The sequence below is a fragment of the Orbicella faveolata genome, unplaced genomic scaffold, assembly GCF_042242905.1.
Source record: "Orbicella faveolata isolate gen_17 unplaced genomic scaffold, um_ofav_v1 contig_25, whole genome shotgun sequence".
In the NCBI taxonomy this organism is placed as follows: Eukaryota; Metazoa; Cnidaria; class Anthozoa; order Scleractinia; family Merulinidae; genus Orbicella; species Orbicella faveolata.
Window position 1 is genome coordinate 10182022 of NW_028301553.1, and position 144179 is coordinate 10326200.

At 38.8% G+C, this 144179-nt stretch overlaps 8 protein-coding genes, 1 long non-coding RNA gene and 1 pseudogene across 17 annotated transcripts in view; 5 read left to right on the plus strand and 5 right to left on the minus strand.

Annotated features, from left to right (window-relative positions):
• LOC110045858 (A disintegrin and metalloproteinase with thrombospondin motifs 1-like) overlaps positions 1-4486 on the plus strand; it is a 41857-nt gene extending 37371 nt beyond the window's left edge. For both annotated transcript variants that reach the window (XM_089293478.1, XM_089293479.1), the window contains exons 25-28: positions 914-1073; positions 1802-2074; positions 2774-3081; positions 4197-4486. In XM_089293478.1, coding sequence (XP_089149604.1) covers positions 914-1073; positions 1802-2074; positions 2774-3081; positions 4197-4208 — 753 coding nt within the window. In that variant the 3' untranslated portion in view covers positions 4209-4486. The remainder of the gene's footprint in view (positions 1-913; positions 1074-1801; positions 2075-2773; positions 3082-4196) is intronic.
• Positions 4487-19440: 14954 nt separating this feature from the next.
• LOC110045845 (A disintegrin and metalloproteinase with thrombospondin motifs 6-like) lies at positions 19441-51418 on the plus strand. Of its 4 annotated transcripts, XM_089293481.1 has the most exons (27): positions 19441-19787; positions 23577-23659; positions 29187-29221; positions 30438-30510; positions 31790-32109; positions 33255-33405; positions 34607-34785; positions 35355-35438; positions 35943-36067; positions 36601-36614; positions 37530-37635; positions 38325-38462; positions 38688-38841; positions 39360-39455; positions 39985-40124; positions 40701-40767; positions 41381-41462; positions 41598-41725; positions 42580-42697; positions 43535-43615; positions 44320-44480; positions 45855-45990; positions 46638-46767; positions 47534-47744; positions 48477-48633; positions 49901-50233; positions 51196-51418. In XM_089293481.1, the coding sequence occupies exons 2-26, from the start codon at positions 23593-23595 to the stop codon at positions 50227-50229; spliced, it is 3282 nt and encodes a 1093-aa protein (XP_089149607.1). In that variant the 5' UTR covers positions 19441-19787; positions 23577-23592; the 3' UTR covers positions 50230-50233; positions 51196-51418. The 4 variants fall into 4 exon arrangements, with proteins under 4 accessions (XP_089149607.1, XP_089149606.1, XP_089149609.1 ...); XM_089293480.1 differs by lacking the exon at positions 19441-19787 and having other exon boundaries at positions 23460-23659; XM_089293483.1 differs by lacking the exons at positions 19441-19787; positions 23577-23659 and adding an exon at positions 24871-25037.
• Positions 51419-52116: 698 nt separating this feature from the next.
• Positions 52117-76553, plus strand: LOC110045854 (A disintegrin and metalloproteinase with thrombospondin motifs 6-like). 4 transcript variants are annotated; one of them, XM_020751476.2, is made up of 29 exons: positions 52117-52199; positions 53502-53638; positions 54801-54876; positions 54973-55001; positions 55165-55237; positions 56372-56691; positions 57126-57279; positions 58612-58784; positions 58913-58996; positions 59194-59318; positions 60752-60765; positions 61149-61254; positions 61702-61836; positions 62823-62976; positions 63680-63775; positions 64110-64249; positions 64819-64885; positions 65098-65179; positions 66319-66440; positions 67296-67419; positions 67954-68043; positions 69295-69455; positions 70108-70240; positions 70738-70867; positions 71298-71508; positions 73348-73504; positions 74481-74668; positions 75249-75392; positions 76312-76553. In XM_020751476.2, exons 3-29 carry the CDS (start codon positions 54816-54818, stop codon positions 76318-76320), a joined length of 3282 nt encoding a protein of 1093 aa, XP_020607135.2. In that variant the 5' UTR covers positions 52117-52199; positions 53502-53638; positions 54801-54815; the 3' UTR covers positions 76321-76553. The 4 variants fall into 4 exon arrangements, with proteins under 4 accessions (XP_020607135.2, XP_020607138.2, XP_089149611.1 ...); XM_089293485.1 differs by lacking the exon at positions 52117-52199 and adding an exon at positions 52817-52901; XM_089293484.1 differs by lacking the exon at positions 52117-52199 and adding an exon at positions 53299-53363.
• Positions 76554-78369: 1816 nt separating this feature from the next.
• LOC149108885 (uncharacterized) lies at positions 78370-80552 on the plus strand. Its single transcript, XR_016208544.1, has 2 exons — positions 78370-78951; positions 79803-80552. It is a non-coding gene; the product is annotated as an uncharacterized LOC149108885 (long non-coding RNA).
• A 7930-nt stretch (positions 80553-88482) lies between these two features.
• On the minus strand, positions 88483-91146 carry LOC149108886 (BTB/POZ domain-containing protein 6-like). Its single transcript, XM_089294233.1, has one exon. It carries the CDS (start codon positions 91039-91041, stop codon positions 89722-89724), a length of 1320 nt encoding a protein of 439 aa, XP_089150359.1. The 5' UTR covers positions 91042-91146; the 3' UTR covers positions 88483-89721.
• A 2795-nt stretch (positions 91147-93941) lies between these two features.
• Positions 93942-95654, minus strand: LOC110060262 (BTB/POZ domain-containing protein 6-like; annotated as a pseudogene).
• A 3848-nt stretch (positions 95655-99502) lies between these two features.
• LOC110049203 (5-hydroxytryptamine receptor 1D-like) lies at positions 99503-101532 on the plus strand. The gene has a single exon (XM_020754984.2). The coding sequence runs from the start codon at positions 99886-99888 to the stop codon at positions 101128-101130; it is 1245 nt and encodes a 414-aa protein (XP_020610643.2). The 5' UTR covers positions 99503-99885; the 3' UTR covers positions 101131-101532.
• A 28122-nt stretch (positions 101533-129654) lies between these two features.
• LOC149108887 (uncharacterized) lies at positions 129655-140267 on the minus strand. 2 transcript variants are annotated; one of them, XM_089294551.1, is made up of 6 exons: positions 139871-140267; positions 139545-139659; positions 138947-139093; positions 137993-138118; positions 131675-131800; positions 129655-130370 (listed from the first exon to the last, which is right to left on the minus strand). In XM_089294551.1, exons 1-6 carry the CDS (start codon positions 140147-140149, stop codon positions 130234-130236), a joined length of 930 nt encoding a protein of 309 aa, XP_089150677.1. In that variant the 5' UTR covers positions 140150-140267; the 3' UTR covers positions 129655-130233. The 2 variants fall into 2 exon arrangements, 1 of the variants encoding a protein (XP_089150677.1); XR_016208720.1 differs by lacking the exons at positions 129655-130370; positions 137993-138118; positions 138947-139093; positions 139545-139659; positions 139871-140267 and adding an exon at positions 132355-132731 and having other exon boundaries at positions 131639-131800.
• LOC149108888 (protein O-linked-mannose beta-1,2-N-acetylglucosaminyltransferase 1-like) lies at positions 134603-137354 on the minus strand. The gene is made up of 3 exons (XM_089293701.1): positions 137180-137354; positions 136321-136411; positions 134603-135015 (listed from the first exon to the last, which is right to left on the minus strand). The coding sequence occupies exons 1-3, from the start codon at positions 137352-137354 to the stop codon at positions 134748-134750; spliced, it is 534 nt and encodes a 177-aa protein (XP_089149827.1). The 3' UTR covers positions 134603-134747.
• A 1828-nt stretch (positions 140268-142095) lies between the features above and the next one.
• LOC149108889 (carbohydrate sulfotransferase 13-like) overlaps positions 142096-144179 on the minus strand; it is a 4349-nt gene continuing 2265 nt past the window's right edge. Inside the window, exon 3 of the mRNA XM_089294552.1 lies at positions 142096-143726. Within this exon, the coding sequence (XP_089150678.1) occupies positions 143433-143726 (294 nt within the window). The 3' untranslated portion in view covers positions 142096-143432. The remainder of the gene's footprint in view (positions 143727-144179) is intronic.

Here is a 144179-nt window from a genome sequence, read left to right on the forward strand (position 1 = left end):
TTGCATCCACTGCTCCTGCTTTTATTGCTTTCAGACTTCCCGAGCGCCACCACGTTTATGTGCTCACCACGTGGAACCAGGTTTTCAGTGGACAGAATTGCGTAAATTTAGAGACATGCAAGCTGTCCTAGACATTTGTAATGCATATTTCCACTTAATAAACCCGATCCGGCCACGGAAATCATCTTCCGTAGACTCCATACTTGAATCTCCGCTGGTCGGTGGCATCACATTTTAACTAAAAGAAGTAAAAGCAGGTCATTTAAAATGAAAACGGTGCATGACTTTTTTTCCGGCCAATTAGGGGGATTTTGATTTGAAACCCTGGGCCGACTAGCTAAAGAAACACAACCAGTAATTGTGCTTTGGATATTTCGTTTTCAGACAAGATTCCCTAAAATGCTTGAGGCTTTGTAAATACATACCTACATAATCCCGTTCTTTCCTAAGTGGCACATAAGATATATGCGTTCAAGTTTCTATACGAGCGAAGTAATCCTTTAAGCCGGCGCTTATTATCCGGTTTCTGTAGCATGAAGAGACTAGGAGTATTTCTACTTCCCTCTGGATGGGATGTTACCCCCAGCATTAAATCCACTGGTACCCATTTATGCACCTGGGTGAAGAGAACAAGAACACAACAAACACAACAAACACGATCCGATCAACAAACACAACAAACACGACAAACGATCCTTGAATGCACGGACATTTCTGAACGAGTTCTGTGAACTCCTTGGTGCTCCGTGGGCAAACAAATTACCTTTACATTTATTTTTATTATTACACAGCAAAATATCCCCAGCCCTGGCTCGAACCGGGACCTCTCGATCCGGATTCGAGCGTACTAACCTCCTATTTATCTCCTCTAAGTGAATCATTAGTGAAAACTGTTGTTCGATTTACTATACAGTGCTCTAAGGCTTGCCTTCCTGGACAGCGAACAAACTACACTAAGTGTTCACGAGTAAACGATTGGGGAGAAATTGAAGAGGTGTCTGATATACAGTGTCAACATGAACCCGGGCCTCCTTCCATTACCGAACCTTGCAATGATGATAACCCATGTAAAGGTAAATGAACTGCTCATACTACCGGTCATGGAGACAAGAAAACTCATATATTTACGGTATTGAAACTGATTTGAGTATTTCATGTATATTATAATATTTACGAAAGAGTCAAAGTGTCCTGGGAAAATAACAAGTGATTTACATGTACATGTTTAGCTGCCAACGAGACATGGAAAAGCTGCAATGATCGATCTCCCAATAAATCGTTCGTCAGTGCATCGAGATCGAACTCGAATTTGGAGTGTTGGCCATTTTGGATAAGGTAAACCCGGAGAACCCGGATGAAAACCTTTGAGGCAGGAACAAGAACCAACACAAAACATTAGCCAGGATTGGAAACCGGGCCATGTCGGTTGGAGGCGAACGTTCTCGCTACTATACAACTCCTTCTTGAGAACACAGTGCGTTACAAGCTAATTATAACCCATGCAGTTATTGATATTCCACAAGGTAATTTTCGCGATCGCTAATCCTTTCTTTTTTCAGCTGTCTTGAAAAAAAAAACAAAAACAAAAACATAAACAAAATAAAAACAACAAAACAAACAAACAAACAAGCAAAATCAAAAACGAAAACAAACTAATAGAAAAAGAAAATAAAGCGATGCTAAAAACCTCCCTAATACTTATTACTGACGTTAATTACCGGCAAAAGTGTAATTTGTATGTGTTCTAATTTAATTGAAGAAATATGGATTGTAGAAATGACACTTCTGTGAATAATTCCAGATTACGTGATTGGTTGTTTCAAGACACCTCCTGGATTGTTTTCGGAGACACTCGGTGACTTCACACATGAAGCAGATCCGGACCAGGCCCTTATGGAGTGTGGAGAGCTGGCACACGGTAAAAGCTATCGCTTTTTCGCTCTTGGGTTTGGTGGATTGTGTCTGTCAGGACCTGATGCCCAGGACAAATATTATCAGCACAGGCCATCTGCCCGACGGACCAAATGCTCAAACGGGATTGGACTAGGACCACATAGTGTTGTGTATTCGTTCGGTATGGACGATCATTATTTCCGTTTTACATCTTATACATGTGCATGCACGTTTTTGACGATGGTCTGAAAAGAGAGGTATACCTTTTAACCGTCAACGATAACTCGAGCTTTTTGTAGATTGTCAGTCAACGCTATAGTCATCTGCGATCCTCGAACTTTCACAATTTATTCGTTTTATCTCTGGCCAAAATTTTATACCTTAGGCTGTTTCTCTCTTTTAATTCACGTTGCCATGGAAACTGCATTTTCTCATGGAAGTTAAGCCAATTTCGTTTGTTTGCACAACATTCCTCGTTTTCCCAGTCTTTAAATAAAAAAAAAAAAAGAAAGAAGCAGCATTGCAGAATTAGTAGAAGTCAGTTCAAAGTAACGAGGTGACACACTGTGGGAAATAAGTCCTTTTGTATTAGTAGTCAATTTTACATGTACTTATTATATGGCTAGCTCCGTGAGCGGGTTAGATGAAAAAAATCTGGCGCTGTGATTGGCTACCCGCGCGGGATGATGGCGCTACCTTTCCCGCTCGGGACTACCCTCTGTGTCCCGCAAGAAAAATTTTCCCTAAGTTGACCAAGCTTGTGCGTTCAAAATGGCTAAATATTGGAACTTGGCTAATATCCAGCGGTCCTGACCTCACGGTTGGTCAATAACCCATATATATTGTCAATTTATAACTGAGCGAGATTTTTCGCCCACAGATCCACTCCCTGATTTTGAGCCAGTTGGGTGCTTTAAGGACAAAACGAATGATCGTGCATTACCAGATAGCTACGCAAATTTCCGGCCTTTTATTGACTGGCACAACATGAACGCTACCATACGTCAGTGCGCGCTGGTGGCACGTGACATTGGCTACGAGTACTTTGCTGTGCAATTTTACGGAGAATGCTGGTCCTCCGCTGACGCCGCCTTGACCTATAACAAACATGGGGTGCAAACAAATCCAAACAAATGTTGGGCCAATGTTGGAGCAGCGGGTACCAACTATGTTTACCGTTTCCGTCAAGTAAGTCACGTTACCAGCTAGATATTTCATAATCGCCACTGACAAAAACAAATGTTTAATCTGGTTTGATCTAGAATTGGCGTGTGGATGAGCAAAAGTGGAAGCGGGCGCTGGAATCTAATTTCTCAAACTCATTAACAATTCATCGTAAATGTTTGGACATCTGTTTTAAATTGGGTTAGATTTTATTTCTCCATTTATTCGTTATTTTTAGTTTCGATTGAGGAGATATTGTCCACATCATTGGCCACATTTTCAAACACCTCGACATTCGTCAGAAATACTTCGCTGCCCGGGGAGGTACTCCCTTATATGGGCTATATAGGTATGTGCGGCCACAAAGGGTAGGGTTTTTCAGCCGTTTTGGTCATAAATAGGGTACCGATTTTGGCCATTTTGATTATAAATAGGGTATGGTTTTAGCACTCTAGTCTTGAATTGGGTATGTCTCTTAGAAGAAGCTACTTTTTTCATCTTTATTGATAAACAGTCAACAAAAGCCCTTCATAACTTATGTTTGGGGCAACTGTGTCAGCCGCAACGGTCATAAATAGGCTATAGAACTTTTGGACAGGTCATACCTAGGGTAGCAAAAAACGCAGATTTTGGTCATAAATAGGGTAAGGGTTTTTGGGAAGTTGGCCGCACACCCCCACCCAACTTTTCTGGAAGTACCCCCCTCCCCCCCTCCCCCCCACCGGGCTTCGCTGCAAGTTGTATTTTCTACTCTCTCCCTCGGTATTTGGAAATGTGATTAAACACGGTCTACGTATCGTGTTTGATATACTTACCAGTTAAATTAATATTTCCGGCGATTAATTCTTCGCAACAATAAAGAATTTCAGTCCATTTCTTAGCTATCAGTAACTTTTGCTGATCTTAGATCTCGCTAGAAGTTGTAAAACGCGTCCATTCCCAGCTAACAGTAAAATATTTCCTTGTAAAACGTGATATTCATAAACAGGTTAGCATTTGGACAACGTCAAAACGATCTAACACAAATGACTTCCAATGTTCCCCCGCATAGCAGATTTAGCCCCTGTCCTCTCTTGATTATTTAATTAAATTTAGAATATAATAAATTTATTTAATGCAATATTTTGGATTTCTTGCAGGTACAGGCCTGAAACATCCAAGCCTTACCAATGAACGCCACAACCTAATTTAATCATCAGTGAATTAACTTCAACAAAGTTTTAACACGAATATGTAGTGGTGTTTTTCGTAAACAGTGTCATTAATTATACAGGTACACTTGTAAGTGAGTTTTAAGGAGTTTGACCGTGATTTCCCCGATAGTACGGCCGACTCATTGTGTAAACACTTGACAAGAGGATTGGTGACCACGTGTTATATATTTTAAGTGATTTAGTTATAGCAATAAACTTGTCAATCAATCAATCAACTTGTCGTCTGGACACCAATTTTTTTCTTTTTAGCAAGATGTGCTTTCGTAATATCTTGGAATACTGAATATTGACATCGTCTATCATAACTGAGGGCCCGCACTGTTAGCGCTGACTTAACTTTAATTTGAATTGATTAATTTGATTGTTTCTATATGGGTTATATAAAAACTACTTTTGCCGGACAGAGCGCGTAATAGGCCATTTTCGAATTACCTTTAAACACGAAGGTGCGTTATAAAAGGGCACAAGCTCGATCTAGCTCCTCCCCCTAACTTTGAATTCACCCAAGATATGCTTGCTTCACGCTCTGACAGTATTCTACGATACCCACTGCGATCGGACTTGACATTACAAATACAGTTGAACCCCGCTATTTCCAACTCGCAGGGGAAACGAAAAATTGCTTGGAATAGTGGGAATTCGAAATAGTCGATGGTAAATAACTGAAGAGCAAAACCAAGCCAAATGGTTTTGAGTTCGAAATAACGAGGAATTCGAAATAACCGAGTTCGAATAAGCCGGGTACAACTGCAGAACAATTATTCGCATAGGCATTGCGAACAGTGGAAAAATATCAGTTTCTAATCCTCTTGTAGACATGATTCCTTGAAATAGAGACAACTAGATACAGCAAAGACACTTTGATTCACTTACAGCTTACATTTGGTGTGTTCAAGTCGCCCGTCATTTTGAATTTGACCCGCGCACGTCAACGGTGACTGACAAATGAGCCTGAAAGCTTTTCGAAAAGCAAACTAAAGCAATAACGACGAAGAATTAAAAATTTCTTTTTCACAAATTAAAAAGATGACGCAAATCCAAACGATGTTAGAATGATTTCCATTCTACTCAGTCACTTGATCAATAATTTAATTTAAACTTTTCTTGAATATGTTCCACCAAAAATGTTCTGGGGGTTCAGAGGCAACTGTGTGAGAGTGATTTGTAAACACCCCTGACAAAATTGCTCATATCAAGATATTGCGATGCTTCAATCCAACCATAACTGTGAATTACTGTCTCGACTCTGCATCCCGTATTCCGGCTATAAACTAAATATCGTTACTTAGGTTCGTCACATCATAAGCATTGCGGTATTAAAAAGAGAAAATAGAAAGCGTTTAAAGTAGACAACAAAGCCGACAGGTCAGCTAGCGCGTCGCCTTTTCGTGTTTGGTATATTTAATCACAACCACAAAATAAATTGTTTTTGACGATGGAAAATGCTGTCGGCTTGATTTAATTTGACATTTAGGATATCTATAATCAAACGAGGAGCTTCTCCGCTGCAGTTCTCTCAATACAGTAAAACTTCTTCTCTCGATTGTAGAATTCCATCTCTTCAACGGGTGAAAAACAGAATGATGTCAAACATCGGCAGTGTTAGTCTAATATGGCCCCCAACTTGAGACGAAGTCCAACACTTCAGGTCTAATAGCGTTTTTCCTAATACCTTCCCAATTTTTGTCTTTACATCAAGGCAGTCTACTGTCGCCTGGAACTTCATCTCTCGATATTAGAATCCTATCTCTTTCACGGGTTGAAAAGAGGATGAAGAGCAAACAACGGCCATAATAGTCTAATATGGCCGCCATCTTCAAATAAAGTGCAAATTTTCTGGTCTAAGAACTCTTTATGTAGTAGCTTGGTAGTTTTTGTGTTGAGATCAAGATATAAATTTGTACTAAAAAAGCAAAGAAAGAGTTAAAATAAATGCTTGAAGTTGTCCTTCAAGCTAAAATGTTTTAACATTTAATGTTTGTAAACGCACGTTTGGGACATGTATCCCAAGAGAACCACATGTCGTTTCATTATTTTTTTAATTCGCGTCGGGAAAATAATAGGGAGCTTAAGCAACGACGACGACTACGACGCCGAGGACGACGCCTAGTCAAAAATGAATTTATATTTTACCAGCGAAAATCGCGATTGCCTAGATCTGTTTGGTGCGCCAATGGCTGTGAAAACGTACTCAAGCTAAATATGCAATGACAGCGTTCAATTCCAAATGGAAACACGAAAAATTAGCCGTCGTGGTCCACATTCAGTAGACGACGAAGAATTTGGTCATTTCACGTTGTTATTTGCAGAGGACGGCAAAGAAATGTACAAAGTTTTATAACGCACGTGCACAGCTATTGTTTTGCTCATTAAACCTTTTGTTTGGTGACGTTCTCGTTGCCGTCGTCGTCGCGGTTTGCTTAAGCTCCCTAATAGCGGGTTTCGAACACAACGGCAAGTCAAGCACCGTGTTGAACATTTCGAATGCTCCGCTTTTTAATCGCCGGAAAAGACGCAAGTCTGGTTTCAGTGAAGTAAGCAAACAAACAAACGAACGAACAATAAAACAACTACCTTCCAAGAATACACTGGATGCGTTTGATCCTGCGAGAACTGCAGCTCGGTGAAAAGGAATAACAATCGCTTACTGACTGAATGATGTGCTCACTTCGTCTGGTAGCAAGAAGACTCCCATAAATGTGAAGTAAATCGGAGTTAGTTTCTGACAGCTATATTTTAAACTTGCGAGACAGCAAGCCCTCTTGGAGTAAAAGAAAGCTACCAGGTAAAGTATGCTCCCTGCGTAATCACGTAATATTTACATGTACTGCCTGTAGATGGAATAAGTAGTTATAGCCGCCAGGAGCCATAATCAGGGACGGAGACCGTAAGTCTCGGGATTCGCGCGCATCTATGATATGGGACAATTTTTCTATTTTTAGAACAAATTGCGCCATCCTGACGTCATATATCCGCGCGGATTCACGCACACATGTTGGGGGCTCTCGCGTGGATGTTGTCACGTTGCGTGGTCAAATGGTGAGAGTTGAGAGATTCTCTTGCGTGTTTTTCACGGCGATGGCAGGGAATACGAACCAGGGCGCTTATATGTAGTTTTATGCTCTGAACTAACGGAAAAGGTGGGTTTTTCAGGGTCGAAAACAAGACTTCAATCTCGCGCTGAAAATGAATAATAAGAACTGCTCACGCTAATTGTAAGCTTACGCGTATGTTTTTGCGTTTGTTCTGACATAAGAATATAGCAAGGAAACTCTCTACTCCGGTATCGAGTTAATTTGTGAGTTTCTCAGACGATGGTTAATCATAACCAAAACCTGTTTTGATGGCTTCTTATTGTTTCTGCTTGTTTGGTGAGTTTGCAAAAGTATTTGAAAGGAAAGTCTGACACGTACAATTAGCTCATTTGCATAGTGCAGCTCGTGCACTTTCAAGTCCGAGTCGGTGTTTTCAATTGTCAACAAATCTTGACAAAGATTTCTTTCGTTATATTTTGTTCTGAGATGCTGCAACAAATTTCACGAACGCAAAAAAGGCTATTAACATCATGTGTGTTTCTTCAACATAAGCATAGTGAAGTTTTACACCGCGAAAATGAAAATAGACAAGGAGTTCTGATAACTCGATCAACAAAATCGAAATCGTTATTCGAAGTTGATTAAAGAAAGCGTCATCGTAATTTTGCTGATTATTTCTGCTTTATTCACATATTTTCAGCTTAGCTTTTAATATGTTCTCATACATTTATCAATCTTAAACATATTTAAAAACTATAGAGTTATTGTTTGAGTTCGATGTACGCTTTCACACGAAAGTGCGGCAGAAGTACAATTTGTCATGTTTACTGACTGTACAAAACACGCATCGGCGGGCGCTCTCATTCATCGACAACAGAGAATTTACTGGAATTTGACACGAATAAAACTGAGCAGTATCTACGGACGTAAAGTTATTGGATCTTGAAACATTAAGCGTTGCTTACAATTCAAGCGAAACTCAAACTAGCAATTATTTTGTTTAGTTTTCGGTCGCGATAGACTGGCAAATTCCTCGCAAGCGTGTGAAATTTAAAGGGGAGTAATGTACAGCTCATGCAAAAGAAGCATCCGTCGGAACACAACTTGGTCAGCGATATATATAAGCTTACAGCGGAACATACCTAAATTCGAAACTGTCTTACGTCACTCAAACTGGCGCAGCTTACGACGAAAATACTTAAGCAAAATTCCAACAGACGTAAACGCGTTGAGTTGTGGGCCAAAAACATGAAAAATTTCGGGAATTTCGGACGCCATTTCCCCCCCGCGACATCCGAAAACATCCTCGCAGCATGTACGCGCGTGTACCGCAGGCGATGGCGCAATTCGTTCTAAAAATAGAAAAATTGTCCCATATCATAGGGACAGCCCCAATACTAGAAATGGCGCGCGCTTACGATTATGGCTCCTGAGCCGCTGGTAGGAAGAGTTGGAAAGAGTACTCGAAGGTGCCCAGAGACTCGCCATAGATCCCCAAAAATGAATTTGTGCCGTTGTTTTTTACGAAGAGTCGTAAAAATCCACGCGAAGGACCCCAGATCTCACTTTGATGTACAATCATCGGACCTTGAAATGAAATAAATGCAAAATAAGTGAGTCAAACAAGTTTCCTTTTATAACTGACATTTTTGATTTAGTTGTTCATTTGTTAAATATAGGATTAGAAATATTCATTCATTCATTCATTCATTCATTCATTCATTCACTCACTCACTCACTCACTCATTCACTCATTCTTAGATTCATCGTTGCTCCCTAACGTAACATTTTTTCAATTTTAGCCTTATCGTTTAGAATTTAATTTCCTTCATTAATTTTGGTATTGTTTGAAAGCTATTAGTGTCCTCTTTTATTGGTATGAAGATTGTTGAATTTACTTTTTGTTTGGCTGAGTAAGAGTCAAAATGAACAAAAAATGTTACATTAGGGAACATAGTCCTGGATTCGCCCAACTTTTATCCCATAAATCCAGAATTATGTGCTATCAGCGTTATAGAAAAGTGTCAACAAAGTGTACATATGCCGTGGAACTTCCACAGAAGTTTTAGTTTGGAAGGAAAGGCGAGAGAAAATTCTGTAGCGTTTTGATATACTTTACATGGTCGAGTAAAGGTTTCAAGAAATCAAAAAGTTCGCAAAGGTTGCACTCTTTACAGAAAATTGTTATTACGGAAGTCTAATTCAATGAATTGTATTGAAACTCGTTGGGATGGTAGCTATATGTATTACGAAAGTGCCACGAAAGTTTCAAGGCAATCCAGCAAGTGGTTTTTGAAATATAGACATTTTTTGTAAAGACTATTCAATAGCGCATAGAATGTTACATTCCAGTTTTTACGTATTCTATCGAATTTCGTGTGCGAAGCCATAGCGCTGTTCAAATACTACGGTTGATGGTGGAATTTTGGGCTTAATTTGAGCGATCTTTTTATAACGAAAAGAAATCAATTCAAAAAATATATTGATATTTTTCTAGGATTTAGGAAATGTTTCCCAAATTGTACATCGGTACCGTAATGTTACAAAAGGGAACATTAGTGCATTTTTGAAAGAAAAAAAAAATTTGGCGTGATGTGATTTATTTTGCATATGTAGACTTCCGTTTCACAAAGTATATACTACAGAGAAACAGCCCTGTATTGATTTCATTTGAGATCTTTTTTTAATAGCCTGCATAAACCATTTCATTTAGGTGACAAAAAGAAACACCGTGCGGAAAAAAATGCCACTATGACATTTTGTCACTGACTACTTCTCGCGTTCTAGGTTTCCTTGTTATTTAACAGCTAATGCATGCAACAGGAGAGTGCTAAGGGTGCAAAATGAATTTTCATGCTTAAATGAAAATTATCAAACCGACGAACGTGATACCTTCCGCTACGTGTTAGGTGTGGTCAACATAACATCAAGCAACGCGAAGGTTACGACATTTTCACTTCTAGTTTTGAGTTTCTACGTCAGTTTGTTCCTCCTTTTAATTGTGCACATCTTCCTCTTGTTGTTCTGGGCACATGCCAGAAAATCCGCGGCTATCATTCCCCTTTAAGTGCTGTAATTTAGGCCTATTTGCGGCATTGTGTATCGTGCTGGTTCGCATTGCACAGCTCAATCAGAGATTGCTTTCTCACCTTTTATGGAGATCTGTCAATGTGGATTGTCTAAATTGCTCTGTGCACAGAAGATGTTAAGCATCCAAGGTAAACACGCACTTAACTGAAATGATCGCAGTGCTTACCTCAAGCATGCACACAAGAACATTGTGCTCATTCTTACAACAGAGATTTTTCCTTAAAGGCCACGCCCGCTTAGGTCTATCACCGTTTCCCGACATCGCTCACCCCAAAAGGGCGTACACAGGGCGCATTCTCCAGTCCAGTCCAGCGGGAATCGTTCACTACAGTGTTTGACATGATTTGATTTCACCCACATATCAAGTATATAACACGCGTATCGTATGTGACGCGTCCTAAAAATCTAGTTCGTCTGATGAATGATTTCTGCTATAATAATAAAAAATACTAATAAAATCTTTATTTATCCTGATAAATAACCGATCAGCTGAACCTAAGGGAGCAGCTGGTATAAACCGGTGATCAGCAATGTAAAATATAGTCATCTAAAAATACATCCACACAATAATATCAGAAGAATATTGAAAATCAGAAAAATATGTACATCTACTAACGAGCAATACAATTATGTTCCTTGAGATCTACGTCCAAGAAATACTACAAAACCTTATTTTTAAAACTAAAAACAGAGCTGAGTTCCCTTAACTCTTTGGGAAGATCATTCCAGTCCTTCGCAGCAGCACACTTAAACGAAGACTGAACCATTGGGGAACACACAGTTCCCCCTAAATCTCATAAGGTAGTATCCCTTAAAGATCTTTTATTATCTCGATTTCTAATTGGAAAACAACTTCCATGCCAGTTGTATACCTGTAACGAGGAACCCACATCGTTTACGCGTCGTTAGTAATTGTAACTGTATCGAAAGGAGGACCATTCAGAGAGTAATCGGGCAAGAAAATTTCGAAATCAGCATGGTGCCCCGCATTCAGCCGGTTTTGGAATTGCGCGCACGATCACTCCCTAAATTGTGTTAGTCGATATCCAACTCTCAATTCATTGTAACAATAGCAAAATCCGTGGGTACGCGTGATAGAAACCGTTTTCACGTATTCTGCGTAATTTCGGGCAAAACTATCGTGACTAAAACACCACACGAGCACATACGAGTAACATAGGGATACATACTAGTACATACGAGTACTTAGGAGTACATACGAGTGACATACGAGTACATACGAGTAACATAGGGATACATACCAATACATACGAGTAACATAGGGATACATACCAGTACATACGAGTACTTACGAGTACATACGAGTGACATACGAATACATACCAGTACATGCGAGTACTTAGGAGTACATAGAGTGACTTGCGTGTACATACGTAAAACGTATGGATACATACTAGTAACATACTGATACATACAGACGCACACGGGAAGATACAGGTTACACACGAATACATAGGAGCAACATACGATGGCAGGAGGGTAATAAACATGAAAGGTATATACATACTAGTACATACCAGTACATATGAGTGACATACGAATACATACGAGTAACATTCGAGTACATACGAGTAACATACGGATACATACAGACGCTTACGGTAACATACAGGTTACATACGAATACATTGGCTACATACGAATACATAGGAGCAACATACGATGGCAGTAGGGTATTAAGCTCAAAATGTACTATTTTTCTTGTTGCATTACATTTTCACATGTGTTGCAGACACACGCGAGCGTGTGCAAGTGCCACACATGCGCGGGTACCGCACACATGCGCGTGTGCCACATTTGCCACATGTGCCACATTGAATTGAACCCCTCTCCCTTTCCTCAAGTAAGGAGTAAAACAGTCTAACTTTTTTTTCAAATTTGCAAAGTTTGATTATTCTTTTAACATAAGTACATTTAAAGTCCACATATATGTCTGTATGTATCCGTATGTTACTCGTAAGTACTCATATGTTACTTGTATGATCTCGTATGGCACTCGAATGTACTCATATGTATTCGTATGTCACTTGCATGTACTCGTATGTACTCGTATGTATCCTTATGTTATTCGTATGTACTCGTGTAGTGTTTTAGTCACGATCGGGACAAACCGCAGCACATGCAGCTTATCGCGAAACTCTCGATGCTCACTTTGCTGAATTACCCGGCTTCAGGTCATCATCTACAACCACACAAACCGTACCATATCATTCAGCACTTGATAGGCTAACAAACTGTGTCGTGTGCTAAGAATCTCCTCATTACTTTATGAGGAAATAATCTCTGAAGTTGAACAGTGGACAATTTTCTGCTTCGCGTCACGCAGAGAGACGTCAAAGTAAATATATTTCGAATTTTGTAAAAGCCCTGCAGACTATGGTAGCATATCAAGTGCTGATTTGTATATCCATTATTCAATGAAACATGAATAGACTTATGCAGATCGTAGGAGTTTTATTAAGTCGTGACATTTAATAAACGTAAACGCAGTATAAGTTCTTGACAACAACAGTCAACCTTTCAGGAGATGAAAAAGCTCACTGAACAACTCCGTCTCAATAATTGTTAATGAAGGTTCAAATACAAAGCAAAATACTATGGGAACTTAGTAACAGAAAACGAAACGTCAAATCATTTTGTCAACTTTCGAACCTTACGAAACACGTATCCTTTACCAAAGATCTAACGGCAATCTTCTCTGACAAATAAAAACTTACACGTTCGTGCTCCGATAAAACGAGAAGCTTAAATCTAAACTACAAAAATACAAGACTGCAGAACACCTCACGAAAGCCACAAAAAGTGTTAAGTGTTATTTTGTTGAGTTTAGTCAAAGGCATAAAAATAACAAAACACAACAACAACAACAACCGAAACTATCGGTCGTTTCCAGTTTCCACTCGCTTTACTTGAAGTTCATTATCAGCAGCTATTCCTTTTAAGACGAAATACGCTCAAGTTTGCTTTGAACTGGAGTGAAAAATCGACTTAAGTCAGTAAAACTATGGATAACCTCAATACAGATTAAATTTTTTCTCGCAGGGTCAGCTTTAGAGCTAACATCGTGGTAATTTCTTCCTGAAATGTTACCATGTTATGAGGTATTTTGCTAATAGTATTTTAGCTGTTATTGCTCCAATGCTCAGCGGAAACGGACGTAATATCCGATTAGTTAAAAGAAACAATGAAGCTGACGAAAATAGAGGCCTTCAGCGTAAAATTCAGTAAAAATAAACGTTAAATAATACGAAAACTATAAATAGCTAATTTGCATTGGAAGATTTAAGCCGGCTTAAATCTGCATTCGTCAAAATAACAAGTTTCAGCATTTAATACATTCCTCCTAAATAGAAAGATAAAAGAAAGAAGAAAACTGCAACTAAATAGAGCAGATTTACAAATTAGAAAACACATCAGCTAGGTTACAAAAGGGAACTTGAGAAAGGTTACAAAAAGGAACACTTTTCTGTTCCCTTTTGTAACATGTTCCCTAATGTAACACCGAACATGTTACGAAAGGGAACAAATTCCCTTATGTAACCTTTTGGATGTTACATTAGGGAACAAAGTTACAAAAGGGAACAGAAAAACGTTCCCTTTTGTAACATGAATCTAATCACTCATTCATTCATTCATTCATTCATTCATTCATTCATTCATTTTCGTTATGAAGAGTTTTATTCATTACAATTTTCTTTACCAACCTGTCTATCTTTCACTTAAGTTCAACCCTATATAATTAATTTACTTGGATTTTTCACCGCGGAGTTCCGGCGGCTCCAAGGGTCGCTAAGGAAAGACCCATACTCATAAGAACTCGTGAATCGCTGTTATGGTAAAAATGGCAGAATTGCTCGTGGCGCGTAAGCACGACGACGACGGCGAGGACGACTTCGTACAACATGGCGGCCATACTCCAGTTAATGAGTTGACTGAAACAAGTAGCCTTGGTATACAGCGTGCATCTTTGATATTGATCATCTACGTTATAGTCAATTGACACCAGTCAAAACAAGATATCCACTCGCCAGTATCACGTGACCATATAGCAGGCTCAAGTTTAGATCTCATTGAGGTCGTGTATTGGTTTTTCGACTGGAGCGAGGGCTCAGGCCAGGTTAACTTACTGTAATCAGGGTCGGGTTGTTCGGAAGCTGGTTAATGCTAGCCCAGGATTAAAAGTTCACCAAAGTATAAAACTTTCTTAAATAAAAATGTTTGTGTTTTTTGAGATCATTCAAACTCAGAAGGCCAAACAATATAAACAGAAAACTTCACCGCAAAGTGAAAAAAAAACCCTCAATTCAAAATCCTCGCTTATCCTGTATTAGCTTCATCAGGCTCTGAACAACCCAGCCCAGGAGCTTCGCTTTTAGGCTTGGCTAAATCTATATTATTAAACAGAGGGCAAACAAACATCCGTAACATGTAACACGCAGGCAGTGTCAACCCTACAAAGTCACTTAAATCTTTGGAAAGAGAAATACATGCATTTTGCTTCCGGCATTCCTGAAATAAGTCAGTTACTATCACAGAGTGAGACATCATGAGTACTGAGTAAAACGTATCTGTAACGTGTAACATTGTGCTGAATTTCAAATTAAGAGAAACTTGATATGTAATATCATGATAGCCAAGTAGGCAAATCAATTTAACATGAAATATTCTAAGGGGGGTGAGGGAACTTGCATTCATCATGCATCTATCAATGTTAAGCCAAAGGCAGGGAGGGAGGAGTACAGGCAAAGGGTGAGGATTTTGGCATCCCCGAAAAAGTCAAACACCCCCTTTCCCCAGGAAACACGATTGGTCAAACAAAATAGAAAAATACATGTGAAAATGCAAAAATTCCCCCGCCCACAATGTTCAAATCTATACCCTCGGGAAGGTTGTGTCAATCAAATCCACACCCCTTGGCTGTCCCTCTCCTGTTGGGCTTAACATTAATAGGCGCATCAATGAAACAAAACAAAACAAAACAAAAAAACCAACCTGAACCCACCAACTTCAGATGACACCATATCCAGGAGTTCCATCTCGACCAGCTCTACAGATCTTCATGAAATGCTGGGTTCAAACCCTAAACACAACGTCTGTGTAATCTTAAAATCAAAAGCTATATCAATATTGAACTCAAAGGTACATAAATACAAAGTCCGAAAATTAAAAATGTTATTCCATCTTGCAACTTTACAGATCTCACAATTACAAAAACCAGAATTTGCAATTCTTGGCTTGGTTCAGCTGTTGGAAGAGTAGCCAAATTAATTTTAGGAGAGATCTACTTAAACCTTGCTGGCTGCGTGGGCTCCAACGAAATCACGGTTGCGTTAAAAGCCGCCCTGTCCGGCACGCTGCACTATAACGATTTTTAACGCATGCGTTAAAAATCGGCGTTAAGAATCGGCTTGTGTTAACCGTAGAAAACTCTTAGCCACGAACGTGAAAGTCTACTGAAGATCCCGTGTCAAGACATTTTTGTGTCTTGTCTTGTGGCTTGGTAGTACATTCGGCAACAACTTATAACAATACCTTTTTTCATCTCGGAATTGTCTTAAGAGCTTAAGGTAATTCCCCTGAAATAAAACTGCCCATAGATTTTTGTTCAAACTCTATCCAATGAATATTTATCATATGAGAACTTAAATTATAAAATAAAAAAGGGGGGTGCCCATACTCGTTAAGGAGCAGTGAGGCATTGAAAATGTCCCATTTTAGCGTTATTTAATGCTTATCACAAGAACGCATTCCGAGTTATTGTAAACTCTTTGTGAGCCCAGACTCATGAAAACACGCCTCAAACTACAATAAAAACTTGTGTTGGACACAAATAAACTTTTTAAGTTTGATTTTGACAGACAGCTGAGTCTTTGTTAAAATATTGGAACCAAATTGCTTGCCACGGCTATCAAACTGCAAAATAGGAAAAACTACAGTGCAGCTTCTATTTTCCTTATTTATTCAATTTTCAAACATAGAAATCAGATCAGTCTTTTCTCACGCAAGTTAATGATTAGTTGATTAAAAGGACTGGAAAAAAAAATTTGGGGTGCCCGAGCTCGTTAGTGAGCTATAGCCATTTTTCAACTGACAGAACTCAATATCAAGGCAAATCCGCCATGTTTTCAATGTGCGCGTGCACGAACGCGCGCTAATGGCGCCATAAATTATGTGCAGTAAGGATGCGCAATGCAATACTGGGGAATGACCTCAAATAAGTTTTAAAATAGTCAAAATACATTTTTAACTTTTTGAAACAGTGAAAATTAATTTTTAACTTTTCAAAACAATGATAAGTAAATTCTAAGATTTCTGTTAACAGTTAGGAAAATAAATTAACCGTCAGCCGTAAAAAGGCTAAATCATTAACAGTTCAGCCTGGTTTTCATTAGCGACGCAAGCACAAGCGCAAGCACAAACGCAAGCAATAGGGATGACCCTAGTGAAAACGAAATTCGACTCCAGCACAGACACGAGCAAAATCATCCGAGACTTCCACCATTTTGGAAAACTGTTTAGGCGCGAGGTTATCTGGATCCAGTGTTTTCATTGGCCAAACATAACCACGTGTGGTATATATCCTTGTGTTTGTGTTTTGCCTGAGCGGTTTTTCGTTTCCACTTGTTGCAGCGCAAACGCAAGCATAAGCTCAAGCGCAAGAAAAAGGAAACATTTTGATCCCTGTGTTTGTGCTTGCGCTTGTACTTATTCCTGCGTCAAGGCTGTTTTCACAGTGAAATGAGAATTATTGCACTTGCGCTTGTGCTTGCGTCACTAGTGAAAACCTGGCTTAGCCGTGAAAGCCACCACCCAATTAAAACCTCTTGATTATACTGCCATATTTATATAAGACAGCATTTGTTGCATTATAATTGAATAAAAATTAAACTGAATTTTAAAATTTGGGGTTGAATAGCAGGTATTGAGGGTGCGTTTTGGAGTAAGATTGAAAAAAAGAAATTGACTTTGTTAATTAATCTTTTATTCATCTTTGTCTCGACGAAAGCTATCTTTCACATCTTTACACAGGGCTTTTCTTCGTCATGTTTCGTTTCAATAATTATACTACATCTAGCTGGGTAAGAAAGAACGACTAACTGCATAGTCTAAACATGGAAATCAATACATGCGATAATTTTGTGAGCTGTACCCTATAACTTACAATGACATTTTATTTTAGCTCGCCAACTTCACTGTGTTACAACACACTTTTATTTGTTTAATTTCTGCCAAGTTTTGATTAAAAATGTTTTGTGAATATTCTTAGATTATTGGTTATGTCATTTCCGTTTTATTGACTTTGGTGGCTTTGAAGTAATTTTGGAGCCACACTGCAAGCACTAAAGCCTGATATGACACACAAAACGTCTTGCAGAAATGTTATTAGCAACAAACATACGGTTATAGTTAGCGTTGTCTTTGTTTTTGTTGTTTTTATTGGTTATTTTGGTTAGCTTTTCCGTTTAGAGAAAGGCAGAATATTATACGATTTTAATAAAAACATTTAATAGTATTGTATATTTAAAAATTTTCGACACACAAAATTATCTTCTTTTCAAATCATAGCATCGGGATTACTCTTAAAATATTCTTCAAGTTTAGCAAATTATAGCCTCGATATTCCTATAAAAATGTATTTTAAAAATAAATAAATAAATAAATAAATAGTCTAGTAAAGAATATATTTATAAGAAATAACAGCTAAGACAACCACAAGCAGTACTGATAAATTGACTGCAATGAAATATCTATAAGCCTACAGAATCCTAAACACTGCCCGAGGGCTTTTGATGTGCAATGTTATTATTATGCTAATTGCGGAGGTTCCTGCGTCCTTTGCCAGTTGCCTGCCTGAACGTCACTGGGAAATTGTTTACCATCCATTTATAACAATTTCGTGCGAGTGTATCTAATATCTATAAAGGTAGATGGAATGGGGGAAGACGTAAAACAAATAATTTAAGACGTCATAAAGAACTTCCCAGCCCAAAAGCCCATTTCACATTTACAGCTTCAAAAATGGTTTAATTTCCTTTTCGTGAATTAAGGTTGTTTAACGAGGTTTTATTGTATGTCAAAGTTTTTAATGAAACAATATCAGGAATGTTAACCTGGCTGGAAGATTTTGTTTCAATGGAAGGCCCAGAATGGTTCGTACTCATCGTGCCATCGACCCAAGGTTTGAACACTGGAAAGTAATAATTTCAAACGGGAAAATACCCTGATTTATTGTCTGCTGTACTTTATCGCATTCTTCACAATACACTCTTGAGTGACTTTGACATGTAAATCAACCTCGTAACTATATCAAACGCCTTTTTGAGTCTTCGTTTTCTCAGTGTTATGTAAGACTACAACACTTCTTTTCTGTTTGCCTGTTTAATTGTTTGTTTTGTTTTGTTTGGTTGTTTTTTGGTCTGACCAACCGACCCACTTTTACCAGGGGAAGAGGATTATCTCTCTAAAAGCTTGATTTAGCTTTAGTAGAACGTTGCATTGGTGAATTGAACCAGCCAGCAAAAGAGGGATACATTCTCAAACACTGCGGTAAAAATAGAACAATGTAGTAAATCATTATTTTGAAGATTTAAGCTTTTTTCAATTTTTCCGGCCTCGTGGGCTAGTTTCCTTTAAGCGATATCGAACAATGGAAGGGATTGCAAGACAAATTAGCAAAAGATAAACATAATAAACTAATCTCTATGGAAAAAAGAAACAACATCATAAAATTCCCAGTGATGATTTTGACGCCAACACACAACTTATCCTACCTTTTACAATGGCACCATCCTACATAACTCTCTTTTTCAGAAATTTTTTTACCACTTCACAAGTCACTGCTTTGTTCACTTGACATAAAAACATGTTAGTTTAATAGATGTCTAGCGATCTAGCTAGAAACCTGTTTAAAAAATGTCAACAATAACCTTGGCTCTTGAAAAGTCATTAACACTTCTATTGAAATACATTGCGACAAAAACACTGAAGCTTTACAGACAATGAAGTACGATATAATGAGCATTAAACGAATATTTGAACGATATTTAGTGTTTTCGCATCAAAGAGGGGGTACTTTGAGTTAATCCTTCTTGGTTTTACCAGCTCATATCGTCCTAAAACGTCTGCTCTTTAAATTTGAGCGTTAAGACATTGCCTTGTTTGTAGGTTAAACAGCCAAACATCCGTTTCCTATCATTGTTCGACACCGAATGACACAACGTGACTGGATTTTTAAATCTGTGACAAAAAAGGAAATATCTTATCACAAAAAAAGGTCTTGGCTGTAAGCCGACGTTCATTTTCAAAACTACAGTACAAACAACTTAAAGCACGTACGGTTTGACAACTGCTTTAGAAGCGGTCTGTTAAGGTAAGTCCGTTAAAGTATGTCCTCTTCACTTATCAGAGTAGAAGTAAGATTCAGTTGTCACAATTTAAAACTTCAAAACCCTTACAATTTAAAACTTCAAACCATGCCTTTAAAAACCTTGCTCAAAACGGTTTAGTAGAAGATACTAAAAGATTAATAATGGCAATCTAACCAATTTTTGGTTCTTTGATGTTAAATAAAATTTTATTCGCTTATTTTGTGAAAGTAACTAAATCTCACAGCGAAGTGTTCAGCAAGCGATGCAGTAACTCAAGATGAAAAAAAAGTTTCAATTTAAAAATAATAAGTTATGCCGAAATTTTCCTTTATCAATATTATCATTTTGACATACATCAGAAAAAACCCCAAAATATATCAGAAAAGAAAACGATAACATTAATTTATGATATTCATCAGTTGTAGGATTAGCTTCATCTTAAGTACCAACCTTAGTTTATTTGATTCTAACGCAGTATTTATCTGTGGATTAAAATATTGCATGTGACCATTCAAATGAAAGCTACGAGTTAAGTGCTGCTTTCATGTGGTACTGTTTATTATGCGGTACAAGCTAGGTTGTTAAGTTCTAACTTTTAAGCCTGTGGATTAGACCCTAGTGTGTGATCATTCAAATGAACACTACCGGAGAAGTTTTCATGTAGTGTCGTGTATTTCTTTTTTCTTTTTCTTTTTTTTTTTTTTTTTTTTACTATTCTGAAAAAAAAAAGACATTTTGGGCTTCCTTTGTATTTTGGTACTTTGGAAATTGTCAAGGTTTTAGGGGCTATTTCTGACAGTGAAACAATGACACTAACAGTAACAAGTTGGATCGGTTTGAAGACAACTGACGTTTGTCTGAATGTACAGCAGCTGCTCTTCAAACAAAAGGATCGAGAAAACAATTAAAATGAAAAAAAGAAAAATACATTAGCTAGATTTTGTGCTACCAAAACGCGCAGCGGCACAGCAAGAAAAAAATGCTTTGAGTCAGACTCAAAGCTGGTTTTGTGTGTTTTGTACAAAAGTACTTAGAAATGCGTCATAGTCTCATTGAATTTTTCACGGAAAGGTAAAGCACACACTTTAATTAAAAGCAATTCCTGAAAAGAAGTCCAACCCATTTTATGACTCTCGGCAAACATGACACCATTTCTTGCAGTTTCTATTGGGTATAGTTTGAAATAATGCGACGCGATACAGTCAAGGGATGACTATTTTGTCGTATCTCTATCGATATCTGTCTCTCTGTCGTAAAAAGGGTTGGATACTAATTATAGTTGCAGCCAATTGCTGTTGAGAAATTTAAAACCACTTAAGTATTGGCATGTAAAGACTGTTACTCGTGTTGTCAGTCCTTAGTACGAAATGTATAGTTCAATTTTATTTTTAAATCGCTCGCGATACCTACATTTTGATTGCCTATATAATCCAACTCACTGAAGCTTTAGATTTCTCAATATTTTTTACTCGTCTGCAAAATTTAAAGCTTTTACCGCAGCAACGCGCTGTTATATGTTTGTCCAAAATGAAAGGTTTCCTTCCAACAAGACTTCACAATATGTATTCTTTTAAAAGCTAGGTTCTGTGGGCGTTATTAAGACTTCCTCTAAGTATCTTGGACGAGCAAACAAAATAGATAACAGATGTTTTTAATTGAAGAAGTTCTATAAGATTTCCTTGTAGAAGAGGGGACCAAATGGCTTGAGCGTACGTCACCACGAACGATTTTGATTTATCAATTTTCATTTTTTACTGAGAAGTACTGCTGTGTTGTTGTTGTTTTGTTTTAAGTCAACATTGCATGGTTCTGTATCAGCGCTGTGCCAGACAGTACACACTTTATTAACAAAATAGAAAAACTCTTAGTTACAAAAAAAAAAGATAATTGAAACAGAACATTAGATAAATTCACCCAGAATAACTTTAAAGCTAATCGAGCTGAGTGGAATTAAAAAGTATACGCTAAGAGTCAGTCGACTACATTTAAATGAACCTTTTGCATACACCTTAGGATTCTGTTAACAAAACAGCAACAGAGTATAAATCAAATGTACTAAAAAATTGCACTGTCCCGCACCAGCACTATGCTAAACAATAACAGACTTCATTTTAAAAGTGCATTTTGCGTCACTTGGAAGAAAAACAGTTCTCTTTTAACAAAGCATCAATAGAGGATATAAGATGTGTTGACAGTAATATGACACCGTTTTATCCACCTATTCTACTTTCCTGACAACAACATAATTAAGGGAGACCTGACGAAGAAAAAGCCGGCGAGCGGTTCACTAGGAATGAAATTAGAAATCAAACTCTTTATAAAAGCTTCATTGAATTGTGGTACAAGGCAAGAGGTTTTTTCTATAGTGAATTTAGATCAGTTACTCTTTTGACTGGCGTTTCTTTCAAGGAAGCACCTCAACGTTATAAGTTAAAAGACTCGTGTAACAAAAGAGATATTACCGCTGATCTTATCTGAGCTTGAATTGACAGGTTATGACATCAGTTGTAAATTTCCATATCGCAAGCAGAAACAATTAGAGCGTTGTTCATTTCATGTATTTACCCAAGGAAACCTCTGTGATCCATTTGCGTGTAGGACGAGTATTTGCTTCGAAATTGTAGACAAATGTCACACCGATATTACGTCAGTAAATGGATCGGTCAAATATTGGTAACAAAACTCGAGGTCAGCTCGTACATACTGTCATGTCGTAAAGTGGCTTTTGGCTTATCCCTCAAAGTCTTTTTAATTTTTTTTTTTTTTTTTTTTTTTTTTTGCATTGTTTACTTTTCTATTTCCTTTTATTTTTTTAAATAAAATCATTCTTATTGTTAGCTACAGCTGGTGTGAAAACGTCCAACACCGGAACCTTAGCATAGACTATTTAGCCAAAAGTAATCTTGTTATCACTTCGAATCATCTTCAGTGTTCAATTTGGTCCTTAGATGTGATTAACGAAGCTGGAGGTTCACTTACATTTTGGGAAAAAAAAAGGTTCTTTAGCAGCTTTGTTCAATTCATAGTACCATTTGACAACAATGCTATTAATCATAAGGTGAACTGTATAATCTGAAAATGGGGTGAAGAGAAAAAAGCCTCCATCTGAAATTTATCTTTGTGGGCAATATTCCAAAAAAGGATGTCCCTATTCATCGCATAGTTCATCATTCAACGAATAAAACCCTGCATTATGTTGTAGTTTTTGTATGAAAATGGGTTAATGTAACCCGTCAAATTACATCATTTAAATTGTGTATTCACGTCTGAAACTCTTAACAGAAGTTGCTGAATGAATTTTGCGCACTTTGTTTATTTAATGAAGCCACAAGATTGTTTTTATCTTTTCTTCCGTTTAGCGACATGATAACAATAAGATTGCGTGTACGTGGTCCTTTAATTTTCTTCCTGCCCATCCTCTGCGCCTTTTAATTATCCTTATTGTTGTTGAGTTTTCTTTTGTTCTCCGCTTCTCTTTTGACAAGTAGACATCATCAATGAGTCAGAGGTAGCTTGCTGAGATACCTTACTTTAGTAGGACACCTCTGACTCATCGATAATATTTGCACCGGCTAAACCGTGCGAGATATTTGCGAAATTGCCTGAAAGTTAAGTAAGAGAAAATTTCTCTTTTCCATATGATACTTTTTATCTATTTATTTATCTACGTCGGTTTTTTTTTTTTTTTTTTTTTTTTTTTTTTGCTCAAGTGACCGAGAATTGATGTCTCTGGATGTTGGCCTGCAAGGTCTTGTTTTTTACTCTCAAATCGTTTATTTTGTTTCCGTAAGGTTTCATTTGACTGAGATGTTCATTGCTTGGAATTTTGCAAAACAATTGATCTTGTGTTTCCTGCTGTGTGCTGCTGTGACTGGTAAGTCCAATAAACCAATACCTGTGTTAAGTAGTTTTTGTTGTAAACAGTTACCATAAAAAATAATAAAACGTCAAAGTGTATTACCAAAATGTATTACCACAGGAATAATCATCGAAAAACTCGAAAATATATCTTACTAGAATGTTTTGCGTGTTTTATGGCGATATATTTTTATTTTAATGACTGAACAGTCTGTGCATAGGGTCAAGGTGTACATTAGCCAAAAACTGAGTTAAAACACTCACAGTGGTGCGGTACACAGTGTAATAAGATATTTGTTATCCAACTTAGGGTTACACTAGTATAATGTATTCTACAAGCACTCAGAGGCTCATCTTTAAAATTTTATTTTAACCTTATAGTGGAAATCTGCAGTCTGCAAAGTTAAATATGTTTGAAAAAAAATCATTGATAAAGTTAACATTAATGTCACTATGTTGGGATATAGACAAGAAAAACTGCATATAATTTACATGTATGGCAAGAGAGATAGGATATAATTTGTTCAGCTGGGGCACGGTTTGCAGATTGCTTGTCAAATTTGATCCTGAGCACTACGAGGTTCAGTTACAGTAACAAAAAATGAATAAATATAGGAAATTGAAGGAAAAGATCAAATAGGGATTGGCTGTGACGTGATATCATGAAAAAGTATATTTTCCAGAGGTGAATATAAGAATGGAACATTCTGACTGGTCGAAAAGTTCATCATATGACGCTATATTCACCTCGCTAGAGCTTGGTTACTAAGCTCGCCATCTTTGCCATCTCGGCAAGTAAACTTGACGGACAGTTGCCAAATGAAGTTTTCATTTATTCGAAAGACATCACTCCAAGTCCAGGATATTTGAAAGGATGGAGAATTTTCAAAATGACTGCTGTCGCCCCTGGACCAAATATCTCTTCAAGAACTCGTATTCAAGGCTTTCAGTTAAGAATCGTAAATGCAGTGGTTGCGTCGATCGCCAGCAAGTCAGATGGATTGACCGAAATTTATTTTTCTTCAAACTGAAAGCTACTCATTTTTGCGGTTACTGGCTTCTAGAAATTCACCAATACGTCATCATGTTCGTTAGTAAGTAAGTACGTAAGATAGTCCGTGACTATCCGGATGTCACGAAGCAAGGCCGAAAATACCTCGAGATTTGCTCAAGTTCTTTTGATCGACTTTCACCCTCAAAACGCGAGTTTTGATGAAAATAACTTCTTTTACTGCTTAAAATTGGAGTGAAAAAATTGCGAATTTACAAGTAGAAACATAGCGTTACGGAGCATAACGACTGCCTACGATCCCTAACCGCTGACCGCACGAAGGACATTGCAGACTCGTTTTCCCACGCTCTTCGAGTTGACGAGACATTGTTTGGATAATCAGGTGAGTAGCCGCAATGTTTTCTCATATTTCTATTTTTCTTTCTTTCTCATGTAACCAGGCAAAGCTTTCACCGAATGTGCCAAGGTATTTTTCTCAAAGAATCTTGCAGGTTTCCGAAAGGTTTTGACTGGAAATATGATTGTTACGTGCCTTGAAAGTATCCATCGTGTAAATAAATGCACATTCTCAAATTGATGTTTATTTCATTCTCTCGTACGGCATGTACTAAAACCCGAAACAACGAAACGAAACGACCGAAACGAAACGAACGAAACGACCGAAACGAAACCATCGAAACAAGCGAAACGACCGAAACGAGTAAAATAGTACGTAAATAAATTTAAAAAGTTTAAAAAAAGCCTTGATCTCTAGCACGTTACTATGGCAGCCGGATCTCGTACCCAGATCCTGCTCTTAAGCCACATGTGTCACATCGTGACATCACAAACCTGAAAGGTGGATGAGCGCAAGCGTGTCGAGCAGGAAGACATCGAGAAAAAGGTGGGTATTCTCACATTCTGAATGGTATTCTAGCTAAAACAAGAAATCTAAATTCAAAGAAAAGTTTTCTGGTCGTATCGTGGATTCTTAGACGGTGGCGAATCGAATGGTCTTTTCGAGAACGACTTTGCAGCATTCTTCGTGCTAACCAGGACTTTCTTTAATATATATCTCTACAGAAAAACGAGGGCGACTTCACTTAATCATATTAACGTCAGGCCTTCGTGACTCCTGCAGTTCTCAAAGTAATTCCTTATTAGGCGCTCAGCTTCACGGATACTCTTGAGATGGTGTTTCCGTACATCTTGGGCTCGGCGTTGTCGATTCGCCACCGCCTAAGAATCCACGATACGACCAGGAAACCTTTCTTTGAAATTAAATTTTAGCTAGAATGCCATTCAAAATTTGAAAAATACTCACCTTTTCCTCGATGTCTTCGTGGTCGTCGTCGACACCCTTGCGCTCATTCATCTTTCAGGTTTGAGATGTAACGATGTCACACATGTGGATCTAGGTACGAGATCAGGCTGCCATAGCAACGAGGCAGAGATCAAGGCTGTTTTTTTTTTTTTTTTTTTAACTTATTCATTTATTTACTTCTTATTTTACTCGTTTCGGTCGTTTCGGTCGTTTCGTTGTTTTCGTGTCGCTCGTTTCGCTCGTTTCGGTGGTTTAGTTTCGGTCGTTTCGTTTCGTTGTTTCGGGTTTTAGTACATGCCCTCTCCTACTACCCGGAATTAGATGTAAATGTTTGTTTCATTATAAATCTTTGTCTTAATGCAAATGGAAATTGAAATATTCACCTTAAGTCAGGATTCCTCCATAGGATTATAAAACGCTCTGCTGGGAAAACGTCATCTGAACCAGGTCGATCAGATCTCTTCATACGGAAATTCGAGATTCTTTATTATTAAAATACTGACAGATCAGGAATGTCAGGGGCACCCAACGACCGTTTTCTCTCGAATGCTGTTAGACGCTGTTTTAGGCTATCTGGAGTACTTTTAAAGCTCTGTAGGTTAATTTTAGGTTGCACTAAAAAAATTTTATCTGTTCGGATATTCTAGGGGAACTTGAGTATTCTCGAATTTATTAGGGCTTTTTTGTCCATTTCCCGAAAACCTTAGGTCTTATCGCCTTTCCGAAAATGATAGCTGACCTTTTTTCGGTACCCAAAACGACATTTTCAACAGTCCGAAAACAACAGACATTAAATTTCTCATATCACGAAAGTTCGAGGTGCCAATTCTCTCAAGAAAATCAGAGGGGATTAAAGGCCTTCCGAACAGATAATTTACCGAAACGATCCGTTGGGTGCCCCTGGAATGTTTGCATTATGTAAAGATAATTTAATTTCGCTTAAGCTTAATAGGATACGATGTCTACCATCTCTCAAGGATGTCATTGGTTTTGGGAAAAGCTTTTATGTAGGTCGAATAATTCACATCGCCGTCCTATACGAAAACAAAAACATCTTGTGTTTAGCGACACGACGGGACTAGCGAAAGTTTCCCGCGTCCACTGCCGTTCCCGTCCTGGCCTTCCCATCCTCGCATCGAGCATTCGTGTTAAGCATTTAAATTTGAAAACAAATATTTTGCAATAAAACTAAAACTCCGCGACTTCTGTTTTGTTCCACTATGGTTATTCACTATCACATGTCCTCTCAGAGGGCTTTTGTTAGGTGATGATGACGGCTGTGAATGAAGTCAACAACGATAAAACAAAGGTACCGGATGAATTTATTTTTCGTAGTGTTTCGCTCGTTTGTTTTGCCGCCGAACTCGATGACCAAATTGATTGACAATCGATGTACATGTAAGCTTCGACTTCGTCTCGGTGAATATTCACCAATGTTCACTTCGCCTTTGCCGAATAATTGTTAATTATCACTGAAAAAAGGCAAGAATAACTTAAAACACGTTGCAAGCCCTGTTAGAGAAGCTCGAGTCAAAATGAAACTGTAACTCTGTAGTAGACATACAATGAGAAACGAGATACCGAAGCAGACTCAATGTGTTAAGCAATCACAAGCTTTTAATAGACCCTGTCACAGCGTCTTTCTCAATTGAATATGGCGGGAATCTATTTGTCACGTGAACTTGGGTAGATCAAGTCACGTGCCAAATATCCCCATATATATATATAGGGCCGAAAGTTCAAATGCAGGGTCAATCGAGACGGCTCAATGTTTGATAACTTCCTAGGGCTAAAATATAATCCGTAATCGCAAAATCTAAAGGCATCTATAGTTAGCTTTGTGTATCTTTTATCACTTTCGGATAAGGGCTAAATTACCCTCTGCTTTATGTCAATAATTAATCAGATTTGACGTCTAAAAAGCTACATTACAGAAGTTCCGTGAAGTAACACGCAACTGGAATACAAAGGAAATACGTAGTTAAAATGATGTCTCGGTGACAGACGAGACCACGTAACGATCTACACACGAAAGGGAAATTGAAAAACGCGAAAGTGCCTCTGATCTGAGAGCAGAATAACACAGCCAGCTGTGAAGAGTGGCGTCATAGCTTACTTAATCTTCCGTGTAATTGCTGTCAATGCTCTCTCCCCTTTTGTTTGTAAATCTTACATTGTTATGAAGCAAAACGTGACCTTTCCGTAGCTATGAAAGGAGTGACAATATGTCAAAGTGGGTTGTTATTATTGTTACTCTTAGAGGTTAACTGTATTTGAAATTTAACAGATCCCAGCTTGCGTGAATTCCATCACCGGTCAATTAATGTCAAGGTCGGTCACGATCCAGTCTTAACTCCATTAATCGTTGCGCGGGCTCATAGGACATCATAAAAACCCCGCCAAAGTGCGCGCGAATTTTAGTTAGGAACGTTTCGTGTACGCACGGCTCGCAAAGTTTGTCGTGAAAATGATTGCAACTCGTTCCTTGAGCACTTTGCTTGGAATCTTCATGGCTTGGAGTGTTTTTAGTGGTAAGGTACTGCATGACACATTTAAAATTATTTTCATTATACCTAGTCTTCCAGTAATTCATAATTAATGGGTCAACTGTTACAGATTATGTTCAAAGTTTCTTGGACTTAAAATAATTGTTTTCAGCTGCATTTGAAATGATAAAAGAAAACATATAAAACTGCTGTTTAATTAACTTTGCTTCAACTGTTCTTTTAGCAAAACACAGAATCGTCTATTGATAGTACAGCTAATTCACTGTAACTTACACTCGTAGCGTTTTTAAACTGCGATCGATCTCCGACAAACGTTTTGGCACACCTTCCCACTTTTGCAGTATCTGTCAGGGAAATTTATCAGTTCGTCCCCTTCTCCCCAGTTCAGTGTTGTTTATCGTGATGAAATCGTCATTGCCCGTTTACAACATTGTCGCGGGCGAAGGGGGTTCCCTATTCTAATGATGTCATTAGGTATTGTCCCCAAAATTAAACACCTTGTCGACCATCTTCGCGCTATCTGATCCAGGTGTGCCAAGGATTTTTGTCGTGGATTTTAGTTTCTGATGAAGGATGTTATGCACCAGATTAAGAGTCATCAACAAAGCATTTTCCTAAGCATTTACACATAGCCATAGAAGTAGGGAATAAGTGCAAAGAATGCACGAGTGACTGAGTCAGTAAGTTATTATTATTTTTTCCTTTATTCTTTCATGTCCAGAAGGATTCAAGTTAGCGCAAGCCGGGAAAAATGAGGTATGTATGAGATTTGTTTGTAATAAAAAAAAAAAAAAATGTCTAGGTTCCCTTCCAGTATAAACACTGGCTCAATTAAAGTTTCGAGCTTTTCATATTTTTGCATAAACAAAACTAAGGTAGAAATCTATTTATTCGCTTCCTTTCCATGCAATGTACCCCACTTCTAGCTCTAAAGATCTGTATTAATTCAATTTTAACTTTGAAAGAGTAAACAATAAAAGCCAAATTGTTTCATTCTCTGGAATTTAGTTTAGCTGATGTCAAACAAGGCACGTGCGGAATTAGTGAAATGTATCCAAGACAACAATTAAACGATATCTGGCTTCAGTGATCTTGTGATTAACTGTAACGCTAAGAGAGATTTACTAGTCATAACCCTTATGTCATCCTGCTCCTTCAAAGTCGGTCTACTAAAGTTCCCGCCAAATTTAATTCATTTCAATCAATCAATCGATCAATCAGTCAATCAATCAATCTTTATTTAAACACGAAAATTTAACTCGGTAAGCTACAGAATTATGTTAAGTTCTCCCTGAAATTATGGGTTGAGGTGTCCAAACCGATCCTTACCATGTCTCCAAAGATTTCCTTCTCGAAGTTCAAGCCAATATTGGGCTAATATAAAAATTCTGCGAAAACAGTGTTTGAATTCCTGGCGCTATATGCATGTTTAGAACATACGATTTCAAGGCAAGAATCAGAATTTCCCAAGCTGATTTCAAACTGACGTCAACTTTTGACCGCATTATCTAATATTAGTACAATGGCTTTCTTATGATCCCTTTCTTCCCTCAACGTAAAGCCCGTACCCTCCAGTACGAAATATGCCTATATGGTAGGTACCACTGCAATTAAGGCCTTCCGATAAGGTTTTACATCGCACTTAACAACTGATACAATAAAAATATTTTAAAACCATAAACATTGTTTACAGAGTCCGACAAGTCGTACAGGAATTCTCGTCTCCTGCAACTTACGAAGCACGTAATCCTGAGTAGATCATGTCATAATGTAGCGCTCATTATTTACGATTTACGTAATGAAACCTTCGGTAGTTGGACCGAGATGCTCAAAAAAATTTGGTGCGTTTTATATAGTTCTAGATTTTCAAGGGATAATAGATGACCTCGAGACGGTAAAAGCATGGTTAAAAATTTAAAAAAAAACTGTAATCAAATTCTCAGATCGAGCATTTTTTTTCTCTTAATTTTAGCACTTGAAAATACATCACCATATGACAAAGAGGGAAATACAAAAGTACTTTGGAGTAGACACACACGAACAAGGTAAAAATTGTATTAAAACTTGTCTTCTTCTGACCGGAGAGATTAATTTTATGGTATTTATCCTCAGTTTCACAGCCTGCGTGACCGGCGGTTTAGTTGAGGTAGAGCGCGCGAGCAAGCGGCGAAAGCGGCGATGCCGCGAGGAGCCTGGCTTGCAGCTTCGCCGCTCGTTTTCGCGGGGTCTAATACTCCGCGAGCTAAACCGCTAACTACGCAGTCTATCACTTTCATAACTCGCGGTTTTAGTACTCATGGTTATCAGAAAAGGAGGAAAACGCGTGCATGATTTTGGCGGTCATAACCAGAACTGACTGTATCATAGTTACCACATACGTCGGGTATCCCGTGTGTGTGTTTTTCCTCCTAAGGCCTGGTTAAGGACGTTTGCACCCATTTCTGCCAATCCTTACTGAGCTCGAAATTCATGTCAGAACGTCACGCCACACCATACATCAAGCGTGCGAGCTGAGGAAGGAATATAAACAAGCATAGGGCTTGGTATCGGTTGCGTTAACTTCAACTGCAGTTTACTCTATTAAATGGTCAGTGGCCACGTCTTTTCCTTTCATAGATCAATTTCAATACTGATTTTCTTCATTTTAACCAAATACCAGAAAAAATATGCACATTCTGCGCTCGTGTGACACAGGTTTTCTTCGTAGTAGACGGGTAAGATCAAAAATGTTTTTTTTTTTTCCTATCTCAAGGAACGACATCAGCTGCAGAAGTTTACTTAATAGACTTAGTTGCGTTAAACTGAGTACGTTTACCTGATATAAATTTCATTAACGTAACTTCTTTTACTGCTGATAGTTGTAAGCTAAGATCGTTTTTGAATCACGAAAGCTTCCAGAAACACATAGTCTTCAATGCGTATTATCTCAAGAACGAGCGCGGTGACCCCTCAATTTTTTCGCCTTTTTGGTAACAGTTGATCGTTACCTTACTGTATGGCAATTTTAAAAAAAAAAAAAAAGAAAAGAAAAGAAAGAAAGAAACCTGTACGTGAAAACATTTCAGGCGCGAACGTCATTAAGCTTAGACTCACTTCTACATTCATGCCGCGACCCTAACTCCATAAATTAGATTACCGCAGAGAAGCGACGTAGAAATCTGATGTATCAATTAGATGTGGAGCCCTGACCCTGAAAATGTGAGCGCCAAAAACACTCGTCTATGCTGGCTTCGTGCTCCATTGAAAGTTCTAACAAACAGTATAATAACGGCATTTTGCTATCGGCATGTTTTCCTGCTAAATATACTTTATGATGTCACGTAGTTCCAGAATATGACGTCACAAGCCCATTCCAAGCAGATGAATCTGGCAACTTTCTCAGTTACAAGCTTCACAAGCATGCGCGACGCAAGAGAGACGCTGACGAACCTAATGTGTGGTACTACCACGTGGAGGCATTTGGGATGTCACTTCATTTAAACCTCACCAAAAGCACTAACGTCTTAGCACCCGGTATGGTAGTACAGACCGTCAATACGAATGGAAGTACAGAATATAGTAAACCACCACATACCGCCTTGTATGATGGACACGTGACCTCGGATCCCAATTCAAAGGTTGCTATTGGCAATCACGATGGTTTGGTGAGTGTAATTGCGACAGGTTTTGATCAATGATTTTGGCTGTGTTTTCACGAGAGATGTTTACCCTGGTTTTGTTTTAACTTTACTGATGTGAAATTTTTAATCGTGTAAACGCAGTAGCAAACCTCGGTAAATGGCGGTAAAATCAAAAGTAAGCCAACCTAGGTTTGTCGACAGTTGAATGCCTCACCAGGCATGGTTTAGCTCAGGAACCGACGGTAACCGAGGAAAAGCAGACGTTGTTGGGACATCTTGGCAGCAAGTGTTCACGCGTTCAGCTCGTGAAGAAGAAAAAAATAGATAAAGATTCCTCCTAATTTAAGTAGATTTAAAGTCAACGGGCAAAAAAGCTAAATTAACTCATGTTTAGGCAAAGAAATCCCGGACTGCTGTTTCCATTTCATCGTCAAGTGGCGTAAGCGTTGCTTTCTGTTAGAAGCTCAGTATAGCTTAGTAGCAGTGTACAGGCAGGCGCAACTAGAAGAAGACCTACCACAAAGAGAGACAGAAAAAAAATCGTAATTGAGGTCTATGGAGAAGAAATTCATAGCGGCCCCGAATAAGAGGAAGTAACGGTAAACAGTTACGTAGCCCGGGCTCCGCGGCGGATGCCGTTTCAGGTTTTTTGCGGGAAGAGGCTCAGCGAGATATCAGAATTTTCTTTTCACTATTCATCTACAAAGCTGTACATTTAAGGAGAGTCTGGCTCGACATCACCGCCTGCAAATTTGCAACGACCAGCGTTCGGCAATGAAGTAAAGTCAGAAATTTTATAATTTTCCAATAGTTTCTGTGCAACATTGCAGCACTTGCTTTCCGAGAAAACCTCAAACCGTCCGTTGTACGCGGCCTACTTTAGTTAATTAGTTCCGTGTAAACAGCTTCTCTAATAACTGCTGTTTAATTACGAAACCTCGGTGAGCAGTAACCGTAGTAAACCTCTCTCGTGAAAACACGGCATAAGTAATGTCATAAGACCGAATAGTTCTTGAAATTTGACATTTATTTCTTTGCACCATTGTCATTTTAACGCATTAATTCAATCATTTATTTACTTATTTGTTCAACTTCATTCATTTATTTATTTATTCATTTATTTATTCTTTCATTCATTCATTTGTTTATTTATTTGCTGTTGTTTACAGAAAGGGATGATTAACTACATGGGAAGCTCTTTTTTCATGCAACCACTGGCCGCCCATCTCGCAAAGCAGCATGGACTATCTGGTGGTTCTCGACCACATCTTATTTACCGGCGCTCTTTGGACGACGTTAGAAACGAATGTCAGCTTTCAGGTCAGATAGAATACTTGTTGACTCTTTTTCGACATTACGCGAATACGTAACTTAAGAAGTCTAAACTGAGCAAAACAAACTGACAATTATAATCATAGTTCTAGTTCTCCTCTGGGAGAATTGGGCCATACAAGTTGAAAATACAGTCCATAAATATCAGGACCGGCTCCTTTGACTAAAATATGTGTAATTACGATGCAACTTCCGTAGCGTACCCTTCGTAGAGGGGCAACTTTGCCGAGGATATTAGAGTTTGTGCTTGTTAGTGGCTAGGACCGTTGTTTGGGAAGCCCTATAAGAAAAGACGTCTAAGGCAAACGTTGTTGCGTGTGACTACTAGAGGGTAGATATGTATTCCACAATATCCGGGTTGTAACAAAATATACGGATGAAGTTTTATTCAGGGAATGACTGTTTTACTAGGGGGCAAGATCTGATTAAAACGTCGAAGTCGGAGAAGCCCAAATTAACTTGAAGTTGCTCAAAGTTGAATTTGAAATTGGTAATTTCAGTGGTAGTGATTGCCGAGTCCAGATAATCGCCGGTAACAAGCAATTATACTACTGGAGTAACGTAATAACTGAATGTATACTATTGATTTAATTCGTGACGCATTTTATTAACTCTTATTAACCGAATTACAGGTTTTCTACGGGGAGACAATTGACCGACGTCGCGAGTACAGACCGAACGCAGTCGACGTCTGTACACACGACCCAGGTCGAGATTCTCCCATACAGAAAAATGTTTACTACATGGCAAACAAGGAAAATTTGCTTCTTTTTATGTAAATGGTTTGGACTAGCTGAACATTTTGCCTGCCAACGGAGATGAGATGAACTTAAATCTGCCACAAAAAAAATTTGCTCTTCCTCTTTGCTGTTTTTTTTTTTTTTTTTTTGCTTTTTTTTTTCTCATTAGGCTTTTTGGCATTTCCATGAAACTAATATTTTTGAAAGAAAATAGTCGACGTCAATAGTTTTGGATTTTAGTTTGCAACTTTATCGCCGCAAAATGTAACCGGTCAAGATGCCGGTCTGGTTGAGAAAAGCTGGACCTCGGTCAGTGTCGATGTCAGCCAATCAAATTCCCGAATTCCATAGTCCCAGTCCTTGTGAGACACAGCCATGTAATAACTGGTTATACTGCTTATATAAAGATGGTTTAAGCGCACTATATTCTACTGCATTACTTTACACAGAAACACGATCTAAACGGAGCTCTCCAATGGAAAAAGAAGCAAGAAAAAGCCTCCCTCGGGAAGTGAGATCCGCCCCACATAAACACCTAGAGGCTATGTTGGTTGCTGACCACCTGTACCTGCAAAAGTTTCAAAACGACAAAGAAGCCACTGACCTACTCTTAACACTGGCACACATAGTAAGAGAACGAACGATTACGATAATAAGCGAGCCAATATCATTTTTCGTGCTCTGATTGGCTAATAAACGGTTTAGATTAAGGATTTTCCTAAAGTCGTGTAATTCAATTCTTCCGTAATTCGCGTAGGATTCTTACCATAAAACATCTTGAACAAGTGGCTGGTTTATTATAGGAAAATTCTCGCGGCTTTCGGAAAATGAACAGCTTGCCTGGCCATACCAAGAAGCGAAGCTACGAGGCGACAGTGACGTTTGAGGACATTTGTTAATATTGCCCCGCTTATATGTATGAATTGTCATCCGTGTTTTTTGTTCTTTTTTTTTCGTCTGTTTTCTTACGCAACATTTTTATACATCTTATTTTTTCATTCCTTTCTGTAAATCAGTCATGATGATATAGTATTGCCATATCTACTTAAAAATAACTTCTGTATCGCCCGAAAGTTGAAAACAACCGAAAGTAGAGATATAGAAAAAACGGCTGCGAAATTAGAGCGTAACGAAGGAAGATACATTCGTAATTTTGTGGTATGAGAATGATCTAACGGTTATTATGCAATCTTACAGGTAAACTCTTTGTACCATGACGAAAGTGTTGGGAATATTAAACTGACAATATCAGTCGTGAGGATAGCTTTGCTTCATTCCAGTGTGAGTGTTCATAACATAATTCCCATTACCTCATTACGAACAATACCACCATATCATTCCCATAAACGTAGCAAAAGCAACAAGAGGAAAATTTGTAATGTAAATGACATAGAGTAACCATTACAGTAATGTCTTGCGTCATTATTGTCCCTGAAGCTTAGTGATACTTTTACATCCAGCCCCTCAGCTATAGGAGGTGCGGTCGCCTTCTAGCAGTTACTTCGCTGGACTCTGGTACGAGTGGTCCGAGTTCCAGACCTGGCCGGGGAAACTGTGTTGTGTTCTTGGGCACGACATTTAACTACAAGAATGCCTCCCTAAACCCAGATGTCCAGATATGAATGTATACCAGCAAATTGATTGCTCAGGAGTAACCCTGCCATGAACGAGTTTCCCATTCAAGGAGGAGAAGAAATATTCCTTGTATAGTTTGATGTTACGAAACCGCGGCTGGGCCACTAGGCTCGAATGCGGACCTTACCTTTTAAGATTTTTATTCTACAGCTCAGTTATACAGACAAAGACGACAACGGAAAAAGGTTGCATGCCGTTGTAGCCTGGGCAGAGGGCGATATGCCACCATCCGACGCTGATCCTCAGCATGCTGACCAAGTCATGCTTATTACAGGGTGTGTATATCGACTTAGGGGTCACCTTTTGGTGTCTTAGTCTGTCTTTGTGAGAGTCTCTGTTTTTTATGTGTGAGTTTGTGCCGTCTTGCGGACCTGTAATTAATTTTCACTTAATACTTATGTCAGCTGACTGTCCGGTTGACGCTCTGCTGGCCTCTATGAGTATTCCAGGAGACCAGTACTTGAATTTACCCCGTGTGACTATGTATTCAATACTATAAATTGCAGGCAAGAAAGAGCGCAGATAAATATTGTTGATGTTACTGCTGCTACTGTTGTTGGTGTTGTTGATGGTGATTACTTTAGACAATTATTGAAAGACCATCAAATAGTTAGGCAAATTCTTGGAAAGCTCTCCCCCAGGAAATCTTTGACCTTTGAGAACATATTTAAAACCTTCACTACGCAGTATATTAATTTTATGACAAAATGTTAGTATGCCTTGAATGTTAGAAATTGAGTAGAGCATCATAGGCTGCAGTGACCAATGTTTAATGTTTTTCATTCTTTCTCTCTTTCTGATTATCCAGGAGTACTATTGGAGGTAAGCACCCTGACTCTTGTTTTTCGCTGCTGTAGCTAATATATCTTTCAATATAATGAGGACACATGCAGAGAAAACGCACTGTTGGATGATTCACATTTTCAGTTGCAAAATATGTATATCGCGGGCGGTTATGTGTTATTTCAGTTGACAATCATTTCGTTTGTTCCTTGTAAGGACAAATTGATAAACAGTATAGACATGCGGAGTTAGTATAGTCGAGTGGTTACAAGTCGCCATGAAGCCTTGCAAACTTCAAAGAGGCAAACAAACATGTCAAGATTTATGCTGGAAGGTCCATGCTCGCTAACAAACTTCTGATTTGCGCTCGTACAATTTGCACGTCTGAATTACCTCACAATAATTTTTTCTGTTGGCTAATTTCTCAGACAAAAGTAAACAGCTTTTGTGCTTTACGAGCGGTCAGGGCCAAATAAAGGTGAACAGAAGCATCGAACCAAGAACTTTGTTGGGCTCCATAACCAGTCACATCTATTTCTATGGCAAATTCCAAAAATAGAAACTACTTACGCCTTCCTTCTCTATGAATTTACAGCTGACATACAGTTGCTTTGAAAACAGTTACCTGAGTTTACAAAAGCCATTAAATTTGTTTTGGATATGTGAATTCCCCTTAAAATGATCAATTATGTATCCAGCATAGCGTATGCATGAACAAGACGTGCCAATTAGTTCGTTTTCAAAGGATTAATTAAAATGTAAAATTGCTTTCAGAAATAGATGGTGAAAATTACTAGTTGTTTCTCGTCAGCTAATTTCCGACTAAATTTTTTATGCCACTTAAACCACCTCGCTCTCCGTCGATATCAACTACCCTAGTTATAAGCCCGGTATAGCAAATCTTTTTAAATAACCTGTACTTTACAGCATTCTTTGTGTTTCTGTATTTTTCAGGTCTGGCCATAGTCGGCTCCACATGCAGCGGGGTTGGTGCCAGTGTAAGCAATGGTGATCTGGGACTAGGATCGGCCTTCATTCTAGCTCATGAGAGTGCGCATGCGTGAGTAGCTATTTACTTTCTCTCACTCACAAGGACCAGTGGAAGGAGGGAATACTAGTTGCGAAAACTCCTGACAGAACACTAGCAACCTTAGTTTTATATGGACCAAAGTAGTCTACAAATTGTAGTTACACTAAAAAAAGGGAGCGTTCTCGAATTCGAACAATGGTTTACAGTATGAAGATGCGAAACGGGCGGCCATATAAAGAAATGAGGAGGTAGACCTTACGCAGGTAGTTCGCAATGCTATGAACAGCAAACAGTACCCTGCGTATCCATTACGTGCTCAGATCAGTTGACTTAGCCATTTGCATATAATCACAGGCTAGCTGAAGAATTCGTTCATGCTAAGCGTATGCATCTCGAGTAATGGATGCATGCGGAAAGTTTGGGGAGCACGAGAGTAGCGTAAGAGTCGAGAGTTCTAGTTCTGTGGCATTCATGAAAATGTTTTGACTGCAATTTTGTATTCTGCCTTTATTTTTTTCCCTCGTCCTTCGCAAAAACACGCCATCAAGGGAGACATTGCTCGCGCAGCCATTTTGATTGATGTTGCCACAGCTAGGACTTGTACAACTGGCGTCTGCTAAAAAAAAAAAGCCTAAAGATACAGTGCAGATAGTAATGGCGGAGAGCCTCTTAAGTACGACATGGAACCCGGACGTTTCAACCTATTTTTATTTTTACAGACTTGGTGTAGGTCACGATAGCGATTCAAAGCCAAATTGTCCGGACGGACGTTTCATCATGGCCGTAGCAGCACCAGGTGGAAAAGATGCTTTCAGATGGTCTCCCTGTAGTAAAGCTGATATACAAGGGTTCCTCAGGTAAACCAGTCAGAGTCCTTACAGGCATTCGTGAATAATGCCTGGCGTGGCCTCTTTTTGCCCTCATTACAATCCCCCCAAAATGGTGCTCTCCCCCCACCCCTCAGACGGTTGTATTCGCCCTACACCTCGTAAGATAGTGTCTACATGTACGTAGTATTCCTTTTACTGATCATGATTTAATGGATGAATTTTAACGGATAAAATAAATATTTGGCTTTGTAGCGGCTCGTCCTCCTCCTGCCTTGATGACAATCCTGATTCACCTATTACAATCTCAAATGCCAATCACTTTAAGCTCCCCGGTCAGGTGTACGATGGCGATGTACAATGCGCACTACAGTATGGCGCTGGGTACAAACTTTGCACCAAGAAACAGGTAACACAAATTATAGCTTGTAAGTAGGCACTTCTCTCGTAATTTGAAATTTCCCCCCCAACACCAGAACGATTTCGTGTAGGGTGTCACAAAAATACTTTAACTCAGGCAATTTCTCAGTCTTCACAAAAGGCTAGTAGAAAGACTGATGCCCGAGTTGACAAACTGGACAACCGACCGACCGAACGACTGATCGACCGATCGACCAACCGAACGACCGTCTGACTCACTGACTCACTGAGTCAGACGATTCATGCGTCTCAGATGGATAAATCGTTTCCTAACTATATAAATATAAATAATTTCTCTCTAGTATAAATTCAGCCACGGAAGGAAGAAATGAAGGAATGAATGAGGAATTGAAGGATTCAAGGATTAAATGATTGAATTGATTCTATAATTGAATGAATCATGATCAACGAATTGGTGACTTTATTTGACCGTAACATGTTAAGCTATTGCAAAAACTAATTGATTTAACTTGATTTGTTCACGATTTACTATATGATTTTGCTTAGTTTGAATGTGGATCTCTATACTGCACTAAAAACGGCTATGAATGCAAAAGCAACGTTGTTCCTCCAGCAGATGGTACAAAATGTGGAGAGAGGATGGTGAGTAGCTACTGCACCGCAGGACTGTAACAACAATTTCCCGATGAAATTCAAATCTTGATATAAACAAGCAAAATTTTTTCTGCTTTTCACTTTTTTTAAGCAGGAGAAAGGAAAAAAACAAGCAAACAAACAAACAAAAAAAGTGACCAAAACAAAATATAATAATTATTGGTAAATACGACACAAGTGAATAGTGCTTTTCATGCGTTCTGATTGGTTAACCCGTAGGTGATTAACAAATCACTATTCGCCTCCACTTCGTTGGAAAACTGTGAATTGTTGGTATTATAACATTGAAAACATATGTCCATACAAGAGCTGCACTTATTACAAGTCATTTCAGAGTTGTTGACCATATAAATTATAACTTGTGGCAACCTCATTACCAAATGATATTCCTCTTTTTTTTTTGTTAGTGTGTTGTATGTGTTGGTTTGCTTGCTTGCTTGCTTGCTTACTAACGTTCCTACAATACTGTATTTTTTATGTACTAATCTAATCGCACTGTACAACTTTCGATTTCTAGTGGTGTATTAAAGGAGAATGTGTCGATGATGGATCGCCAATGATTGACGGGGGATGGAGTGACTGGTCAGACTACGGAAAGTGTTCATATTCCTGTGGGGGTGGTTTACAGTACAAAACACGAACCTGCACTAATCCGTCGTAAGTACTACCATTAAATCCCCTGATCGTAAAGTTGAAATATATTTAGGTGATACGCATTAAATTTCATCATTTGATAAGCAATTTGCCCTGCAGATTAAATAATATCATTCTCATTCTCACTAATTAACCTGTTATCACTGTCATTATTATATGTTGTCATTATAATTGTAATTGATGGTTATTTAATGCACAATGAAAGATGCTTTTAGCTTCAAAGTGTTCCTCCTTTGCTTCGGATGGCTTCTTTGGTTAGCCGACTGTTTTTTGTTTGTTTGTTTGTTTCAAACGGTTTCTCAGCCAGTTGCTTATTCGTTTTTTGTTTGTTTTTGATAGGCTGGCTTTCTTTCCTCGTTAGCGTGTTTTTCTTTTGGGGGGGGGGGGGGACTAGTTGATTACTTGCTAGTTTGCAAGAACTTTCTAGTAAACATATGAAGGTTGAAAAACATCAAAAGTTAATTAAGACCATACGAAAAAAGAAAAGGTCTCGTTATTTTTATTTGAAACGAAGAAATCAATCAATAACTCGTAAAAATATCGGAAAGCGTTGTCACTGAGTCTATCCTTTGTTCCTAGACCACAAAATGGAGGCATTGATTGTGAGGGAGAAAGTAAAGGACATTGGAGAATATGCAATTCAATGGTAAACAAAACAAAACTATTTTTGTTGATTGAACTTAAAGTTGAGGCAGGCTAGAGAATTAGTTGTCGACAACTAAACTTGGTGAGCAAATATTCATTTTTGATAGAGCTTAGTTGCTTGGTCAAATGTTCGGTCAAGATGGCTGGATATTGGCCTCGTTCAATTTTTGCGAGTTATAGACCTCTACTCCGTCTCGGTACATCAACACGCAAAAAAAGAAGGAGAACTTGGCTAATATCCAACCATCTGGACCTCACGCTTTGTCAATAACCGATCTTGTTCGCTCGGGACTACCCGCTGTGGGCCGCATAAAAAAAATTTCCCAATTTCCTTCATTGACCAAGCCTGTTTGGTCAAGATGGCTAGATGTTGGCCTCGTTTTGCGAGTTTATAGACCTCGACTCGGTCTCGTTCCATTTTCGCAAAAGAACTTGGCCAATATCCAGCCATCTTGACCAAACAAGTTCTGCCACGAACCCGTATATATACTACAGGTATCATCTACTTTCCACGGCAAAATGCAAATGCTGCATCACCCGCTCTTTGTTCAAATCTGATGTAGACGCGATAAATTGGAAGGTAACTCTTAAACGCTCTCTCTCCGTTATTGCAGGCTTGTCCTGTAGGAACACTAACCCACAGGGAGCAACAGTGCAAAGAAATTTTACCAGGATCAAAGCCGGCTCAAAAGTTAGGTAAAACGAACACGTAGCAGAAGTACTATCAATTCTTAAGAGAATTTTTGAAAACACGTGCACCTTGTAGGAAATATACGCTCATTGACACTGCAGCGTTGATATCTTATCAGTGTGTCCTATTTGTTATTGCAGGTAGAGATCCATGCGAACTACTCTGCAAGGTTAAGAGCACTTTATATCCAAAAGGAGATGTGATAGATGGAACCCGATGCAGTTTGGATAAAAGCAATAAGGATGTTTGTATAGAAGGGAAGTGTAGGGTGAGTGAGTCAATAGGGGACACCTGATCGTTTGACGGAGTGACAACTGCACCAGTGAAGTGATTAGCTTCGAAAATAAGGAGTGCGTTAGCGTCAGTCAGTCATTAACCAGTAAATAGTCTAGCATTATAGAAGGTTAGTCATCAAATCAATCGATCGATCGATCAATCAATCAGTCAATCAATCAGTCAATCAATCAACCAATCAGCTAAACAGTAGTTAACATGTTCGTCAGTCAGTCAGTGATCAGCCAGTTAGCCAGTCCCCCAGCCGGTCTCTCGGATAGTCAGTAAGTCAGTCAGTATGTCGTTCCGTCAATCAAATGGTCTGTAATTAAGTCAGTCAGTCAGTCATTCAGTCATTCAGTCAGTCAGTCAGTCAGCCAGTCAAACATGCAGTACATTAAGTCAGTCAAGCAGCCAGTCAACAAGTCAGCCAGTCAGTGAGTCAGTCAGTCAGTCAGTCCGTCAGTCAGTCCGTCAGTCAGTCCGTCAGTCGTATAGTAAGTCAGTCTGTCAGTCGGCCAGTCAGTCAGACTGTCAGGTAGTCGGTAAATCGAGCAGTCAATCAGTCGCTTACTCAATCAGCCAGCCAGCTCGCTTGTCAGTCAGCCAACTAACAAGTCAGTAAGTTGACTCAATGATTGAATCTGCCAGGATGATACTGACGGAGGCAACAGATAGGGCGAGGAGACAAGGTTTCTTTTGGTTTTAATATAATGCAGTCAAGATGCGAATCTACAGACTCAACATAATAACATAGATAGCAAAAAAAATAAAGCATCTTAAATAAATTGCTCGTTTTCAGGCAAAATTAGCATTTGAACCTTTTTCTAAATTTGTTTCCTTATTTAGCCTGTTGGTTGTGACAATGTCTTGGAATCTGGTGTAAAGGAAGACCGCTGTAAAGTATGCAACGGAGACAGCACAACCTGCAAAATCGTCATGGGCAGAATCCTAAGGCCGTGTGACGGTTAGTGTAAAACAATATAAGATAAGCTTCAATTTCAAGACTATCATAAGGTCGTACAATATAGTAAGCAAGTAAACCTTTATTTAAGAGATAGAAAACATGTCACGTGTTTTCATCGAGTCATAGAAGCACGAGTGGAAGTTTGGGAGAACGAGAAATGCCATGGGAACACAAGCCGTAGGCGAGTGTTTCCACAGCTTTTTCGAGTCTCCAAAACTTTCACGAGTGTTTCGATAACTCGATAGAAACACGGAGAACATGTTTTCTATTTCTTTTAGAAAACAACGCGACGAAAAAGAGAAAAAAAACTTTTTAATTTGTTCATCAAAATGTAAATTCTCTGTGCTCGCGCCATCATTACGTCAACAGCTCGTGCTAGTTCTGTGTTTCTATCGAGTTATAGAAACACGATTTTTAACCAATCAGCGCGCGCATTTTCTTAGGGCTGTGTTCTAATTTATTATTGTATTTAATTCTTGAAAAATACGATGTTTCATATATTTTCCCATATCTTCATCTTTTCTACTGGTGTGTTGAGAGCTCAATAACTGACCAGCTACCAGTTCATTGAGCACTGCACCGGTATCAAAGAGGGTTCAATGTAAGTTATCCCTTTCAAAATGTGACAGATCTCTTTTATGCTTGGAGTTAAATACAAGCCATCAGTCATAGATAACCAGGAATGGCTTAATACTGCTTACAAATCATTATTCCGAGGAAAAATGGTTTGTAAAAGATCTCAGAGGCTTACGCACACTTAAATAAAAATACAAATAAATAACTTTATTTAGTGTCGAGTGCATTTATCGCTGCTGTGCTAATTGTCCTATTTTCCAGACACTTGTACAATTCTTGACGTCCCCATCGGTGCTACCAATGTGACAGTTTTTGAAGAAGTGGAAGACTGGAATTTTCTGGGTAAACTTTTGTACTTTAATATTTAAGTGTTAGAAAGCAATTGATAGTGAATGCAGGTGCTAATGGTGGTTGTAACTTTTACTACTGTGGTTAAAACCCTACCGTGTGAACGTTCAAATAATAGCTGACCAGTGTTTTGATGTGGTATACTAGTTGGTATAATTAAGGTATTAAAGGGCGTTTCAACGTTTGAGTCTTTGGGTCAAATTATAGTGCGTGACCATTCAAATGAAAGCTGCAGAGGACGGGTAGCTATTATGCTGTAAAGGGAGTTACTAACTTTAAAGTCTTTGAATCAAGCCCTATCGTGTGGCTATTCAAATGGAAGTTTTTGAGAAGTTGACCACTCACATGCACTTGACTGTTATTACACTGAACAAGCGGATTATAACTTTTGAACCTTGTGACCTGTGTAACCTGGACTGAGAGGAATCATTCGAATGGTTATTTACTTTCAAGTGGCTCCGTTTATCATGCTGTACAAGGTGGTTCTCGCCTTGAGCGTACGGATAAAACCTGAGGTGACACTTTCTAATTTATCATCATTTGAAGAGTGGGGACCGATAAATGTTTTCTTTTTTTGTTTTGTTTTGTTTTTGTTTGTTTGCTTGTTTGTTTGTTTGTTTGTTTGTTTGTTTTTCAATTGAACTATTGACAATAAGCAATTTGTTTCATATATATATTTTTGTATTATCTCGTGACAGGTGTTAAAGATGAAGCAGGAAAAAATGTTTATCCTGTGGGATACACATGGAGCACAACTCGAGAAGCTGCGGGAACCAAAGTCTATTACACTCATGAGAAAAACGAGGACGCTGATAAAATTTACATTCCGGGCCCGACCAACGAACATCTTTATGTTTACGTAAGACATAAGCAGCTTGGATAAAATTTGAATAGAATAAATGGCAGGTTATATAGGAATAAGCCGAGCCCAGGAATAACTAGCGGCTTGAACGACTTGGAGCGAAGTGAAGATATCGACAAGAGGTTGAAGCTTTGTCCGACCTACAAAGATAGTCTTAGAAGAGGAAATAATGGGACTGTTTGGATAAAAAAAACAGCCGAGCTCTATCCTTAAGAGGGGTTGAAAGATGGCCATTTAAACAATAGAGTGTTTCTGTCGAGGAACTATCGGCTGATAGTTGCCCCGCGGAAATTAGATATTCTTAAAACAAACATTTGCCCGAGAAGCGAAGCTCCGAGGGCAAATATGCTTGTTTTGAGAACATCAAATTTCCAAGAGGCAACTATCAGACCGATAGTTCCTAGACATAAACACTATTGTCTTTATTGTTCACCACTAAATTTTCTTCCGTGCACCAGTTCAAAAATCATGTTGAATTATTTGGACCTTTTTTAGATGAAACCTGCGAAAGCCAGATGTAAAATATGAAAAAAAAAAAAAAAAAAAAAAAAAAAAAAAGAAAGAAAGAAAGAAAGAAAGAAAGAAACAGACAAAAACCCACTTAATAAAATTTCAATTGTTTATTTTCTATAAGTCCGCTTGTTTACAGAAAAAAGTTTCCGTACGAGTACTATCCATCGGAGTATTTTTCGCGGACAGGCACCATGGGCTGATAGTAGGGAGCTTAAGAAAACCACGACGGTAAGGGCAACGTCTCTTAATAAAAGGTTAACTGAGGAGAACAATGGCTGTGCACGTGCACTATAATTCTTGGTACATTTTTTTGCCGTCCACTTCAAAGCAACAACGTGAAATGACCCAATTCTGCGTTACCTGGAGAACCTGAAAGACGACGGCTAACTTTTTAAATTTTTATTTCGAATTTATCGCTGTGTCCCAGATTCAGTTTCGCGATAGCTTTGACAGTGATAAACAAAGTAAATGACTTAAGGGTAACGCAAGATTCGTAGGTAAAATATTAATTTTTTTAACCGCGTTGTTTGGGCGTCGCCGTCGTGGTTTCTTAAGCTCCCTACTAAGTGCCTCTCCGCGGACGAACACTATTGTGTCACGTGATCAATTTAAACCAAGAATCGGAGAAAATTTAGCGGCGAACTATAATGTCTTTTAAGATACTTAAAAGTATTTTTTCAAGTGTGATTCAGCATCTCAAAGTTCCACACCACTTAATTTTCTTTTTTTCATGTCATAACTCCCAAATAAAAGAAAAAAAATACAAATTATTTTGAAAGCTGTACACGTTATCTGTCAAAGAGGCGTTAAGCTCAATTTAAGTATCATTTTTTGATTATCATTTCTTTGCGTTTACAGTACCTTAAATTTGTGGCCAAACAACCTGTAGATTATTCGCTTAATGAGCCTGTTGGTGACGAGCTCCATCCTACGGCGGGCCCCTCCATGTGGCAAGTATCTGAATGGAGTGCTTGTTCACATGCATGCGCAGGAGGTAAGGAGATCTAACTCTTACTAAGATGTTGACTCAGCAAGACCAACAGAAACTAAAAATTATTTTGATATACATTGTTGCCTATAAGCTCATCTAGGCCTGCAAGCAATGTTGCATTGTGTTCACGAACTTTTGACAAGGTATTTTAATTTCGTTGGTGACACAAGCCGCTTGGGAAAAGTTTATAGTTCTGCACTAGGTCCTCTAAACGCTTTCCCACTCTAAAGGAACGGTGGTACATGTTTTGATGGAATAATACGAAACATACTAACCAGTCAATACGGCAGTGCACAATTAAGATCAAAACTCGAACCATTAATGATGTCTGTTCCTTTCGTTTATTCTCAGAGTAGCATATGTCACCAGCTTGCATTCTTACCATCATTTCTTTCTTTTCTTTTGATAGTTTTTAAAGACTTACAAAATAGAATTTTTGTTTGCAACGGATAGACAATTTAGGCCGAAATATGTAATATCATAAATTCAAGATCCAACGACAATGAAAAACGACAGCCTCGAGGCAATTATCATGTATGCTATTTTCCCAAAGATGGTTCTAATATGAAGGCATGATTTATCAAAATGTAGATTTGTTGTTAGAATATCACTGGTGCATTAATAATGTATTTTTTATCAATTTTTCTAAGGAATCAAAACGCGGAAGGTGGAATGCGTGTTGAAAGAGGACTTGTCGTACTTAAATGACGCCGTTTGTGCAAAAATCTCCGCAAAGCCTGCAACACAACAAAATTGTAATACTCAAAGTTGTGCCCCAGCGTAAGTGCATTACATCTTGAGTTGACCAAGAACATCAAATGTACTGCACATATACATGAAGGATATGCACCATTTCTCAAACTCAGGAGAACAATTCATGAAGCCCCTCGGACGTACAATCTAACTCATACCCCCACCGTACAAGGAGGGAGTGGTGGATGGACCCCCCTCTGGCTTTTCTTTCTGTTAGGGCGAAGCGAAATAAATTTATGTTGATTAGATAACCCTGAGCTTGCTCTAGAAGATGTTACAATTTTTGTTAGTTATGACGTCATTTGACCCGCCATCTTGGATCGCCATCTTGGATCGCCATCTTGGAGTTTACTATTTTCTTAAAAGTCAAGAAATAACGAAAATTAACACAAAATCAAGCCACATTCCTTATAAAATGTACAAACTCACGAATTTCTGTAATTTGATGACGAAAACTGGAAAAAAACCACAGAGTTATCTTAAAACAATTACTTTTGACCTGACGTACATGAAAGTTCTTTTACTTTAAGAAAATATTCCATTGTATCTCGTAGATGTTGTAAAACATGGTCTCTCGTGTTTGACATACTACCGATTCAGAAAAACCGAGCGATCAACCACGCGTTTCATTCGTTTGACTACAAACTTGAGACCCCAAAAAAAGCCAGTGAAGATTAGTGGAATACTTTTGTACACGTTATCTGAAAAATCTTTCAGATGCCAATGGACATTTTTGACACGACAAATTATTTCATGCAGGCGGGAAACAATCTCATACTCGCTCTCTTTTTAGTTGGTATGTCTCTGGCTGGCGTCCATGTTCAAGAACCTGTGGAAAAGGTGTCCAAACACGCCAGGTTGTATGCCGCCAAGAAGTGTCCAGAGGAAAATACAAAACGGTATCCGACTCAAAGTGCAGCGGAGCAAAACCGACTGATCCCAAATCACAAGACTGCAACAAGATAGACTGTCCAGCGGAGTATGTTCCAGGAGCTTGGTCAAAGGTAACCACGTCGTAACAATCAAATGCTTCATGTAGCCGCAGTTTGAATCTGAACAGCGCATGAGGAGAGGGAAATAAAACGAACAGCGGAGGTTAAGAAGACGGTTAAATTGGTGGGAAGAGTGGGAGGGAGGATTCGTGAGAGACTCCTGTCTTTAATCCTTCCATCGTACCCCGCGCACTACACTTTTGTTTTGTTTGTTTTTTATTTTATCTTATTTTTTGTCTTCTTTTCGTCTAGCTTTCTTTTTTTTTCTTCATTTTAATTGCGATTCACACTATTTAGCGCTATTGATATAATTACAACACTTGCATGGCTATTTACACAATTTACAACTGTAATACAACTGATTAACCCTGCTACAATACTAATACGTGTACAATCCCTTGCATTGCTAACAAAAAAACCTGTTATAGGATGCGATTACTTACACACTACTTACACCACTTACTATAGGATACGATTACAGATGCTACTTACAGTATTACAACTTACACTAGTTACTCTACAATACAATACGATTACTTATCCTACCTGCGATACTAATACTTACACCGCTAACAATATAATACGATTACTGATGCTCCTTGCAAATAATTATAAATATAGCTTTACGTTCAGGTCCAAGAGGTATATCTATATATTCATATGAATGCTTCCTTCTTGCCTTCTCTCCTCACGGGAAAGAAAACTATATTAATCAATAACAATTTTACTTATTTTCTTTTCCAGTGTTCCACTACATGTGAGAAGGGCACCAGAACGAGGACAAAATCGTGTCAGCAGTTGAAGGAGACTAGTGTGTTCCAGTCTGTTCCGGACGTCATGTGTGCCACCGCAATTGTTCCACCTCAAAAAGAAGCCTGCAATCAGGATGCACTTTGCCCAGGTTCTACGACTAACCTTTGACTTTAAACAACGCGGCTGTGATAATTTAATGATTATTGGCGACAAGCTTCACCTTTAGCCGTATTAGATTAGGTGATTCTGTGATTACTCGGTTGTTTGCGTAAATATTTGAGAAGTGCTTCAGATTCTAAGAATCTAAAGCCCTGGCTTAACGGAATCGCAAGTAGACCAAAAACTTTGTTCTGTTGTACTTACGAATCCGTTTGACTAGGCGTTGCGTGCACTTGCGTAGACTTGCGATGACTAGTTACGCTCACTACAATCAAAATTGCGCGCAAGTCGACGCAATTCTTTTTTTTTACCGTTTGACCACGGAAACAATGAGTAAACGCAAGTTAATTGACGTTTATCCGTTGTTGTAGTAGCCTATTAGCCAATGACATGCAGGACATGTAACCTTGAAATGGTTTTTTATGCATCTTGCGTGTACTTGTTTGGCCACACAACGCAAGTCTCTACGCACGTTCAACCTGCGGCTAATTGCGACTACTTGGAACTCCGTTGGCCAGGGCTTAAGAGAATGACTCTCCATTCCTCAGCTCCTTGTGGCACATATGTGTGTCAACATTTGAACCAGTTAGGCTTAACCAGTCTGTCTCCCTATTGTCTTCAGATAGATTACAGGATTTCGGAAAAGACAAATGTATGGGTAATCAGTCTTTTAGATCATCTTGTCTTGAAGCCGACACAAACAACGTTGTGTTAAGCTAAGAGATTTCTTCTTATTTCAGTTCTTACCAAGTTAATAGGCCTTATCACGGCTTTCGACGCCATCTTGGAGGGTAGGCAAAACAGTCAGAAATTACAGTGTTTGTATGGGAGTCCCATTTTACACAATTTGTGAATCGCAACGTTAAAATACTAGGTAGAAAATTGCATCCACCAAGTTTGAAGGGTGTAGCTAAACTACAAGACGCTCAGTTAATTAATTTACAATACATTTGTCCATATTTTTTCCTTCGAACCGCGTCTACCCGGCAGAATTTAGAAAAATTAACTGTGCGTCGTCTAACCATGCTACATCCTTCACACTTGATAAATATAATCTTCTACCTAGTATTTTAACGTTGCGATTCACAAATTGTGTAAAATTCAATTTTGGAAAAGGTTATTTGCCATCGGATTCCCATACAAACTCTTTAATTTCTGACCGCTTTGCCTGCCCGTCAAGATGGCGTCGAAAAGCGTGAAAAGGCCTATTATTTAGCCAGCTCTCGTTTTGAAAGCCTCTTTTTTTTCCGGTTCAGGTAATCGTCAGTATGTGCCATTGGGATGTTACCGAGACAAATCAGAGAATAAAGCTCTTCCAATACAAGTCAAAAATTTTAGAGGCAAGGGAATCAACTGGAACGACATGTCCCAGACCATAAAGAAATGTGCCATTGCCACAGCCGAGAAAGATCCCAAACTGTATGTGTTTGCTCTACAGTTCTACGGAGAATGCTACTCTGGTTACAATGGTCTACAAACATACTCCAAGTACGGCAAGATGCCATACAGTGATGACAATGACAAATACTGTTGGTCGGGAGTAGGGAAAGCTGGCTTCAACTTTGTGTACAAGTTTGAGAACTAAAATGGTGAGATTCTAAGCATAAAACGGATTTATTTCCAGTAACGATAACGTTTCAAACTTGTTTTTATTGTTTGTTGATATTTTAAATACCCACATAGTCACCCTTTCCACTCGTGCATATTAAATTTAGGGTTCGTACTCTGTTTTTGGACTAAAAATTTAAAGCTTTTCAAAAAGTTGAACCCCTTCAAGGTGACTAAAGGTTGCTCCCCTTCGGTATGTACGCCGTATTTATTTAATCAAACGTGAAGGCCATGCTGAACAGATTAGGGAGTTTAAGTAACTACGACGAGGACGAGGACGCCGACGCCGACGCCGACGCCGACGCCGACGCCGACGCCGACGCCGACGCCGACGCCGACGCCGACGCCGACGCCGACGCCGAGAACAGCGTCGATTTAAAAATGACTTTCTATTTTATCTACGAATCTTGCGATCCTTTTTTAAAAGTCATTTAGTTTGTTTCTCGAAACTAAACGTGGAACCCAACGTAAAATTCGAAATGTAGATTTTAGAAATTATCCGTTGGGGTTCACGTTCTTCAGAAAACTCAGACTTTGTGGTTTTCTGCAAAGAAATGCACCAAGATTTACAACGCACGTGCACAGCCATTGTGCTTGTCATCAAACCTTTTGTTTAGTAACGTTCCCTTTGCTGTTGTGGTTTTCTTAAACTCCTTAGTATAAGCTCACGGTATTGACGGCAGAAATCGAACATAGGAAGGTTTAAGCAGTGAGGTCTGTATCAAAACAAGGTCAACTGCAGCCTCGCTGCCATCCAAAGGCCAGGTCACCGAGCAGACAACTGTTAAATGGCCTATTGGGATTGGCCGATTTATTAATGAGTCGTAAACCCCCTGCGCTGTCTTAGTCGTGTGATTAATATCTGTATTGTATTGTTACATTTCGACTCTCCGTCATTACAATACACATTAAAATTATTTGTCTCGTCTTTTTGGATTGTCAGGATGAGTTGCAAAGGAACACTGCCCCGGACAGAGATGCATAGGAACAGGCACAGTAGAAAAAAATAATAACAATGCACAAAAAATGTTATCATGTAACGTATACTAAAAGATAACTTAACTTTTAACTGTAATTACAACTACTTTCCTTCGTTTGCAAAATAATACGGTGACCTTGTATTAGACTTAAACCTGAGTGATACATTAAACATTTTAAACCAGCAAGACCTGTCGCCTTGTGTTGTTGTAGTTGTGGATTGTGAGTATGATTAGCTTATGGAGAGTCATGAAGTGATTGATTCGCTCACGAGCAATTAACAGTTTTGCTTCTGAGCTTAAAAGGTTCGAAAGCTTAAAAACTGTATCTATCAAAACAAATATCCAGTTCAAGATGATAAATACAACTTCCATGATTCCCTGCAGGCATGTATCGTTCAGGGAATAGAAAATCAGGCTGCATTGTTCTAAAAAATTGTGCTATGCGCATGAATAGATTAATCAATAACTGGGAAAAGAGTTGCCATGAAAATTAACTGGACACCACGCATCTGTTTCAGGAGATGGCTATGAGTCTTCAGACATTTTTCTTTATGTAAGGAATAGATAAACCGAAATATAAAAGATTATAAAAGTTAGCCAGCTAAAATAAATTTAACCGTCGAGATTACATGTAAATTCACGTCATTTCAATTAGTGCATTGTTCCTTTGTTCCTGCGCCGAATTTGTAACTCTTTATTCCCCGTTAGCCACTAAGGGTTATGTAATACTTATTCTGATACACACTATAGCTCCTCTTTGGTCGATTCGCTATTGTCTCTAAAACATCGAAGATAAAATTTTGGGAACATTTCTTTTTCTGTCATGATCTTCTCTATAAACAGCTGCCGACTTTGTCAACACTGATGATTCGCGTCACTCACCCTCTCCTAAGTATGTTTGGTTTAATTCGTCTTTTACCCTGCCATATTCTTCTTTCTTGGTTTGGATTAGTTTCGTTTATATCAGGTAAGAGAGAAAAACAGATAATGTTATATATATTAGTGTTATAGGAGATATCCTCATAGTTCACAAAATGCAATCCATGAAAGTTTTCGGCACGTTAAAAGATTGGTGTGAAATTTATATAAATAATAACTTCCCTCGCTCTTCAGCTTGAAAGATTTCCTTTCTTAAGACCTTCAGAAACCGGATACATTTTAACGCATGAATAAAATGTATAACAAGGAAGATATGTCTTCTCGATTATCTTGTTAGGCTAGGAAAATACGATCATTTATCCTTCAGTAAATAATGAACTGACAAACGCAGCGATTCTTTTTTCCTCGAGCCTACTGACTAAATACAGTTTCACACATCAAAAAGAAAGAAAAATATATATTTTAACGGAGTTTTTGTTCAGTTAGACAATTTCAATCGTTCATCATTTATAAACAACAAATTGACAAACGCTGGTGAAAGGTTAACAGCGGGAAGGTGCAAAAGCGGAAAATCAAACAAAACATGTTGCACTTGTTTACCTTTTGTCTATTAGGATTATCCGGGGTAGCCCTGGCGTTAAGGTAACAATATAATGAACACTTATCGCATAAAAACTTATGCTCGGTCAAGTACGTTAGTTGGAAAGAATTATTTCACGAATTCGGCTGATCCATGATCAAAAAGTTTAATTAACTGTCAAAGACATCAGTATTACAATCAACTTTTGAGGTTGGCTTTCGTTTACATTTAATTTTTGCTTCTTGTCTTTAGATTGTCTTTACAATATTCATTTCTGTGGTTAGTTCTTATTCATAATTTTAATTCACAGTGATTCCGTTGTCCGGCAATTTTCATAAACTCAAAATGCCATTTACTTAAGTACACAACTTTTCTTTGTCAAAAATTGCAATCCGCTTGGTCGCAAACTCTTCCGAGAGGAAAAGAAACGAAAAAAACCTGTTCTTGGCAAATGCACTTAAGCATGAATTTTTCGGGGAATTATTAAGTCAGCTTTTGTCAACAAACAACTGACATTTTCTGTGTGAATTCAAACTACTAAAGAGTAAATATTGACAAATATGCCCTTCTAAAAAAAATAGCCTGTGTAAGAAATAACATAGAATGCACAATTTCTGAAATAAAATCATATCAAAATTATTAATTGGCAGTCAATAAAGTCGCTGTGGACAGGTAAGCCACCGAGTTCTTCATCTTTTTTTTGAAATGTGTTATTCTTTTCATTCCATGCAAAATTGAAAAAAGAACGTGATCATTCTGTGTGACAAACAATTTATACATTTTGTCAGACTAGTCTAATTTTCATTGTAGTTCTTCCGTTAACAAACACAAATAGCATCTGCCTTTTTCACACCCGACAAAAATCCTGGCTTTCTTCAATTACTTGCCGCAACCTTAAAGTCTCCTCGGATTACAAAAAACGGAGTTCACTTCCTGCAGAAAATAAGGTAACTTATTTCTGGTACAGCTCTTTGTATTTAATAATTAACTATTCTTGAGTAATGTACAGATTTTTAATTATCTTAATGCGGGTTTGCTCAGCTAAAGGCCCCAGCTTTCAAGTCAGCCTCCTGCATCAATAATATTGAACTTAACTACAACTGGGGAAATCATGGAAATTCAGAGGTCAAGAAAATTCGATTAACCTGAAAGAAAACTGGCAATAGCTCTTGGTAGTATTTATATGCTGACTGGTTTTTTAACGAAACTTAGGAAAGGACCAAATTTCTTACACTCAACATGGTATTTTCTCGTTCAAATCTCTGGGAAATTTTATTGACCTCTGCCAAAACAAATCTGCTTTGGACCTACGCTTAATACCCATTAAAAAAGGACACTTGAACTGTTTAGTATCTATGCCTTCTAAATCGCTGGAAGCTCAGTTTGTTGCGTAAATAGTTGTTGTTGGTATTTTTGCTGGAAACAAAACATTGCAATTTACATTATTATGTTAAAGCAAGCTTCAGGGTCGCTTCAGAAAGGATTTTTTAGCCTTGAGGTGCCCCGTTCGACTGCCCATCATGCAGTTTTATTTTTTACTGGTTCTCAAAACCAAAAGGCTCAAAGCAATTTATAATGGAGTGCTTTCGTTTCTAGATTTAAAAGAGAAGTAGTTTATAGGATTATGAACTTTGTTGTCAATTAAGGTTGTTTGATGAAAGCATTCCATAATCTTGTGCACGTCGGCCTTTACCACTTGTATATAGTAGCATTTCGTTTTGCTGTTCTGTTTCATTATAGCAAAACAAAAGCACGGAAATGAAGCTAGGTTAAGGCAATTTTCCTCAAGGTCCAAAGCTTGTATCATGAATTAACTAAGTGCCGAATAGTTTTTCCTCACTTTGTAATATAACATAATTGAATTGCTGTGGGGCATGTGAAGGTAAAGGCCACATGTTGTTGTTACATCACTCCCTGTTGTGATCAATGTTTTCAATTTTTGTATTCTTCCATCATCGCCCTTAATTTACGAATAGAAAATCAGATCTATTTGTTCTCTTTACCTGAAAAAGAAACTTTGCTCTGTGTCAGCTAGCAGGGCAGCAATATTTTCTTTATGCTTTGGAAAGCATTAGAGAGAAAAAAAAGTGTGTTTTCCTTCCTTTTCAGCTTCTGCAATAAAAAATGCCTTCTTTGATTTCAATTCTACTACCGCTGATTATTGTTCTCAGCATCGCAGCCACAGGTATAGAAATTAATAAATCAATGTTTTCTTTGTCTGTTTGCTTCTTGCTAAGTAAGCTGTTATTTCACATCACGTTTAATTTAATTCCCTTTTTAGAGTTGCTTGCATCTCCCAGCAATCAAAAAGTAAGTGTCAAAAACGTATACGTAACCGTTTTATAGATACAGTTTGTAACCGTCACATTAATTAAGGGTATTTTGAAGGATAAGATTATTTCTTAATTGATAATAGTTAATAGTAATAATAATAATAATAACAATAATTAATAGATTTTTTTCACTGCGTTAGAGACCTTTGCTTCACCATCGAATGACAAAGAGGGAGCTATCAAAATATTTTGGGGCAACTTCTCTAGCTGAAGGTTTGTGCTTATTTTTGATCGTCCTGTTTTTACCTTTTCTCAAGACAAATAAAATGTTTGCCTGTTGCGTACGTTGCGAAATATCACGAGTCCTGCAGCAGCAAGGAACCAAAAATAGCCGGTCCCATTGGAACTTTGTGTTTCTCTATCTCACAGTTACATCTTTATAGTTTGTTTAGTATAGGTAGTCATACGGTTTCGAGTTCAATTTGGAATTAATTTGCACGAGTGAGTTTTTCAAAAAGCTGAAATTGCACGAGCCACTTCGGCGAGTGTAATTTCAGCTTTTTGAAAAACTCACAAGTGCAAATTAACTCCAAATTGAACGAGAAAAACCGTATGATTACTTATTAATATTATAAACATGAAAAAATTCGCGCGGAGGAAGTGCCGGAAGATCTTTCTTCAAGCCATTTTTCCTCATTTGAGAAAACCTTTTTCAAAGTTTCAGCACAAAATTTTCGTCATCATTTTACGTAATATCATTTTCTTAGAAACGTTCCTATTTTCTTCCAGTCAATCATAATCCAGAATTTTGATGTGTAATTTACACTGGTGTTATACTTTTTGCACTGATGTTACACTTTTTGCACTGGTGTTACACTTGAACTGCACTGCTCTTAGCCAATCAGAATCGAGTAATTTTTTCATGTGTATTGTTAAGGCAGAAACAAAGTTCATGCCGTTTCCATCGCACTCTATATAAAGTGAAATTTACCAGATACTCGTTTAAATAAGATGCACGAGTGAAGATTTGGAAACCGGTCTCATCTCCTATTTGTCATTCAGTTTAATTTACCAAACTTACTATCATGTTTTGCGTCTAAGAGCCGGCACTGTTGTAATTGTGATGGTTATTTGTCGATTGATTGGCTGGTTGGTTGGTTCTTTGTTTGCTTGCTCAATTTCTACGACTCTGTCTGTATGTTTGTATGTCTCTATGTCTCTATGTCTCTATGTCTCCATGTCTCTATGTCTCTATGTCTCTATGTCTCTATGTCTCTATGTTATATGTTATATGTCTCTGTGTCTCTTTGTCTCTATGTCTCTGTCTCTCTATGTCTCTATGTCTTCGTGTCTGTTTATCTTTTCGTTTGCCTGCTTTTTGTTTGCCTGCTTTTTTCCTTCCCTTAGTCCCGGAATATGAGGTGACCTCGCCATTCCAAGCAGATGATGCCGGACAGTTCATCACACATGAGCTTCACAAGCGTAGTCGTACAAAACGAAGCACATCTCAACCCGACTCCTGGTTTTACAAAATGGACGCCTTCGGGTTCTCACTTCATTTAAACGTCACCAAAGCTAAACATCTTCTAGCTCCAGGATCCATTGTGGAGACCACACATGAAAATGGCAGTAAATCGTACACCTCGCTACCCAAGAACACTTTTTATAGTGGTCACGTGGTTTCACATCCGGGCTCCGTTGCTGCTATTAGCAACCAAGGTGGATTGGTTAGTAATAATGTCAGAGGTTTGCTGCAAATTTTATCTAGTTATGGAGCATTACTTGCTAAACTTTCTGCATCGGTTAGCGGACAGACAACTTTGTTTCAACTTGTTTCGCGGTATTAATCAGTTCTTTAGAAGTTCACCATTATGGAGTTATAATTATGTTTAACAAATTTGGCCTTTTAAGCGTCTGCTCTGAAGACGAACTTAAAAGGTGCGTTAGCACATTTAAGCCCAAAATTAATCGACGAGATTAAGCATTGAAGTCACAGTTCTTCCTCCATAGCGAAGAAAATAAATGCATACGTATGCAAGCAAATTGCTGGATCAAAAGGATAAAATTAAACGTTTCAGGGTGCCGCGCATTGCAATTCTTGAAATTGCATAGTAATCGCAAATCGCCAATGTGTGTGTGTGTGTGTTTGTTAACTCTTCAGACTGGCATGATTAGCCTCATGGAACAGGCGCTTTTTATCCATCCTTTACCGAGCCATCTCGCACAGGATTATGGGTCAATCGATGGAGGCCAACCCCATTTAATCTATAGACGGTCATTGCATGACATCATTGGACAGGGTTGTGACGTCTCAGGTGAGATAACCTCTTATGAATTTCACTAGTGCGCTAGAAAAGTGCAAAATGTATGTGAATAGCTAGTTTTCTATATCCAAGAGTGTTTGCTCTAATGTAAACACTTGTCACAAGCCAAGATAGGTGATATTCCAGGAGTGTATGATACGAACTCGCTTGAAAAGGCTTTCTTCTAAAGGAAATGTAGCAATTTAATAGGATAGTATTGAAAAAGATTTGAAAATGTGTTATCGTCAATTTCTGCTAAAGATCCTGACTTCAACCGAAATAGTCCAAACAACTGCAAATTAAACCAATCAACTAATTTTCGTATTGAGAAATTAACATTGGATATATCTTAATTTCAAGTAAAAGAAAACAACATTTTGCAAAGATCTTATTGTAATGGTATAAGGGAATGAAGGTAACTATAGCCTCAAAACGCATTTATTCATAATGATTAAGAATGGTATCTAATATATAGATTTAGGCCAGTCTAAAAGCGTAGCTCTGGGCCGGGTTGTTCAGAGCCCGATTAAGCTAACCCAGAAAAAGGTAGAATTTTGATTTGAGTTTTGTAACTTTGCGGAGAGGTTTTCTGTATATTGTTTGGCCTTCTGTTTTGAGTTTAAAAATCACCATATACACGAAACAAAGCATCAAAAAACATCTGTATAGAGGAAAAAGTTATAATTCGGTTAACTTTTAATCCTGGGTTAGCGTCAACCGGCTTCCGAACAATCCTGGCCTGTTTTCAACAAGTTAACCTGACATGAACCCGCGATCCAATCGAAAACCAGCACTTGGTCAGCGGTCAACTTTAATGACCTTTAAACTTGAACTTGCGATATGGTAACGTGATACTGGTCAGCGGATACCTTGTTTTGACAGGTGTCAATTGATCATAACATGTATGTCCAATATCAAAGAAGTACGCGGTAAACCAAGGCTGCATGTCTCTGTCAACCTATTATTTGGAGTATGGCCGCCATGTTGCGCGAAATCGCCGTCGCCGTCGTGCGAACGCGCCCACGAGCAATACCGCTAGCCATGATAACCATGAGAAAATCAACTCATGGGTTTCCTTTTCTTTCCTATATGAGTATGGGGCTCCGCTTGGCGGCCCTTGGGGCCGCCGGAGTTCCGCTATAATTTTACGCAATAACTAATGAGCAATTAAAAAAATAACTCTAGTTCTAATGAGTTTCAATTAGAACGAGGAATCACACCATCATCCGTGTATCCTAGAAGACATGCATACAATATAAATTCTTGCATTAAAAACTTTTTTTTTATTGTACACAATTAATATTCCATACCTCTTGATTGTTTTTTCTTTTTTTTCGGTTTCAGATGTTCCCGAGCGCACCAAACGGAGTCTGGAACCGAACAGAAATAAGCGATCACGCGACGAACGTTCCACGTCTCACAAACACTTGGAGGTTGCCATGGTAGCGGATGACATGGTAGTTAAGACACACGGAGAAGAAAACCTGAGGATGTACTTACTCATGCTAGCTCACCTGGTAAAGAAGCTTCACGATTGGAACTATCAACTATTGCATCACGCTTCTGCTTCCACCTTTAATTGGATTGTTCCCACTGATTAATATTCTTATTTGTTTAATCACTCTCTCTAATTCTCAATCGTCAGGTGGACAACATGTTTCACGACGAGAGTGTTGGAGAAAAGAAGCTCACGTTGGTAGTAGTAAAAGTTTTCATCAGGAAAGACGGGGTAAGGTTGAAAAAGTTATTGATCATAGTTGATGTCCTCCATCAGTCGGTCTGTCTCTGTCAATCGGTCGATCAGTCGGTCGGTTTGTCGGTCGGTCGGTCGGTCGGTAAGTCAATTGATCGATTAATCGATCGTCCATTTGGTTGATCCATCCGTCGCTTGATGGATTGATTGACTTTTATTTGTCATCTTTTCAGCTGGGTTACAACTCGTCAGCTAACAATCGACAAAGACTAGAGAAGCTATCAGCCTGGGGAGAAGCGAATATGCCACAATCAGACAAAGATCCTGGGCATGCGGACTTGATTATTTTGCTGACAGGGTGAGGTACCGTTCTTAATTTTTTGCACGATAAGTTTACCTAATATATAGATTTTGCCAGGCCTAAAAGCGGAACTCCTGAGCCGGGTTGTTCAAAGCCCGAATAAGCTAACCTAAGATGAGCGAGAATTCTAATTTAAGTTTTGCAACCGTTTGCGGTGAAGTTTTCTGTATGTTGGTTGGCCTTCTGTTTTGACTTTGAATAGTCCCAAAGTACACAAAACAAAAGCAATGAAAAACATTTTTTTACAATAACTGTCTAATTTCTCGCGCGCTGATTGGCTCATTTTTATCGTCAATATGAGTACAGACGGCTAAAATTTTAATATATACAAACTTTTAAGTTCAACTTTCAGCTGTCAAACTGTCAACTTTCTAACCAATGAAATTTTATGGACTTTGCACGCCAATCAAACAGCGAGAAAAGCTATTAAAAATGTTCGCGTCATTTTGAATAAAATTCACTTATCTTTGTTTACGACAAGTTTACGTCGTCTTTTCTCCTCAACTATTCCTGGCATTAGACTATTTTGGGATCTTGTTATTGTAAAAACAAATTGACGTCAGTTTTTTATGCGTCTGTCCTCTTATTAATGATAAATTTCGTCATAACATTGTCAAAGTGGCTGGGGAACCACAAGCCGCAATTCCGCAGTCAATTTGTTAAGTATACAAGAAAAATTTATACTTCGGCTGACTTTTGATCCTGGGTAAGCGTTAAAAACTATCAGCCCATAGAGTCCCGACAGAAGAACTCTTTTGTATGTTAGCGCACAGTGGCTGGAAGTCATCCACAAAATGACATTTTCTCGTTTTCCCGAAATTCCACATCAACGGTTAGAAACATGGTCAATTATATTTCTGAGAATAGCAAATGAAGGACATTCGCCGTTAGTCGACCTTAAGAACTCGAAATAGATGTTATTACAATTTAGTCTGCGATCAAATATTCGTTTGTTTCAAAAGGCATAAAAACGAGGAGAACGGGTCGATGGAAAGCAAAACTGACTCTTTCTCTTCGATTCTATGTCAAACCGCCGATACCTGTAATAACAGCTATTGCACACGTACACGTCTGCAAGTTTCAAACAACAATTCAGTGCGCGCGTGATTTTGCTAAGCCCATAATGCTGAATGCTACTTAACTGATTTAAAGAAATAATTGGAAATTTTGATTTTCAACAAAATTTAGCCTTTTGCTTTATTAACTATCGCTTCACTAAAACCCTCGAGCTTCTAGCCGAATTGTTGAATAGGAGTACCTCTTTTGGGACGCGTTTCCTTACAGGGTGTTTTTTTTTTTTGTTTTTTAATTAACATGACCTATTCAATTAACTAAAATTGAGTCAGAAGTATGCGAGTAATTGACTGGTTAGTACTCGTCCTTACAAAATTTAAGTGTACTGATTTTAATGATCTGTTTCTGTTTACCAGGCAAGGCTTTGGAGGTAGGGTTTTTTCCTTGTTTTAGTTGATATGGTAACTTAAAGAAACAGTCTATCACGAAAAGATGACAGAAATAAAAATTATTAAACATGTTTAGCAGTTTTCTTTACCTTTTCTTGCCATATGCAATGTTTACCTGAACACAAGAAATGATTTTTACACAACTTCAACTTCAGAGTTAATTTACATTAGTATTATAAAAAAAAATTACAAGTTTGCAGTTTTCACTACCGTTATATATGGAATATATTTTGTTAAAATTTTATTTATACGTGCATCCTCTTTATGGTTGTTACAAAGTCAAAACTAGTTTAGGCTTTTGCCGCCACTGGTTTGGCCACTGTAAAATGGCATGTTTCCGTCTATCATTTTGATCGATTTGCAGGTTTAGCCATGATGGGTTCCACATGCGCAACAAAGTTTGGCAGAACTGTTAACAATGACATTGGGATGGCGTCCGCTATCATCATCGCTCATGAAGCAGCGCACACGTGAGTCACGAAAATAACATTCGAGAGAGAGCCAGCATTACTCAGTATTACATACCCCCAGTCATACAGTATACACTGGCAGACAAACATCACAGCATCAATTGAAAGGGGGAGATTGAGAGAGTAAAGACAAGGGGGAGGATTGGGGAAAGGGAGCCTTCAAAGCATTACTCAAGCGCAAGTAATTGTGTTTCCAATGTGATTGAGAAATTTTAAATTGAACCCAGTTATAGGATTTGGTTCTTCTATCCAGCAGAAGATATAAAAGATAATAATCCAGGAGAAACTATGCGGTATAGGTTCATTGCCGAAGATGTTTGAAATGATCTATTTTTTTGACAAGAATTAGTGAAATTAGTGAAATAGTATAACTGTATCATCCTGTATGGTAATACTTATGTTATTTGACCACACGCAACCATTCAATGCACTTATCTCCTCGTGTAGATTTGGCCTTGGACATGATGGCGGAGATGAGCGGTGTAACAACGGCGAGTACATAATGGCCAGTGTTGTGAGCGATGGTAAAAATGCATTCAAGTGGTCACCTTGTAGCAGTAATCGTATGCAAGAATTCCTCACGTGAGTAATTGTTAAAACATAATTATTATTTAGTTGGTTGATTACTCAGTACCTAGCTATTAATCAACCTAAAGTCGATAAAGGTAATGAAGCTGACGAGCGTTAGCCCTTCGTCAGAGGAAAGCTGAACAGTTATCACCATTTTGCTTTTATATAAATCACCTCAGACTGTCCACAGTCCCCTATTTTTCCGTGAGATCGTAGATGTCAATCATTGAGCTGGACGGGCCACCATCTTAGTCTCTTGATGCGAGTGAAACTGAGGAGAGTACAAAATGCCCGTGGGTAGAGGTGGTAGGGTTAATAGCACCCCTACCCACGCTGACAGGTATTGCGTACTCTCTCCATCGTCGCTTGCATTAAGTGACCAAGATGGCGGCCCGTCGAGCTCAACGATCAATATCTACGATCTCACGCAAAAATAAGGGACCGTGGACAGTCTGAAATCACCTACAAAGTACGAACATCTAGTTTATAGTACACAATTTAGTGGAGAGAGGAGGAGACAAGAAGTATAAGATGCCTTCGTTCCATGCTGGCCGAATGTAGACCCCTCGTTATTATAATACAAACACCTCTTTATGATTACTTTTTATGAACAGAGCATTCGGTCCTGGGGACACTATAAACTTCATTCATTCAGTATGAAAACTTATGTATCTAGCCATACAAGTCCTCTAGAGGTCAGTATGTTTGCATCAAATGTCATAAATTGAAGTCGAAAACTTAACGGGAATATATATTTTTTGGGTTCGAGTATTTTTGAACCACTGAATGAGAAACATAGCTTTTGAGACGCCTTGCGCCTTTCAGAAGATTCAAAAAGTACTGGCTGAGAAAACACTAGAACAAACAACAGAAATCATTTACACAATAGCCTGGGTGCGCGATACAAGGAGCGAATGGAATTACAGGTTCTGTACAGTTGCGTGGAAAACAGCGTTAAGAAGTCCTCTGTAACAATTTTTCACACTGTTTGGTTTTAGTGGTTCCGGTTCATCCTGTTTGGATGACAACCCTCATGACTTCATCCAAGAGCCCAGCATCTTCCACAATAAGCTTCCTGGACAGATTCAGAATGCTAAACTACAGTGTAGTCTGCAGTATGGCTCAGAGTATTTTCAATGTCCACAGAGAAAAGTAGGTCAAGTTTGTTTTATTCCAGTTGCCCGCTAAACTTAATTTATGTTCCATGCACGATGGAAAGTAACAACAGTGTTCAAAATATGTGTAAACCAACTTTATAAATACGTGTAGTCTTAATACGTTTCTATCGTGAGTGGTAAGGAATTCCTTCGATATATACAATTCTCACATTAAAAAGACTGTACTACTGTTCTTGATGGCAAGTGACTCCATAGGTTGAGACTACAAACATTTATTCCTGATGACCTCAGTTCTAGTCTTGAAAAACATAACCAATGCCCAAAGCAAGTCAATGTAGAGAAATTTATAGGCTATTTTATGGTTAACTAGTGGTAGTCTTGGGATCGAGCAGTCGAGGTTTGAGCCCTGGCCGGGTCACTTGCGTTGTGTTCTTAGGCAAGACACTTTACTCTCACATTGCCTTCTTCCACCCAGGTGTATAAATGGGTACCAGGCTAGCTAAGTAAGTTCTGAGGTAACCCGATGGATGGAGTAGCATTCCATCCAGGGGGAGAAGAACTGCTCCTAGTGGCTTGACGCTACAGAAACCTAAATAGGCTCCAGCGGTATGGACCACTTAGCCTGGCGCAGACTTGGACTTACCTTAAATGAAATTAAGACAAAGTCAGCAAAAATGCATAATAAATGAAGCATGTAAAGCGCCTGTCGTCGTTGTTGTTGTTGTTGTTGTTCTTAGGCTGACTGTGGCTCTTTGTACTGCACCAACGATGGTTATAAATGCAAGAGCTATGGAGCGCCACCTATGGATGGCACAAGATGCGGCGACCGACATGTGAGTAAAAAATTATCCTAGTTAGGTCGGTGTCGATGGCAATTTAGACTACAGCATTAGCTAAATTTGGCAATATTTGACGCTTTTGGAAGGTTATTAAAACTTTACTTTCTCTTGATATTTTCATTTTATTGTGACAAGCGAGCCTGAATGTTGCTTTGCAATGCCCATAGAGTTTCATGTGCTTAGTAGAAAACATGATATCTTTCGGAATCATTTAGAGCATTTCATGGAAACGATACGAAGCCCGAGTAAACGCTCTTGGAGCGTAAGTTTCATTGACAAAGGGCTAATTAATGTTAATAAAAAACTGAAAGTTTTTCGTTCTCTGAAGTGGTGCATCCAAGGTGAATGTGTGGATGATGGATCCCCGATGATTGACGGAGGATGGAGTGATTGGCAGGACACACAGTCGTGCACTCAAACTTGCGGTGGAGGCGTTCAGTGGAAAACAAGATCATGCACCAACCCCGTGTAAGATTAATTTTTTTATCATATAAACACCAATAAAATATTAGGTGAGCATGATATCTTCGCGCGTGAAAATAACATGTTATTTTCATGAAAAGTAGCCTGAGTGCATTCGCCCCTTCCCGTCAAATAAATCCCTCTCCTCGATTTTTTTTTAGGGAAGGTGGGGGATGTACACGGGCTTCGTGGAAAGATCACCGTTGCTATGATTAGAGAAATTTCGAAGAGAAATTTCAAAGAGAAGTTTCGAAGAGAAACTTCGAATAAAAATTTCGAAGACAAATTTGGAAGAGTAATTTCGAAGAGAAGTTTCGCGCGCGTTGCGCTGCTATGTAATATCCCCTATGTCAGAAAATCGATCACGCTAGTGTTCTTTGTAAATAATTAAGCTCTTGTATAGGTGAAGATCTTTTTCTTTCAAACAGTTAAATAATGGCCTCAATAAACAATAATAAAACATGGTGTTACATTAAAAGGACAAATTTACAGTCTTGAGTCCTTTCTTTTCAAGACCAATGCTCTGTTTTAATATATGTAACCGATACGAAATTTAATTTTCATTTACTGTACAGGCCGCAAAATGGTGGAAAATTCTGCGAGGGATCAGATAAAGGATTTTGGTCAATGTGCAATACACAGGTAAGACTAAACTATCTGCACTTATCAGGATAGAGTTGTCATTTCTAATCTATACTGTGCTATAGTGTTTTTGTTTTTGTTTTTTTTTCTTGATATTCTTCCTTTTCGCGATTTTCATTACCATGAGTCTTCTGTGCTACTGTGTTTAGTAATTCTTTAGAAGCTGTTTTAACTAAAAAACAAACTTTTCTGCTCTGTTTGTTTTCCCACAGCCTTGCCCTCCAGGTTCTAAAGACTATCGCCTTCTTCAGTGCCAGGCGTTTGATCCGAAGTCTGAAGTGCAATGGGGATCAGGTGAGATCACGTGTAATGCAGGGTGTGCAGGAAATTATCGCCTTAGTCCCTTTTATCATGTTATTGATAGAAATTATATTGTTCGCTTTTTACTTCAAACTCGACAAGAGGCAGCGTTTCATCATATTTCCAATGAAGGATAAAGTTTGAAAAATGGCACGAATCTCTTGACGTCTCTCGGTGAACAATGATTTTTACATAACATAAAATTATTAAAAGCCATGTTTTATCCCATCAGTATGCATAAAGAATTGCAAAAACCTGTTCAGTTCCAAAACAAGGCGAGGAAAGATTGCCATTATTGCATTGATGTTTGAGGCCACCAAACTGGTGCATAAAAGTAATCCATACCACCATATTGACCGAACTAAATATCAACGCTTCAAACATACGAACAAACTGCGTTATGGCTCTTCTCATGCGTTATAATTGGTCTTGCTTTTAAAGTAAGCACAATCCTTACTACTCGCGCCTCGTCACTACAAAGACACTATTGCTATACCAGCAGTGAACGGCAACTACTACGGTCACATAAAAATATTTAAGGGAATTTTTGCCCAAACTAAAAGTGTATTCTTGGTTTTTTTAGTCCGTTATTGCAGTCATCCTGATTGGCATCAACATAAGATTTCTAACTCAGGCTAATGAACTCTATTGTTTAAGTCACTCAACATAATACCTCGCATTATTTGTTATCTGAGTCTTTCGGTACCATCATGATCAATGCTTATCCATTTTGGTTCTGTGCTTGTGATTATCTCTGAGCCAAACATAATTATACTCGGATCACGCGTCCATCAATAGCTACTTTACAGTTCTGTGCTTAGTTACCTGGCCCATGGATGAAAGTGAGGCTGAAGGTGACCTGGCTGTTATACAGACCTCTCTGCTGTCCTTATTTAAATGTCAACTAGTTAGCATAGGAACAACTTGATTTACACAACAAAATCAGTGAGATATGCATCAAAACAAGATCACCTCCAGCCTCGCTGCCATTCAGAGGCCAGGTCACTGAGCAGACAACTGTAAAATGGTCTATTTATCCTCAAAAAAGTATATATGCAAATTAACCCAAAGAATAATTCTGCTAGGCCCAGATGTATTGCAGTTGCCAGTTGACGTGATAATTTCTCCCTCAGATCCTTGCATTTTAATGTGCCGCAAAGGAAGTTTAATAACACCTCGAGGCAGAGTTAAGGATGGCACTCTATGCAACATCAACCCCATGATCAAAGATGTCTGCATTGAAGGAATTTGCAAGGTAAAAATTAAACAAATAATTTTAGCAAAACATTTGAGAGCTACAAACGGGGCACAGGGCACCGAGCAAAAGCAGACGCGACATGGGGTGCGAGGCACGGGACAGGAAGTAGAAGGCAAGAGGCAAGGGGCATGAGGCAGAAGACAGAAAGCAGGAGGCAAAGGCAAGGGGAAGGAGAAAGGCAACTACCAGCGGGAGACTGGAGGCGAGAGACAGGAGGCAGGAAGCAGGAGGCAGGAGGCAGGAGGCAGGAGGCAGGAGGCATTAGGCATAAGACAAGGGGAAGGAGAAAGGAGGCAGGAGGCAGGAGGCAGGAACAGGAGGCAAGAGGCAGGAGGCAGGAGGCAGGAGGCAAGAGGCAGGAGGCGAGGTCTTTAGACAGGGGACACGGAGCACGGGCTGAGGAGCATTGCGCATGGAATGGGTCAAGGGACAAGGGGAATGAGATACTATTGGTCAAAACACGTGTCATTTCTCACTCGACAGTAAAAGTCTTGACAAATTGTTAGCTATCCATTAATCCTCATCCAGACCTTCGGCAAAAATTTACCCACAAGCTGCTCGCAGCCAGTAAATATGTGGGGTTGAGTTTGTTGTTGGTTCTTGCCTTGCTCGGAGGATTTTTCTCCGGGTTCTTTGGTTTTCCTTCCTCCACAAAAACCGACACTCCAAATTCTAAATCTACCAGGATACAAGATCCGCACTAAAACCAGCTAAGGCTGATGTGGTTTCCTTTCTAAGTATTGTTATTTATAATTGTTGCCAAAAATTTTCAGTTAAATGCAATTATCTAGTTTTGAAAGTGCGTCTATCACATATATATCCTTTCCTTCTGTTGTTTGTTTTCATTTTCAGTCCGTTGGTTGTGATATTAAAATGGACTCAGGATTGAAGTATGACCACTGTGCCGTGTGCGGAGGAGACAGCTCCACCTGTACCCTTGTGAGCGGGGAGTACACTTTGAACTGGCGTAAATGGGGTAAAATTCAATCACCAACCTACTGTAAAACATACCACTTTTGCCCAAGATTACCCATCAGACGAGAATTTTTCCTATTTCATCCAAATCATGAAATCTACCTGGGCTGTTGAGCTTTAAGTACCTTATGAAATGAAGAGTAAATAGGTGTGGCAGACCTGTGAAAATGCATTAACGTCTCATTGCGTATTCAAGGCGAGTTCGATGACATTTGTCAATGACTCTGGCATTTAATTGAAGATAACTTTAGATTTATTTAACGATAATCAAAGTTATGGGACGTTTACTTTAATTTGTATGCAAATGCTACTCGAAATCTCAAGAAAACGTTAGAAGTGTTGGCTTTTATCGCGGGGCCCTTCCCAGGGGCTATAACTTAAACCAGCATTTAGAGTTTTGGTTTACAAAAGTCAATGGTTTTTTTAAGGACAAAAAGACACGGTATTATAAAATATGTGAAGATTTCGTATTTATCAAGGAGACGATGTCTACCACTCAATAAATGATAATTATTATTTATTTCTTGGTTTCAAGGGCCCAATAAACCCGACGAAATCGTCACTATCCCAATTGGTTCTACCAACATTTATGCGGCAATGAAAGAAAAAAACAGAAATATGTTGGGTACGTAAGTAGTGATTAGCTGATAATTTGGTGCAAAGCGCAGTGTATAGCTTGCAGACGAAGAAAAAATGCGGGGAACCCACTCTCCCAGCAGTATTTTGGCTTAACTATGTAATACCTAATTAAACCGAACCATTGCTCCAACGAGAATATCGCCGAAACATGCCGAAAAAGTACATATATCCAGTGTAGAGTCTATAAGACGATGCCGCCGGTTCCCCTCTCTTTTCTCATGAAGTGATAGCTGTTTATTTTATCCGTAGATTTAAAAGTAAGAGCCATCATTTTGGTGGTAGAATTCTTCAACAGCCCGTTGTTTCACTCTTTAAAGGAGCTCAGTCACGGTTTGCGCATATTGGAAAGTTTAGCCTCGATTTTTTAAATTTGTCGTTTGTAATCCGTGTTAATCTTCTCCATCCTTACCCATCCTTGTTCCTTTATGGTTTATCATTGTCTCTTTGGTGTTTTTCTATCTTATTAAACTGTTATTTTCCGGTTTCCTACCATTTAAAGGTAATTTTGTATGTGGCCAGAATAACTCAAAATACCGTGACTGAACTCCTTTAAGCTTAGACATAACTCTCCAGTAAACGAGGTCCGCCGCCGTGCAAAGCCCTCGGTGAAGTTGACGTACTTTGTTAGGTTTTATTGCTGACCTTTCAAGTCGGCAGTCACTAGGGGTTGTGAACCCTTCGTGTTCACGAATAGGACACATGCTGGAAGGACAGCACGTAAGCTGGTGCACACGAAGTGGGTGCGGCATAAAAACGTGTTGTAGCGGGGACAGTTTGCAAAACCAGTGCACATAATGCAACATTGAAAACTGAGATCATTTTGTCCCTACTTCATGACGCACGAATTCAAACAGGGCGAATTTCTTGATACATGTTGCGAGAACAACGTTTTGTCCCCGCTACAAAACTTTTGTTATTTAAAATCGGGCAGGTCACGTACGCGAGTAAAAAAACGTTCGCTGCAACATGTCCCCACAGCATGTCCCTGAGTGTGTGCCGACCTTTAAGAGTCCGTAAGAATGAACGCTTACGTATTACATTCCGCGATTATTAATATTGTCAAGTCATACACATCAGTGTGAAATATAGTTCACGGTCACATTGTTTTAACAGAGTTAGCTCACTGAAATATGGCCACTGTCCATTTTGCGATCAAATATATTCCTAACCACACTGCAGAAACACATAGCACAGGACAAAATGTTCTGAGTAATTATTTTCCTGAATGTTTTCTCAGGAGTGAAAAATGAGAATAATCAATGGGTTTACAGGGTGGCATACACTTGGAGTACTGTAGTGAAAGCTGCTGGAACCAAAGTGGCTTACGATCACGAGGATTTCTTATGGAAAGACAAAGTTGAAATACCTGGGCCCACTAAACAAATTCTGAAACTCATGGTGAGACGCTGTCAACTTTTATTTCTATTCAAAATATAGATAGGACCCTGCGCGCGTTCTGATTGGTCAAAATCCATGTTTTATCAGAATTTATAATATAGATAGGACCCTGCGTGCGCTCTGATTGGTCAAAAACCCATCTTTTATCAGAATTTATAATATAGATAGGACCCTGCGTGCGCTCTGATTGGTCAAAAACCCATCTTTTATCAGAGTATAAAATATAGAAAAAGCGTGTTTTGCGCGTGTGAAATCTATATCATAAAGCAAATGAATAAGTCTAAGCCGTGTATTACACTGTGATAAAACACTCCGGACATTTGAGAACACTCGAGAAATATAGAAAACACTTGCCTTCTACATTTCCCTCGTGTTTTCAAATGCTCGTCGTGTTTTATCACAGTGTAATACACGGCTTAGGCTTCTTTATTTGTTAAAAGAAACATAGATCAAGAAAAAGCGTGTTTTTTTTGTTTTTCGCCACATTACCTCTATACCATAAGCAAATGAAGAAACCTAAACCACTGAAACCCTCTTACATGCATGAAACTGAAGGCGCATTAATATCATCTATAAGAGGCTACTATAGTCGCAATCTAGAAGCAGGCCTCTCGTCTTGTTGTGCATTGCTCTTTTTCATTCTTTCATCTAGTACGTGCATATTGAAGGATCAAACCCTGGATTAGAATATCAGTTTTTATCGCCCGAGAAAACTGAAGTATCTCTTGGTCAGGTCGAGTGGAAGATCGGAAAGTGGGACATGTGCTCTGAAGACTGCGCTGGAGGTAATTATATCGTACATCACGGCCGAAAATGACATGCTTCATACAGGTAGTCTTATGATAAAATTTAAAATTCTCAACGTTAAATTTTGACCTGATCATGACTTCCAGAAAAAAGGAGCAAAATGTGAGACACTTGAAAACGTGATACGAAAAATGTCTTAAATTGACAAGCTGAACCTTATTGAATAAACATTTCTCGTAATTGGCTTCAATGAGCTCAGTCACGACATTTTGTGTTATTTTAGGCACGCGCAAAATTACCTTTGAACTAAGGAAAACCTGAAATTAGTAGTTTACTAGGGTAGAAAAATGCAAAAGAGATGAAAATAAACCATAAAGGAACAAGGATGCAGAAAATAAAAACGGATTGCAAACGACGAACTTGGAAATTTTGGGTAAACTTTTCAAACTAATGAGTAAACTGTGACATAGCTCCCTTAGCATTACTCAGAATACTAGAAGTTGTGCTAAATTGTGCGTTTCAATTTACCTTTAAGGGGTCCAGAAGCGACTTGTTGAGTGTGTACGTAAGGACGATGGAAGTTATGTCAATGATAAAATGTGCCTCAAAACCGAACCTAAGCCACCGATGAAGCAGGCTTGTAACACGCAGCCCTGTGAAGCTGAGTAAGGACTGGATCGCGTTATAGTCCTCAATATATTTCCATTGAATATTATCATTCTGAAACAGAATTGTATGAGCTGAAAGGAATGAAAACGCTTCTTTGTGTCTGTTTATCTCACTAACAAGGGAAAAGGTCCAATTTTCGAACATTTCAGCGGTCTTTATATCACGTTTATGCCATTCGTAACTCGTCTTGATTTTGCCCATTCGTAGCTATACATTCCTTACTCTTTTTGATTTATTTTTATGGCTTAATTAATTTTTTTTTTTTCCTATTTTGAGATTTTCCTTCAATTTAAAAGTAATTTTGTATAAATGTCAGCATCTTGATTTTTACGATGAACCTCGCGCATGCTCAGTAAGTCGTGATACATACTCAGTAAATTTTACACATTTTTTCTTACTTTGATTTTTTATATAACTTGTAAATAGATGGTACGAGTCTGGTTGGCGTCCATGTTCAAGGACCTGTGGCAAAGGAACTCAGCTGAGACAGATTGTGTGCAGGCAAAAGATAAATCAGTCTCATTATGAGACGCTCGAGGACTCCTCTTGTACAGAGCAGAAACCGATCGTGGTTCTTCAGCAGGATTGCAACAAAGTCGCTTGCCCGGCTGAGTGGAAGCATTCAGCGTGGAGCGAAGTAAGTGGTTATTAGCCTCAACTTCATTAGGTTCTAAAGGTAGCTAGGTGGAGAGAAGTAAGGCCTCTAAAGCCCATTTGTCTCATAGCTTTTGGTGCTTAACTCCGGTTTCTGTTGCATGAAGCAGCTAGGATTGATGCGACTTCCCCTAGATGGATGTTACTCCATCGTGGGTTAATCCTCAACGTTCTTTCAGGTTGGCCGAACAATATGCCGGTACCGGTCTGTCAAACTGGGTGGAGAAAGGCACTGTGAGAGTAACGTGTCTCGCCCAAGAACATAACAGAATGACGCGAACCATTACTCGAACCCAGACCGCTCGATCCAGGATCTAGCGCACGAACCATACGCAAGATTAATTGGAGGGGGGAGTTATTAAGTCGAAAGAGTCTAAAAAATGGCATTTGTCTTGTCGATACTTCGTATCCATGGCAACAGAGTATACCAGCTATGACAAAAAACGCGGTTATCAACTGATGTTGAAGTACAGTTCTGTTCAGGTCATTAAAATGTGAGACGACTGCAGACGATTTCCACTGGAGACATATCGAAGGCAAGAGGCTGCGCGAGGCCCGGGCTCGATCCTGACCAGCTTTTTATTTATTTATTTATTTATTACGATTTAATGGCAATTAAATCTAAGTCTAAAGGCATACACAAACAGGCAAAGCCATAAGGATAATCTGTAAAAGAGTGGAACACTCCATGCGAGACAAATCACCATGTAGCTAATCTAAATAAATAATCATGTAATAACAATCAAGAAAAAAAAAATTAAATCAAATATTCATTCCTCACTTAAAACCTTCTTCATTCCCGACTTAAAAACTGCACAACTAGGAGATAACCTAATATCTAAGGGTATCGAATTCCACATCTCCAAAATTCTATTAAAATAAGTGTTTTTAAAAGTAGTCGTTCTAGAAAAATTTGTCTTCAAGGAGTAGTCATCAACATGTCTAAACTTACGCGCATCATCTTGAGAATAAAAGTTCAGAAACGGAAATACATCCACATTCAAGTATCCATTTAAAGCCTTATACAAAAATGTGACATCAAAAAGATAACGCCTCTTTTCAAGCGAAAGCAGATTAAGACATTTCAGGCGCTCGTCATAGGTAAAATTCCGTTTTCCGAGAATAAATTTTGTTCCCCTCCACTGTATGCGCTCAAGCTTGTCAATGTTTCTTGCGGTGTGTGGCGACCACACAACTGATCCATATTCCACTTGCGATCTCACCAACGTACAATACAGCACCTTCAGGGTTTCGATGTCCTTCCAACCTCTACAAGTTCTTCTAAGCAGGCCTAAAATTCTACTAGCTTTATTTGTAATGGCATCTACATGAGAGTTTCAAGAAAGATGATGGTTAATAAGCAAACAAAGGTCGCGGAACTCATAAACGTCCTCTATGAGCGATTCATTTAGGGTGAAACTAGATCTGAATGGTTGTTTCTTCTGGGTAATATAATATAATAACGCTGCGCTACTGTAACAGCATCAGTCTACACTCTGGAGCCAGTTGTTCAAAGGATGGACGTCATTATCAACATACTGACAAAACAAACTAAGGAAGTGTTTTATTGGATACAAAAAGTGCTATTAACCCTCTGAACAACTTTGACCAGATAAATATAAACGGGTAAGACAAATTGATGGCAACGCTTGACTGAAGATGCTAACAGATTGGATAAGGTGGGTTAGCGTCCCACACAGCAAGAGTATTAACCAGAGTAGCAATACTCCTAGTCGCTCCGTGCTTCTGATGTTGACTAACGATTGTAAGAATTCTCACAGGATTTCTTTTTCATATCAACATTATTCTATCTCCTTTCCAGTGCTCTCGGTCATGTGAAGGTGGTATGATGACTCGCACTCTGAAGTGCATGAGACTGAACGCGCAAGGAATGCTGGTATCTGTCTCAGCCGTCCAGTGCGTACACGCCGTCAAACCTACAACAGAGGAAGAATGCAACACCGACATTACTTGTCCACGTGAGTAGCTAGGAAGTTGTAATCATAATTTAACTTATGTACTGCTGATGTAGAAAGAGCAAAAAGGACACTGACCTAAGGGATAGATCTTGGCAAAACATTATCTAAAAAGCTACAAAAACTACAGAACCGGGCTGCACGTGTTATAACTTCATCAAACTATGACGTAGATGTCGATTCCCTATTTCAAAAACTCAGCTGGAAAAACTTGAAATCTCGACGTCAAATTCAGAACGCCTTAATGGTTTTCAAGTCTTTTCACGGTCTTTTTCCGGAATATCTTAAGTTTAAATTTATAAAGCGAAATGAATCAAGCTATTCTCTGAGGGACTCGGTAAACAAACTTGTTGTCCCCTTTCCAAGAACTAACTACATAAAAAATAGTTTTAGTTACAGCCGCGCTGCCCTTTGGAACAGCTTACCCTGTAACATTAGAGAGTCTGGTTCATTAAACAAATTGAAACGCCTTCTCTACCATAATTTTTAAACATGGCATTCATAGAAAGCAGGATTTTTCTTAAGTGGCATATTAATGTAAGTTAGTATAATGTTAGGATTTGGATTTTTAGTCATTATCACGTAATTTTTTCTACCTGATGTTTTTACCGTGTATAAATAATGATTAAAGATCTGTCAAGGCGAACTCTGTCACACACATGCCAGTCTATGCTACAGTAAAATGATGTGGCATAATACAAAAATGACATGGCCAAGGCGTGGCTTGACGCAGCACGTCGTGAAACGTCCTTTTCCGACATAACATGTTATCACCTGTCAACCACGATCCCAGGCTCTCTCTCTTTTCCTTCCCTTGTCGTTGAGGGAAGGAGAGACTGGGATCGAGGATGGTGACCTGCGTGATATGACAGAATCTCAAAACTTTAGAGTTATTAATGAGTTTAGGAAACAGCGACCATCTACAAGATCGACAGTATTATGTCAACCTAATGTCGTTAAAATTTGTATCATGACGCAGAGGCTATTGAGGGCCAGGATGGTAAGCCATTTACACCACTTGGATGTTTCAAGGACTCCAAAAATGTTGCAGACCGTGCGTTGCCGGATTTAGTTGACAATATGCGAGGAAAAATCGACTGGAAGCACTTGGAGAACGTCGTTAAGGAGTGCGCTCATAAAGTGGTGATGAAGAATTCTACTCTTAAGGTGATCATTAACATTTAGTTGATGCATTATTATTCAAGCGTTATGCAATTTGCTCCGTCAGAGAACTGATGTATGTGTTTATATACAACTCGCTTGTTAATGAAAAATTCTAACATTTAATTGATGCATTATTATTTTCGCATAATATTTACGCGTTATATAATTTGCTCAGTCAGAGAATAATTTATATGCTTAAATACAACTAGCAAGTTTCCTTTGAATGCCGTTTGAAAAATAAAGAGGCCAACTGAAGCAACGTTACTCCGTGTACATCAGCGTGTAAGAACAAACTTGGTAAAAAAAAACAACAAACATAAATGTAGTTTATATCCGCGTGAAAGAAGAAAACACGGTTTTCTGTGTTTCATATTCCAGTAAAACAATGTTAGTTTTTTAGCCTATCAGAGAGCGCATAATGAAAATAAAATCATTTTGCTTGACTAGCCTTGTGACACTCCGTAGAGAGTACCGTCATTTTATTTGTTTTCGGTTTATTCCATTTCTTTCAGTGTGCACTCTTGAAAGAACTGGCGCATGCCCGTTTTAAAAGTTATTCTTAACCATACTTATTTTGCTATAGGTATTTGGCATCCAATTTTGGGGAGAATGTTGGTCAGGGTCTGACGCAGAGAAGACTTACAGCGAATATGGATCGTCTCAGAATTGTTGGAAAGGAGTTGGAGGAACACGAACCAATTTCGTGTACGAGTTTATCGATAATAAGGTGTGTATTATGGCATGTTAAAGTTAGCTCTTCAAATAATACACGGCAGTCATTTCCTAGTAACGTAACCAACGCAGAAGCCATGTTTCATGGAAAAGGCCTGCCTTCCGAAGCACCTCCCACCTAAGCAATAGGCCACTCTTTCTATGGGTTTGCCGGCGCAATAAACCACGCGGAAAGTAGGGAGAACACGAGAAAAGTTTGTAAATCACGAGCCGTTAGGCAAGTGATTTACTTGCTTTTCGAGTGACTTCACAAACGTTTTTTACACTTTGCTTTTGAAAGGCTTAGGAGAAAATCCTGAAGCACATTTATCCTTAAGTCAGCTGTGGATTTCAGCATGGCTTGAATGATATTAATACCGCTATGAGTTTGGAGGTCGTTTCCGAGGACCACACCAACTTTAAATGCTTGTAAACGTTAAAATTGTTGAAGTAAAGAACTCCAAATTTGGTGACTTTTCTTAAAATTTGTCTGGGAACAATTTGGCATGGCATGTCACTGTTGAAGGGAATCGATTTTCCCATGGCAACCATGTTTTGGGAAGTAAAAGATTCCCCGGTTCCAGGAGACCAAAAGGCCAGTCTAATTACGGCTAAGCAAGGTTTTTGTTTACTACCCAATACTTTACATGGTTTAATTTCTGTTAAGTCGCGACATTAATTCGCTTCGATACTAATCTTTCAAGATTACTGTTAGCAAGCCCGTTTCCAGGGCTTTCCCCTTAGATTTCAGGGTAAAAGCACTGGGACTCCATGTTGTATCTTAAATGGAACGGTGTTCTCATGCGGATACTTTCCACACGCTCCAACTTGTCCCCCTACCACAAAGAGGACACCTACCCGGAACTAACAAACATCCTGTTTCATCTTTGTGACTAATATTCTTTCTCTTCTTTTTGTTTTTTTTTTTCTTGTAGAGCCCGTAGTGTGGCGCTTTCTACCTACAGTGAACAATACTTGCATGAAGAAAATTGAAGAAAACAAACGGGAAGTCTTTCCCATGCTGATTCCATTGTAGTTTAGCAACGCTGAAAATTGAATCTCCTTGAAAACATAAAAATGTAATGAAATTCGTGTTAGTCAGAGCTAACATGCGCAAAGTTCTGTCGACTGTTCAAGCTGCTGAGCAGGACTAGAGAAAATAAAATTACCAACGCTATCTTAGTATCTCTTTTTACTTAATGCATAAAGATCCTAGTGCCTTGTTTTACAAAGTATTAAATTAATTTTTCACAAGCCAGCTTCTTACTTCCCTTTTGTCACTGCTCGTTCTCCCATCTCCTTTTACTGCTTACCAAAAACCTCAAGCCAATTTCTGCGTGTCCTTTTAACTGTTCCACCACCCGAAAGAGCAGCTGTGGTAAACTGTTGGATGTTAGAGATGGCAGCCAGAAAAGATAGAGGAATTTGAACTGGCCACCTTCGGAAGGTTATATTGACTTTTCTAACCAAGAAATACTACATCTTCATAGCCAATGTGGAACAAGCTACACGTAAGTTATTTCAAAAGATCGAATCGATAACCTCCCACCCTAAAGTCTCTGCAAAAGTGCGCACATCCCCCCCCCCCACCCCCTCTAGGAAGCGTTTTCCCCTTCAAAGGCAAAACTGTCTCTAGTAAAGTATCTTGAGTAGAGAAAATAATTTCCAGAAATTTTCTATCCATGTAACCAAGCACCATGGGCTTCTATCAAGCAACGTACAACTATCACTACCTATCATTTCTTTCGGCTTCGTCGGCGGTCACATCCCAGGGGGGGACATCCATATAAAAAGGACGGGGGTACTCGTCGTGCCTTTCAGGGGTTGAAGAAGCGGTTTTGGTGCCTCTTATGATGTTCAGCCTCAACAGGTCAGCGGCAGGATCGTTTGCGTTACCTTTTGGGGTATTGAGCCCAAACAAATGTGACACGAGATGTTTGCAATTGAAATTTAACTCATGTACTTTTTTTGGTCTCAGAATTGGTACTTCTTAAGGGTAAAAAAGATTCAAGCCACGCCCACAAACCAGGATCTGACCCCTTAGGCCTGGGAGTTCTTTCCAAAATTTCCGACGAGCTCCCCCGTCCTTTTTACAGTAGAGTCCCCAAGAGGTTTGCACGCGCTTTTCAGAGTCTGAAGGACAACCTCTCTTGAAGCAACTGTATACTGGAGAGTTTCCAAGACTCTGGGGTGATGCTAAGTCTTATAATATATAGATTTAGTCAGGCCTAAAAGCGGAGCTCCTCAGAATTTTAATTGGATGTTGTTAATAGTTAAAATCATTATACATTGTAGTCACCATCTGTCTTCTCATTGGCTAAAAAAAAAAACTACAGTTAATTCTGGGAAACAGCGCAACCTACAGATTATTCACTAATCTGCTAGCAGATCAGTGAATAATCTGTAGGTTGCGCGCGCCATGCATGATTTTCAAGAGTAACGTCAAGTTAACGGACAGCGAGTTAAGAACATGGCTTGTCGAAAATAAACTGTGTTCGGTGCGATAATGCGTTTGTCGTTATTTTCTTTAAATCAATGTATAAGAAAACAATTATTAGATTCGGTTTTTGTGATATCCGAAATAATCAAGGGCTTGGTTAGTGTTATCAGCTTCACTTACCTCCACCTTGATTATTCCGGATATCACAAAAACCTCAGCCAATAAATTGTTTATAATCCAACTTGCATGGCATCCGCGTTGGATTACATTGTAATGCAAATAAAAAAAGCTAAGCATTAAACTTAAAGGGCTATTGGGCTGAATTGTATACACCAAATAAATCAACGTGTGAGAAGAACAGAGAAAGGGTTTTCTGTATTTTCCTCGTGTGTGCGGCCCCACGCATGCTATACCGAAAACCGTGGGAAAGAACGCAAAACAAGCGTGCGAGCGTGACTGTGAGCGTCACGTGCGAGCGACGAATGGCAATGCCGCGAGCCGCTAGCAGCCGTCTTCCGATGTCCGCGTTACTAGCGGCTCGCGGCATCGTTACTCGCACGTCACGCTCACAGTCATGAGTCACGCTCGCGCGCTTACTTGTTTTGCGTTCTTCCCCATGGATTTTCGGGGAAGAGAGAGACTGCTCGCAGTCTAGGTGATGTGATAATGAAAACGAAAATTGAGCCTTAATTCATGGGCAGATTTCAGGGGAACTTAAGAGGCCACCCCTTCCCCCTCCCCCACGACTTTTTTCCATCTAGATCTCTTCGAACGTTCGTTGCACAAATCGTCCCATGTTGGGTCGCCGTTCACATAGCCCTGCGCCTGCACTCAGCGGATTTTCCCCTTTCGAGAGGGGCCGAGGAACACTGGGAACAATACATTAATTCGCCGCTCGTGGCAAGTATATAACCCTGCAAAACACGTCGGATTTAACCATTTTGATCAGAGTTTTTAGGTTTCAAGTGATTTTTCCTCTTTATTAGGTATCAGAAAAATTAACGCTCAGTTATAAACATGTCAGATCATAAGCAACGTGTTCACGAAAGGTCTAACAAGATCCGCAACAGAAAAATTCGAAGTTGAACGCCATGAAATGACACAAGAATAGGTACTTTCTTGGAAAGATTAAGAGGTAAGCCATCTGATATTTTTCATTGTTGATAGTGGTAGGCTTTAGGGTTGATTACAATGTTACAGTGTAAGTAGGCTTATTTTACACTAGATTTTTGATTCGGTCAGTGTAAAACGCAGACTGCGGACTGCAAACTACAGACTAAAATGTAGACTGACCATTGAGTCCTAAGCGAAAACAGGCTAACTGGAGGCTAACCTAAGTGATATCCAGGCCAACTGGAGTGATATTCAGTCTAACCGGAGCGCGACTCAGCTGACCGGAGCACAGTCTTTCACTGCAATTAGCCTGAATAATCATGTTTAAGACCAGCGGCTGATACTATTATTATAAAACGATATGTACTTATGAAGTCTGTAGTCTGCAGTCTGCATTTTACCCCGGTTTGCAGTCCACAGTCTGCGTTTTACACTGACGATTTTCAATTTGATTGCCAGCAAAGTGGAAGTGAAATCGGAACATCTTTGTACATTACTAAATTACATAGGCCATCAAGGAATATTCGGCCCTTTCATAAAATAACCACAGAATCATTTAAATATATAGAAGAGCTAAACTGTTGGAATTTTGTAAGCAGTATCATCAGTACAGAGTAAATGATGCAGTGCATAAATTAGTATCTTTAGAACATAAAGGAAAAAGAGTCTACTCCCATATACAATGTACTTAAATGTTGGGTGGTGAAGTTCAAAATATCATAGGTAATCAAATTTCTGTAGGTCCCAGGTTAGAATCTAGTTGTAGTTTATAACAAATTAGGTGGCTATTATGTTAGTTACAGTAATTTAATGGAATAATTTTGAATAATTAATTTGTTTATTTATTTATGTCCATTTATATTCTGTTTGCAGAATGTTAAAATGGATACAATTTATTGGTTCTATTTGACAAACAAATCATACAAGAGGCATGCAGGTTGTGGTTTCACTAGATAGTACAACGGTAACCAGAGTTGTGGGAATATCGTTCCAGATTTGTACTATCCTTGTCAGCAAAAGCTTATACTAAGTATGTGTTGCTTGACTAAAACAATAATAAGGCTTAATCATTCTGTAATCATTGCAGGCTTTGTTAAATTTACTTTCTAGACTGTTCTTCGTTTTTGGACTATTTGTATTTTGGCCAATGTACTATAAAGTGTTGTCCCTAAAAAGGCCAACCACTGTTACAAAATTGTACAATTGAAGTGCATGGTACCTTTGCAGTTATTGGAGAGCAAACTGAGTTGCTAGTTTAACCAAAGATGATACCAAAGTTAACGAAACCACCAAAATTTTAAATTTTTATTCATCCCTATTTATAGCTGTGTCAAATTAACCATCGCTCTACTTGAGTAACTGTAAGCATCGGGGGATTCTTGTTTTTCAAAATCCCACAAACTATTAAAATACTGGATGTGGTTCTTGATACAAAAGGATAGCAATTATGTGGACTTTCAGTAATATATAAAGACAGAGTGTTTATCCTGGGACAAAGCGAAAACCAAAACTATACATGAATTTATAGTTCCATGACCTATGCAATACATCCTTGTTCTGTGGTTTATGTGGTTTGAGATCTCACTTGTGATTGGTTATTACACAATAAACATTCCAGGCATATTTTAGGTGTTCACGGTTTTGTGAGTTTGACTGTAATAAGTATTTCTTTAAAAAATAGTGTTTCCTGCATTTTAAGAATACATTATTGGGAAACTTTGCTTGAACCCCTAACAAGTAAGCTGTTAGTGGTATTTCTGTCTTATGTAGTTTTGACTTGCAGGAGTCACAACCAGAAAGTACAACATAAAAGATTTTCAATTGTTTACTCACATCACTCCTCTCCTATTGGCAAGCAAGCTTAAAATGCATAGGGCTGTTTGTACTTCAAGCATCAATTTTCAGGGTAGTTAATTTTTCAGACATTCTGAGGTGTCACCCATTATATTTAGGACATTCATATGAAGTGGGAGAAGTTGCGTATATCCACCTGTAGATTTGATCATTGACAAAAGAGCATGCATTTTCAATGTAATGGAAATTTTGATCATGTAACAAAACTGTCTCCTGTGCTTGGTGACATTCTTATTGCCTCCTTAAGCAGAAAGACAGCATTATAATTAATCATTATATCCTTTGTTTACTCAGTTCCTAAATCTCTACCATATCTCCCCCAAAAATATCAAAAGTTAATAGATAAGTGTACCCTTGTGTAAAGTTGGAGATTTTTGTATCTAACTTGAAGATACAATTAGTGCTCTTCACTTCTGCTGGAACGGTTTGCACCATCTTGCAAAGTATAACTAAGTATAAGCAGGGTGTGGAGAAATGAAAACCAATTTTTTGGCCTATCCTCTCAGTAAGCTGTAACTATGATGTACTTGTCTAAAAGTCATTCTTGCTAGCCCCCCAAAATTTAATCTCTCGCAGTACTTCTGTAGTTTGAATTTCTTCAAAGAATTTCCCAAGGAACTGCTAGGCTTTGTGCTATCAGACATGACTTTCTTTGCAAGCTAATAAGTTCAGAAGCTAAAAGCTATTTTCTTGAGTCAAACAACTCCCTCATGTACATGTAGAAGGAGTTGAACTTGCTGTTTTCCCTTAACTTATAAGCCTTACAGGTAATACAGGTACTTAAATAATTAAGCTATTTAGTGAACTTCTAGGTTCTAACTTGTTTGAAATAAAATCAATATTGAGATGTTCATGCTAAAAAAACCATTCAATCTAGGACTCAAATCTTACCCAATCTGACCTCAAGGATAATCTTCATTTGCATGTGACATGATCATTTTCTAAAGTCCAAAACTAAAGAGTCACCAGTTAAAGTTTTTATCCTCATCAGGCATAAGAGGGGTGTAAATTTATATCTTTTAACAACTTTTCACCTTAATAACTTACTTTGTCTGGAAACAAGCACATTTTGAATTTCAGAGTTATGGTGGTGCGTAACATGAAGCTACGAAAGCATTTGTCAAAAAATATTTACTTATCTCGTGGCTTTTAGCCTTTTTAGAAGTTAAAGTATTAGGAAAAGTGCTTAATATTTAGATGTTTGCTTGTTCAGTTCAGTTAATCAGCCACCTAGATATCCAAAGTAACTTCCAGATGTTTACAACATTTGCCTGCTGCAATGTTGGTGTACAATGGAGGTACACCAACATGGCAGTTTCATACTGGGCTCTGTAAATTTGCACAAAATATTTCAACAAATATCTGATGCTGCAAGATGCACAGCCTGTAGAGCTAAAACTTGGAAAGGTGTCTTCTTTATTTATCTCCTATAATATCACAATGTCTTGAATTTATCCACTGAATGGTCAATTCAAATTAATTTTTGTGTGACAGTGCAAACCAAGAATACCAGCTCTAGAACTCTTTCTACTTTTTTCCTAATTTAATTAATTAAAAGTCATTTGCTTTTATGCTTATTTAAAGTTTTCATCAGCAATGTATATGCTTTCATGAAAGGTTAGCACAGGCATCATGTTTGTCAGTACCATGTTGCATCTTGTGTCATTGATTGTTGAGTACTGTTTGAGAAGGATCAAGAACCATTCATTTGATGTATTTCATGTGATCTGAAGAGTTCATGCAAGTCTTCTGAGTTGTCTTGCAGGTAGGATTGTCAAAGTTTAATTAGCATGTCTCTCTTACTTGGTATCTCTCTTACTTACTTTGTATAATTGCAATCAACAAATGACAGTGGAAGATCTTCCTGTCTTTGCTGGGGTGATGTCATCCACTATTGCAATAGGCCTATTAGGAAAATTATTTCAAATATGATCCTTGCAACCTTTTCATGAAATATATGATCTTGAACATGATGACACTTCAGTCTGGACTGAAAAGAAAAGAGTAACACTTTTGCAGTGTCTATGAATTGTTTGCATTCCATCTAGTGGCTTCAACGTTCTTCTCAGTTTATGTTTATTGTCCTGGTCCAAATAATTATAGACGTCTTGATCTTCCATTTAGGTCTTAAAACTGTTTGCATTCCAGTTAGTGGCTTTTCTTTTGTTGTCCTCAGTCTACATTGAATGTGCTGGTTAAAAAAAACAAAAACAAAATATAAACAAATTGGGATGTCAAGTCATCTTGGCAAACATGCATATCTGGGGTTATGCAATCCCAAGCTTCCTCTTTTTGAAAAAGTCAGTAGATCTGATCTTGTCCTTGCCTTTAGATCATGAAGGTTATGCAGTCTTCAGTGACCATGATATAATTGTGTAGTCTAGATCTAGAATAAGGATATAGTTTAGAATCACTCTGTCGTAAATGCTGTGTCTTTAGGGTTACCATGTGCCTGCATCTAACCGATGTAGCTAATTTGACATGTAAACAACAAAAACATATCAGGGGATATTTTATTTTGAATTTTTTTTTTCCCAAGAGTGATTTTTGTACAATCACTTCATATATTTTTTTAATCCTAGTTCAAAATTGTTCTGTAGCTTTTATGTTCACTGAAATTGAATATGGCAAAATGCAGACATATTGTAATGTTTAAGCACTTTGGGTCTAGCATCCGAGTAACATATTAAATTAGCAAAAATATTGCATTGACCTGTAGCTTTCTAAAGGTGATTTGGACACTCCCCTTAGGGGGCCTGGATAACTGGATAATTCATTTTATTTCAAAATTCTTGGTCTCATTTGATAACCAGCTCTATAAGCTTTAATTTGATATAGGGGTTTAGGTAGCTACAGTACAGTGTGAAAGGGGAGCATTACTTCTCTTGGATGCGAAACACCTCTCAAGGTATACAGTAACCTTAAACCATGAACTTATTGCTTCTTTCCATTTTATGTGAAACAGTATATGACAGAGCCACCTTTACAGCAGAGCTCCAGGGGGCCACCACCAAGCGGAGTCCCATAACTATAGAAACAGGACCACATGCACGCATACAAATAGAAAACCATAGAACTATTTTTTCATGGTCAACATGTCTAGCAGTGTGGATCATGGCAGGTGCGCCCAACAAAGCCGACGCCGCAGAACATGGCGGCCATAGTTTAATCATACATGTATGATATTGGACATCCATGTCATGGTCAATTGACAGCTGTCAAAACAGGGTATCTGCTGACCAGTATTATGTGACCATATCACAGGCTCAGGTTAAGAGCTCATCAAGGTCACCTGTTTTTTAAAAAGTTGACCGCTGACAAAGTACTGGTTTTCTATTGGATCGTGGGCTCAAGCTAGGTTAACTTCTTGATCAGGGCCGTGTTGTTCAGATGGTATACTAATGTTTTTCACTGCGTATGTTTTATGTAGTTTGAGATTATTGAAACTCAAAACAGAAGGCCAGACATTATAAACGGAAAAAAAACCCTCAAAGTTACAAAACTCACATCAAAATCCTGGGTTAGCTTACTCGGGCTTTGAGCAACCTGGCCCAGGAGCTCCACTTTTAGGCTTGGCTAAATCTAAATATTACAATGTTTACAATTGACTCAGTGGTGGCATGAATTTGTACATGTATTTTGTAACATAATCGTGCATTGCTATTTGCCTTCATGCTGTACATCCATCAATAGTTCATTTTTTTTTCATAAAATATGCTATTAATACTGTCTACCTTTTAAAAAATACTGGAATTCTACATAGCCTCAAGACACTTCCCAAAAGTGACTGTAAAAAGATATGGTTAAAGGTATGACAGCTGTAAAGTATTAAGAACAGCATACAGGAATATAATGAGATCCACTGCAACATTGCAACATTCACAATGAAAAACTTCCCCTGGCATTAATGGTAAAAATAACACTTTGTGGATGAATACTTACATGTGGGCTACCATTAATAAATTTATAATTCAACTTCAATAATTGATGTGTTTTTTTTTCTCCACGAAGATTGTGGACTACAGGGACTGTTAACTACTGGGTGACCCCATCAAATATATAATTTTGTAATTAAATTATGTCAAAAATTAATCAGTAAACCATAAGTAAGTTATACCATCTACACATATTTTGCCTTCACTACATGTAGACAATTGAACACACTCGGAGGTTTTGATGCATATGTGCATTTGGTCAACCAAATCCAAGATATGTTTAATTAAGACATCAGTAAAATTACAGCTAAATGGATAAAAAATATATCCTACATGCACCAAAGTTGAACACGAAAAGCCCCCAAAAAATTGAAAAATAGGGACCGTGTATCCCCAAATGCAGTGGCACCAATGGAATCGTCTCCGTGTAGAGCTTTCTCTGCATGCAGGGTCACTGATTGATGTAGAAAAAATAGTTCATGTTCATGTGCAAAAGGGGAATATGGAGGTGCTGTTAGCAATTTACCTCGTTTCAGAAGAGTGTATGGATTTACTATTTCGGAAAATTATATTCCATACTTGTTGCACCAGCAAGCCTAGTGTAATACTAATCATCCACTCGACATTTCAACAACAACAACAAAACCGAGGAAAACTACATAAACACAATATGGGTATCACTACACCTGAATCAAACGAAGGATACCGAAAATGTTACAGAAAATTCGTTTAAGATTTATTATCATTCCAGTTAAAGCCAACAAATGCATTTAGAAGCCAGAAAACGTCCAAAATCTCAAAGACTTGCGGTGTTCAAGTTTAATAATTATTCGCGCCAAAGCGTAATTTGAATATTATTTTCGCCGACGGCTTTGCAGTCCTTTTTTCGGCCGTGGCTTAACCAGGCTTTTACCAATAACCAATAACCTTCAGCCAAACATTTCACTAAACCCAATAAATTAACCAAACAAAACGAGGAAGTCTCCATAATTTGTAAACGCAGTATGCATGACAACATACGAGCGTCAAAAGCTGTCAAGGGTAGCAAATCGATGGTTTTCGTTCTTTCCAAGGTAAACAGAAGAAGAAATTATAGCAGTCTACAAAGCGGCTGTCCTTACTAAAACAAAGAAAACTTCAAAACTCGGCTGGCAGTATTTACAAATACAGTTCTATTACTTTTAGACGTGAGGTTATCGGTATACGGCGAAAAACAACAGAAAACTAAGCTTGTTTGTTTACAGTATGCAACTTTATATTCAACAACGACTCTAGTCTTATTGTTTGAAATTTATCAAATTTCTCCCATTATGGTTCCAAATCAGATAATCAGGGAGACTTTAAAACTCCTATTGAAAATATAAGCTTAACTTCTAAGCTTATCTCGCCGAAGCAACTACATAATTTTTATGGAAAACGCGAAAGTTTCTATGTAAAACAGTCGCTTACCACAATTTGGCAGTTCACTTCAGTTTGAATCCTATAGGCAGAAACTTCCAGCAAAAGTTGCGAAGACTGAACTGAACTAATCTTTTCGATAGATCAACGAATCAACTACTCTTTTCCCGCTGTGTTTTTTCCTCTAAACACAAGAAACACGTTTGATTTCTCTTGTTGATCACCTGATGAAATCATGTGACTTCTTGCACGGCTGCACATCTCGACGCGCGAAGTTGTGTAGTCTTCTGAGTAAGTTTTTCGGGTATTCCAGCTCTTTTCTATAGCCGTCGTTCGCTCTGCCTCACGGCATTGTTCGGTATTATTTCATATCCTTTCTTTAGCCCTAACTCGATCTAATTCACAGCACTGATCAGTACTACCTCGCCTCCTTTCTAGCCCTGGCCCGCTCTTTCGCGATCTTCTTCGCCACTTCTTTGGCTGTCAATCCTTGCTCTCTGCCGTTCTCTTTCACGTTCTGCTTCAGTTAAACCCTATCTTGAAAACGTTAGATCAACCCCTCCGATCGTTTGTTAACATAACAAATAGAAATAAGTTTTTTTTTTTCCCCTGACTTTTCAGAAAAATCCCGCCCAGAACAGATGGCATTCCCTAGCTTTCCCGTGAGGGCTACCGCGAGACGCCCTTCCCCCTCCCCCACAGTCTGTACGGACGGCGTTCGCTCGCTCGCTCGTACGCTGACGTCATAACCAAATTTTCTCGGCTTCATGGGTTACCAATTTTGCTTACCTATTGAAGCTCCGCTACAATTCAATAGGTTCAAATATGACAAACTCTCCGGCATACCACTAAGATTAATCAGCTAATACCAGTGGATGAACGAATCCTGGCAGTATGCTAGGCAGCCTCGTCTCCAAGAGGCGCTCTCTGTTGCAATGAGGGAGAAGCATCCTACGGAAAAGTCTTGATCCGAGTCTTGTCTCTCGACTGGGACGTGCCTCTTGCCCACACTACAGCCGTTTCCTTTTCAAGCCATGAAGTCGTCACCTCGTTTTTAACTTTCGCCATCCACCATCGCAGCAACACATTTCACCAGCAAGCCCGCACGACCGGCCACTACCCACTTAAGAAAGGGGTAGATTTTATTGATTGAGACTCCGGTGACCTAGTTATATACACCAGTCACTTAATCGAGAGAGAGAAGTAGAACTTTATTATCAAAAATTTTCAAAACGCTCAATAGCTCGTTGTTAAAGTTGAGTGTGATTGTTTACTTCAACAACAACCATCGTCTAATTTTCAACTCCTTCGCAATTTCCATGTTTACAATAACTGTCTAATTTCCCGCGCGCTGACTGGCTCATTTTTATCGTCAATAAGAGTACAAACGGATAAAATTTTAATTTATGCAAGCTTTAAGTTCAACTTTCAGCTGTCAAACTGTCAACTTTTTAACCAATGAGATTTTATTGACTTTTTTACGTAGCCAATCAAAAAGCGAGAACTAAAGCTATTGACAATGTTCGCGTCATTTTGAATAAAATTCACTTATCTTTGTTTACGGTAATTTTATGGCGTCTTTTCCCCTCATTTATTCCCGACATTTGACCATTTTTGGATCTTGTTATTGTAAAAAACAAATTGACGTCAGTTTCTTACGCGTCTGACCTCTTATTGATGATAAATTGCGTCATAACATTATCAAATAAAGTTTATTGCGGAACCACTCGCAGGCACTTTGACAATGTTATGACGCAATTTATCATCAATAAGACAACAAACGTTCAAAGAACTGACGTCAATTTGTTAATTGATACTGGCCAATATTTCGATCAAATGAGTGCAGCCCTCAGTGTAGTAACGTAAATAAATGATAACGTTTAATTGATCGTACTTTTGAATCATATTTTTGAAATAGAAAGCGATCCGATGCTAATTTCAACGCCTGTCTCTCGATTACTATCATTTGACACAAGTAGTGCAAGATATACAGTTTGTGACGTCATATAAATGATATAACCTCGTTGTTAGGGTTCTCCTTCAAAGAAGGTCTCAGGTTCCTCTCTCTTCAAGGAGGAACGAAAAGGAGGTTGAAAAATGATTTCACCAGTCCTTCATCTTTAAATCCAAGCAGAAGTTAGTTTACAATTAATATATATAGTCCCAAAACATTCTGAAAAATTTGAATTTTTCAGCCTAAAACAAATTGCAAACCACGAAATCATATTTTTTAGTGCGGGATCACCAAAGGTGGGTTCAATCCTGCTGAAAATATGGTCTTTTTCTAAGTTACTTCACAATTGCAAGACCAGTTCCAAAGGTTCCAAAAAAAATAATAACAAAAAAAAAAAAAAACTTAACTTCCATTATTTATCAACAACTGAAAAATTGATTTATTCCATACAGCAATATTACAACACTATACGGTAAATAGAGACTGATGCTAGCTTGTTTCTTGTAGCTTATGTAAAACTCAACAGGAAAAGCATTTAAACTTCCCGTTAATTATTCACTGTTTGGTGCACCTAACCGCAAAATACAACAACAATTTACCCTATTTCAGCACTAGAGCATTTTTAACATCTTTATTCACTCCTTAGTACACTTAACCTCATTCAAAATTACAGTTATTGATTTTGCTATGCTAGTTACATAATATATATAGCTGTTTCGAAAAAGGCTGCGAATAAACATACGCGACAATATCGAAAGGCGCTGGAACCAGCCGAATTTACCTCTACTTGATCAAAGTTCACGGTGTTTCGGCGAAAAGAAAGATAAACCGTGAATGCAGTGAAATCCCGCCTTACGACCACCCCGTTAATACGACCAACTCGTTATTACGGCCACTTTATTCTGGCCCGAAAAAAAGCTCAGTCAGTCATTTTCCAATTTAAAGAACCCCTTTGATACCACCATCCCGTTAATACGACCAATTTTCCATGGCCCGAAGGTGGTCGTATTAACGGGGTTCCACTGTACATATTTTTACGATAACTGCGGAAATTCTCGCGCACTTATTGGCTAATTTTCATCGTCAGTATGCGGACAGAAACATGAATTTATAATTTATGCGATGCGTCAACGAGCGAGAGCGGACAATTTGACAATCTGTTATCGTAAAAAACAAATTGACGTCAGTTTTTCATACGTCTGCCCTGTTATTGACAATGAATTTCGTCATAACATTGTCAAAGTAGTCTGCGGATCATCCACAGCTACTTTGACAATGTTATGACGAAATTCATCATCAATAACAGGACAGACGCATGAAAAACTGACGTCAATTTGTTAAATTTACCCTTTCTTGTATACGTGCTTGAACCGTGGTAAAACACAATGTGCTTCAGTCAACTTACGAAAAACTACAGCTTCCCATAATACCTGCATGTTGTCATATCTGTGCACCCTTTACCCTTCTGTATTCTAGTTCCAGTCCCAGTCGTCTTTGATAGCACTATTCAGTTTTCTTTCAGTGAAGCATATATGTAATAACAATTATGTGCCCTTGGTAATCTACAGAAATTTCACTTAAAATTGCGTTTGCTTCGTTCTAGAATCATAAACAAAGACCCAACAATCGAAATTATGTACTTAATAATACCTCAACGTTTTGCTGACCAAAACAGCACAGGAAACTGACCTGCTCTTTCGTGGGTTCCAATAGTGACACCCGGTGAAGTACGAAAGGTGAATACCACTCCCTGACACTCAGCAGATGTTTGTCCTTTTGTTCCATACCATGACATGGGACCCTTGACAAACGACTCTAACTTGTACTCCTTGTTTTCTACCAAGAAAACAGGTCGATCGAACAGTACAGAAAAACCATAATAAGAACAAGTCTTGTCTTTTTCTGAAGCGTACGATCCTGATTGTTTTACCAGAGAAGAGCCATCTGTAGTATCTTTAACTTCTGTGGAAACCGTGTAGTTACCACCCACAGATCCAAAATGCTGAACTCCACGTAGCATGATTGGCTTGTTGACGGAAAAATTAAGACAGTGAGGCGATCTACCGTATGACCAACCAGCACTAAAGGCTTGAAATCTTTGACACAGATGCAAAGTTGAATAATCCTTCCTTGGGGCTTGTACAAATGGCAAAGAAGATGTTAAGACACCATTGTAGTGTTTCACCAAGTCACCAACCTCTTCCAAAGTAAGAATACGAGAGTCGATTACAACTGAGGCAAACTCATGCTGTGACATCAATGGAAATCTGATCTCTTTCACAATCTTCTCTCCAAGAATTCGTCTCTTCGATTCGCCGTCAGGAGTTATCCGTTGTCTTTTACTTTGTTCTGTGGCCCAGCGATCAACAGCTTTAAATAGTTCCACTTCCTTCACGTTCAACCCTTCTCTCTTCACAACTGTCTCGACTAGCGATCGCTCAACTGTAACAAATTCATCTGACTTAACAGCTTCTTCTGTCTGTTTCTCAATCACTTTCCAGCATCGATCTTTCAAATCTTTATCCTCAAATTTCTGAGCGTGCGGCAGAATAAAAAACACATTTGATGCTTTCAAATTGCGTCGAAGATATTCGGCACATTTCTCAGCGAGTGAAGGCAGCATGTATTTGTTCGCTAGGTACAGCACTTGCATCACATTACTTCCGCTCAGATTCACTTTGTCGCTATACAAATAGCGAAACATCTCCAAAAGACTCTCGTACTCACAGTCAGGCAGTTCAATAGAGTTTTTAGTCTCTGCCATTTGACCATAGAACATGGCATAGAACACAGGACTGCTGATTGCAAGCACAAACTTGTGAGCTGGGATCACCTTCTTGCTATTTCTTTCGCCAGTCGACGTTGGAACAAGAAATTTCACATCGCTCAGTAACTCCGTGTTGAAAATAAACGTAGTTCTCTCTGCGATAGCTGAACACTTCGTTTGCCAGTTCTCTTGAACAACTGCCATTGTTGCTCTCTGGCTTGTTCGCAGTATTATTCGATACAACAATGTTTCGAGGTACAGTTGTTTTTGCTTCGTGAACTCGACAGCGAAACAAGAGAAATGTCTATATGTGATATTGCTGAGTTAATAACAAGTTGCTTCCGGCTGCGTGCTCTAGCAATGTCACACAACTGCGTGACGTTGACGTATCGGACTGAGTCAGGGCCGAAGCTGAAGACCAAGACCTTTAAAAATTTGGCATACCCATTCACCTCCAACCTCCAGCTTTGGCTAATTCGGTTAGTTTGGTTAGTTCGTCCATATGTCCGTAACGTCATTGTTCTTTGACCTGAAACTCGTTTTTTAGAGTGAATGCAAGTCAAGGCACAACGGCAGCTGTTTTTTTTTTTTTAAATAACTTACACTTTTCAATTGTTTGTTATCGCCATAAAACCCGGGAATAACTGTATGAAGTTCCTCCTTTTTTTTTCGACCACCTTTAATTACACATTTAAATATTATTTCTCGCGACGTAGAAATTATTTGATTTATCCTGATAGTTTTCAGATTGATTCAAGTTCTACACATGTATTTAGTTTTTACTTTCCGATCATTTTTTTTTTTGTAACATTTCGTTGCCTTATATAGCTGAATGAAAATGCTACGGTAGAGTTCAGTAGACTGGCCGATTTCCCTTTGTGGGAAAACGTGTGCGACCTATGTAACTAAAAGTCGGTAAAAACACACAAAATAATGGAGCTCTGGTAACTAGATTTAAATATACTACGGGGTCTCGAGTTCCTTTTCGTGTTTTTAGACTTACTTTGTCCTGTTTAAGCAAGTAGAACTGAAAAAAAAAGGAACTGAATTGATGACTTTTGCTGCGATAGTGACTTTTATACAGATTTTAACATCGGTCGCTGCATAGCCTGCAAGCAGGCTATAGTGTTTGAGTTTCTCACTCAAGCGCTGCTAGCTGCTCTGGCTTTTCGCTTGGTGCGCGAGCGAGTTTATGAACGACGTGGGAGGGGTAGGGGAGTGGGGGGCTTAGAACCTAGACTCGCCGGCGCAATTCGCGGGCCGGCTCGAGTGACATGTGTCTCGCTCTCGTTCCCGGCCCAAAACACGGCAGTCTGCTTGCGGGCTACTCGCTGCAGGACGTTTAGCTCTTGCTGTCTTATCAAACGTGGTGTCCAATAGAACGTGGTATCCCACGCCTGGTTAGCTCAGTTGGTAGAGCGCCACACTGCTGGGCTGGAGGTCGAGGGTTCGAGCCGCAGACCGGACCAACACTCATTGTCCTCACATAACAGAGGAGAATGTGCTACCTTTGTAATTTCATCTGCAAATGGTTAGATGTTCAAGTCTTCTCGGATCAGGAGTATAAACCAGTGTCTGTCTCCTGCATCTTTTCATGGTTAGCACACGTATTGCAAAGGCAGGGCACAGAGCTCCCGGTGTTGTGGTCTGGCCTTGTCTCACAGGTTGGTTGGTGCTTCAAAGAGGGTTAACATCGTTGCACCTTTCCTCAGTGGACAGAATTGAATGATTCGTTCTTCGACTAAATTCGATTCGGATACCTTAGGTAAGAACGATGTGAACAACGCGCAATATCCTCACTGCTGTTGTTTTTGCAAATCAGAATCTTGATTTTTAATTCCAGGAGAGCCAATGCTTAGATTCAAGGAAAAGTGATCTTCACTAGTACAGTGTTGAGAAAAACCATTTGACCGTAGAACACGTATCTTCGAGACAGGAACTATTGAATCTGGACTACAGCGAGGCCTTGTCATAGCAATCGGTCAGGACACTTCCATCAAGATTTTGTAGACTGCAATCATGGGCATAAGTCAGTGGGTCCATTTTACAGGCTGTAAATAATGATTTACCCCTCACTCTCTTTCTCGCAATACCTGCAGGTAATTTTAAACTGGTTTGCACCTCTAATTTTTCAGCACAGGACAGAGAATATTTTCCTCTACAGGATCACTTTTGGAGAAGACAATCGATCTCATTTTACCACGGCCTGCGCTATTGTAGACCAACGGAATGACGCCATTTCCCCTATTATTTGCCATTAAAAGTTCGATATATTGAAATTGTCTTACAACTCACAATTTCGAAATCGAGCGCAAACGAGACGAAGTTACTGTTACCTTACACATTGCGTTTTCATTGCGTTTTATTTCATGTTGTGCTCCTGACCAAAAGGTCCAAGCATCGAGATCTCAGGCCAATGATTTTTAATATGTTACTTGCTTGGGTATATTGACCTTTTTACCACAGAAATACTATATCTTGATAGCCAATATGAAACAAGTTACACGTAAGTTATTTCACTGAAGATCGAGTAGATAACCTCCCACCTCAAAGTCTACTACTACAGATATGCGCACATTTTCCCCCAAGGAAGCTTTTTCGCCCTCAAAGGCGAAACTGTCTCTAGCAAAGTATTTTGAGTAGAGGAAATAATTTCCAGCAATTTTCTATCCATGTAACTAAGCATCATGGGCTTCTATCAAGCAACGTACAACTACACTACCTATCATTTCTTTCAGCTTCGTTGGCGGTCGCATCCCGGGGGGAGGGACGAGCATCCCCGTCACGGGGGTCTGTAGGACAATTTTTCTTCAAATAATTGTATGCTGGAAACTCACTAAAAGGTCCAAGCAACGGCATCTCAGAAGTTACTAAGCCGCAGAAAATAATCTTACAGCATAGTGTAATTTATAACGCCTTTACGTTTTTATATTCCAGGGTTCCAGTCCTCTTTGATAGCAGTATTCGGTAACTTTACAGTGAGGCATACATGCAGTGAACTCGTGACTTCAATAGTTTACCGAAGTTTGACTTAAACTTAGCATAGCCTCGGGGTTATAAAGAAAGACCTTTAAAGCGAAAATAACGTACTAAGTAGTTAAGTTTCAACGTCTTGATGACCAAAACAGCACAGGAAACTGGCCGACGTTTTTACTGGTTCTATTGTTGGCATACGTCGAAGAACGGAAGGTAAAAAGTACTCCATGGGACTTAACACAGCTTTGGCCTTCTAATCCTTTACATGACGGGGGACCATTAATAAGCGATTCTAACTTGTACTTCTTGTTTTCCACCAAAGAAACTGGTCGTTCAAACTGTACAGAAAAGCAATAATAAGAAAAATCCTTGTCTTTTTCTGCAGCCTACAAGCCCGATTGTTTCACGACAGAACAACCATCTGTGGTATCTTTAACTTCTGTAGAAACCGCGTAGCTTCCACCTATAGAACCAAAATGCTGAACTCCATGTAACATGATTGGTTTATTGACAGTAAAATTAATACAGTCAGGTGACCCATCGTACGCCGATCTCCAACGAAATTGATCCGGCGGCTTAAAAGCTCGAAATCTTTGACATCCATGGATGAGAGAAGTATCTATCCTTGGAATCCTTGGGGCCTGAATGAATGGTAAAGAAGATGTTGGGAGTTCCTTGAAGTGTTTCATCATGTCACCAGCCGCTTCCAAAGTAAGAATTTCAGACTCAATTACAACTGACGCAAACTCCTTCTCTAACATCAATGGATATCTTATCGCTTTCACAATCTCCTCTCCAATTATTCGTCTTTTCGACTCACCGTCAGGAGTTATCCCTTGCCTTTTACTCTGTTCTGTGGCCCAGCGATCAACAGCTTTAAGCAGTTCCACTTCCTTCACGTTCAACTCTTCTCTCTTCACAATTGTCTCCACTAGTGATTGCTCAACTGTAACAAACTCATCTGACGTCACAGCTTCTTCTGTCTGCTTCTCAATCACTTCCCAGCATCGATCTTCCAAATCTTTATTCTCAAATTTCTGAGCGTGCGGCAGAATGCAAAATACATCTGATGCTTTCAAATTGCGCCGAAGATATTCGGTACATTTCTCAGCGAGTGCAGGGACCATATATTTGGTTGCTAAGTACAGCACTTGCATCACATTACTTCCGCTCAAATTCACTTTGTCGCTATACAAATAGCGAAACATCTCCAAAAGACTCTGGTAGTTACAGTCGGGCATTTCAATAGAGGTTTTGGTCTCTGCCATTTGACCATAGAACATGGCATAGAACACAGGACTGCTGATTGCAAGCACAAACTTGTGAGCTGGGATCACCTTCTTGCTATTTCTTTCGCCAGTCGACGTTGGAACAAGAAATTTCACATCGCTCAGTAACTCCGTGTTGAAAATAAACGTAGTTCTCTCAGGGATAACTGAACACTTCGTCTGCCAGTTCTCTTCGACAACTGCCATTATTACTCTTTGTTTTTTTGTTTTTTTGTTTTTTTTCCAGTGTTCAGTTCGAATAAAAAATGTTTCGATGCAGCTCAGTTTTGTTTCCGGCTCGAACTCGAAAACGAAACAAGAAAAAATGAGTAGTAAGCTTCGAACTGTCCGACTTACACAATTAATTTTAACTTGTCTGTAGTAAAAAACGAATGGACCTTAGCACAAACTTAAAACAGACTTAATGTAACTGACAGTAGCCCATTTCCGAGTTGCCTTAATTAAGCCTCTGTATCAAAGCGAGGCCTGGTGCACAACCATTCATATGAAAATGAATTTAATTTGCATGTGAATGAAATCTCATTTTCATACGAAAGGAAGCGCACCGGCATGCTTTGAGAAAGAAGCTAAAGATAACACGGAAATGCCTTTTAATACTCTAATTTTCTAAAAATACGATTTTTTTTTTAAATAACTAGTGAAGAATTAACCTACTGTACGGAATGTCCCAAGTCGGTTATTTTATTCGAGGGAAATCGAAAATTGAAATAAATCTCAGCAAAAAGAAAACCAAACCATTTGAGTCCGAATTTCAGATATAGTTTCGTCCAGTCGTTCGATGGATAAGTGAAAAAAAGAAAAAAAACGGTGACCCGAGGAGCCAAGGAAGGATTGATAAACGCCACGGCCATTTTGGGTTTACAACTGGTGTTTTTAGTTCCCACTCTTCCCGTGAATATCACATCATTGTTATACTCACGGGAAGATTGGGAACTAAGCAACTGTTGTGGACACAAACCTTTCAAGAGGACTCTACATGATTAAACCGGCTTCGAGGAAAACAATGGTCAGTAATACAAAAGAACATCGAAGTATGTGACCGCCAAGCTCGACACAGATGAAGAACGTATAAATGTACTTTATATACAAACCTACGGCTGGAAGGAAAAGCTGGCAGTTTTCATGCTACCTAGGTTTCAAGGATCGCTACAAAGGACCAAAACTTTAATCTTGAAGCCAGGTGAGAGATTTACGTGAATTTATCGGAGCACTTTACTGAGGCGCGTGTGTTAGTTACTCGCTGGAATATTTTCAAAATTTCCTGAAGTTTAAGCGGTAGTTAGTTTTGAAAACCTCGTGGGCAGACAAATTTTATTATTGTTTTAAATTAAGGGACATTTATACTTACTATTCATGTAGTTCAGCAGTTTTAAACAGGTGCCACATTTTTAAAACGTGCCTTCAAAGTAGAGCTATTTTTGCGTTTGGTTCAAAACTCGATTTAACGGGTAGAAAATCTTCTTTTAACCGTTGAAGGAACAACATTGAATTATAATTGCAACATGGCTAAACAAACTGCTATGATATATCTCTAGTTCAAAAAAATGAACTGGGACTTTTGAGCGAATATTAGTTTTTTTAGAGCGCCGGCAATATGTGCTATTTTTCCAGTTTCGGCAGGCATGCAACTTGTGTCGAGCGGACCGAACTTCAATCAATCCTAGAAAAATTTAATTAGAATTTTTAATCAAATAAAACTCATTTTAGTGATTGATTAGGTAAGGGCTTCGAAATCCCAGCTTATGAGAAAAATCGAATTTTCGAAGTAAAATCAGTGGTCGGCTTTTACGGAGACAGCCTCTTAAGTTTGTTAGCATCAAAAGTACTCGGAACTTCGCGTTTCTATGGAACACTACCCGAAAATTATAATGCGAGATATCATAAGCTTTGCTATAGCAAATTGGGCTCGTGAAAAACTCCAGTTCCTTCTTTCGTGATTTTATTTTATGGTTTCCATGCCCTTGCAATATATTATGCCAAACTTGAATCCACGAAAAATCAATTGAGCGGTGTAACTTTTATTTCGATAACAGAAGATTGGATAAAGAACCGATTTATTATATGGCTTGTGTTTGTAGCTGATATGACGCACGCTGCGATTGGCTTATTCTGGGCCATTATTCTGCCGTAATGACCACGGGTCGATTACGGGACTGCAAAAAGCCAAAGCAAAAGCTATTAAAAAAAAAAGAAAAGAAAAACATTGTTTCTTTTAGGGAAAATGTAGCAGCTGAAAAATACGAGTGACGAGGAACGCTCTGAGGAAATTACCCTGACGAACTACTTTCGTCAACGTAACGAGAAAAAGAAGCCCTGTAATAGATTATTTATTAACCTCGAACGTTCCGTTTTTACCGAAAAAGTCTCAAGCCTTAGCCTTCCCGTATTGACCTCGCTATTGCTCGGTCAATCGGCAAGGTCTAATTTGAAATTTTGTTGTAAAGACCTCACTCTCGGTTAATGAGTAGCTCTGAAAAAGTTAGATACAGTCTAGAAAAAGATTTTGAAATTATTACACAGAGCTGAATGTATAAATAGACTGTTACCACATAGTGTTGTCTTACTTTAATTATTTATACAGTGCCACGGAACTTTGGAAAAGTGATGACACCTGGTGCACGTGTTGCATCGGTGCGAATGATTACTATTAACTGTCCAGAACGTTGTCTCTGCCAAAATTGTCGTCTAACTAATAAAAAAAACAACAACAACTTAAGATTGCAACTTGATTAACTAGAAAGGTGTAATGATAGTGTGGCTTTTTTCTTAATTCACCCCATCTTAACAAACCCAATTGGATCCTTATATATCGAAGTAATAAGGTCAAAAAAAAGTGATACAGACCAGGCCGTAACCGGGAGCTTTACCATCCATATTATTTGAAAAAATACAACAGTGTACTTCAAAAACGTAGCAAATTCAACAACAAAAAACTAAAACTCGACAGACGAATCGAAGAGGCCGAATTCCACGAAAACAACATAATTCGTTGTCGCAGCAGATCGGTTACCTGAGCTAGAAGTATTAGTAGCGCAATTAATTAAATGAAGATAATTAAAGAAATGAATGGTGTAATAAAATAATTCTTAATGTAGTAAAAAGATTAAAAGGCTAAATTATGACCACTGGCCGAAAACTATGGCATACACGTATGCCGCTATTGTAAAAGAAGTTTGAATTCCGCACACTCTGTAAATGTGCAATTCGCCAAACACAAAGTTTTACATAAAAGAGCAATTTTTCAAAAAATCTTTGGAGAATTTTTAAATGTAAATTGTCTGCTACTTTCCATTTACACACTTAGTTGAAAGTGACAAGTATTGTTGACGCTGTAGGAAGTTGCCATTACTTGAAGGATGCAGCGACCCTTCAAATGCAAACAATGGACTACTTGGAATTTCCAGCCCATTTGTTCTAATTTCCACTTCAAATAAATCATTGACAAATGTTTCAGTGATTTAATAAAAGATTATCATTCATCTTAAGTAAGAGTAATTTTGGACATAAATTACTAATGCAATATACTAATTTTTTTCCGGAAAATGATGTTCCTGATAAACCAATATATTTAGCTTTGGTTTGGAACTGAATTTCTATATAAGTTGAACGTAGTGAGTTGAGGAATCACAGAACATTGTGTCAGGAGCGTTCTTGGTGAGTATTTCAAAATTATCATCACCCTAAGTAAAAAAGTGCCCCATGAACAAGCAACAAAAACATATCATAGGCAACCTGGGCTATAAATATTAAAGCTATTTGTCTTGGGAATTTTCACAAGAATCTCCATTTACACAATCAATATTGAAAGCTGCAACCTTTGTTGGCGCTATAGGCCACACACGAAGTGACTCGACAACTCTCTAAACTGATTGAACCACTTTGAATTTATGATTCAGTTGTCCTGATTGCATGATTGGTTCGATCTTCATTCCAATCAATTTCTTTCCGGGCCTAGATACACCAATTCCTTTGGGTTAGCTGACGCAAAAGCTACAATAGCGAAAAATGCAGGCAGAAAAACTCCCATTCGAAAGGGAAATGCTTATTATACCTTTATTACAAGGAACTGATCGATCAGAAACTAGGGCAAACAGTCAGTGCTACTCGAAGCAGAACATTAATATGCTGCATGCAGGTGCATTTAAATATTCTATGTTCATCAGAATTATGGCCTGTTAGCCCCCAGCCCTCACCACCTCCACTTAAAAAAATCATATGTGACAAAATGTAACATGTGAAGTATATATGAAATAATTCATATTTGAACTGCGGTTGTAGATGAAAGTGAAGAATTAATGATCATCGTAGTAAATTTTCCAATTTAAGCAATTGGAAAAAAGAAGCCTGAAAAAAATCAGGGCTTCAACGTGAAGCCCTGATTGTTTTTTTTTTTGTTTTGTTTTGTTTTTCAGGCTTCTTCTTTCCAATTGCTTAAATTGGAAAATTTACTGCGATGATCATTCTTCACTTTCTTTTAAAATGTAACATGTGACGTTTACCTTCTCTTGAGTCGTTTCATTGACAACTGGTCATGAGTCCCTTAAGAATATGGTTTACTTTCAAGTAAGAGAGACAAGTTAGTTCCATTGGACGCGAAGCAAGTAACATCAACTTTCTCTAATTATACCTGTTTTAATTCTACTCGTCATAGGATTGATTGAAGGAATCGCAGACAGACGTAGGAGCTAAAACTGACGACCATGCGTGATCGAAAGAGGTGTGGTTGGTTATTTAAAGTCCCCTGCATCTAAACGAAAGATATTCTTCAAGCATTTACAGCGGCATGGACCTGGATAACAACCAAACAACTATAAGTTTATCCAGATCGACGTATTGTCCCCTGGAACCACCACACGTATCATGGGAGGTCGGTGGTTCAGCTTTTCACGTGATTATAGGCCTAATAACGGTCATGGCTTCATTCCCCACCATTATTTTGAACGCATTGATAGTCTTAGCTATAAAGCAAAGAAGAGAGCTGCAAAAACCCTCAAACATTCTGTTGTCAAGTCTGGCCGTCTCGGATCTTCTCGTTGGCGTTATAGTTATGCCGACATGTGCCACAATTGATTTCTTTACATTACGCCAAGTTTCGTTTGAGTATACCTGTATGTTAAATCTGGTGATTATTCACTTCATTCCTTTACTATTCACAGCTACTTTTCATCACTTGACTATCATTGCTTGGGAGAGGTACGTGGCGGTACAAAAATGGATGGACTATAAGCGTATCATCTCAAAGGGACGCCTCAAAAAAATAGCGTTAGGTACCTGGCTCTCTGCGCTCTTCCTGACGGCTGCATACGTTTCTATTAGAATGGCCGTTGTGGACCGAAGAATTTTGAATAACTTTTTGGCCATGTGGTTTACTGTAGAAACTGTTTGTTTATTTCTTGTTGCACTCTTTTACCGAAAGGTTTACCTTGGAATACGCAATCGGAAACTGAATGAAATCTCTCAAATCGACGTTCTAATGAAAGCAAAACTGGAGTCCAAAGTTGCCAAGACAACTGGTTTATTAACAGCTGCAGTAATATCCTCATTTATCCCAATATTTCTTTTTGCTATCTTAGGAAACGTTGTACCACTTCTTCGTACAAATGCCGCCGTGCGGTTTACACAGTTAGTGACGCAGTTGAACTCTCTATTCAATCCACTACTTTACTGTTATAGAGACCACCGTTTTAGGAAGGCTATTCGAGAACTGCTTAGGATGAAAAAGCCTCAAGAAACAAAGTCAGCAGTTGGTGCCGCTCAATTTTTCAGGCCAAAGGATCCATTTATGTCGTCAGAGCGGCACATAGAGGGAAAACATACCCAACGCTTGACAAGATCAGTATCTTGCAATCTAACTGAAGATTTATATTCTATTCAACGAACACCCAGTATGGTTATGTTTAAAAAGTCTTTCTCCGTCCCCACGCTTGATACATGCAGCAGCTCCTTAGATGGCTTACATCTGCAGCAGCCTTCATCCATCGTAGAAACAAAGTCCATGATCCATGGTGAAAGCTGCGCGCGGTGTTAAGTGGGGTAAGACAATCCTGAAGGTAACGGAAATGTAACCAAGTCTGAAAAAAAAGACCGTGAAATAAATACATCGATATGGAAATCCTGTGATTCCAACAAGTCTCCGTAAAGTTGCCAACCGCCACGCATGATGGAACTATTCGAAGACCAGAAACGGTGACAACGAGTATCACGGCGCCATATAAAGCATCTCTGAACAGCGACTTGACTTGAGACAGGATTTTGAAAACTGAAAGTAACTGGCTAGACGGCAGTACATTTGGGATTCAGTACCCAATTGAATCATAACCATCTAATGTCTCTCTTTAATTGTCTGGGATAATTAAGTCCAGTCGTTCTCTTTGTACATTGTATCCGTGTTTCGAATTCTATTTTGAAATCCTGCGATCCATAGACTGTGAGCAGTTACTGTTTAATGCCCTCGTGAATCGTCGAATGAGAAACGATTTTCGCACAAAAGTGGAGTAAGCAATATCCTAACTCCGTCTAGGTTAGAAAAACTGCATAGTTTCATTAAACTAAGGTGGAAATTAAGAGGAGCCGTACAATAGTATTATATTACCCCCATGTCATGAGGGGGGTCCGCTTATCCATAATTGGGTGCAGGAATCTCAGCTATTACTTTATTTTTCCGCGATTTCTGCAATCAGTCCGGATTTCAAGTCATTTCTGAGCTATTAGGAATTCTGCAGATCTCAGGTGTCAGCTATAAGTTGAACTTTAGCCAGTTCTCAGATATCAGTTAAACTCCTTGCGAAACCTATAAAAATGGCTCAAGAATACAGTGAAAACAACTTCATAATTTCTTGGTAAAACTATGAAAGTTAACTCTTCTGAAGGCTCTTCTGTATACGGAAAAATTCCGTCCATTGCCTGATATTGAAAAGCATACATTTTTGAATCGTAGATCCAGTATTGTACGTTTGTAAATACCTTAATTGTATATACCGCTTTTCAATTGAGCGTCTATCTAAAGTAATTTGGTTTTTGTTCTGGTTTTACTAAGGATTGTTATTGCCTAAGTAGTCTAAATGGTTACACATTGGTTTGGCTTTGGCTTTACGACACTAATTCGAAAACCGCTCTATATTTAAAAGGAGATTCCAATAGAAAGTTTCAAGAAAAAAAGTAATCTGTAAACTTTACACTAAAAACCTTTAACAAATCCAAACCTAAACCGCTATCGGCGGACAAATTTCAAATACTGAAACTACATTTCTGGATACAGTTGTATACAAAGGCAAACGATTTAGAGATCAATCCATCCTGGATATAAAAACACACTTTAAGCCAACTGAAACCTTTCAATACACTCATTTTTCCTCTAGCCACCCACCGGGTGTCAAAAAAGGGGTTCGTGAAGGGCGAAGCTCTAAGACTCTTACGAACTAACTCTTCAAGAGCAACATTTGAAGAGAACATTTACAAATTCAAATCACGTCTCCTTGCTAGAGGTTATCCAAAAAATCTGATGGAAACACTCCTTTCAGATATTAAATTCACAGAGAGGGAATCGGCGCTAAGACAAAAACATGAAAGCCGGAAAGAACTCTTGCCTTTTGTAACACAATATCAACCATCAGTGCCCAACCTCAAAAATGTTTTAATGGAAAAATGGCACTTGATACAAAATCAGCCTTCTCTACGGCAAATTTTCAAAGAGCCACCACTAATATCCTATAAAAGAGGTAAATCCCTAAAAGACATACTCGTAAGAGCAAAACTATAAAGGGGTCATATATTACATGGTACAAAAGTTTCCATTGTTAGAAGTCGTGCAGGCCTGTCACTCCTTGCTAATTCCTACTGTGTCATTCAGAAATGGGCGAAGCTCCTGGAGGTTTTACGCTGAAGGCTCAGTTTATTTCTTTGGGTAATATCTTAGGTGTTGACCAAAGTCATACCGAATTAGCTATCGAGCCCATATATTCGTTTTATTTGATCTGGAAAGAGGTGGGACATTTTCAGGAAGACTTTCAACCGACAATCCTTTTCCAGCAAGCAAAGAGGCCGAAAATTTATTCGCTCCAGAAAAAAAACAGTATCAATTCGTTGTGATCCGCAGCTGTTTTTTTGTTTGCTTGAACCATTGATAATAGGAGTGCAATTTACTAACTAAAGGTAATTAAACAATCTACAGGTGTAAATAAGTAATTTAAATTAAAACGTGATACAAATTGCCATTTTTTAATGTCTCTAGGTAATTTTGAACAGAGCTGAAAGTGTAAATAAACTAGACACCACATAGTGTTGTCTGGCGTCAATTATTTTCATACAACCAGGAAATTTTGAGGAAAATTGGTGCACGTGTTGCATCAGTAGGAGGGATTACTTTTAAATGTCGGGAAATTGTGTCTTTTTCCAATTTGTTCCATCTACATCTATATACGTAATCTGCAAAGGGATTTACCCATCATTGCAGATGTAAAAGAGGAAGAAAGGAAATAAACGTAACTAAATCATCATTAAGATGAAAAAGAGACGAGACTGGCCCTGAATGACTCAACACTTAGTTGCTTTATTACTTCAGCAGGAAGTGACTTCCACTCGGTTATGGTTCTTGCATAAAAACTGAATTTGTAAGGATTGCTCGCGGGGTTAAATGTGTGAATTTCATGGGGTGGTACTGTCTATTTATACCCTGCTTGGTTTTAACATATTCAGGAATCTGGTGGGCTATCTTCCCATTGACAGCTTTGTACATCATGGTGAGTCTGGCTTCCTTTCAACGCTGTTCCAGAGAGGAGCACTGTAGCTCGATCAGGAGACGGGTCACAGACCCCGGTGTTCGATCATAACAGCGTTTCCCTAACCGAGCGGCTCTTTGTTCCACACCTTCGATGTCATTGATTTGCTTTTGTGCATGCGGATCCCACACACTGCATATTCAAGATGGGGTCTTACTAATGAATAATAGGCTTTTTTAATCTTTGTGGAGCAACGATGCAGGTTCCTTCTGATAAATCCAAGAGAACGGTTATCCTTGCCGATAATGCTAGTAACATGAGTATTCCACTTGAGACAGTTCCACACCTAAGTATTTAGAGTGTTGCACTGGCTGAAGTAACGAGCCATTGGTTGTCATGATGGGTAACTTAGCGGCTGGTGCTAACGTACTACTGTTAGGATGGTGCACTTACCTTCATTAAACGCCATCTGCCGATCAAACGCCCAGCGGCAAAACTCATTTAGGTCACTTTGCAAAGCCTTAGCATCCTGAATATTGTCAACCACTCCAAACAAACACTGTCAAACACTGTTCTCTGCGAAAAGTCCCAGATTTCCATTAATAAAACCACCGATATCATTGATGTACAATAGGAATAGAAGTGGACCCAGATCTGACCCTGAGGAGATACATGCCCAAAATGTGGTCGAAGTTTAACCTCACAGGACACCTCCTTGGGGTTAATATCCAAAACTCGGACGGAAAACGATCATTGAAGCTAAAACGTTGGCATTTTACACAAGTTTGCATAAGGACCTTGTGTGTGGACTCTTAGGAAAATAGGCCAACCCTATTTTCCAAGTCTGCTCCAGTCTCTTAGGCAGAAGCTCTTAAATTACAACCAGTTAAAAAGAACAGCTGGGGCCACGTATAAGTGAACATAAATCGGAATTTTAAAAGAAGGTTGATGAGATCTGACGTATATTTGAAGACATCCAGGTTGAAAAACAGCCATAAGATATAAGATTATAACATACAAAATGCATGTGATGGCGGTGTCAGTTTGCGCTGGAGTTGGTGAGGCAGTGTTGGTTGGTGATGTTGGTGGCGGGTGATTCTAGTGACGGTTGGTGGTGTTGGTGATGGTGATGGTGTTGTTGGTGGTGGTGATGGTGTTGTTGGTGGTGGTGATGGTGTTGTTGGTGATGGTGTTGGTGTTGTTGGTGATGGTGATGGTGTTGTTGGTGGTGGTGATGGTGGTCGTAGTGAGAGTGGTAATTGGTTGTGGTAGTGGGTGCTGGTGGTGGGTGGTGTTCTTGTTGTTGTTGTTGTTGTTGTTATTGGTCATGGTGGTTGTGGTTAGAGTAATGGTTGTTACTTGGGTGCTGGTACTGGTGCTGGTGCTGGTGCTGGTGCTGGTGCTGGTGCTGGTGCTGGTGCTGGTGCTGGTGCTGGTGCTGGTGCTGGTGCTGGTGCTGGTGCTGGTGCTGGTGCTGGTGCTGGTGCTGGTGCTGGTGCTGGTGCTGGTGCTGGTGCTGGTGGGCATGGGCGGGTGGTGTTGGTGGTGTTGATGGTGTTGTTGGTGGTGGTGGTGGTGGTGGTGGTGGTGGTGGTGGTGGTGGTGGTGGTGGTGGTGGTGGTGGTGGTGGTGGTGGTGGTGGTGGTGGTGGTGGTGGTGGTGGTGGTGGTGGTGGTGGTGGTGGTAGTCGTGGTGAGAACGGTGATTGGAAGTGGTTCTGGATGCTGGTGGTAGTGGTCAGAGAACAGTTAAAAATAAGATTCAAAAAACATAACAAAATAGAAAAAATACCGTACGTGATAAAGTAAGATATGAAATTAAAAAGAAAACGTGTTTCTTTGCAATTTAAACTTTAAAAGACAAGATTTTTACAAAAAAAAATGATCAGAATAATAATTGAAAAGACGTTAGTGCAATACAGGCTGATTTTGATATAAATCTTATCGAGACAGGCTTTACACAGAATGAAAATTTAAAAAGACTATCGAACACTGAAAGGATAAGGATGCAAACATGCTATAAGCATATATGTGTATTACTCATTTTATAAGATGGACAAACTGTATGAAGAATGTGGAACACGTAAAAAAGACGAACAAATCCGTAAATGAAATCAAGTAGTCCTGTACGTTGCTGTTAGAAGACACAAGGATCAAAAGGTGTCGAAATATTCTGACAGGTATCGATCCAAATCAGCTATCTACCTAATAATGTAATAGTGCTCAGCGGTGACAAATAATTGATTGTTATAAGCCAAGCACGTTGGCGTTGCTGGGGAAAAAAAATCACTCTTGGCGGAGGGGGTTCATTGCGAAGTGATCCTCCAGACAAAGCCAAGACCGATATTTTACCAACGAGTTCCCGTGCAAATTCAGTAAACAACAAACTTAAAATCAATCCCGTCCAAAGATTAGGAAAAAAATAGACCAGCAATAAAACCTCTTCTTCGCCGCATCAGTGGTGTTATTTTTCTTGTTTTATTTGTAGGACATCAAAAGAATTTAAATTGCACTTTCCGTCTTGTCTGGATCTTATATGATAAAATCCTGTTCTGGGTTCTCCCAACTCTTTGGAAACGATGGGATGAAAAATAACTACGAAGGGAAAAGAGCTGCGCATGGGTCAAACGCAGGCAACATTTCAACGCTGCTGCAACGTTGCTTTGTATGACGTTTGACCACACATGCTACTTGTCCCTATGTTTAACCACATCTCTCCAGTTATTGGAAGAAAGATGTATGTGTAAAAAGTGTTCCCAATTAGTTTTTTAAAAGCTAAATACTCTTTAACACTTACATCATGATAAAGTCTTCCATTCATTCATCTACGTTTTTAATGCGTTTCGCTTGTCAGCTAAGTGGGATTAATCACCCGTCCGTCATATTCACGATTAGTTAGTTGATACATGGGATTTTGCTGTAGTTCTGACATTTCTTGGTTTGAACAATTAATGAAAGATGAATGACCCGATCAAGCAAAGTATAGGTTCGCGTTGAACCATTTCTATACTTTGATTGACGTGACGCCTACATCATCGTTACATTCCACGAGTTTACTTCAAGGCAAAACAACTGTCGCAAGGTGGAAGAAATTGTCAATCAGTGGCACGAGTAGGAATGAAGGAATTTCTTGATGTGATAGAGAACTTGTAGCAAAATGATAATGCCACTCCCCCCCAAAAAAAATCATTAATTAAAAATTTAAGGGTGACCGTCGTGAATAACCTGGGGTTTTTAGTACGTTTTCCTTGTCAACAAAGGGGCATCAATCATCAGTCCGTCATCTTCAGGATAATACTTAAGATTTTGCTGTTTTTCTGACGTTTCTCGGTTTGAACAATTGACCCAGGACTGGAATGAATTGATCAAAAACGGTTCAGATTAACCTATATCACGTTTACAAAGGATGAGCTAAAGTTAAGAAACGCCCCGTCAATGAGTGCTTATTGATATGCAAACATTCACAATAGTTACCTCTTCAGTGTTGACTGAATAATTTCTACATATGGTTACCAGCACTCCGAGCGATTTTGAACCTAAGATACAAACCTTACTTTCAAGGTTATATCTCTCATATATGAAAAAGAACTTTGAACTCGCTTCAGTGGTTATGTAATTTTACAAAACTTAACAATAAACTTTTTTTCCGCTTGAAGTTTCTTAAAGACGATGCTATGACGTCATTGCAAATTGATTTACCGTGCAGTATAGGCCTTGCAACAAACAACAGCGTGCACTTGATCACAAAGTATCTCCTGTTTGCTCGGGCGCCAAAATGGTGAAAGTTATACTGATATTTAACGTCTTTTTGGTTTATTCCTTTCCCATAACAACCGGAAAAAAACTGCCGAATGAGATTAAGGGGTTTTTACTTCACCACACTGTCGATGCACGGTATTTGCCACAGCGCGACGATAGCAGTGCTTCCAAGGAAGTACACGAGCGGAAACCAGCCCAAGAAAACACGTCTCGTTCGACTTCTGTAGCTTATTATGCTGAAAAACTGTTTCGTCTGACGCACAGATCCGCAAATTCAAAACTTCCTCTTCAAGTGCTCAAGGTGAGAGTTTTCTGTATTTTCATACAAACTAGGCTAATCTAGACGGTTTAAAAGTTTGTAACTTCGTGGAAAAGTTTTTTTACGAGATTTATTCAGGGAGATCGACAAATAGTTATACACATATTTTATTGTTAACGTCTGTTTTCGTTAAAGATTGAACCTGAAAATAAAATATCAAACGAAGCGAAGGGAGACATCTGGAAAAGAAGAGTTAAAAGAGAAGAAGGTACACGTTTAGAATGGCCAGTTTCCTCTATGAGATGGACAGACAGGCAATCATTGTAGCTGTATTCAACATCTATGACAGGATATTTGTTTTCATGAATACATCTACCATGATTCCCTGCATGGCCATTTACTTCAAGGCTTTTCATTTTTTCAGTTATGCCTGTCATTAACTTAATTTAGATGGGTCTGTTGGATAGCATACACGTAAGAAGCTAATGTCATATCCAGCAAGATCCCCTCACCTTCTTAGAGGATTGGGATCATGCTAGACACCAAATCGACATTTACAAATTCATTTTTTGGTCAAGTTCTCATTCGCCCATGGCAAGCATTGTCTATTATTGCCCGTACTTGCTGAGAGAGATCACATGTGACTTTGTGATTTTATGGTAATCATTAGAAAACAACCCACCGTTAGCAAGGATTATACAGCTGTTTCGAGTATGGTTGTCCAACAAAAGCGTACTGGCGCACGCGACAATGTCGAAAGATCGAGGTTCGTGGTGTTTTAGCCTGACCGAAAAAAAATATAATAAACACTTTTATCTGTGATTTCTTCTACCTTCTTCCCATGTACTTCGATCAAACACTAGTAGACCTTCTCTACCCATGATATTTTTCGCATTACCGAAATGGCTTTACATTCCCTGATGTCATAGTCAGTACCTAATTGCAAACAGCAATATGAACCGTATATTTAATCAATAGACCACTCTTTCTATGGGTTTACTGGCGCAATAAACCACGCGGGATGTTGGGAGAACACGAGAAAAGCTTGTAAATCGCGAACCGTTAAGCGGGTGATTTACAAGCTTTTAAGTCGAGCGTTCTCCCAACATCCCAAGTCGTTTATTGCGCCGGTAAACCCATAGAAAGAGTGTTCTATCGCTTTTATGAAATAACCATGGAAAAAGTCTGTCAATGAGAGGAAAATTTATTGTATTTTTGTGATCAAGTTGCTTATTCTCATCAAATTCATGAGATGACTCGACAAACCACTCACAGAAACTGAAAGAATGAAAGCACAAACTCCGCGCCGGACACGAAATCCGCAGAGCAAAGCGACGAAAACATTTCATGCTAAGAAAGTTTTAAGAAAGGAAAGTAAAAGGTTGTCAGTGAAAGGCAAAGAGTATATTAATTAACTCAAAAGTATTCTGAAGGGGAAAATGCAGGGATTCGTAGGTAGAATCGGTCACCACGAAAGTAAAAGGCTGTACGAAAAGTATGCAAGTAGTCCAAACTTCATGTGCTTGGCGAAGTGATGCAACGCAGTGTTTAACGACAACTTTCCAAAGTTTTGCGAGTGGAATAAAGGTTAGTTGCAGAAACGCTGCTTCCGAAATTTATTCAGAATTTATTTACTTATGCTGAAGGCTATGAAGTCCCTGTTTCTCTGTATTTTGCTACATGAAAACTATTCCTTGAAAGCTAAGCTTATGGAAACCAAATTCATTTATCGTGTTATGCATGCATGCACTGAGTCTAAACTCAAAATTTCTGATAGAGAAAAATCTTTTCCGTGCTTTTTTGAGAACCCAGATTGATCACTCAAGCCCAGCTGACTTCGTCCTCCACAGACCCGTTCGAGTAAGCAACGAAAAAAGGGTTTAAAACTTCGTTAAGGTTACAGTATACCTTCGGGTCGGCAATTTTCTTCAAATTTGGAGTTTTCGGTCAAAGTAGTGGTCGAGGAATAATCCCTAAAAAAATTTTTCAAAAAGGCCAAATATCGGCGGAGAAATGGCGGTTTACGTTTTCGCCGGAAGTAAAAGTTTACCTTTTGATTGACAGCCCTATGGCGCGTATGCAATCAACCGAGACGATTTTCGCGGGAATTACCTGTATGGATGTCACGAATTGACTACTCAGTTGTTCAGCATTGTTGTTCGGACTACCCAGCATTTTTGGTATCACACCCATGTAAGTGTAACTCTATTAAGTTATAAGAAAACATAGACCACATTAAAAACATGGACTAGTTCGAAAAAGCGAAAACAGCGAAGAACGAATGAAAATACATCAATGAGTGAAGAAACGAAGAAGCGAAGAGACTCTTCTGATGAGTCCGATATCGACGAATCGTCGGACCCATTAAGACCATTTGAAATATTATCCATACAGAGTTGACCCACACAGTTGCTCCCCGCGCTTTCTTTTGTTTGTTTTCTTCGCTCAGGCACTCTAGCTTTCGTATCCTTTTTAGTCTTCCCCATTTTGCCAGACCAGCTTCAAGAAAAACTGAGCTACAGGAAAATTATCTCTCTGCCTTCGGCGCCTTTCGCGCGTAAATTTCACCAGGAGGTTAACGGTGGTAAACTTTCCCTGCACTGATTGGCTCAGTTATCTGAGAACCCAGTTGAAGGCGTTTGTGGGCGGAGTTTGTTTGCGAAGCAGAAGATTTTTCTTAGCGCTGTTTTCTCGAATAAATTTTTTCACTTGAAGCAGACACTTTAAAGAGTTTTAACTCAAAGGGAATTTGTTCAATTGCCCTCAAATTTGGACAGTAGCTAGTTTAACATATAAACTACAAAAGCATGTCTGGGAATTGTTAATTTCAAAATACTCTTTCTTCGAGAGCGATTTTTGTACAATCATTCCACATTTTTTTAATCCTATTTCGAAAATGTTCTGTGACTTTTTACTACAATTGAATATGCCAAAACGCAGACACGTTCTTAAAACGCTTTGGGCCCTGAAACCGAGAAAAAAATTAAATTGGCGAAAAACGAAATTCGTTTTGACTTGTAGTTTCGAAAGGTGATTCGGGCGCTCGCATTTAATGGTCGTGAAAAATTTGACAATTTATTTCATTTCGAAATTGTTGGCATAGTTTGATAGCCAGCTCTATACGCTTTAATTTGATATGGGGGTTTAGATATCCACAGCTTAAACTGCACGCGCTACATCGCTTGGACGCGAGACAACCCTGAAGGTATACTGTAACCTTAATTTTAATCTCAAGCGTAACCGGAGTCGGCGTAGAATGTTTTGCCGTGGAAAAAAAGATAAAGCTTTATATGATGACCAACTTCAGATCCTTTTTTTCCTTGCAAATTTCCATGTATCTGTTGAATGAAAAGATGTTCGCGTTATTGATATCTCAGCCAATGAAAGCCAAAACTGTTTATTACATTTGTTATCGTTAGAGTTCCGAGTTCTCTAATTCCCGCGTAGAGCTGCCGTAGATCGGTGACCATGGTTTAGCGGTACAATAGAACATAGGTTTAGCAACTCTATTGACCAATCAGAGCGTGCGTAGTATCTCAGTTATTTTATAAAATTTCATAAAGCTTAATTTTGTTCGCTTATTCTCTTTTTTTCTTTAGAATGTAATTCAAATCAGTCTGAGTGTGCCATAGGCCGATGTATTCCAGCTCGCTGGAGGTGTGATGGTCTGGAAGACTGTGCAGACAAATCTGATGAACAAGGATGTTGTAAGTGGCATAATTGCAGGCAAAAGCGAGCGTAATACAGGGTTGGAAAATACAGACAATCAGATTACAGGAAAGCCGTCGTACACTTGACGGTAATACTCACACCTTCCCAGCGTGTGATGCATTGATTCTGTTACATTGGCCACTGTATTTCCTATGGCATGGTATAAAATAGTTATTCAACACTTTCTCGTGGTATACCATGGATTATTCCACTTATCACTAGGATTTTGTTGGTATAAGGCACACTCGCGTAAAGTCTAGTGTGTATACCGAGAAAATACAACTGACTCGTAGGATATTCTATGGTATACCACTCGTGAGCGTTCCATATAAAACTAGTATTTGTTATACACCTTTTAAGAAGCACTTACCATTGAGTGTTTTTACATGACGTCAAGACAGCCATATTGGTGTCCTAAAACAATTTTGTGAGAGTTGAACTATTTTCTTATGTAAACACTTTCTTTTGTTGCAATACATTTTCATGGCTGCTGACCAGGCGAAAACGCTCTAAAAAAAAAAGTAACAAAGTAACTTTTTTTCCCGAAAGTAGGTAAAGGTAAAGTCTGCATGCGAGCCAAGTGGCCCATCAGGCCGGAGCTTATCCCGGTTTCTGTAGCATGAAGCGACTAGGAGTACTTCCACTCCCCCCTGGATGGGATGCTAGTCCATCGCAGGGTTACCCCCAGCATTAAGTTCGCCGGTACCCATTTATACACCTGGGTGGACAGAGGCACTGTGAGAGTAAAGTGTCTTGCCCAAGAACACAACACAATGTCCCCGGCCAGGGCTCGAACTTAGACCGCTCGATCCGGAGACGAGCGCACTAACCATGAGGCCACCGCGCCTTACCATTGAGTGTTTTTACATGACGTCAAGACAGCCATATTGGTGTCCTAAAACAATTTTGTGAGAGTTGAACTATTTTCTTATGTAAACACTTTCTTTTGTTGCAATACATTTTCATGGCTGCTGACCAGGCGAAAACGCTCTAAAAAAAAAGTAACAAAGTAACTTTTTTGCCCGAAAGTATGTAAGTGATAAATAACTCGTGTGATAAATGAGCCATGCAATCTAGAGCGAGGTATCGTGCTTTTTGACGATTAGAATTTAAAAAGTTGATGGTTCGCGGCACAATAGTACACAGCCTGGTTCACAGTAGCAACATAACGCAATGTACTTAATGACATAAATGGAAGGCCACATTTTATGGGAGGGTTCATGCATGCCATCAGGTGCGAAGGAAATAGATGGGCAAATTCTGTAGAAATATCAATTTGAGAAATCTATATTTTATTCTTGAAGAATATTGATCTTTTTTTCAGGAAAAAATTGTATAGGCTTTAATTTATGTAAGAACTCGTGTACTAAGCTTAACTCACTTTTGATTGCACTATGGAGAGGCTTGCGGCGTGTCATTGGACGTTTAGGGACTATCTAGGCTTTTGGCGAGAGACTTTATTCTAGGTTAGGCAGTCTTCGTGGTTGACCTTTTGTTTTATTATTATTAAGCTTTTGTTATAACATCTTGTATGTATAATTGTAAATGTTCTACCTTATTGATTTTGCACCCTTTCCTCGGGGTGCCGTGCTGCTGCGTTAGATGAGGTATACATTTCCACAGTTTTTTGGCCACATCTTAAGGGTGCTTTTTAAGCGGTTTTTCGTATCAGGCGTGGTGCAAGTTCCAATTGCTCGAACCAACAGTTGTAATTTGCAAGAATACAGATTATGTTGTAAGACGGAATACATCTATATCAGATGAGTGACTGCCGCATCCTCCATAAACCATTTACATAGAATGTCCCGGGTTAGTGTAGTAAGAATCACTTTATGTTCTCCAAATCCACCCGTCCAATTATAAAAGGGAGCTCAGTTAAGCAAACCAAGAACGACGACGGCAACGAAAACGCCACCAAAAAAAATATTTAATGAGCAAAACAATGGCGGTACACGTGCGTTATAGATCCTTCTACATTTCTTTGCCGTCCTCTGCAAAACAACAATGACAACGTTCTGCGTATTTTTCGTATTTTCATTTGAAATTGAACGCTAGCGTTACATATTTAGCTTGAGCAAGTTCTAAGACCAATAAGCACACTAAACAGATCTAGACAATCCCGAAATTCCAAGATAAAATATAAATTCGTTTTTTACTAGAAGTTGTCTTCGGGGTTGCCGTCGTTATTGTTTAAAGCTCCCTGAAAGTTACAGGGGACGGCTGCAAACTGTAGTTCATAAAGAGAGCCTTTTGGTTGACAACTACACTAATGCAAATTACTCGATTTCAAGCTTTAATCTTTTTGCGAACAGTCAGAAGAGCACTCTTGAGTGAAAGTGATGAAATATCCTTACATGAAAGATGTTTACAATTTATTATGCATGCTACTCTATCAGTTACGGAACAAATCAAAGCTAGTTATTTAAATGCTGACATTTACTGTACAGTTGTCAATACGAGGTCACAGGCAAGGGTAATCAAATACTGGACGTAGTCATATCTGTATTTTGTTAGGAAAACCTCTTCAGTGGTTCTAAATTTTCTCTGCAGCCACTCTCCTGACCACCGAATCCACAGACACAACAAAGGAACCTCATTCTACAGTTGCACGTGGTTCGGGTCTTTCAATCGGTGCAATGTGGGGTATCATTGGAGGATTTATTGTATTTGGTATCTTTATCTGCGCCTTAATTTGTTTCCGCTGTATTTGCAGAGGTCGGTCTATGCGTAAGTATTTTTTATCAGTAGCTCTTACATCGGGAAATTTTCCTTACAGTTTGTTGCCTGGCTTTATCGAGCTCGCCAGAGGTGCTGTGTAGAAAAAGAAGCATGGATGCGAGCCAAAAGTGGCCCATCAGGCCTGGGCGTACCTTCAGTTTCCGTAACATGACGCGACTAGGAGTATTTTTAGTCCCGCCTAGACGGGATACTAACCCATCACAGCCACTACTCTAAGGGGCTTTTTTTTTAATTATACATACTTTAAAAAAAAAAAAATTACATACATACATACTTTATTGTTACCTCCCCAAAGGGGCTTTTCAGGAACAATTACTTAAATTACTAAATTACTAATAACTACACAATCAAAATTAATCAAATTTTAAAAAAACATTTACAACATTATCTAAACTTTGTAGTCGCGAAAAATACTAAAAATAAATGAAGTTTAGGGAGTATTTACAAAATTGTCTAAAAGCTTATTCTTTAAGATACGTTTAAAAACTTGAACTGAACAGCTTGATTTTAAAAAGGGGTCTAAATTGTTCCAAAGTCCAATAGTTCTGTAATAAAATGTTCTTTGTCCTGAGGCTGTTTTAAAAAAAGGTATATCAAGCTTTTGGCCACTCCTAGTTGTACGCTTGGTAACTTGCTCGCGGGTAATGAATTGTGACGTCAGATATTTGGGGGCGTGTCCGGAAATGCATTTAAAAGCCATGGTAGCTTGGCGGTAGTATAGTTGGTCCTTAACGGGTAACCAAGACAAGCTTTTTAAGTGGGGAGTTACATGATCGTACTTTCTCGCGCCACTAACGATTCGACATGTGTAGTTCTGCACAGCCTGTAATTTCCTTATATTTTTCTCTGTGGTATTTGCCCAGACGTTCGAGCAGTAGTACAACTTACTGAAAACCAAGGCATTTATCACGGTTAACAACGACGTTCTGTCAAGACAGTGTTTGACTCGGCTAATTTGCGCGAGGCGTGCGATACATTCCGATACTGTGGTCTTAATATGATCATCAAATGTCAAGTTCGAATCCAAAATCACGCCGAGATCTTTGGCTGATTGTACTGGGGAGATGCCTTTTCCCAGCAAAGACAAACGAAAATCATGGAGCTTCGAAGTCATCTGTCGGCTCCCGAAAACAATTAATTTCGTCTTGTCTGGATTTAGTAATAGCCGATTTCTGAAGCACCAGTTGCGCACACCGAGGAGGTCTTCGTTCATCTCCTCAACAATCCGTTGGGTGTCTTGTGAATGAAAAGAAACAAACAATTTTGTATCATCTACATAGCATTCAGTAGAGCAATTCCGTGGAGCTTCCGGTAGATCATTAACGTGTATACTAAATAATAAGGGGCCCAGGATGCTACCCTGAGGTACTCCATATTCAATTGGTATTGGATTGGAAACAGTAGAGTGAATTCGCACAACTTGATATCTATTTGTGAGATAGCTGTTAAACCATTGTAGCACACTAGTTGAGGCGCCAACGTCTTGTAGTTTTCGTAACAGTATTTGGTGGTCGACACTATCAAACGCTTTGCTCATATCTAGGAGAACACAGGCAGTTAATTTCTTTTTATCTATTCCTTTAAGAAATGCATCAGTCGTGCGAAGTAATGATGTTTCAGTAGAGTGCCATTTTTTGCTTCCATTTTGTTTTGTCGTCAGCCTCTTCTTTGTTGTCAAATAGGTGACAAACTGATTATAAGCGACTCTTTCACAGACCTTTGACAACACAGGTAGTAGCGAAATTGGTCTATTATTGTTAGGAAGTTCGTGATTGCCTTGTTTGGGAATAGGAGTGATTTCGGCTGTTTTCCAGATCCCTGGGAATGTTGAAGATGAAAGAGAAGCATTGATGATTGATGTAACAAAAGGGAGTATAATCGGCAGGCAGTCTTTAATGACTCGAGTTGGCACTTTATCAATCCCAGGAGCCTTATTAGAAGGCATTGCATTTATAATGTCCTCGACTTGTTTACATTCAACAGAATGAAATGTAAATTGCTCAGATGTCGGAAAAATTGTAGGAGTAAAGATGCTGTTATTCAAGTCGAAGTTGTTCTCTTCAGCCAAAGATTTTATTTTGGAATTGGTTGATTTTCCAACAGACGCAAAAAAATTATTGAAAGTATCCGCCACGATCTTGTCCTCTTTGCTGTAAACTTTAGGGGAGACTGATCTTTTAGGGATGCAGAGCCGGATTGCCTTCCAAATACAATTTGTGTTCCGTAGGTTGTTTTGAATCTGATCTTTGATGAATTCACTCTCCGCTGCTCTGATTGACTTCCTGACTTGGTGTTTAAGGTTTTTATAGGTAGACCAAGCATGTGGATCATTAGTTCACTCGATTTGACGACTTAATGGCCTAATTATTTTGATTTATTCAAGGTGGCAGGTACCGCAAAGCTGATGGTTATCCCATGTAAGTCCATTATATTTATAATGGGTGATAGAGTAGCTAGAGGGAGTTTGAGCACTGAGTTATCAGATTGTGAAAATAAACAGTCCTTCCGTTGGTCGGTCTGTCGGTCGTCAATACGTCAACTTTCAGTGGTAATTTTGCTGATCAGTGTTTTCCGCTAGAGGGGCGAAATTCACCCGACAAAATGGCCGCTAAAATGGGGAGGTAAGATTCCGCGTTTGGAGGGCATTTGGATTTTGCCACATTTGATATATACATTTGATACATACATTTGTAACATTTTGCGTACATAACACATTCTGTTTTGTTGTTGTTGTTGTTGTTGTGTTTGCTGTTGTTGTTGTTTTTGTACTGGCTTTTAGCCAGTAACCGTAATGTCATCAGGTCCCGTCAGTAAGTAAGTAAGATAGTCCTTGACTTTTCAGTCGGATCTCACGAAGCGAGACAGAAACTACGTCGAGATTTGCTCCAGTTTTTTTGATCGATTTTCACCTTTAAAATGCGAGTTTTAAAGAACATAACTACTTTTACTGTTTAAAATAAGTTCCGTTGAATTTGATATCACTGCTGGAGTGAACTTGAAATTGCGAATTTACTATCAGAAACATAGCGTTACGGAGCATTACGAATGACTACGATCTCTAACTGCTGACCGCACGTAGGACATTGTAGGCTCGTTTTCCCACGCTCTTCGAAGTGACATGGTTGGTGAGTAGACAAAGTTTTCTATTTTCTTTCAACCAGGCACAGTGATGACCGAATGTGCCAAAATACTGTTCTCGAAGAATCTTGCAGGATTTTGACCAATTTCCGAAAGCTTTGATTGGAAATTGGGGGTACTTACCATTTACATGGGAAAACCGGAAATTCCAGTTTGAAAATCAAATGGTTCGCGCCATTCCGTTTGGGAAGCTTCAGAAAATATGGGCTGTGATTTGAGGTCATGCTATTTTTCTGCTGTTTCAAGTCTCTCTAGCTGATGTGGATATAGTTTATAGCGATTCCCTCTTCCGCAATGTGGCATTCAACTGTTTAATGCTTATGCCTGAGATTTCCAACCGGATGGTTTTTGTAAATGCTAAGCACCCTGGATTGTGATGTGCCTTGAAAGCAGCTATTCAGCAAGTAAAATGCACATTTCCAAATTGATGTTTATTTCATGCTGTCATACTACCCGGAAATTATAATGTAATGTTTGTTTTATTACAGCTACTTGTTTCAGTTACAAACAGGATCGATTCTAAAAAGCTCTGCTGGCAAAAAGCTTTCTGAACCGGGTCGATACAAAGATCGTTCACATAAATTCTTCATACGGAAATTCTGGATTCTTTCAGTATTAAGGTATCATGGTAGGTGGATTGAGAGTGTTTGGAAATCGCGATCTTACGCTGGCGCTTTGAAAGAAAACCCCATCAACCCATACATTTTCTGAAAGCTTAATAGTTATAGAATACAATCATATCTTTGAAATTTTCTAAAAAGTTATTGTCGCAGTGATATTAAAAGAAATACCCAGAAACACTGCTTCGCTTAAACTGGTTCGCTTCCGAGCGTGAATTATCGAAGCGACGCGATTTACATCGGAAATTTTTTCTCAGACATCACCCTCAAAAATCGTGTCTGCAATTTTCCAGATGTGGTTCGGTTTTTTTTTTTCTACACCACCTAAACTTTGATATTTTTAATGCGGACGTTTCCTTCTACAAAAGAGGCCATAACTTTGAAACGGATTCGAAATTAAACAAAGCCCAATGCGGTTTTTCGAAGGAGGTATCCTAAAACATACCTGCCGATCTTCAGCCAATTCCATCGGAAGACGCGCGTAAACGAACTAAACATGTTCATCCTTATATGAAGTTTTATTTTATCGAGAAAAACACGAAAAACCTTTATGAGATTTGTATGAATAGGTGTTAAAAATCCCCTCCGCACTGACAGATGTCGGCATGGGTCAGTTTACCACAACAATGGGTTATAACAATGGGTTATAACAACTTCAAATAAACTAATATTCTGGCGCGGAAACCCCCGTCGCAGTGAAGTCGTCCGAGAAGGGACAAACTACAAGTTAAACTGCCGTGATCTTTTACTTAAAAGATTTCGTCGGCGGCATTGGTATTATGTTGCTTAAGTTTAGGCTCCTTCGTTCTCCAGACATTTTTTGAAACCATGCCTCGTGAAGCCAAAAAGCATGAAAAAGAGGAAATCTCGAGGTCTACATAGTCAACATCTACATCTGCGCTTGACTCTCTCGTTGTGGAAATTTCGGAATCGCCTCCTTTCTACAACAATTTCGTGCGACTAGCACTTGTTGTATTTTGTCCTTTAGCTTCATTGGCGGGACTAGTGTCCTCGAGTTCCTTCAACCATTCTTCTTAGTTACAGTGCGACCCACGATCGCTCAGGGCCAAAGATCTTGCTCGACGCTGAACCTGTGGGTTCCACCAGATTTTCGCCTCTTCGGCCTCTTCGAAGACGAAAATGGGCAAGAACTTTTCGTCCTGACATAAAGAAAACTTGACAAGAACGAAAGCCAACTTGCGATGAAACAACCAGATCAAGAAAAGTTCGCGTGCACAAAGGAAATATCACACCGCAATTCGCGTTACTGTGACAACTGGCGGTGAATTTTAATTAGAGGTGTCAACGCGCTGGAAGGGCTTAATAATATTCAAAAATAGTCTTTTTGCTTTAACTTAAAAAATGAAAAGGCCCTTTCCCCCATTCTTTTTGCAAAATATTTATCTCAGTCTTCTATGGCAAGCCGTTTGTAACAAAATTCATTCCTTGCAATATATGTTTAATCCTTTAAATAATGGTTTTATATAAACATATAAAAAGGCATTCAATCCAATGGCAAATAAAATTTTTGGTTCAATTCAATCTTTTAATTTTCATGATTCAATCCAATACCTGGAATATTGATTCAATCCAATACCTGAAATATTGATTCAATCCAGTACCTGGAATATTGATTCAATCCAATACCTGGAATATTGATTCAATCCAATACCTGAAATATTGATTCAATCCAATACCTCGAATATTGATGCAATCCAATACCTCGAATATTGATTCAATCCAATACCTCGAATAATGATTCAATCCAATACCTCGAATATTGATGCAATCTTCCTGGGCCGAGCGCGGCCAACAGGAACGAGAGTAACTGAGCACTAGAGAGCACTGAAAACATGGCGGGCGAAGGGGAACTAGAGTTAGAAGTCAAGTTTCCTAAGTTTCTTGCTGACGTCTTGGATAAAACGGAAATGATTTTTGAGAATTTTGACTCAGAAGTTGCAGAAGCGCACGCCGAAGTTCTTGATCAAACCATTAGTCTGCTTAGGTAAATGAGGCATTGCTACAACCGAGACACAAGGGACACGGTGTTTTTTTATTTTTGTTAAAATAAAACCATTATTTAAAGGATTAAACATATATTGCAAGGATTCAATTTTGCTACAAACGGCTTGCCATAGTCTTCTCAATTTGAACGGCCAAAAAAAGATTTTTCGCATTTTTCGGAAAAATCCACCTACCATGATGCCTTAAATACCGACAGATCAGGAATGTTTGCTTCACATATATAAAGAAGAGTAAGTTCTGTGTCGTCTGTTTACCATCGTTTGAGCTTAACAGGATAATATCTCTGTACTATCTCTTAGGGATGTCATTGGTTTTATGAAAAGCTTTTATGAAGCCAGAGTTATTGACATCTCCGTCCAGTACGAAAATTACACAACTTTAAGTATTTCGTCTTTAGCGACAGACGGGACACGCGAAAGTTTCCCACGTCCACTGCCGTTCCCGTCTTGGCCTTCCCGTTCTTGCATCGTATAAAGGTCCCTTATGTTGCTCATAATGATGCAGAGGACATTAGTGTCAAGCACGTGCAGCCACATTTTAAATACTTCGCAAAGAGATCGAAACTCCTCAACTCTTTCTTGCACAATTGTGGTTATTCACTATCCAGTAACGACATGCCCTCGTAGAGAGCTTTTTTTGAGTAAGAACTCATTACTTTTCGCTTTATTACTAGCACACACGGTTCCAGACGTATTTCCGGCTATGATTTAATTAATTAACTTTTCAATTTATCTCATTGATAAAATTGGGTTTTTAATGTAAATGATTGCAACTGTGAATTGCCGAGAGGTTTGAAAATGGTCATTATGCATAGTTAACTAGTGCGGAGAGACTTTTTACACTTACACATGACGGGCTAACCTAACAATTGCATGCATGTTAACGTACTTACATGCTATGTCAGACTAGAGCAGTCGACTGTCCAGTGGTAGCAACACTCTGCTGGGCCTCTTGGCCTCTCGCGATCGTAGATTAACAATAAATTATTACATTCTTGTAGGAAGAGGGAGCCACCAGCAGGGCTTGCTACAGCCAGTCCAGCACATGTTGAAGCCAGCCAGTATTTTCCAGTTACTCCTGTAAGGAGACAGGTATGCATGGGAGACAGAAAATGCTGCTCGCTCATCTTAGCTTTGCAATCAATTTGCAGCAATTTTGGGGGTCATCTTACAATTTCTCTGAAGTAATAACATGTCGGCTTAAACCTAAACTACAATCCTGTCTAGTGGTTCAGCCAATCACAGTGTTTTGTTCCTATCTTAAAATTCCAAGGTGAACAGAAAACAATTCAAGATAGTGGCAGTCGATACTGTGAGACCTGGTGTCAAATCAAAATTTCAACAAAATTCAACTCCCACATGCCAATCAGCCAAACAGTAAGTGCTAACAGAGTCGGCTCAATAGATGCTGCTCGTTCTGCAGCATTCAGAGATCAAGATGTGCTTTATCAATACACAGTGTAAAGAGAAGGAGATATGTCTTTCATACAAATTGCAATATAGCTGAAACAATTTTGAACCAGCTTAGCTGGTTTGATAAAAGCAAGCAGCTTTACATGACAAGTACCCTAGTTCACACCCGTCCCAAAGGGGCTTTTCAGAATAAGATATAATTGCAATAATAACGATGCAAAAACTGTAACTACAATAAATGAAAAAGGCATCACTTACTCCTAACAATGCAAACTGCAGATCTGCAAACTTGTTTAGTTATGTGTCGTGTTGCCTTTACCATTATTGGCGCTTATCTGTAAAGTGCAAGGCATTTTAACTCGAACATTATTCAAGCCTAGCGACCCGGCTAGGATACTCCCAGAAAAATTGGGTAGGGGTGTGCGGCCTGCTTCCCAAAACCCTTACCCTTTTTAGGACCAAAATCTGCGATTTTACCTACCCTATCTATGACCTGACCGAATATCCGATACCCTATTTAACTTGACCTGACTCTTAATCAATATCCCGTACGCGTTTCAGAGCTGCCTTATAACTAGTTCCCTAGTTCAGACTACGGTTCAGGGCAATGTTTACAGACTTTTATTGGGTAAGATAGCTTCTTCTTCTTAACTGTTTGGTGATTTTTGTTTTCTTTTTTGAGTTGATTTGAAATATTGCGTCTATGAAAACAACAGACCCAATTCAAGACTAGAGTGCAAAATCTATACCCCATCTGAGGCTAAAATGGTTAAAGTTAGTACCCTTTATCTGACCAAAACGGCAAAAAGCATACCCTCTGGGGCTGTACATACCTTTATAGCCCATATAAAGAGAATACCTCCTCCCGGGCTTATATTTTACGGAGTTGTTTGCTGTCTGCATTAATTTTTTTGAGGACCTGTGTTGTTCTGACTAGGATTAAAATCCATCACCTCCTGCAAATTGACATTAACAGCCGCAGTAACAAGAATTGATTGTCAAAAATTAAATGACGGAATTCACACCTTACAACGCTCTGTCTTGATGTGGAGTATTTGTTAGCCTTGGGTGGAAACCGTTGTTTTATTGTGTTTAGGAAAACCATTCAAGATCGCTGAACTATGCAGACTTATCCTTTAACACCTTGTCCGGACCTGGCCATGGCAAACAGCCGTCACCCTACTCAGGGACGGATTGCAGGAGGATTTCACCTGAGGAGCGACCTCCGGCAACAGGAGGACGACAGGGAGAAGGCGTGCGTGGAGGCTTAAAGTCGCGGTGTTAAGGTTTTAATTGCTGGTTTCCACATTTATGTCATCAAAAACCATCCAATATATAAGTAAAGCCAAGTATCTGGGATACGGTAGAAGATTTAATGTAAATCTACTAGCGTGCTATCACGAATGCCTTCGTTGATTGGCTAGACTGCTCACTATCTATTCTGTTGCAGATAGTGAGTAGTCTAGCAGTGTGCGCTTGTTAACGAAGTGGCCGCCGCTTCTTCGAGTTTTTGAAGTGTCTGTGAAGAGGATTTGGTAAAGTTTTAAAACTATGTTTAAAAGAAAGGCAGATTTATACTAAAACAATAAGATTATTCGCTCTCGATTTCCATACGTGATATAATCAAATAATTCATTATCTATTATTTTATACATAAACAATCTTCGCTAAGATTTAGCTCTGTGCGGTTTTCGTCATTCCGAGAAATTGTTGACCCAATTTATGTAGCTTTTTAATTTACACGTGTATAGAAACGAAATGTTGATGCCACTTGGCAAGGGAACCAACATGGCGGCCGTAAAATTAGCACTGAAAAGCATTTGGTTAATCAGATTTGAGTAGCTGAGCCTATTTGACTAATAATAAAATAAAACAGGCAGCTATAGGTATTAGCAATTAGACCTCGTGTCATACAATTCACAGGGTAGTCGGGCGAGTAATTTCAAAATTGAACGACCGCGAAACGTGAGGCCGATTTGAAATTAAGAGCACGATTACCCCCTGAATTGTATGGCACGAGGTCCAATTACTAATTAGTCATGTGCATTACAAATTTCGGAATTAAAAATGTCTTTTGAGAACTTCTTTTTAGCGAAAACGTCTGCTGCGCTTTTCATAAGCTTTGAAAATTGTAGGAAACATTGCAAAGGAAGCCGCTGAAGCGGGCGTAATCCTCCGTAGGAAAAAAGATGGCGACCGGTACATTTACCCATAGTTCTTAGCGCACGAAAACCTTAACAACGCTCATAAAAACGTACAGAAGAGTTACAAAATCTTCAAACCTAGGCTACTTAATTTTCTTAGTACAGGGACAAATATTGTAAAAATTTGGCTTTGTTTGTGCCTTTTAGGCTGTGTTAGGTTCGCAAGGCAAAATGTGGTAAAATGTACAGCCGCCATCTTTTTTCCTATGGTGGATTGACGTGCGAATCACGCGGGTATTCAATTATAGGTAGCCAGTTACAAAAAGTTCAAATTGGGCATCCACGTGATCGCGCGCCGAGTACTAGACAAATAGGCGCGCGGAGAACCAATCATGATCGAGAATTTTGTTATAGATACCATTAACGATGATTGTAATTAGTAGAAAAGAGAACAGACGTCTGGTGAACAGCATCTTGTTGCCTCCTTCTATTGTAAACCTTGCTAGAAGCATATGTTTGTGTGAAGGAATTGCTTTAGACTGTTTCATAGTGTTTGTGATTCATTAGGTTAAACGCGTTAGATAACTATTTGCTGTGTTATTGATTATTCAGCATTCATTTACTTTGTAGTAAGATGATAAAATACTTGTATTTCATTCAAGCAGGTTTATGGAACGGTTTGACAGCGGCCAAATTTTCTCTGGCATTTTGATTAGTAGCGCAGGTATTACGTGTGACTTGAGTTGAACGGCGCACCTCTGTAGGTGCTACACGTGTAGCTAATTTTTACATTACGGGATATCCTCTGGTAATTATTAAGAATTTATTTGTTGCTTCCCTGACCTTTGAGTCAAGGCTTAGAGAAAGAAAGCTCTATTTCGTAATTTTGCAAAACCTAACCGTTTTACTTATCAAAGTGAGAAAAAGTTAAGAGTTTTGTACTGGGTACCGGACTAAGCCTTCAAACCTGAGTGTTCCGGGAGGAAATGTGAAATCCTAACGGTCCATTTGGAATGAGATGTGTGGATTTATTTTTAGTTTCATATTATTGTAAAGCGTTCCATGCCAGCAAAAATGTTCCAAACGGAAGTTGGACTTGATGTTAAATATAGATGGACGCTAAGTAGATTATGAAATAGTTCTCAGGTGTTGTTCTAAATCAGAGAAGTAAAAACCAAGCATGTACTTAACTCACAAAAGAGGTTAAAAATAAGAAAATAAAAACAGGGAAATACTAATTAATTGTTTATAAATGTTCCACTCCGTATCAATTCATGGTTTCAATATGATAGTTCAGCTGAAGAAAATTGGCTGTTGTTTGACTAAGGACCAAGGCAAAGCAATGACAATAACGAAGCAATAACACGAGGAGTCAATATACAGTATAACGTATTGTAAGTAACTGTATGTTCAGCAAGTAATGTAGGTAGAGTATTATATTGTTATTATATGGCTTTGGCTTGTGGCCGATATAACGAACGCTCTGATTGGCTAAGAGCGAAATCTGAGCGGTCATTATGCAGCCGTAATGCCCACGGACCGATTACGGATTATGCAAATTAGGAAGAGCCCGGCTCGGAAAATTCAAGCGCATTGAAAGGATGAAAGCCGATTAAAAACAGTAAGATAAGTAAATTTAATTCCGAGTAGCTAGAAGTTTAGGGATTTTTCCTTAATAAAATTTATATAGAAGTCGTTTTTGACTTACCAGCCGGTAACTTTGGCGGGCACTAGTGAAAACAAATCAAAGTTTGCCGAGTCTTAAGTAAAGCTAAAATCGCTAAGTGAAAAACACCATCGGCTGATCTGCCATGCATCCTGAGCAGAACACCACGAGGAAACTTATAAGTTATCATCTTAGTCACAACAATTACCGAAATATTGAACTCCGTGACAGTTCTCATCAAATAGATTCCCTCTCTTTAACATAAGCAAGTGTAAATCAGCTTCCAGGATCATCAGATGTCAACAATCGGGCGGTTTCTGTCGGTAGCAGTGTTTCTGATAACTGCAGGAAGTTTTAGACGTTCACAAAGCTTGAAAAGTTAATCCATAAATCCCAGAATGAAGAAGGCGAAGATATGTCGTCGAAAGCGAATGCGAAGATCGAGTTATTTTAAGCAGTGCATTCTGAAGCATTGGTATTTTGTTTCACCGAAAGGCCGTTGGTTTGGACTATTTTGAAGCACTTTCTGTCTTGTCCATGTGCGTTGACGTTTCGCCACAAAAGTTGGAAAAACTCTCCCATCAAGTTGTGGCACCACGATACTAAAATACCTTTTTGAGGCTGGGACAATCATTTTTCCCGTAAGGAAATGTGTAGTTTTAACGGAAGACGTAATACAGTGGTGAAGTTCACTGACTGTGTAGTTTTGCCCTGGGTTTGAGACGATGAATGAATCGGTAAACGCGCGCATCGCCGGATGTAAATTGACGACTTCCGCTCGAATAATTTTTTCTTTTCTTTAATTCATGAGCCATATAATAAACAACTTAATAACCTCGACCGTTCGGTCGTTACGGGAAAATCTCAAACCTCGGCCTACCGTATTGACCTCGCTATCGCTCGGTCAATACGGTAAGGCCTCAGTTTGAGATTTTCCCGTAACGACCTCACTCTCGGTTAATAAGTAGTTATTAGTAGTGTAAGTAGCCCATATTGCATGTAATTGTATTTTCTGTAAGTAACTGTTTTCAGTATTGTATTGCCAGCATAAGTAACCCGTATTGTAAGTAACGTTAGTATTATTGTTCTATAAGTAGAGTGGCGCAATGAGACCTGCATTGTAATAATGTTTGTAGAATTGTGTTTTTTAAATTAAAATTATTAAAAATAATAATAATAATAATAATAAAAAACGCGAGGAAAACGGCCCTATGTTATTTGCCGGCTGGGAGGTCCGTATAGTGAAAAACTGTGACCGAGGTCTTGAAAATGCTGCCCGAGGCCTAGGCCGCAGGCCGAGGGCAGCATTTTCAAGCCCGAGGTCACAGTTTTTCACTATACAGACCGACCTTAGACCCGGTTCATACGTCGCATTTCTGCCGTGTCGAATTCAATTTAACGAATTAAATTCTACAGAAATGCGACTTCTGAATCGGCTGCCGCATTTCTGCCGCACGTTCGACTGGTTTTGTCGCATTATCCTATGGGAGGCCATATCAGTCAAAAGTGGTATGAGTTCACGACTGGTGATCAAGAAATCGATCGCTATGGTTGAGTTTATCGATTGGTGATTGAGATTGTCGATCGCTATGGTTGAGATTATCGACTGCTGATTGAGAATGATGGTCGCTATGGTCCAAAAAGCGATTGAATATTAAGACTGACTGGTGTCTGAAAACGATTGTCCAGAGATTGACGATCCAGAACACCTACCGCTATGATCGAGATATCGACTTGCAGCTGAGAAATGGAAAGGCCTGGTAATAAGAGAGGGATAGTTCACGTATTTTAACATGAAGAAGTATCCCAAGAATTTACTTTGTGATCTAAGATGGCGGCTGATGATCGGAGTATAGTCGAGATATCGAGGAATTCCTTGACTCCATGAAACAATGCTTTGACGATTATAGTTAGCCAAATGTTACAAAATTCAACAACTTGCACCTCCATATTCAACAATTTATATTTATGTTCAACAACATATATTTATATTCAACATTTTGTATTTATATTCAACAATACGCATTTTCTTTCAACTTCAACCAAAATTCTTTTCATTCAACAAAAATATTTGTTCAACTTCAACCAAAAATAATTTCCTTCAACAACATTATTTGTTCAACTTCAACCCAAATGATTTTCATTCAACAGAAATAATTATTCAGCTTCTACCAAAATCATTTTCATTCAACAACAATATTTGTTCAACTTCAACCACAATTATTTTTATTCAACAATAATAATTATTCAACTTCTATCATGCATAGTGATTTAATAACATACCTTCTTTTATGACAAAGATTTTGAAAGTTCCCAGACATTCAAAATATCGTCATTCAACAAAATTCCCCGTCCCTCCCCCCGAACGACCCCGAACGTTGTCACAAATTGCTAGCGTTTGGGCCACCCAAAACACTGAAAGCGTAAAACTGATGCAAGTGAAATCATCCACAATTCTGCTCAAAACCGATTTATCTTCTTACGAAACTTTGTCTCAATAAATTAAAGCGTTCTTTAGCTTGATATAAACACAATACGTCTCTGGAAATAGTCGCAATTCATAACAGACTTTCTGATCCGAGTCCGCAGGGATAACGACATACAAAACCGAATTCACGCGCCAAAGATCCTTGTATGAACATGCGCTTGGTGCCTATCGATAACCCTTGAATTGCACGTTATTTTAAACGAGAAAGGCGCTTTCTAAACCTCCGATAGTGCGGCGATTAAAATCAATATACGAACGAACGGCCGTCACGCAACATGCAGGTCTCAAGCTGCGACCGACCTCTGTGTGCTGCCTGTCGGAAATAAACTCTTAGACTTGTTTGTCGCTCTTTCCTTGACCATCCGTCCTAGTATACGTAGATTTTGCCGGCTAACAGTTCCCTATGCCATTAAAGAAGCTTTTTGTTTCGGAGACAAAACCAAAATAAATATAAATAAAGTATAGACAAGGCTAATCTTTGGATATAGGGAAAGTCTTAGACTTGTTTATTTCTCCCTCTTTCCTTGACCATCCGTCCTATTAGATTTTGCCAGTAAAGCAGTTTTTTTTCTTCGGAGACACCTATAAAAAAAATGCAAATAAAGTAGACAAGGCTAAGTCCTTTGAACACTGGGAAAGTGGGATACCCAAATCCCCAGTGATATGGGTATCCCTTTCCAATATGCTTGTTTGTTATCGTTTCTTTTATTCAGGGTAGCCAAATCGACTGAAGATATAAAAGGTTTGCTTTGCCTTTGCCTTTGCCTTTGCCTTTTTGGTTTGTTGTCCACACTGTGCGAATTGAAAGCGAAAATACCTAGAGTAGTAGACACGAGTATATGCAATCATAACACCAAAACGCGATGTATTCCTGGAATATTCAAGAGTATCCAAATATGTACACGTATACAGGCAGGATCCTAATGTAGGATAATCCAAGTGTCAAACGTTGTTGAAGATGTCAGAATATCTCGGTTTATTAAAAACTGGATCACTGCTTAATTCAATTCGAGAGCTTCCATAGGCTTAGCTATCATGGGTTACGAGCCATTTTACCATACTCTACAAATATGGTAAACGTTGGCGGGAGTTTTGGGGTTTTTATCTTTTATCTTTAGTTTAGTTTTCAGTTTTTGGGGGGCGTTTTTAATAAAACAATTATTCCACTCGCGCTTGTTGGATATGATATGATTATAGCCAACTCGACGCTACGCGCCTCGTTGGCTATATACCACCTCATGTCCAACGCACGCTCGTGGAATAATTATTCAATACGCGGCGTGCGCGGAGTGTGAATTCGGGCCCTGATATATTTGGCTTTCTGCGCAGTGTTACCGGTGTAATATTAACGTGTTTTTTAGTAACATTGAACACGTAATGACTGATCTCAGCTGAAAGAAATTAGTTTTCTATTCCCTAGAATTTTATGGCATGTAGTCTGTCGACACACCTTCTATTTTGTCTTGAGTTCGTCGAGATCGCAATCCAAAATATTAACCGTAGGGAAATTGAAAAATTCCTAACGGAGGGGTGAGGGTGGCCCTCGGGAGCGACAAAATTCGTTTTTGCCTTTTCGCGAAAACTTCGCGACCGCTCTGGCGCTCAACGCGAGATCACGCGCGCTAGAAGAAAACGACAGACGTAGAAAGAAAAAAAACCGTCTGTGGACAGACTACATGGAAAAGCCTAAAGCATGGAACTAATGAGGGAATCAGAGCTTCTAGAAGGTTAGATTTTTTTCTTTAGCATTATGTTATGTTATCATATAACCTGTACAACTGTTTCGGTTTAAGTACATGACTATGACTCTTGAGTAGTGTAAACCTTTGCTTAATTGTGATCAACCAAAACTTGGTTTCAAAAATGACAATAAACCTCGGTCTCGTCTTGTTTATTTTCATTTCAAACTGCCGTATGACACGATACAGCGACATCCAGTTGTGAAAACTTGCAGTAACAGAAAGAAATAAAAGCACTTTTCAACCAATGAGCTAGTTAGTAGTAATAACAATAATTAGCAGAGTACTAGATGGTATAGCTTTCATTCAGCATCGTCAAGACTGTAAGAAAAAGTTCGTGATGCGGAATAAACCGCTATTTTCACCCTTCGAAGATTCAATGTGTATTTTTCCACCTACTAAGTTCAGCTTAGCGCTAATGAATAAAAAGAGTCGTGATACACCGAAAATCCCGGGACATATGTATTCAAATGTTTAAAAGCGCATTGTAATGGAGGTGAAAGACAACTGTTTAAAGACGAATTTCGATATTTTACCTTTCCTATAGATAGAAAGTATGCAAAGGAAGGTCTGCGCGATTAGAAAGGTGAACTTAAATTAAGAAGCATTTATACAATACTGTACAGTTTTTTTTTAATTCTTTACTATGCAACATTTACCGGCATATCAGTCTCTTGATGTATTTTCTTAAACAGATCATTCATAACAATGATGACTACTCGCCCAAAAGCTCACAGCTCGCTCCGTCCCCAGAGAATCCTGGTTTACAGGCACACTTGTGTGAGCCTTCTGTGTTCTGGCAAGAAGCATTTCTATGGCAACGGTGAAGGCCTTCAGCGCATTCATCAGTATCTAAAAAAACAAAATTGCATCCCAAAAACAGATTGCCATAAAGGAAATGTAATTACATAATGTTTACAACGTAAACATATCAGTCCGTGAGTAAACTGATGAACGATCTCCAAGGATCTCCACAAAACAAGGCAGCGAAATTAATTTTAGACGAACCAAAATATTCCTCCGCCACCGAAGCTCTTGCGGAACTAGAGTGGAAGCACTTAGATCGCAGACGGCACCTTCACCGATGTGTTTTTATTTTTAGATGCCTTCATAGAATCATCGATTTTAATTTTGATTTAGACAAAATAATGCCATTCACCATTATGATACCCGCCAGCACAAGAATCTGCACCTTTCTGCTCCCAAAACAAACTGGGCAAAGCAAAAAATCACATACCAAGCAGCTCTTGATTTTAACCTTAATCTTAACCTTGATCTTAACTCTACGTTTGAGTAGCATTATTTTGTATAGTCTTGAAATACAGGACACTGAATCTGTTTTACTTAATAAAAAGAAACTTGAACGAAGGTCTTAATTTTATCATATTTTGTTTATATCGTATCTTTTACGTTTGAGTAGCATTGTTTTGTATAGCTTTTACGTTTTTATAATATTTTCCACAGAGCCGTTCTGAAAACCACTTTATGTGAGATCTCCCTTGTATAAATATTATTATTATTATTATTATTATTATTATTATTATTATTATTTTATTGAACAAAATTAAACTGACATGCCATCAACGTATCTCATCAGCCACCTTAGCTGTAGCATCGATTGCTGTACAATCAAATCTCACGGCATCACTCTGAGTTTCGAGCTAAGAAACGAGGCTACTCTGCCCACTCTGCTCAATTGATTTCTAGTCCCCTCAAGAGTTTAGGTTGCCAGTTTTTGTAAAAGCCGAGTGTAGATCATGAAAAAATGTGATCAATTTGGTGAATTTTAAAAGCGGATATCCTGCTTCACCTTTGTCATATTCAGTAAATTTAGATTGCATTAGAAATAAGAATAAATTGCAATATTTATGGAAGAAGCCATATCAGCGGTAGAATTGGAATTTGGAGTGTTGGTTTTTGTGGAGGGAGTAAAACCACACAACCCAGAGAAAAACAAGGCGAGAAACAACAACAAACTCAACCCACATATGACACTGAGCCGGAATCGAACCCACGCCACTATGGTGGGAGGGGGGCACTCTCTCGCCATCCCTGCTCCCCCAATTAATCCCCGTCTGATTGTTGTTGCTGTTGGGTTTTTTTTTTTTTTTTTCCAATAATTATCTAAATGTTAGTATTAAGTGAGAATTAATTACCCTTGCAGCTGTTTCTGCCGTCTCCATGAAATCCTGGTTTGCAGATACATATATAGGAACCTTCAGTATCGTTACAACTGGCATTACTATGGCAACCATGAAGGCCTGTTACACATTCATCGATATCTAGAAAGGAACGAAAAGTAGCTAAATGCTAGGAGAACGGAGGCCGATGAGTAATCTGATCAAATTTCTCCATGATATTTCACCCACAGGGCCGCTTTCAGGAAAAAAAAAGGAGCGCTTAACGTTGCACATTTCTGAATATTTGCGGGGAGTTTACTTGTTTGTTTCGCGCTGTTTTACGTGCGTCAACAGGCGTCAATTTTGGCGGATTTACATTGGCAAATGTAAGCGTGCGCGGAAAAAGTTGAGATACATTCAAATTTTGCAAATAGTGTAAGCCGTGTGCACATCTGTTCCAATCATTTTGGCTCAGCTTGCCATTTGAGGCCCCTTCCTTGCACGCTCGCACTCAAAATTCCGTCTCTTCGGTTATGAATAAAGTAATCAGTGACGTCCAGTTATTCTGCGTGATGAGCACTAAAAGATTTTGGAACATATTGAAGTAAATAAAGTAAGTAAGTAAAACTTTTATTTAAGTGTCTGTGTGTGTCTTATCCCATCAGTCATCACACCACCACCGCTACTCTAAGTGTGCATGGTAATGTATTTCTTACTTGTTTGACGACTCTGAAGAGGAATTATTAAGGAAATAATGCTGGGTCCTTCATATCTCTCGTGCTGTTCTTGTGTGACCCAAGTTGGCTTGTTTGTTTCTGTGTAGCCAGCAAAAGCAAATGATCCTCGCCAGGCTACTAAAATTGGATCCGTGGCGCCCAGTCTCTTGAGAGAGTTCAAAGCTGATGACACAAACTTCGACCCCTCGTCTTGAATGGCTACCAGAACAATCTTACTGCAGATGACAGAAATTCATTGTTTAAGACTGTTTACGTCGTTTAAAGCCGCGCTCATGCAAACTGGTGCCTCTCCACCAAGAATCAAAATAACTATAAATAACACCAATGTATATTTTTATGAGGCATTTTTCTTAAAAAGCAACTATGCCAGAAAATCCAAGGAACAGCAAGATACTAAATAAGTTTGTTGATAATATACTCACTTTCCATTTATTGCGTTAAGATGGTCTCTCAATTTAACACCAGCAGAGGAATCTCCATAGGTATCAAAACTGTTTGACCCTAGCACTGCTCCTATATCACAAAACAATGTTTATTACAGCAGTTAGACCCATCAGGCGACCTTTGTGAAAAAACAGTAACTTTTTTTTTTTTTTTTTGGAAAGAGCGTAACCGAATGGTTCAGTACGCCATTCTTGTAACCCATAGTGAGACCTTCAAGACTTAACATTCACTTTTGTCAGGATCCCATGACCCATAATTCCCTGAGGTCAATGAGCCAGAGAACCTTCAAGGTCTCCATAAATTATGATTATTAATCATTATTTATTAATACTGCCATCATGCGGGATTTGCCCTCGTTAGTCGTGGTCTGCCTCCTACTAGCTAGGAAGTTTATTGATGTTTTCTTCATTGATAATACACCAAGCTGAGTGTATGCAATGTTAGGGATCGTAGATGAAGTTCAAGGACTAGTTTATTTAAAGCAGTGCCCGAGAATAGCGTGAATTTTGATCTCAGCTTTGTAAACAACTCAGAAAATTAAGACGACGTTTCGCCGGTTTTTAATCCTGGCTTAAGCTCAATTTGAATCCTTGTCATTTAATGGTGTTGCTTGCCAAAGCTATGAAAGTTCCCAATATATATTAACTTGCGTCCAGACAGCAGTTGTCCTAGTCATTTTAGACCCAGCCTTCTGTTTGGTGTTGTTTCCTCGCAGCTAAATTAATTAACAATGAAAGGGATAACGGTATCTAGTATGTAACACAAAATTCGAAAACCTTGGGAGAATATTAGTCTCGATTTTGTTCAAGAGAACCTGGTTTAGAACGAGATCGTGAAAACCTGACGCCAATTTTCTAAATTGAATCTATTTCGCTCTTGATAAAAACATGCCAAGGATATCAGCAAAACATGATACCTGTCTCAGCATCCACAATAACAACACTATGGCCCCTTGTGTAAGACGAATAATCATTCCCGTTAACGAATAAATAGGCAGCGCATCTCCCAGAAACCATTCGAGGATCGTTGAAACCTTCGCTTCGAATGAAAATCTTTAGAAAAGAAGCTACAGAAAAGATACAAGTGAGATATTTTAAATTAAATATTTTCTAGAACTTCTTGGGTGGTGTAGAGATCTTTCAGTCTTAAATAAGCACAAGAACAGCTTTGTGAAGACTCTGTAATTCCGAAGCTCAAAGAAATCAACACACTCGACTCGTGGTCGCTGCTGACGCTAGCGCTGGGTAACCAGGCCGCTATTACACAATATCGTTATATCCTCCTCTTTCCTCCTCTTTCTTAAATACAATATGGCACAAGCTCCGAGCAGCAACAAATAAAATGCAGGGTAAAATGAAATAACAATCAAGTGTAAAATAAGGAATGAAAGATGTCCACAAAGGCAAATTTAATTGCCCTGCGCAAAGTCCATCCGAACATAAAGTGAAAATATAACAAACGAATTAAAGATGTCCACAAAGGCTAATTTAACTGACACCTAGAACACTGATTTACATAATCACCATTCAGTAATGAACCTCACCTTTGCTGACACCACTCTTTGCCATACTTATCGAGAGGGTTAAATTCGACTGAATGATCCGATTCAACTTACAAATCTCAACTGAATACGCTTCCTTTTGTTCACCTAACCTTGTACCCGTACTTACTGAGTGCGTTGGTTACTTTAATATAACCTCGATGATATTTTGTTACATATTTGATTACATTATGAGCACACATACATATATACGTACATTATGCATTAAAATCAGGTATAGAGGCCGTGATACCCCATGTTTTAATATATAACTAGTGAAGAACTATTATCGGATTACTTTGTTTTAAACTCTTTGTTTTGAACTCGGATAGACTATAAAAGGCAAAAGTTTAAAACATGTCCGAGCATTTCATTGCCCCGACCGCCGCTACTGTGAGGTAAGCTGGATAGAATTTTTACCTGACTGATGGCTTTGGAGTGGAATCACCAAAGAAATAATGCTAGGTCCTTGGTATCTCTCGTGTTGTTGTTGCGTAACCCATGATGGCTTGTTTGTTTCTGCGTATCCGGCAAAAGCAAACGACCCCCGCAAGGCTACTAAAATTGGATCCTTGGCGCCCAGCCTCCTGAGAGCGCTCAAAGCTGGTGGCACGTGTCTTGACCCTTCGTCTCGAATGGCGACTAGAACTATTTTACTGCAGTGAATCAAAATTCACCCTTTTAGAATGTTTAATTAAATTTATGGATGGTAAGGTGGCCTCACAGTGTAGTGTTCTTGGGCAAGACACTATACTTTCACAGTGTCTTTCTCCACCCATGCCAGGTGAATCAATGGGTACCGACGAATTGAATGCTGGGTGTTCTAACCCTGTGATGGACTGGCATCCTATCTAGAGGGGAGTAAAAATACTCCTAGTTGGGGGGCATGATGGACCACATGGCTCATCTGTAGACTTTACCTGCTGTAAAGGTAATCGTATGCATGCGAGTGCAATTAACGATTTACACTACGGGTAATATTTGAGTGCCAGTGCAATTTGAAAGAATTTTCACATATCACGAGTAGCCGGTGTAAATCCTTAATTGCTCGAGCTTTCATAGCGGAGCTCCGGCGACCCGAAGGTCCGCCAAGCGGAGCCACATACTCATATAGGAAAGAAAAGGAAACCCATGAGTTGATTTTCTCATGGTTATCATGGATAGCGGTATTGCTCGCGGGTGCCTACGCACCATGGCGACGGCGACGACGGAGTCGCGCAACATGGCGCCAATACTCCAAATAATAGGTTGTCAGAGATATACAGCCTTGGTTTAGCGCGTACTTCTTTGATATTGGACATCCATGTTATGATCAATTGACACCTGTCAAAACAAGGTGTCCGCTGACCAGTATCACGTGACCATGTCGCGGGCTCAAGTTTAGAGCTTGTCGAGGTTACGTGGTTTTTTTGAAGTTGACCGCTGACCAAGTGCTGGTTTTCGATTGGATCGCGCGCTCATGTCAGGTTAACTTGTTGAATTCAGGGCAGGATTGTTCCGAAGCGGGTTAACGCTAACCCAGGATTAAAAGTTAACCGAATTATAACTTTTTCTTCTATACGAATGTTTTTTTGCTGCTTTTTTTATGTATATGGTGATTATTAAAACTCAAACAGAAGGCCAAACAATACAAAGAAAACCTCACCGCAAAGTTACAAAACTCAAAGCAAAATTCTACCTTTTCCTGGGTTAGCCTAATCGGGCTCTGAACAACCCGGCCCAGGAGCTATGCTTTCAGGCTGGCCTAAATCTATATATTACCATTACTCATTTATTACATGACTGAAAAAATTCTAAAGCGAGCGCGTTAATTTGCACTGGAGTGCAAATTAAGAATTAACGATAAATTGGACTGCTCTCGGCCAATCACAATGAAGTAATTTTCTCAGTCATATAATAAATACGCTAACAACACCTTTCAAAACGTTAAAGATAGATAGCTTTATTGTTACTGTACTTACCTTCCATTTATGTCGTTAAGGTAATCTCTTAACCTGACACCAGCTGAGGAATCCCCATAGGTGTCAAAAGTGTTTGACCCTAGTACTGCTCCTATATTCAAAAACCAACGAATGTCAGCTACAGCAGTCAATGCAAGTGATTTGTTGTAATCTGAATCTATATATAAATATATGTTAACTAAACGATTTTTGGAGGTTTTGTGCCCAAGTGGCTTTGGGCTCCAGAGGTCTCAGGTTGAATCCCTACACTTTGCAACGAGAAGGATTAACGTACAGTAGTCCGGTACTCCTGCAGCTCTCGTGAGGGGGCGGGGGGGCTACTTTCATATATAAGGTATATGGGTATGTGCTGCTGTGAAGGGTATGGTTTACAGGCAGTTTAGCTGGGATATGGTACAGAAATCACACAGTTTTGGTCTAGAATGGGGTATAATCTACCGGAAAAGTGGCCAGTGTATAAATTATTTAGTGTAAACAGCGTTTTTACCTTTGGTTCTATAATATAAATTGAAACTCGGAAGCGACTTTTTGAGATATTGATTAAGTTAGCATAGTTGAACTATGATAGTGATAAAGTTTCTGCATGGAAAATAGCTAGTCTGGGATATGTTAGGGGTTCTTAGTGACTAGTCTGGAATGGAGTTGCAAAATCAAGCTGATCATGGTCTAGTTTAGATAAATTAATTAGAGGTTTCAGTTTACCAGCGGCACACTCTTACTCAAATATTTACAGCATGGCCCCGGGCTCCAGCATCCTTGGTTACCCTTTGCCACCAATTGGCCACGGTCTGCCTCGTGTCATGAGTGTAATACAAAACATTTGCCAAGACTACTGACAATGCAAATCGTTGTTGTATACCTGTTTTAGCATCCACAATGACAACATTATGACCCCTGTCAAAATTAGACGAATGGTCTTTTCCATTCACGACGATGTAAGCACGGCTCCCAGCCCCAGAGGTCTTTGGAGGATCATTGAAACCTTCGCTTCGAATATAAATATTCAGAGTAGAGGCTACAAAAAAAACACGCATGACATAATTTAACAACCCGTGTTAGTTCCTATTTTTTTTACCATTTTGGCGTTGATCTAGATTTTCCAACTCACGCACCAGGTAGTAATTGGTAGAAAAATCATCGCAGTGAAAGGGGAACACAGTTCGATGGTGATTAGAGTGATTGGTATAAAATTAAAATCACCGAGGCGAAAAGGGAAAGCATATCGGAAAATCACCGAGGAAAAGGTGGATAAACTTTGCTGGTATTTGGTGCAAAGGTTGCTGTGATGAACAGATCCCACGTTTAGATGGTGATTGATAGAAAAATCTTCGTATAAAGAGGCCCTTTTTTCGGTTGTGATTGCTAAAAAGATCATAGCGGTGAAAAATGAACTCCTGGGGTGATTGGTGGAAAACTGCCATTATGGAAAAGGAACATCTTTCTCCGTTGATGGCTAGAAGGAGTCACCTGCTGGTGAAAATAGAATAATATATTTCTCTGGAAATTCACAACAATAGTGTAGTCATTATAGCATAGGTAAAAGGAAATTGCATGGAAAATTAACTCATAATAAAATTTGTTATATTTTGAGAAGACTAACAAGTTTTAGTAAAGTCAGTATCTACAATTCCCTAAACTTTATTAACAAGTCTTTAACATCATCATTCCTCACCAACACAACTGTTTTTTCCGTCACCAAAAAATCCTGGATTGCAGATACAACTGTATGACCCCTGTGTATTGTTGCACACTGCGTCACTATGGCAACCATGAAGTCCTCTTCTGCACTCGTCAATATCTATGTATTAAAATTGAATGTTCTATTAGTATAGTTAATCCCAAAATTTCGAGCGCAATTTGGAATAAATCGGCAATAATACAAAGGGTAACAAAATTGCACGTATGTTATTTGTAGTCTGAATAATTTACAAATGCTCATTTAGTCCAATTACCTGACGAGCGTTAAAAACACGCTTGAATAAATACTCTTTACAGCCTATGGCATTACATTAACTTGTTACACGGGCAGCGGGCAGTGCCCCATGTCTTCCAATTTTCTTAGAAAATATTATCGCAAGACTTCCGAAAATTTTCCGGTGATCTTATATTCGGAAGGGTTCGGATATTTTCTATTTTTCTTCGGTTATCTTCGGAATACTTCTGGTCAAATTCGACGGTCTTCTAAATATCTCAGAACAACGTCGGCACTTTACGCCTTTCTTTGTACAAAGTAGATAATCTTCTTTGTAATTGGCACTCGCATAACAAATTTGAACTTGTAGTACACTCACGTACTCCTGATACGGAAAAGTAGTCCTTTTTAGCCAATCGTAATTCAGTGATTTTATTAAGTGTATTAGTAATATATCTCTTAGGGATCTAAAATAGGGGGGAAAGGAACGGTGGCAATTTTCTAGAATCAATAGTATTTTTAAAAAAATAACATTTAATGCGTAGATACGTACTCCGTAGACTGTTTTTTTATTTTTTTTATTTTTTTATTTTTTTATTTTTCGGTAACTGTAGAGTAAGTTTAATTGTAATTTTTGTAATTGTTCGAGCAAATAAAAAAAAAGAAAAAAAACATTTAATTAATGGCGTTTTCAACGGCTAGATTTTTGGTCACCTTCGCAGCTATTATTGCCATCCCCATGAAATCCTGGTTTGTAGGTGCATTTCTGTGATCTTTTTGTATTGTTACAAGTTGCATTGCTATCGCAACCATAGAGGCCTTCTCCGCATTCTTCGATATCTAGGGAACAAAAAACATTAGCTAATCTCCCAGTCGCTTCGTGTTACGTAACTTCTCGGGAAATTAAACTTGGAAATGCTAAGGTGGCTTTTAAATCCACTCCTTCGATTCGCATGCAGCTGGATTTTAACATGATGATCACAATTTAGTGACAAAAATTGGAACGACTGACTAGCTGAAATCGAGGATTATACTGTTACTATGGTAACTTGTAATGTCGAAAATATAACTTCGCCAATCATTTGGAATTATTTTTAGTGTCAATTCGATTAAATTAAATAGAAATGCAGAAGTATGCTCTCTACTGTTGCGAGCCTATCTGCTTTCAACTTGGGCTAGGGACAGATGGTGAAAAAAGTGAAGGAAGTGCTAGAGGCCGTCAGAAAGTAATTGCGGACAAAGGCAAAAGGAGGTAAACCTAGTTCAACTCAAATGTTTTTTTTAATTCTATTCCTGTTTAAAATATACTCACGTGTTTTAGAGTTGTTCTTAGTAAATCCTGGCACACATACACATTGACATGTCTCATGTTCAAAGTCTGAGAAGCAGCGAGCGTTCGCCGGACACTGAGCTGTTACACACGGATTCTGTTGTTGTTATGAAAAAGAGTTCTGTTGTCAATATCAGTAGATACTTGTATTTTGATAAAAATGTTGGTCAATTTTTGGTTCAGTTGATTAGTTCAAAACTCCACCGACTTTCTATACCTGGGTTTCACCATAACAGCATAAATCCACAAAAAATATTTTTTGTTCAAAATAGACCAATTTTTGGTTAAGATAATTGAAAGCTTCATACCAGGGTTCCAACATAGAGATGTCCTTGTTTTGTTACCCAATCCTGTGGATCTCTGATAGCATCAGAGTTACTCAGCTCACACACGTGACCACCGCCCTCCTTTGGACCAAAGTTGTATGACTCACAGGTGATCTCAATGAAACATCGTAACTTACAAACTTCCTCTGATGTCACTGTCGGGCTACTTATCACGTGATTTACAAGTGCCTTGTTTGGAACTGGCTTCACAAATGTCTTTCTTATGCATGGGACATCTGTTACAAAAAAAAACCACAGCATTGCAGTATTTGTTTATTTCAAGGCAACGTACCACAAACTCTAAATCTTGCACACCGGCACCCCAAGGCTAAATTTGATTGGCTTCGCAGAGGTTCAATAGATCAGCTCGTTTCTAGGCTAAATCAAGTGGTATACACGCCCTCAGTTTCATATTTACGATGATACTTGGCTTGGGCTTAAATAGATGGTGGACTTCTTGCCGATGGGAACGTCGACCTCGGAGCTGGAAGCGTTTCAGGAGTAAAAATGTTAGAAGATTGACCTTTGTAAAAATATTCCCTGGGGAATTTCCCTTTGGGAAGAGTGTGATTCCGTTAAAGTTTCCCCGAATAAACCGGGCCGTGAGGCCGTGAAAGCGGAAAGGCTCGGACTGGTGCAAACGATACAAAAAGGCGGTAAGTGGAACAGGAATTTCCATTCCAATTGCTCGATAGGTATATGGCTTTACCTTTTCAGAAGATCCTTTCCTCCATCAATCCTCGGAAATCCAGTGGCCTGAACCGAAAAGTCGTTTTCAGACGGTATTCCGACGGGATTTTCCGAAAATTAGTTGTCAAATAAAAAGTATCCCGTACGTTATCTCATCTTATGTAAAAGACCTAATTTTTGAAGTAGCCCGGATGGTGAGGGACAATGACAGAATAGACCTGGCAGTTTTTCTACCACAAGCACTCCAAAGATATATTTCTACCTCTAAATTATTTTTGAGTCAATTCACTGAACGGCTCGAAGTTGCCTTAGCTTTGCAAAACTTTTTGTGACTTACTTTGCCTATTGGAAGAGAGACGCAAATTCAAGTAATTCAGATTGTTAAAACAACGAGGGAGCTTGCCCGTATTTAGCCGTCACTGCCGAATATGGAAGCCACAATGTATCCAAAAAATTGATTTTATTGTAATTAAATTAACTAAATCCGGCAAAGTGTGTCTAAACAGCTATGGATTTGTTCCACAAAATTTGTGGAAAGTCTCAATCTTTGGCTATAAAATCCGTAGATAAGTAAACAATGATATGAGACAAACAACACAAGTCGCACAGTACATTTGGAAAAGAGAGTTTTCAACGTACCTCCTAAAACATGGACTTTAAGGTAATTCCCGAGAAACGCGGCCAGAATAAAACCAAAGTACTGAAGACCAGTCATAGGTCTTTTAGATGCATGGAGATGAGAAATGTTACTTTTAAAAGGTGATTCTCTTAACTCTTTCAAAATCATTAACTATTTATGCAGCAGAAGTTATATACTCCTTGCCAATAAGTATTGATATCATAGGTTGTCATGGTGACGCGCTTTCTTTCAAGGTGCAAAAATTATAATTACTTAAGCTGTGAAGTACAAACTACGAGACAGGACGAGATATGGCTGTATGTTTTTTGGTAACTTCCGTCTGTCAATCTGCTTATGACAAGTCTCATAACAACCTCCAATATCATTTTTTTAATTGATTTTTAATATGACTTGGGCATCCTTACCTTTTGTTATGTCTAAAGTCATGCAATATTATGCCATATTGAGGCAGATTTCAACAGAATCGAACCGAAGGCAAAAGATAATTTTCAATAGGACTTGCTGATGGGTCAGCTTATTAAAGTTATTTTAGGGATAAGAACTATTTCTTTGGAATAGAAATCCATGTAAAGATTATTTTGCCTTTAATATGCTAATTTTGAATTTTTTTGTTTTACCTTCAGGAATTATTGATGAATATGACTACTTTATTACAAATGAGCTCAGGATAGTTTGCAACCAGTGTCTCATCTATACGGGAATATATTTCAATTCAATGCAAAACATATATTATATCTTAGTAATTTTGAGAAACTTAGAAACACTAAAATAATAAGCCTTCGAAAACTCCTTTGTTTTTTGTTTTTATTTACTGTAGTTTTGCGTTGCGATTTGTCCTCTTTTATTTGGTTTTTATTTATTTATTTATTTTTTTCTATTTGTCATCCTTCCCTTTCTACGCTTTTCTTTTGTAAGGACGTTCGCGCCTAATTTCTTCCCACGAACAGAGTTACTTATAAACTTGCCATGTAGCAAGGCAAATATCAGTGTTTGACTTTTACCAGAAAGTAAAAAAAATGAGGGGAAGGGGGACAAAGTGTTTTTTTCTTTTTTTTTTTTTCAAAATAAGTTACATTGAACACCTTGCGTTTTTTGAAGCTTTTGTTATTTTACAACGATCTTAGCGTACGACTATCAGCAATAAAAGACGCTACATTAGCCTGATTAGATCAGGTTAACGTAGTCAATTCATCACAACAAAGTTTTGCAGCTTACGTTGTTCCTTGTGGTGGAACAGGCCTTGAAAAAAATACATATCAGCCTTGCTCGTCCACATTCGAACAAAACGTTAGCTAAACGAGAGAAGAAAAGGCAAAATATTTGTAACTTCAAAAGTACAGATTTCTGTATGTTTTTGTTGTTTGTTTGTTTGTTTGTTTGTTTGTTTGTTTGTTTGTTTCAATGGAGATAATTAGTAAAGGAAGTGATCTTTTAAAAGAAAAGAGGGGGTTACCGATTATTTAAGAGAGTAAATTGCGGGGGAGGTTAGCGCACTCAATGTCGAGCCCTATACTTGATTACTGTGTATTTCTTCTTTAGCGTGTACACTTGATGTATGACGTCGCTTAACGTTGCGACATGAATTGCGTGCGCAGCAAGAATGAGCAGTGGGCACGAATGTCCTTAAATACATTCAAAGTATTTTTAAACTAACTTTCTTCAGATTTTTTTGGAGTATCCTTCCTATTGCGACACCAATGTGTTACGTGATCGTACCCTCTGCTTTATTTTCTAAAGACTTTTGAGAGGTCCGGGGAAGTTGTATCCAAACATTGTAAAACTGGCATTATATATCTGGCCTAGCCTATCGATCCATTTTAAAGGAATCTGCGAGTAATACTCAAGTAAAGAAGCTTTTGTCTTGGAAGGGGTGTGCTTGTAACCTGAAAAACGTCTCGCATTTTGAGTTGACAATCTCGCTGCCTTTATTAACTCTGATAGATCTTGTTCCATAGTTTCATAATGTCCTATAAAGTCATACTCTATTTCGCACATTCCGCATACGTTCACGTAATTATCCCAGTGCTGGTCCATTACCCAAGTAGTCTTGTCGCTTCCTTTTCTTACCAGGTATTCCATAAATTCACGGAACTTGATGTCATCGACCTGTTTAAGGGAACGACTGGAAGCATTCGGCCGGTAGTTCTTCAGAATTTCTCTACCATGATGATCACGGTAGTAACGGTCCTCGCTTCTTAGATAAACAAACTTGTCTTAGTATGCAGAAAGAAGGCGCTCTAAAGGTTCGCGGACAAATGTAAACTTGAAATACGTTGCCAGCATCGCATTTTGCTCTTGTTCGGAGAAGCGTTTAAAAAACCTCACCGCCATTTCCTCCTTGGTCTTGTTGGCAAACAGCATGTTTCTTAACTGCCTACTGGCACATTTTGGCATAACACAGTACAGTAATTTGGAGCTGTGATCCACCAGTATGTGACGGGCAACATACCAGCGATTAAGGTGACCTGTCTTTTTGCAAAATCTTTTCAGCAACCGTTTTCTTGAGTCCTGAAAAGGTTTGTAGAACAAAAAAAGCATTAGCATCTTTATGAAAGGTGGTGAATTAACTTGCAGATTCAGAACTTTGTAAGACACCACAACAATATAATAAAAGTCTTTTCACAGACCTTCTATTTTGTCTTGAGTTTATCCAGATCGTATCGCAAGCAAAAGTATTAACCGCTGGCGATTTGAAAAAGCTCAAACGCAGGAGGGTGGCCTTGAGGAAAGAAAAGACAAATACGCCCAAATCGCGGCCGTCCTCGCCTGCTCCATGAAAAAAAAACTCGAACCCCCCCCCAAAAAATTGTCTGTGGAAAGACTAATACAATAAACAGGAAGAAATTATCCTAGGTAGTAACCGCCTTTAGTGTGCATTATCGAGTGATGGAATGGAAGATACCAGGAAGTTTGGAGTGCACAAAAGAAGCGTAAGGATCTCTTGAGTCAAGAGGAATCCAA

Bases quoted from the DNA above. Each gene is read 5' to 3' on its own strand.
- LOC110049203 (XM_020754984.2), top strand. From the start codon at position 99,886: ATGGACCTGGATAACAACCAAACAACTATAAGTTTATCCAGATCGACG.
- LOC110045854 (XM_020751476.2), top strand. From the start codon at position 54,816: ATGCCTTCTTTGATTTCAATTCTACTACCGCTGATTATTGTTCTCAGC. The intron at 54,877-54,972 runs GTATAGAAATTA...TTCCCTTTTTAG, and splicing joins TCTCAGCATCGCAGCCACAG to AGTTGCTTGCATCTCCCAGC. The intron at 70,241-70,737 runs GTAATTATATCG...TTTACCTTTAAG, and splicing joins CTCTGAAGACTGCGCTGGAG to GGGTCCAGAAGCGACTTGTT.
- LOC149108888 (XM_089293701.1), bottom strand. From the start codon at position 137,354: ATGCGTGTTTTTTTTGTAGCCTCTACTCTGAATATTTATATTCGAAGC. The intron at 136,412-137,179 runs GTATACAACAAC...TTTTGAATATAG, and splicing joins CATTGTGGATGCTAAAACAG to GAGCAGTACTAGGGTCAAAC. The intron at 135,016-136,320 runs GTAAGTACAGTA...GATTCACTGCAG, and splicing joins CTTAACGACATAAATGGAAG to TAAAATAGTTCTAGTCGCCA.
- LOC149108886 (XM_089294233.1), bottom strand. From the start codon at position 91,041: ATGGCAGTTGTTCAAGAGAACTGGCAAACGAAGTGTTCAGCTATCGCA.
- LOC110045845 (XM_089293480.1), top strand. From the start codon at position 23,509: ATGTCTCTGGATGTTGGCCTGCAAGGTCTTGTTTTTTACTCTCAAATC. The intron at 40,125-40,700 runs GTAAGTACTACC...CTTTGTTCCTAG, and splicing joins CGAACCTGCACTAATCCGTC to ACCACAAAATGGAGGCATTG. The intron at 40,768-41,380 runs GTAAACAAAACA...CCGTTATTGCAG, and splicing joins GGAGAATATGCAATTCAATG to GCTTGTCCTGTAGGAACACT.
- LOC149108887 (XM_089294551.1), bottom strand. From the start codon at position 140,149: ATGCTGTGGTTTTTTTTTGTAACAGATGTCCCATGCATAAGAAAGACA. The intron at 139,660-139,870 runs GTATGAAGCTTT...TAACAACAACAG, and splicing joins ATCTCTATGTTGGAACCCTG to AATCCGTGTGTAACAGCTCA. The intron at 131,801-137,992 runs GTGAGGAATGAT...GTTCCTTTCTAG, and splicing joins CGGAAAAAACAGTTGTGTTG to ATATCGATGAATGTGTAACA.